This window comes from Hesperophylax consimilis, chromosome 20 (assembly GCF_061612785.1).
Source record: "Hesperophylax consimilis isolate HC1 chromosome 20, BYU_Hcon_1.0, whole genome shotgun sequence".
Lineage (NCBI taxonomy): Eukaryota > Metazoa > Arthropoda > Insecta > Trichoptera > Limnephilidae > Hesperophylax > Hesperophylax consimilis.
Window position 1 is genome coordinate 20,632,675 of NC_142855.1, and position 144,179 is coordinate 20,776,853.

General features: G+C 35.7%; 5 protein-coding genes and 2 long non-coding RNA genes across 8 annotated transcripts in view; 4 read left to right on the forward strand and 3 right to left on the reverse strand.

Annotated features, from left to right (window-relative positions):
* LOC149414305 (uncharacterized) overlaps window positions 1–476 on the reverse strand; it is a 25,348-nt gene extending 24,872 nt beyond the window's left edge. The window contains exon 1 of the mRNA XM_089644132.1: window positions 295–476. Coding sequence (XP_089500258.1) covers window positions 295–361 — 67 coding nt within the window. The 5' untranslated portion in view covers window positions 362–476. The remainder of the gene's footprint in view (window positions 1–294) is intronic.
* Window positions 477–16,836: 16,360 nt separating this feature from the next.
* LOC149414306 (uncharacterized) lies at window positions 16,837–19,663 on the forward strand. The gene is made up of 3 exons (XR_016304146.1): window positions 16,837–17,027; window positions 17,891–17,994; window positions 19,477–19,663. It is a non-coding gene; the product is annotated as an uncharacterized LOC149414306 (long non-coding RNA).
* Window positions 19,664–23,996: 4,333 nt separating this feature from the next.
* Window positions 23,997–46,053, forward strand: LOC149414307 (venom protease-like). Its single transcript, XM_089644316.1, has 9 exons — window positions 23,997–24,206; window positions 27,489–27,592; window positions 29,774–29,942; window positions 31,385–31,536; window positions 32,253–32,353; window positions 34,898–35,047; window positions 36,154–36,283; window positions 43,516–43,647; window positions 45,372–46,053. Exons 1-9 carry the CDS (start codon window positions 24,134–24,136, stop codon window positions 45,540–45,542), a joined length of 1,182 nt encoding a protein of 393 aa, XP_089500442.1. The 5' UTR covers window positions 23,997–24,133; the 3' UTR covers window positions 45,543–46,053.
* A 14,457-nt stretch (window positions 46,054–60,510) lies between these two features.
* LOC149414308 (venom protease-like) lies at window positions 60,511–99,297 on the reverse strand. 2 transcript variants are annotated; one of them, XM_089644315.1, is made up of 9 exons: window positions 99,096–99,297; window positions 78,400–78,503; window positions 75,685–75,895; window positions 74,475–74,626; window positions 73,079–73,179; window positions 71,405–71,554; window positions 65,931–66,060; window positions 62,625–62,759; window positions 60,511–60,692 (listed from the first exon to the last, which is right to left on the reverse strand). In XM_089644315.1, exons 1-9 carry the CDS (start codon window positions 99,106–99,108, stop codon window positions 60,522–60,524), a joined length of 1,167 nt encoding a protein of 388 aa, XP_089500441.1. In that variant the 5' UTR covers window positions 99,109–99,297; the 3' UTR covers window positions 60,511–60,521. The 2 variants fall into 2 exon arrangements, with proteins under 2 accessions (XP_089500441.1, XP_089500440.1); XM_089644314.1 differs by lacking the exon at window positions 99,096–99,297 and adding an exon at window positions 90,571–90,780.
* Window positions 99,298–118,068: 18,771 nt separating this feature from the next.
* Window positions 118,069–121,851, forward strand: LOC149414309 (uncharacterized). The gene is made up of 6 exons (XM_089643992.1): window positions 118,069–118,370; window positions 118,942–119,058; window positions 119,141–119,302; window positions 119,521–119,789; window positions 120,350–120,418; window positions 121,260–121,851. Exons 1-6 carry the CDS (start codon window positions 118,300–118,302, stop codon window positions 121,766–121,768), a joined length of 1,197 nt encoding a protein of 398 aa, XP_089500118.1. The 5' UTR covers window positions 118,069–118,299; the 3' UTR covers window positions 121,769–121,851.
* Window positions 121,852–133,003: 11,152 nt separating this feature from the next.
* On the reverse strand, window positions 133,004–134,349 carry LOC149414310 (uncharacterized). The gene is made up of 2 exons (XM_089643872.1): window positions 134,225–134,349; window positions 133,004–134,128 (listed from the first exon to the last, which is right to left on the reverse strand). The coding sequence occupies exons 1-2, from the start codon at window positions 134,347–134,349 to the stop codon at window positions 133,288–133,290; spliced, it is 966 nt and encodes a 321-aa protein (XP_089499998.1). The 3' UTR covers window positions 133,004–133,287.
* Window positions 134,350–136,969: 2,620 nt separating this feature from the next.
* Window positions 136,970–143,980, forward strand: LOC149414311 (uncharacterized). Its single transcript, XR_016304030.1, has 4 exons — window positions 136,970–137,096; window positions 138,437–138,633; window positions 143,194–143,343; window positions 143,896–143,980. It is a non-coding gene; the product is annotated as an uncharacterized LOC149414311 (long non-coding RNA).
* Window positions 143,981–144,179: the final 199 nt, after the last annotated feature.

A 144,179-nucleotide genomic window follows, 5' to 3' on the forward strand; every position in this document is an offset into this window, starting at 1 on the left:
CTGCATACATCAAATAAAAAAGTATTTTGTGAAGCAATATTTAGCGCAAACGATTCTAAACCTATTCTTTATAGAGTTCCTTTGTACATAAGGGTTAAAATCTCTTTAAAAAAATTTCATAAATTTTTGTACGCAGCACACCGGTGTCCCATCAACAGTTGACAGGTTAAAAAACATAATTTTTTAAGATAAATAATTCACAAATATGTAGATATTCGTATTTTGTATTATTCGGTACAACAATTTGCTCGCTACTGCGCAAGCTTCATGTTAAATATTGTTAATTTTACATACCAAGGTAATAATTCTGCGCTGTACATCCGACTACAAAAGCTACCACAAAAACAAAACTGGAAATCATTTTACGCAAACACAAACTTAAAGCCTACCACAATGTTTAATATTTGACAAAACTATTTTGAGACTGTTAATTTTTTTACACGAGATGTTCATAATATTCTGGACATGTGAAAATGTGAATGTTGCCACTGATTAAAAAATCTCAATCTATATATTATTTAAATACATACTAAAAATTTCCACAGATTTCTGAAAACAAAATCATAATGAGAATTTATCGGTTGTCCAATTATCCAATTGTTTGATCAATATTATCTGTATAATCTTTACGATCAATCTGTGTGATCTATATTATCTATGTGACATAAGAACATCATTCATAAAATATAAAGTATAAATATACAAGTCATTACCCAATTTATTTCAGAAAGAAGAATATCAAATATAATATAATTTAACTATAGAAACTTGGTAGCTCTGTTTATCATACCAAAGTTTTGTAATTTTCTTAGTATTATATTTTTCCATCTTGCATGGTGGACTGTCTAGTTTCCACTTTATTTCGTTTTGACATTGTTTTTATTTAAGAGGTTGTGTTTTATTATGTCTTCTTTTTTCTTTTTGATTTTACTTTCATTTTGTTGTGTTTATTTAAATGTTCTTTGTTAAAAAAAATAAGAAAATAACATGTAAAGGTCCAGCCGGGCGTGAATTTATAATTAAATAAGTAATCTGTGTGATCCACCTGATAATTATGATCTATGTGATCCACGTGATAATTATGATCCTTGTGATCAATGTAATCTATGTGATCTGTATGATAATTGTAATCTATGTCATCTGTATGTGATCTCTTTCATCTACTATGTCATCTATGTGGTCTGTATGATCTATATAGTCTATTATGACGACGTGATTTAAGTCATAAAAGTGATCTGTTTGATCTGTAATCTTCGTGATCTGGTTAATCTATTTGATTTCTAAGATATACGTGTTCTGTGTGACTCCTGTGATGTATGTGATTTATATGATAAAGGAGATATATGTGATTTGTTAGATTTATGTGATCTATGTAAAATGTACGAACTACGTGATTTATGTGTTCTATGTAACCTCTGTGATTTATGTAATCTATACGATCTATGTGATCTGTTTAATTTATGTGATTTGTGTGATTTGTGTGATGTGTATGATCAAGGCGATTTATGTATCCTATGTGACATCTGTGATTTATATGATCCGTTTGATCTGTGAGATTTTAGTGATCAATATGATCTGTGTTGATCGTCGCTAAGAGTTATTCTTGAAATACTAAAAAGGGATTTTTTTAAATTGAATACCGCGTAAGAGTTCGAACTGTTCCTTTCTAACCGGAGACAGTAAGACTATTTGCATATTTTGTGAGACTTAAGGGTATGAGGAGGTGAAAGAAATGGGGAAAGGAAAGTGGGGCAGTACCTGGTTATTCAGATCTGATCACCAAACACGGCTAAGGCTATTTCAAGCAACTTTTTGATTCCGAATGGTAAAATTCACCTCATCTGACTCAAAGACGAAGGTAGCTCTGAGCGTGAGGGGACAGACACTCGACTAGCAATCTGGAGGTCGCGGGTTCAAATCCTGGAGTAATTTTTATTATTTCACAATTTATTCATTTAAAATAATAGTAATTATATTTGCGGAACCTTCCAGAGCGGAAGATACTCTCAGTATCACCCTGGTTCTAACCACCATTCAGAATTGAAACATTGCTTAAAATGGCTTTGGGCGTATTTAGTTACCAGAACTGAATAGCCCCATCGTCCTCTTTCCCATCTCATTAGCTTCCCCACTACCTTCAGCCTCACATCATACCCCAATTGGGGATGCCATAGTCTCACTGGCTCCAGTAGATTGGGAGCAGTTGAGACTAAATGAGAATAAATAAAAAACGGCTAGCTCAAGTCTTTGATCACTGTACGAGCAAAATCTTCGGCATGTAAAAGTAACAGGATGCTAAATGCCTGATAAACTTTAGTCATTCAGAATATTTCAAGAACACTTGATCTTATCCTAAAATACATCATGACGGAGTGCTTGAATATAATTATTTCGGTATTAATATCAGTATTTGAGTGAACACGTGTTCCACCGTTCGCATAAAACATTTGCTTTTGAACGATACTTTGTTAGAAACTCTTTCAACTCATTCGTTACAGGCCCGAAGTCCCATTTTTAACAAAAAAAACGAATAAATTAACAGTATTTCGTTAGTAGTTAGTTTTTTTCTGTTTGTTCGTAATCCTGTAATATTTGTGAATCTGTAAAAATAAGGTTAATTCAATGTGAGTATTATTTTAAATATTTTCCTCAGATCTGGGGAAATTTACCCAGAGGTCGCAACACTATACCGAATGAATGATAACCTTTCGGCATGAAGATTAGAAAATGATATTCATAGAACGGGTAAAACCATCAGTAAAATATCATATATAATGAAACAACACAATTTGTAATGCAAAACTTTTGTTTTTGAGTTAACAGAGATCGCCAATCCGGTTTCGCTTTTCCCAAGCTACGTCAGGGCTTATTATAATAATTATTTTTTAATGATAAACTAATTTTTATAAGAGAAGGTTTTATACATAGCATAAAGGATAACAAATTGAAAATATCTCCCGAGTAAAAATAAATGCCGCCAACGGGAATTGAATCCGCACCTTCTGACGTCCGGTCAGGTGCTCTGAAACCACTGAGATATGCCAACTTATTTCCAACCCTCCAAATGATTCAATATCTACTAGTACCTCAATCAACAATTACTGCTGATTATATTTTTTCCACCTGTAAACAACCAACTTTATTTTTGTAGGAAAGGCTTTGTTAGTGCTAATTTTTTTCACTAGATGGCGTCGAGACATGTAATATCATCATTTATTGGTGAAATTCGTGGGAGATATTTTCAATTTGTATTGATGTTTCTGGCGACTAATTGTTGCTTATAATTATTTTTTAAAGATAATTAGATACAGACAAAGAACAGTTGTTGGGTAACTAGTACCTCTGCCGGATTCATGGGGTGAAGTTTGTAGAGATCTTGGTGAGGTATGCGTCTGCCCAAAAGTATTTCACATCTCCAGCCGAACTCTGTCTCGACCCATTACCTTGCAAAGTAGGTGGATCCATACGTACTTCACTCCTGGACAAACCAACCATTACTTTTCCGATCTAAAATATCTTCACCTTTCTGTTCTTAAAAAATCCATCAAGATATCACAGGAAAAAAGTTCAAAGGCATGTTCGTAGCATTTATTTAGTCTGTAAAAACAATGAATTTATCCAAAAATGCTACTTTATAGAGGTTTTCTCATTGATTCCGCAACAGGCCATAATATTTAGTACAATTCCAAGATATTAGCCTGAGAAAACAGCTTTCAAAGTTCGAACCCAAGCCTTGCATACCTGTAAGAATGCTGATTTTTTCACAAATGCCACTTTATGGGGTTTTTGTATTTGATTCTACTTCAAACCGTGAATCATAGTTTTTTAGCATTAATTATCCAAAATTTTCGGCTATTTGGCTCCGTAGAATAAACAAAGGATTAAAAATGCTTGGTTTCATTCTTCGAATTTTTTTAAATTTTTTTTTTATTAATTTTTTGTTATTATTGATTTTTTTTTAATACATACATGGTTACATAAAATATTGAAAAATGTATTAAAAATATTGAAATAAATGTGCATAGTTAAAAAAAAATCCCACGAAGGTGAAGCCTGAGTGTGGGTATTATATCTTTTAACAATTACGATTTAATTTTTTAATTTTTTTATTTATTTATTTCTATACATACATTACAGTGTCTACCAAATATTTACATTTGTATATAATACATAAATTTAGAACTGTTGTTAATTTGGTGTTTTATGTTGGGTGTGAGGTAGGTTTGAGTAGGTGACACTGTGGTGGGTAATGTTACATGTTTCATGAACACCTCACTGGGAGAACCTGTGCTGAGGTGTTTACGTGGTTATGATTAAATGGTACATGTATTTATGTGTATTGGTTTAATTTTCTTATATAAGTGTAAGTTGAGATTTTAAATTATTATTTTTTTTAATGGTTATTGTACATTGTTATTTAAAGAAAAAAGGAAAAAAAATATTTATACGCACATATATACAGGGTGTATCGGCACTAACCCGACAAACTTTAACCAGCTATTCCTTAGCACATTTGGAGTAAAAAATGTTATGTGCACTTTGCTGTCCGGTAACGTTTTTTTTTAATAAAAAATTAATTAAACATATTTTCACCACATGTCACCACTGTTTTATCCTTTGTCAAAATTTGAAAGCAACATCGCAACTCTCGCGTGTTGCTGCGAACGAAGCCCGTATTACATAATCCAGTACCAGAAAAGAAATATTTTATTTAACAATAATGATTATTCACATTTTTCGTATGCGAATCACTGATTGTCTTCTTGTATTGTACACATCAGTTTTATTTTTGTATCTAAATTGTTTCACCTCTGGAATGCTTTGGTTTCACCTCTTACGCGTTTCACGTATTAAATAGTCTAATTTTGAAACTAAGAAACTAATTAGTAGATTTCCTGAATTTATAATCGAAGTCCAATAATTCTGAGCACTTTTAAAAACAATTTTCCTCACTTAGGTACTTATCAATAATAATAATTGGATTATTTGAACAGCGCCGTTGTTTTTTAAATCACCGTAAGTGCTCTGTCAAAATGTTACTTGCTAGGCTATCCTACAACGTATATTTTTTAATAAATTTAGTTATTTACAACTTCGCGGAATGTGATTTATGAATATTATTGCTTATGTTAAAAGCCTTCCAGAATTACCGGAATATAACGAGCAGCTTGACACACTTAAGTTTATTTCCACTAATTTGAAGGTACAAAGAATGTATAGTTTTAAAAACAATCCCGATGAATCAAAAAACGGTTCATATAAAACTGCTGCGCAACACACTGAGACAAAGGAAAGCACTCACACAAACGTCATGACTGCATTGGATTGACCACCTGCAAATGAATGCTGCCAGATTGCTAATTTATTTAAACAATAATTATTAAATTTTATTTAAAATATCGCAATTTTTTTAAAAAATCGACAATAAATTACAACTATAATTTAAAAAAAATATTCTTAACCCCACGCTTTTTCGTAATTGATTAATTAATTCAGAATTTAAACGTTGCTTGAAATGACTAGCCGTATTTGGTGACCAGATCTGAATATCCAGGTTCAGAATTTAAACGTTGCTTGAAATGACTAGCCGTATTTGGTGACCAGATCTGAATATCCAGGTTTAGAATTTAAACGTTGCTTGAAATGACTAGCCGTATTTGGTGACCAGATCTGAATATCCAGGTTCAGAATTTAAACGTTGCTTGAAATGACTAGCCGTATTTGGTGACCAGATCTGAATATCCAGGTTTAGAATTTAAACGTTGCTTGAAATGACTAGCCGTATTTGGTGACCAGATCTGAATATCCAGGTTCAGAATTTAAACGTTGCTTGAAATGACTAGCCGTATTTGGTGACCAGATCTGAATATCCAGGTTTAGAATTTAAACGTTACTTGAAATGACTAGCCGTATTTGGTGACCAGATCTGAATATCCAGGTTCAGAATTTAAACGTTGCTTGAAATGACTAGCCGTATTTGGTGACCAGATCTGAATATCCAGGTTTAGAATTTAAACGTTGCTTGAAATGACTAGCCGTATTTGGTGACCAGATCTGAATATCCAGGTTTAGAATTTAAACGTTGCTTGAAATGACTAGCCGTATTTGGTGACCAGATCTGAATATCCAGGTACTTCCTCACCTTCCACTCCTTCCCTTAGCCATAAAACTTACCCCAATTCAACATAAAAATTGTTTAAATTATCGGATGTAATGAAATGCATAATAATTAGACCCCAAAATACTTAATTATTCAGGGAAATAAACCCCTGAGTCATCAGTTGGAAATACCAACGACATTAAGTGAAATTAACAATGCAATAATCCTATTATTGCATTGTTTAAAATTTCACTTAATTATTAGCATTAGCAAATAATATTGGGATTAGCAAATAATAATTTACGACAATTTACTCGGAAATCAATAAAGCCAGAATAATAAAAAAAGAAAGTTATCACTTACGTCGTCTGTAAGTGGCTTTACCAAAGTTTGATAATGCCGTCAGAAGGTGAAACAGCTGTCACGCGTAATAATAATTACAACTAGCAGAACTTGTTTATAAACACACTGTTTTTATAAATTTTTTAATAAGACTGTTAAAATAAAAAAAATCTCTAAATTGAAATGGAGTTCTACAAACTAAACTTAAAATCAAATAAATTTATTGCGAAGGTTCAAAGTACTGTACTGTAATATTATATTAAATAATTTTTACGTGTTTAATTATTGTTTAAAGTCAGATTAAAGCGATTAAAAAACCCACCTGGCAATTCTTATTCGAGTTTCGTTGTTTTTACGTATTGGCGCGCTTACAAGCATCAGTCGTCTCATTTTTAACCATTAATATTTAGTGTGTAGGAAAGAGAGAAGACGCTTTTCGACACACTTGTCGAAAAACTTGTTGAATGCCGACGGGCATACTCTTCTACAGATTTTATTAAATATTGATATGTAGGTAATATTGATGTGTAAATGAATGACATTGTGAGAATTTTACCAATAAATAATAAATGAAAATGCGGACATGTAGTTTATGTTAATTTTTTTATTGGAGCATTTGTTCGAAGTGACTACCATTATTTTCGATGCAAGCGTGTAGTCTTGTTATATTTTGATTATTTAAGTTTGCAGGATTTGCTTTAATTTCTGCAGCGGCTTCCATCACTCGTTCGAGCAGTTGCTCTCTTGAGGCTATTGGCTTAGCATACACTTTTTCCTTGAGAGCCCCCCACAGGTAGTAATCCAGGGGGGTCAGGTCGGGTGATCTTGGTGGCCAAGCAATGGCCGGACTTCCACGGCCTATCCAACGACCAGGAAACTCGACATCCAAGTAGTTCCGCACGGCAATCGAATAGTGTGGTGGGGCTCCATCGTGCTGGAACCACATTCTCCGTAGTAATTCGAGGTTCACATCTTCCAGAATCTCGCCCAGTTGCACTTGTAAGAACTCCAAATACATCGGTCCATTTAGTCTGGGAGGCAACTCGATTGGACCGAGTATTTGATTTCCCAGGATTCCTGCCCACATGTTGATGGAAAATCTGTCCTGGCTCGACGACTCCCGAACAAGCTTGGGGTTTTGTTCAGCCCAATGGTGCAAGTTGTGCACATTTAGCACTCCTGTTTTAGTGAACTGTGCTTCGTCGGTAAACAATATGTTTTTCATGAAGTCTGCATCTCTTATGACATTATGCAGCATTCTTCTGCAGTACACGACTCTGGAAAAGTGGTCATTCTCCATGAGGCCTTGGCAGCGCCTATAGTGAAAAGGTTTGAGCCCGTGCTTCTTCAGAACTCTCCATACCGCCATGTGTTCCCTGTGTCCTATCATCAGAGCGACCCGACGCACGGACAGCGTGGGGTCTTCGGTAATTAAGTTCAGGATTCTCTCCTCAACTGCCACAGGAACGATGTTGTGTCCTCCGCCGGCGCCTTCAATCCGTCCGATGCCACAGTCACGCAATTGTTGATACATCTGAAACAAAACAACAAATAACAACTGCTTTTATTATTCAGCTCAGTAATAATGTCAAATAAACAATCGCGGGCTTTTTCACTCATTTTATTTTTAAAGAACACTTATTTTAGGCACATATCAGAAAACTTACGTTTTCTCTTCATTTATTTCATTTTTTTATAGTAAAATGTATAACAAAGTGTTTTAAATTATAATTTTCTTAACTAGGTACGGTTGATATCTTGGATTCACAGGGGTGAAATTGAATTCAAGTAATTTAAATAATCCCATGGTGAGAAAGGGAGTGAATTCAATTGCAGTGAATGATGCATTTATTAGAGATTAAAATTAATTAACTTTTTAAAACGCCGTTTAGTGACCACTGAACACAAATCACCTAAAGTACAATTTACATTTTTAAAGTTGGTGGCCCCTTGTTATGTTTTTAATGTTCCCAGTTTAAATTTCAAAAGCGCTTTTTGGCATTATCAATGAATGTAAATAGTTTCAATAAACAATTGATAGGGTACAAACCTGGACAAAGGTAGCATGGTGTGGGACGCGTCTTCCAGGAAACCTCATGCGATACTCCCTTACGGCTGCTCGTGAATTTCCATTGCAAAATCCATAAACAAAAACAATATCTGCTTGCTCGGCAGGTGGATAATTGAGGGGCATATTTCAACAGTAAAAACTTAGATAACAAAACAAAAACGAAACTAGAAACTTGATGACATGCGAACTCCCAAAACAGCACTGACCACTGATACGAGACGGGGTGGCGGGAACCACACGGGACTTGAGACAGAATATGTGTGAAAGAGATGACAGTAGCGCGGCGTTGCCAATTATTTTACCCCTATACTGTGGGCAGTAGCGGAGTGTGGAAATTTTATTTATTTTTTGTTTTTAAAAGAAAAAAAATGTTACCGGACAGCAAAGTGTACATAACATTTTTTACTCCAAATGTGCTAAGGAATAGCTGGTTAAAGTTTGTCGGGTTAGTGCCGATACACCCTGTATACAGGGTGTATCGGCACGTACCCGACAAACTTTAACCAGCTATTCCTTAGCATATTTGGAGTAAAAAATCTTATGTGCACTTTGCTGTCCGGTAACGTTTTTTTTTAATAAAAAAATTATTATTCATATTTTCACCACATGTCACCACTGTTTTATCCTTTGATAAAGTTTGAAAACCCATCTGGAAAATATTTTATTCGAATTCCGTTGAATAATGCACGTGTGTACCTATATTGGCGCACGTTTACAGTCACAACGAAATAGCACGGCACCATTCGTCTCATTTTTAACTATTATTATTTAGTGTGTGCGAAAGAGCGAAGACGCTTTTTGACACACTTGCTTATAACAGCTGTTTAACACGAAACGCAATGCCAATGACAGTGATGTAGTGTGGAAATTTTTTTTTTTTTTTGTTTTTAATTGAAAAAAAAATGCTACCGGACAGCAAAGTGCCAATAACATTTTTTACTCCAAATGTGCTAAGGAATAGCTGGTTAAAGTTTGTCGGGTTAGTGCCGATACACCCTGTATACACCCATGTATACATACATATATATATATATGCATGCATACACACATATAAGTAAACACATGCATACATACATACATACACATTCATCAATGATTATGTTTGGTTTGGTGTTATAATGTTTTGTATAAAATGGATATCTTGTTTTTTTTATCCAGGCTGTGATCAGTTTTTTGTGAATGTTTGTGTATGTATTTCCCATTAGTATTAGTTTCAGAGTGGTGGGCATACAATTAAAAAGTTTTGTAGCGTAATACTGGAAGTGTCTTTGTCCGTGTGTGGTGTATGTTATCGGTATGTTCAGGGTATTGTTTGTTGTCGACCTTGTTTTTATTGTTGTTTGAGGTGGCATTGGAATGTGTAGTTTCTGTTGGAGGAAATTTAGTAGTGCAGATTTGGCATAAAGTTGTCTTATTGACATGACGTCTAATGTTTTGAAAATTTCGCTTGAATTTGTGTAGAATGGTACTTGCAAGATGATTTTAATTATTGCCTTTTGAATTTTTTGTATTGGGTCGATTGCAATGTTTGTAGCGCTTCCCCAAGCCAGTATGCCATATGTAACAATCGAAAGTATTGAATGTGGGAAAATGTTTTTGATTGACTTTATTAGGTGCATGACTCTTTTTAGTTTATTAGTAATGAAAGTTATGTGGTCAGTCCAGCGTAAGTGTGAATCAATAATGACCCCTAGGTATTTTGTTTGGTTTACCCTTTCTATACGCTCGCACTGGCAATTGGGTGAAGCTTGTTCACAGTCATGTAGAAACAGGTCTATGTTAGGTGGAGGTTGACCTCTTTGTGTAATACTATGTGTGATGTATTTTGTTTTTATTGTATTAACGGTAAGAGTATTCCAGTTTAGCCATTTTTTGACAACCGATAGACTTTTTTCGTCAATTATACATATACAATTTTAACAAGTACATAAAATATACACATAATTACGTTAGTACAAAAAAAATTCTTTCACGTAACCATTTTTTTAACATACATTTCCTTCTGTGAGTCAATTCACAGCTTTTTATTGAGTCTGGTAACATGTTGTAAATTATTTGAACGAGGTATTCTAGAGTTCTTTGACCGTATTTATTCAGGTATCTTGGAACTACAAGTCCATCATTTGCAATTAGTCTTGTATTAAGAACATGTGTCACTATTTTATTATGTTCAGATTGAGATGTATGCTGACTCGCAACTTTAAGCCACAATATAGCACGAACAGATAATAAATTTACAGAATTGTATAGTAATGACTTTGGTTCGTCATTTCTTTGTTCGTATTTAGTTTTGTTAAATAATAATTTTACCAAAGAATATTGTACATTTTGGACTGAAAGAAGATTTGTTTTTGTTGAATGTCCCCATGAAGTTATTCCATACCTTATTAGGAATTCCGCTAATGACAGGTATACTATTCTAAGGGTATTTGGTGGAACAAAAAACTTCAATCTATAAAGTTTGCTCACTATAGCTCTAAGCCGTGTGCAGTATATGTATATCCCACGTCTAAAAGGGATCCAAATGATAATCTAGTCTCCTTCAACGGAAGCAATCTTCCGAACAGGCTTGATATGCTTGGTGTAACTATAAGTGACCAGCTCAGGTACGGGGGCTCCATCGAAGCCAGAGTAAAGTTGGCCTCTCAGAAGCTGGGCGTACTGTACAGGGCCCGCACATACTGCAGATAGTACACAACTGTACCCTGTACAAATCGCAAGTGCGCCCTACTGTCGAATTTGGCAGCCATCTCTGGAGCCCCAAAATACCTGAAAAAAACCCTTGACTCTGTGCAAAAACGGACGGTCCGTTTGATAGATTCCCCAATCAACAAACGGACTGCAATCTTTAGAGCACAGGCGTCAGGTAGGTATGCTGTCCTTGTTCTATCGGTATTACAATGGAAGATGCTCTGAGGAACTAGCGTCATTGATCCCTTCGGCACCGGTGCGTAGTCGGGATACACGCCAAACGCGCGCCCAACATTTGTACACAGTTGACATTTGTCACATGAGAACGGGTCGCTTCTACGATTCGTTCTTAAGTTCAACAGCTCGGCTGTGGAACGAACTGCCGGCCTCTGTGTTTCCTCCCTCCTACAACATGGGACTCTTCAAGACCAATGTTCACTCCTTCCTCTCCACAAAAAGACCCTCCACACAGCATCCCCAAAGATGACATAGGCCCTGAGGGAAATTATTTTCTTCAGGGCCTCCTGTGTGGAGTAAATATAAAAATAAAAAAAAATTTAAATTACAATCAAAGCCTAGATATACGTATTTTGAAAAAAGTTCAATATTTTTACATGAAAATGGTTGTATTAAAAAGTTATGGATGCAATTAAAATGATGAGAAATAATTTTAGGAGTTATGTTGATGTTATTATGAGGAGATCTGATGTGCATAAGTTTTCGTTATGTTCTATAGTTTCCGGAAAAGCCAAACAATTTCTACACAAATCATCAATTTGATTTGTATCTTTGATTATATGCTTCATATAATTTTTAGTATTAATGACTCTATCCTGAATGCCAAGCATAAATCCTTCTATTTCTGCGCTTAAATCTCCAATACTCAACTATTTATTTTTATTTTTTATTACGTACTAATTTATATTGTCTGTGATGATGTGCATGATGCGTAATGTCATGTAATATGTAAAATTATTCACGTTCAAATAAAATTTCATTTTTGAAATTGGAATTGAATTGAAAATCACCGTAGAAACCAAGCGAAAAAGAAGGTAAAAAAATTATTTTATTTTATTGATAATCCAATATTTCACGTAATTTTCACGGGTCTTCGCTAGTAGGTACATTATATAAAACGTTGCATCAATATGATTGAAACAAAGTGCCAAGAAATTTTGTGTGGCACACCGAAAATTTAAAAAAAAAAAAATTGTTAAAAAGAAAAGAGATGAAAAAATAGAGGATAAGAAAAATAGAAAAAAATAAATTAAAAATTTTTACATTTGTCTACCTGTGTATTGATTCCCTCTAATAAAACGTCCCGAACCGACTGACATTCGCCAAGTGGCTTGCATGTCCCACTCTGTCCAGTACGTGCATAACTGCATACATTTCCTAAACAGACAAAAATATTTTAAGCCTTGGAATGTGTTACATATATAGTTATCAACAACTTAATTTACTTTCCTGCCATCGTCGCCACCATTAAATTCCATATTCCATATTTTAACCCTTGGAATGTGTTACATAGAGTCATCAACAACTTAATTGACTTCCCTGCCATCGTCGCCACCATTAAATTCCATACGCCGACTAGGAGCACAAGACAAAATGTAACATTCTTCTGCAGTACATACGCAATTTTAATGTTTTTTTTCAATTTTTCGCAAAAATTGCACATGAAGAAACCGTATCCGGTAATTGACGGGTACACCAGAACTAAACGCATAAAACCACTTAAAAATTATACGTAGTATGTAGTAATAGAGGTTGGAGTTGGCAACACGGTATCGCAACTTCATACATAAGCGCAAATTTCACCACAACCTTAGATTACACATCTGCACTGATGATGGACACTGCAATGCTGTCAAAAACGTTGGCTAAAGAAATTGGTAGTGAAACACGGCATAGTACCCCAAAAACAAATCATGTTTTTCTGACATATTTATGTAAAACCTTTCGAATGGCAACCCTTTTAAAACTAGCAAATAAATCATATTCTACATACGATAAAAGTGTGGTAGGTTTCATTGTTCTTTGAATAATGTTGTGATGAGCCAGTTTCTTACTAAATGGTCAAAACTAAGATTTAAATTCAAAAACAATTATAGTCCAATTAATTTTCCTTAAATTTGCGGTTAGAGTAGTTATTTTCATCGTTTTTTACTACAAAATCGTGCGTGTAATTTTGCAAATTTTTTAAATAATGTGTTAAGTTTTTATTACTGTTTGCTTTTTTTATTCAAAATATTTTTATATCAAAATAACACCTCTTATTGGAAAACCCTGTATTTTGATTAATCTTTATAGCGAATTGGTGTACATTATGAATACCAAAAATATGTTTTAGAAAAATTGAAGCTTTTCCTATCGTTTTGCTTGAATAGATAACAAATAAAAAAATAAATTAATCAATAAAAAATATAAATGTAAGCTAGTAAAAATATTTTTTCAATAGAAATGTATGAAAGCGTAAAGGAAATAGCTTTTGAAAAATACAGCATTATAGCTAAGATTATCTGTAACAGTTTCAGTTGATTAACTTTTTTGCTTTCTTATAAAATTATTTACAAAATACATAAAAACCAGTTTTGTGTTTGAAATCGAACCTTTCTAGACTCCGTTTTTCAGAGCGATTTTAATGCCTATTACCTACAATATAAGGTATGCCAAGAATAAACATATTTTTGGCGTGTAGCTTCCTCTTAGGGGCCGTTCAAGTATTATGTAAGCACTATAGGGGGGCAGGGGGGTTTTTGCTTTGCTTATTTTTGATGACATGGGGGGTGGGGGGGTAGAGATAGTGATTACGTCAGCACTGCTCAGCAGTAGTTATTTTTTTTTTATACATTGTCTATGTTTGAAAACTGAATACATATTCGGGGATTCCCACAAATAATTAATACGTTTAGGTACTCGCTTAGAAGGGAATGGGGGAATTACCGCGCGCTACTCACTTGTCAAAATTTCTTCCATTAACATATATTGTCGTGTTCGCCAAGAGAGTTCGATTCTTTCGCTAGACGGCCTTTGGGCAACATCTTACTTGAATTGTTATAGTATTATATTCCAAATAAACCAGCTTCCGTGTACTAAGTACTTACGTGTATTCAGTGTTTATACCAGATCCTTTCCTCATAGAATACTGGAGATAAAGGGCCCAGTATTCTACTCGTAAGAAGATATCGTACAATAACGATACGTTACAGTATGTATGAATGCAAATGAAACAAGGAGTATGTCCCAATACCGAGTACCTTAGGTCGTTCTAACCTCTTTTTTCTCTACCCATTGGTAGTTACCTCCAACAAAAATAATCTAAACACTGCTTGAAATGGCTGTATCCACGTTTGGTGACCAGATCTGACTAGCCAGGTACTCTCCAATATTTATTTTAAACATCTCCTTAATTTATGTAAATACATAAGAGTCCCAACTGCTCGCAACCGACAGAAGCTAGAGAGACTATGGAATACCCGAGTTGGGTATGTGTGAGGCTGAAGTTAATGGGGAGAGGGGGAGATGGAGAAGAGGAGGCTGAGAGAGTACCTGGCTATTCAGATCTGGTCACCAAACACGATTATAGCCATTTCAAGCAACTTTAAATTGGTCAATCGACTGTGCTAGGTATTTATCCTGATAAGCAATACGAATTACATAAGGTAAACAATTCAATGTCAAAAAGTTATCAGCGCATTTTAATGGGACAATTATTTTCATTGGTTTGGAATATTATTTTCATAAAAACAAGAACTTTTGAACTTTACATTATTTCTGTTTGATAAACAGCTACAGTCATTCCAATAAATGCTACGAATTGATTGAGCAAAGAGAAATAATGTTTTTACTCCACCGTTTTGCATTTCGACTGTCTGTAATTTTTTGCGTTTCCGTTTCAAGATGGCGATCGATTTAATGGTTCAGTAAAGATACTTTTATTGTTCATCTGCTCCAGGAGAAAAATCGGCATTTGAGAAATTTTTCTGTTGAAAATGGAACACTACGAATTTTAAATCCTAGATAGTATAAATATATATAAATATAGACATACATATATATAAATATATGAGAAATTTTACTGTCGAATATGGAACACTACGAATTTTAAATCCTAGATAGTATAGATATATAAATATATGAGAAATTTTTCTGTTGAATATGGAACACTACGTATTTTAAATCCTAGATAGTATAGAAATATATAAATATAGACATACATATATATAAATATATGAGACATTTTACTGTTGAATATGGAACACTACGAATTTTAAATCCTAGATAGAATAGATATATAAATAAATACGAAAAATTACTACATTTAGACATATTTCATGATTCCTTTCTAACATACAAAACTAACTTATTAAATTTCTTAGCATGACATATTTCAAAAATAATTTCACATCATTTTTCAAAACTCCTATAATATATTAACAGTCAATTACAATTCGTGAGCTTATTATAATTCTTGTTTTCAATTCATTTATTATTATCTATTCACACACTTCCTTCCTTTTATAACAATCTCAGGCGAAATTACGTAATGATATTTTATGGACATACGTAATAGGTACTACAACTATGTAATAACTAAAAATATCTAACTGTATCTTATTGTACTGTGTATGTCTTAACAAATAAATAAATAAAATAAAATAAAATAAATAAATATATGAGAAATTTTCCTGTTGAATATGGAACACTAAGAATTTTAAATCCTAGATAGTATATACAGGGTGTCCGGAAACTCGTAGTACAAGCGGGAAACTGGTGAATCTACATCACATTTGGAGTCGATTTTGTAGTATATATTTTTTTTTATTTGAGCTTTCGTTATCGAGTAAATCGAGTTTGAAGTTGATTTTTTTTTTTTTTTTTTTAATCAAATTCTTATAAATTATTACTGAAGATCAAAGTACCCAACTAATTAAAACTATTTGAAAGTAAAACAAATGAAGAAACTCGGATTTGAAGCATTATTTTGAAATCACCCTTCATTTAACCCGGTGTAATCATAAAATATTTCTGCTCTGCAGGGTTAAAACATCTGTTATTCAACCCTTAACACCAGAAAAAACTTTAACCCTAAAATAGCTGAAAAATATTTTTTTTTGGTTTTTTTTTTTTTTGAAAATGCTCAAATCAAAAAACTTTATGTTTTTTTAGGTTCCCCATGTGGTGTAGATTCTCCAGTTTCCCGCTTGTACTACGAGTTTCCGGACACCGTGTATATAAATTGAATTGTTCACATATAAAATTTTTGGTTACCGTAATTTTGTTTTTGAACAATAATATATTATACAATTTCACACCAAAATTATTACTGTATTAATTATTAGTGTGTAGGTATTAGTGCCGAGCCGTGGTCGTTCTTAGCATTGGGATGGCTGTTAGGCCCTTTTGTTTTGAATCTATTGCTTATGTAGTAAAATGGTAAATATTATTGATGAATATTCTTTATCAATTTGATATATTTACGAAAAGAGTCCGCCTAATTAGTTTTAATTTTCTTATTTATTTTGCACACGTCTAACGAGCGCAATCGATTCAAACTCGTCATCAGTAAGTTATCGATTTGACCTCGCTATGATAACTGGGATTTTTTTAAAGATATAAAATCAAGAGATTTTGTTGTTCTTGGTGCCAAATCACAAAGTTGTTTTGAAGAGAACGTTTGCAGGGGACGCTTTTCCGTACAAACATTGAAAATATTGTAAACAATTTTGAATACATTTTGAGTAAACATGTTTCCAAGATTTTATTTTGTATTTGTGGTAGTCTTTGTGGTAGTGTGTACTGCAGAGGAGTATGATATTGGTATGTAAAAATTTTAAGAGATAACTTTTTTTCTTATAGTAACATATATTATATTTTATTTTTCAGTATTTATTACATTAATTTTAAATGTTTTGCGAAATTTCAACTCAAGTTCTGTTATTATGTCATCTTTGGATTTTTGTTCAACAGTTTGGATAATAACAAAAGTTGAATAAAAATTTAATACTAACTTTGAACTTTGAAAACAAACTAACTAACTAACCATCACACCGTTTCTCCGCAGGGGTAGGCAGAGAGGACGGACCGCCAAATAACTCGGTCTCGGCACACATTTCTTGCCTCATTCACATTCATACATCGTCTCACACATATTCTTCTATTATTCTGAATATTCTCTAATGTATCTGATTCGCTTGATCATGCCATGTCTTCCTCGGGCGTCCCCGACTTCTGCTAACATTCGCATTTGCATCGTATAACCTTCTTACAAATTCTGCCACCAACCCTCTCAATAAAATCTTGATAACATTTCTGTGTTTGGTTAAATTTTTAGCTTAGTACAAAACAATTTAAAGTGTTCGCGTCTGTCTGTTTGTGCGCTTAGTTCTTCTAAACTACGCATCGGATTTTGATGTTTTTTTCACTATTATTTAGAGAATTTTTTCCGGAAGGTTTAAATATATAAAACTTGCATATTATATTTATATAAAGTAGAGAAAATTCGATGTTTTGTAATTAAGATATAAAAAAACATTTTTATTGCACAGCTCGACAACAGTTGCTTCCATGTCAAATCTCTCTTTGTCTGTATAACATACTCGTATCAATTGTTCACAGACTATTTTTCCTGCCGATAAATAACATATTGTACGCAAATGTTACAACTAACTTTATTTTTCCAGGAGCGTCCTGCATACTTACAAGAACTGGAGAGACAGGAGTATGTGAGTCCCTTAGAAGCTGTGCTACAGCGAGGGTGGACTTGAGAAAAGGGTTATCTCCACAGGTAGAAAGACAGTAACTTTTATACACGATGCGTAAACCATCAATCTTGGTATTGCGCCAATATGAATTTAACATATTTGTTTTTATTATTAATTAATACACGGTACGGGCTCTTGAGGCGTTTCTACCAAGCGACGATGTCAGGAAATTACTTCTTAAGACATAATAATATTTGGTTGATTTGTATAGCGCCGTTTTTGTAAAAAGCACCACAAGGGCGCTGTCCAAATATGTTATACATTTCTACAGTTATCTATGTTATCACTAACTATATATTGAGATAATATACAGAACCATACTTAACTGGTAGGTCACTTGAAATTAACACTTAATTAACATTAACTAATTGTTTATTAGCGAAATTTAGATACAAGATTTAAGACATAATTGGATATAACTGGACTTTCTCTCAGGAAAGGTTTATTTAATTTAAGGCGATGCCATACGTAGTAATGAAAAATTATGTGTTTTTGGTTTGAAAATTTGGTCGCCTAGAAATGTTTCAGATGCTTTAATTAAATACTGCGAGTAGAATACATCTTGAACTTTGAAATAATCGAGCATTTTTCAGATAAATCTTTTTATAAGCCCAGAAAAAAATAATGTATAAGGCTTATGAAAACTGCTTTAAAGTTCAAAATCTCCTACTTACGAACCCATTTTCGGTTATGAATTTATTGTATGAAGTGGCAAATTAAGTTATTTATAAAATGATCGAAAAACATTAAATATTTTTTGCCTGAACATCCATAAAATAAAATAAAAGGCACTTTATGGCCATGTTTTTTTCTTGCATTAATCAAAACAGGCGGATGGTGTTAAGCGGGAATTTAAACATTATCGCCATCTACGTAAGGGTTGTTATTGATAGCGGCTCGATTTAAAATATTACACGACGTAGTGCATCGCTTTAAGAATGTGACAGCTTAAAAATGTAAGTTTCTTGTTTAGACCTGAATTCTGTCAGACCTGTTATGGATGTTAGTTCCTGAGGAAGTTTATTCCAAGCCTTCGGCTCAGATACTCCGAAAGCGCGATCACCAAACTTAGTATTTGGCTTGCGCTTAGGTTCCATCAGTCTGCCTACAGCTGATGATGTTGCTGATCTAAGAGTTGACTTTTTAAGAGCAGAGTGTTTTCCGGGACGCATAGTTCAGAGATGTAGGGTGGGGCCATTTCATTGATGGATTTAAACACCATCCAGCACAATTTTTACTGGATTCTTTCAGGGCACTTGAGCCAGTGAAGGTGTTCTGAAATGTGCGAATATTTAAAAATCCCGGTTATGAGCCGTGCTGCTGCAAAACACTGATTGAAGTTGGATATTTTGAAAGGCTGGCATAAATGGTTACTGCATAATGCACTGCCCTGTACACGTCTGAGCGCAATGAGTCTAACTCTAATATATCTGGCTTTCGAACCTCCATCATCTTCTTTTTGAACCCTTACTCCTGAGTCTTAACTAATTATTGTACTATTTCAGATGTGCCAATTTCAGGGCGCGGCGCCCATAGTTTGCTGTGTGTCTTCTGCAGCTGCTACCACTCCAACGACTCATTAATCTCACTCTATACAACGAAGTGGCATTGTGAATTTTGTTGTGACGATATAATAAAAATTATAATTGTTTTGATGCTAAATAAACCGTGCAACAAATATAATAACAACTAGTTAATTTTGTTTTTATTTTATTTATGTGAAACAATACAAGAATCCCAACTGATCTTAACGGCTTGGAGCAAGTGAGACTATGGTATCTCCAATTGGGGTATGTTTGAGAGGCTGTAGGTTGTGGAGAGGAGAAGGAGAGGGGAAGTCGAAGGTGGGAAAATATCTGTTCATTCAGATTTGATCACCAAAAAAGGCCAAAGCCATTTCCATCAACGTCTCAATTCTGAATGGTGGTCTTACACCAGGGCGATACTGAGAGTATCTTTCTCTCTCTGGAACATTATCATTTTTTGATGATTTAAAGTAATACGTGCATCGTCAATACAATTTTTATAAATTTAGGGTGTCCGGGGTAAAATGTACAAACTTCGGGAACATGTTAGTACAACTAGAAATAAGAAAAAAAAATTATAAATTTAATATTTTAAAGTAGTTTTCAGGTACAGAAGTTGAATTATTTATTGATGTAAAAAAAAACAACAGAATTTCAAAAAAAAGTTATTAATCTTTTTTAATTCTACCATCCCGAAATTTGTGCACTTTATTCTCAGACATTCTGTTTATGCAATGTTGAAATTCCTTATATTATTATACATATTTTTGCTAGGAATTTTATTTAACCTATGAAGGACAATCTAAGCCATTTAAATAGTTGTTTTCCTGAAATAAGTTACTTTTTAAAAACAAAACTATATTTAAGCGGAAAAAACTATCTTATTTTTAACAAACAGCAGACGAGAGTCATATATATTTAATCTGTTTTTTTAAATTTGAAAACATTTTCCTCTTTTTTATATTGCACGAAGAACCTGTTTTTATAAAAACTCCGTTGATTGCCAACAATGTATTTGTAATGCAGTGTTAACAGATTAATATATTTTAAAATATGTAATAGGAAAAAGCAGTTGAAAAATAACGTAATTAGTAAAGAAGGAAGTTATTCAATATAATTTGCTATTTTATTGTAATTCCTGCCATACACTACATAAAGAACTTTACACAAATAAACAAGATATTTACTTGTATTCAAAATGTGATATACAGGGTTTTCCAATAAGAGGTGTTATTTTGAATAGCCCGCTATTTAAGTAGATATTACTTTTTAAGCTGTCATTTTTTTAACATTTGACGAGTAAAAACTACGACATTAATAAAAATGGAACGATACACGCTTCAGCAACGCATTAAAGTTATAAAAATTCACTTGAGTGAATCAAATGCAAATCATCTTGAGTGATGAGGCCTATTTCCACCTCGGTGGCTTCGGCAACTAGCAAAATTGTCGCATCTGGGGCTCGGAAAACCCAAGAGTTATTGTTGAAAAGCCTCTCTATTCTCAACGTGTGACTTTTTGGTGCGGCTTATGTTCCGGCGGAGTCATGAAAATGAGGCTGGAGCAACAGTTACGGTGAATGGATCGCTATCGAGAGATGATTAATGATTTTTTTACTGCCGGAATTGGATAGTATTGATCTGGACAACGTTTACTTTCAACAAGACGGCGCTACGTGCCACACAAGCAACGAAACCATTGATCTTTTACCATTGAATATCAAAATAACACCTCTTATTGGAAAACCATGTATAATATCAATCCGTTAAAAACAAAGTTTTTTTAATTAATCTATTTTCAAGTTTCGTTCTAGTTGCGTCATCTCTAGATGCCGATTTCAAAGTTTTGTTTGACTGAGAATTACTTACTTAATTGGACAGTAAGACTGACATTTATTTCGTATATTATATTGTCATCCAATTTCGAAATGCATATATGTCCGCATGTATGTCTCTGATTGACACCAATAGAATGCATTGTCAATGCACTTCTAAATGCACTACTTTCAAAACCTCTTTGAGGAAGCTACAAGCCAAAAATGTGCTTATTCTTGGTAGGTATATCTTATATTGCAGGTAATAGACTTTAAAATCGCTTGACAAACGGAGTCTAGAAAAGTTCGATTTCAAGCACAAAACTGGTTTTTATTTATTTTCTAAATAATTTTATAAGAAAGCAAAAAAATCAACTGAAACTATCACAGATAATCTTAGCTACAATAATGTAATTTTTAAAAGATGTTTCCTTTACGCGTTCATACATTTCTATTGAAAAAAAAAATTAAGTAATTTATTTTTTTTATTTGTATTCTACTCAAGCGAAACGATAGGAAAACCTTCAATTTATCTAAAGAATATTTTTTGGTAATCATAATGTTCGCCTATTCGTAATAAAGATTAAAAAAATAGTGATTTGGCATTAAGCTTCGCCTAAACCATGTTAACCAACATGTTTTTACAGTTCTTGGCGGCGGATGCGGAGACCCTTTGACCTCTCCAGTCGGAACTCTCGATCCAACGTCTTGCACCGCAATGGGAGGGATGAGTTCGTACGTCACTCCTGTATACACTGATCCCCAAATTCCCACTCAACATTCCCAATTCAAAACTTTCTCTGTTTTTTGAACTTAGGAAAACTCCCAACGCAGCATCCACAAAGATGACATATACCCCGAGGGAATTTATTTGTGTAGTTAAAAAAAACATTTAAAAATAATAATAGCCTAGGGTCCTTTAAGTTAATCAGAATAGCGGACACGTGACGTAACTCGTCGACAATAGTTTCAAGGGTAGTATAGGGCAGGCATTACAATAATTATGTTTAATAAATTGTTGACAGTTATTATAACAGAAAAATAATTGTTTTTCTTGGAAATTTATCTACGATGATATTCGCACAACCAGTAAGTCGAGTATTTGACAGCTGCAAGCTGGAGGCCACGGGTTTCGAATCCCGGCGTGCGCAAGTAAATTTTATTAATTTGTGTTATTTCACAGTTTATTCATTAAAAATAATATAAAATATATTTTCCGCACGTTCCAGAGTTGAAGTAACTCTCAGTATCGCCCTGGTGTAATACTAACATTCAGAATTGAAAGTTGCTTAAAAATGTCTCTGGCGGTGTTTGATGACTAGATTTGAATAGGCAGGTACTCCCCACCATCATCTTTCTCATCTCCCTCCCCTCCCAACCACCTTCAGCATCATAATTTATCTCAATTTGTGATGCCTTAGTCTCACTGGCTCTTGATGTTTGGAAGCAGATTCCTTTAATACAAACATGTAATAGATTCTATCGATTTGTGAATGGTCTTTTTTAAGCACGTTCATACATGGTTTTACCACACAAACGTCTCAGGGATTTCATTTCTACAGCATTCGGCATACTATAAACTGTATTGGCCCACCCTATGAAACCTTAAAATAAAGCCAGAATCATAACGACATAATTGGCGTAGCCGTCCACAAAAATATGCGACACAAGGCCCTGGTGTATTTAACAGACCGGCGGTTAAATTTTCCATATCAAATCACTAAAATAAAATGGAAATCTTAACGACATATTATAAGTCATTAAGTTGCGAAAAAGCAATTTCGGCGCGCGGCCTGGCATAATGGACGGACCTTCGTTCGACTTTGCCCTAGCAGGCTCAGAAAATCAATAATTCCGTGGGGTTTATTTCAATTATTTCTGATTAACATATTACTAAAATCTCAAATATTTCTAGAGATATCTGTTACTAATTCATGGCCTAGAAAAATAAAATCTGGTGCTTAATTTTACAGTTGAAATACGTTTTATACAATTTTCAAAACGATACACATAAAATATTTTAATTATAAGGTAATTTATTCATTAATATTAAATGTAAATAACTTATAATCCGTCGGGATCCCTTTAAAAACATTTGAGATTTTAGTAATACGTTTATCAAAAATAATTAAAATGTGTTCGTCTAGCAAACCCCATTATTAAGGCGATGCACTACGTCGTGTAATATTTTAAATTGAGCCGCTATCAATAACAACCCTTACGTAGATTGCGATAAGGTTTAAATTCCCGCTTAACACCATCCGCCTGTTTTGATTTATGCAAGAAAAAAACATGGCCAAAAAGTACCTTTTATTTTATTTTGTGGATGTTCAGGCATAAATATTTTTTTTTTTCGATAATTTTATAAATAACTTAATTTTCCACATTATACAATAAAATCATTGAGATTTTGAACTTTAAAGCAGTTTTCATAGGCCTTTACATATTTTTTTCTGGGCTCATAAAAATACTCAATTATTTCAAAGGCCAAGATGTATTCTACATACTTACAGTATTTAGTTAAAGCATCTGAAACATTTCTAGGCGACCAAGTTTTCAAACCAAAAACACGTGATTTTGCATTACTACGTATGGCATCGCCTTAATAAATCCTTGACAATGCCAGGTACAGACCAGTTATTATAGTATAAATATTATGAAGTTCCTAAACGGAGGACGTAGTTATTTGTTTAACTCCGCCGCGAGCGGAAGTTTTGTCAGGTGCCGCGAAAGGCGATTGTTTGTTGTTAAATCAATCGTCAAAAAGGCGGTAATTATTTTTTACAAATATCAAAAAAATATTTTTGACTTGAATCTGAAAAAATGGCATTTCTATTTTCAGTTATTCTAGTGTCAGTCTTGTTTTTTACCAGTGTAAATGCAGAACTCTACAAAGGTAAGAATTGTTGATAACTACCCTAGTTGCTAATTTGTTCGGTTTTACGAATAGACTGCTCGTAGTGTCGATTTGTTCGCTTTTGGGAACATCTCATATTTATTGTCTCATGGAAATCATTATGTCTCCCTTATAGTCATAGATCTAAACGGTAATAGAAAGAGAAAATACCACGCTTTATAGATATTGAAATATACTCTTAGAAGTACACAAAAGGTACATCTCCATAAATCCAAAGGTTCCTACAACAATTTTTGAAAAACTAAAATAATATAAAATCAATAATATAAAAATAATATTATTTATTTTTTGGAATAACTTTATTGAGTAAAACCTCTAATTTTAATACTCATACTTCGTAACTGTATCATACTCTAACTGTATCATAATATAACAGTATCATATTAAATGTATCATGCTACGTTCTTATTCGAAGTATGATACAGTTAAATGTGGCCGAAGGAGATAGGGTCCCATTAGCTCAGTGGTAGAGCGGTGCCCCGGCAAGGTAAGGGTCCTGGGTTCGAGTCCTAGATGTGACCGTATCCTTTTCTGATTTTTCTGTTTCAGATTTTCGTTTAGAAATCGCTAATATTGTCTTCAATAATTAATAATATCATTGATAAATAATATTTGCTATACATTTGTCTGATAAATAATATTTCATCGGTAATTTTAATTCAATGTTTTAATTCATAATTATGTTTATATTTAATTTTTGACGGCCGGCATGGTCCAGTGGTAACGCATTGGACTGCCATTCCGAAGGTCGCGGGTTCGAACCCGGCGTGCGCAAATAAATTTTATTTGATTAATTTGTGTTATTTCACAATTAATTAATTAAAATAATATATAATATATTTGCGGCACGTTCCAGAGTGGAAGATACTACCAGTATCGCCCTGGTGTAAGACCACCATTCAGAATTGAAATGTTGCTCCTAATGGCTTTAGCCATGTTTAGTGACTAGATCTGAATAGCCAGGTACTTCCCCACCTTCCTCTTTCCCTTCCCCACTTACCTTCAGCCTCACAACATCCCCCAATTGGGGATGCCATAGTCTCACTGGCTCCAGACGGGAGCAGTTGGGACTCTTGTGAGGCATTCACTATAAAAAAAAATAATAATAATAAGAAAACTGAAAAGCCACCCCCTTTAAAAACAGTTTTTGGTTCTCGGATACGTTCTGAAATATTCAATTTATTTTAATTTCTTTTCAATGCGAAAATACACACAAATTCTCCGATCTTCTGACAGAGTCGTCGAGAAATATACAGTCAATATGAGAGAGGTCTGAGGGTTAACTAAACGAAGAAGAAAGACTGGCAGTCCACAGTGGAGTGCTGATACCGACACTGATGGCAGAGGAAGGATTCAAATATACTTAACGCTGAACAAATTTGTTACCTGAGAGACGTACGTGTTTGACCGAATTGCAACGCCGAGAAAGGATGTGAAAGAAAATGGTTCAAATCGGACATACCTGAGGTAGACATGGCACAACCAAGTCAATCAATTACTTGTATCAAGTCTTGTCAAGCAAAAACACAGAAGTTTGTAAGAGATGTATAATAAATTATGTTAAACTAGTAATTGTTCATGGTTATCATGGCAGAGCTGTAAATCAAGTTGTTAATGATTCTGAGTAATAAACCAGGAAATAATTTAACCGTAGATGGAATTGAATTAGTTGTTATAATTAATATTCAATGTCTCTTTGTGCAATAATGTTATATATATATTGACGTTTGCCTTGTAATTGTTTATCCTGTTGACAACCTGGTAACTGATGCAGTTTAACGGGTTAGTACCTACTTTTAAAGAACAATGAACGGATACATAAAATCAATTGTATCCTCTCCAGCTTGAAAAAACGAAACTTGTTTAAATATTACTTTTGCGTCTAAGGACCCCTTTAAACAATTAATTACTTTTTGAGTGACAATACGTATACGCAGACTGCCAATATAGGTAGAATAACGTTATTAATACTGATGAGTATTAACTATGATAAGTATTAACGATGATAAGTATTAAAGATGATAAGTACTAACGATGACAAGTATTAAAGATGATACGTATTAACGAAGATAAGTATTAACGATGATAAGTATGATCGATGATAAGTATTAACATGATAATTATTAACGATGATAAGTAAACCCTTGGGACCTTCTAAGACCCAAACAGTCCCAAATGCCGTGCGCGCATCATACTCTCCTAAGACCATATTTGTCCCAGAACGACCGCACATTATTAATGCATATATCTCTCTTCCTCTCATCTAAAAATTAATTATTTCTTTTATGTCAGAAAGAGAACGAAGTAGTGCTTGTTATTGTCTTTGAAAAAATAGAAGTTTGTAGAAGGTTCGATCCGTGCAAATCAACAACGTCTCAAGGGTTAACGATGATAAGTATTAACGATGATAAGTATGATCGATGATAAGTATTAACGATGATAAGTATGATCGATGATAAGTATTAACCATGATAATTATTAACGATGATAAGTATTAACGATGATACGTATTAACGATGATAAGTATTAACGATGATAAGTATTAACGATGATAAGTATTAACGATGATAAGTATGATCGATGATAAGTATTAACGATGATAATTATGAACGATGATAATTATTAACGATGATAATTATTAACGATACTGTATCCACTTATATTGAAAGACGTTAACTATACTCATGAACAAATACCCATACGAATTGAAAATATCTCTCGAGTAAAAATAAATGCCGCCAACGGGAATTGAACCGAAACATCTTAAATCACAAAGGCGGGACACTACATTTTTTTCGATTTATTCTTATTTTTTAAAACATCTTAAAATATTTTATTTAATTTAAAAAAATAAATAAAAATACATTTTTGGAGGTTCTCATATAAGTTAGGAGGCTGATTTGATTCAGTGTACCGGCGCGGCCTTGTGATCTAGGAGGTTTTGATTGAACCCGCAGCCTTCTGGTTGCCGGTCAGCTGCTCTAAACCACTACGCTACGTCGGCTTATTCCAAACCCGCCAAATAATTCAATGTGTACCAGTAATTCATTCAATATTATTGCTTGTTACATTTTTTCACCTGTAAACAACCAACGTTATTTTTGTTGGAAAGGCTTTGTTAGTGCTGAATTTTCTACAAGATGTCGTCGATACATACACAATATCTACATTTATTGGTGAAATCTTTGGATTTAATGATAATCTAAGATTTTTTTAAGCACTGTACAAAGGATAACAAATAATTATTGCTTATATTTACAGGTGATGCATGTACATTCGCAGCAACTGGAGAGCAAGGGGTGTGCGAGCCCCTTAGGAGCTGCAACTCGGCTAGGGAGGATCTAAGGTCGGGTAAAGGAACTCAGGTATTATATTTTTTATCTGTCTTGCTTTTTTATCTTTATTAAACAACATTTTTTTTACATATTTGTGCTCAATTTTGTGACAATCTAGTCTGCTTCAACAGAAGCAATCTTCTCAACATATCTTCCATTGATACGCTTGGAGTAACTCGGTGTGACCAGCTCAGGCACGGGGACCATCCAAGCCAGAATCAAGTTAGCCTCTCAGAAGTTGGGCGTAGTGTACAGGGCTCACAGATAGTACACAACTGCTGATCCTGTACCACTTGCAAGTGTGCCCCACTGTTGAATTTGCCCCAAAATACCAGAAAAACCCTTGACTATGTGCAGAAACAGGCGGTCCGTTTGATAGATTCACCTATCGTAACTGTCTTGCAATCTTTAGAGCAAAGGCGTCAGCTAGATATGCTGTCTTTATTCTACCGGTATTCCAATGGATGATTCTCCTAGGAAATAGCGTCATTGCTCCCTTCGGCACCGGCACATAACGGAATTGGGAAACACGCCAATTTGTTACATGAGAACGGGTCGCTTCTCCGACTCGTTCTTGAGTTCAATAGCTCGGCTGTGGAACGATTTGCCGGAATCTGTCTTTCTTCCACGATACACACAGCATCCCCAGATATGACATAGGTCCTAAGGGAAATTATTTTATCAGGTCCTTCTTTGTGTAGAGTAAATGCAAAAAAAACAGTGCTTAAAGGAGTTTAGTTCAAGGCCTATAAATCAGCTTTATTGAAATATAATTTTTACATTTACATACAACACAAAAAGACCAAGAGCAAAAGTTCTATACAATTTAATTGTACGCTTTCAATTACCTACCTCACTAGATGTGACCTGTTCTGAGGAACATGGGGAAGAATTACTGATAAATAATATTTCTAATTTAATAATAATCTCTTTAATGCCTTTAAAGAATGAATTGACAGATTTCCCAGTAAATTATCAGCAAAACACGAATATCTTATGGCGATGTCGCAATACGTCACGTGTTCATAAAAATTCTAATATTTTCGCATTTCATCGTTATGTAATCACCGGATAAACGCAGCTGCATCAACACGTGTTAAGATTTATTTTAATACTGATGGTTTATTAGGTAATGGCCTGCTATGACCTGTTTAACAGGATTTTAATATATCAGTAATTAAATACGCTCTGAGGGTCACTTGTACAATGCACAGCTTATCGTTATAGAGTGACATTCAGGTAGGTAATCCAAACTATCAGACATGGACAGGTAAGATGGCTAAGGGAATGCAGGAACGTATGTTGGTGGGATACGCAATGCATAGATGAGTTAAGTTAAAAGAAAAAAGGTAAGTTTTCTTAACTTTTCTGAATATTTCATAACTTCTTTACTTTACGTCATCTTTCTTAACTATTTCTTAACTTTTCAATACTTTTGTTTACTCCTCATTTTTTTATGTTCTTATTGTTTTTATTTTATCAACATTTTCTTCACTTTATTTTATTTTTCTTAACTTTTTTCACCTTCCTGAACCTTTTTAAACTTAACCTAACTTTTGTTAACGTTTCTTGACTTGTTCACTTTCCTTAACTATTTTTAACTATTCTTAACTTTTTTCAAACTTTATTTCAGTTTCTTTTCTTTTCTTTTCTTTACTTTTTAGCATATTTGTTTCTTTCCTTTCCTTTTATTTTCTCTTCAATGAACTACTGTTTTGCCATTAAAGTTGAAATGAAACTCCCTAATTGGCTTCACCAATTAGGAAGAAAAGAGTGTGAACTCACACTTTTCCAAAAATAAAACAAACAAAATATCAAACACATTAAGAGAACAAGAAAATAAACAAAACTAAAAAAACCAAACAACAAGTTAACATCAGTTAACTATATAACTTTTTGCTTTTAATCTTTTATAAAAATATGTTTTTTATGTATCATTATTTTTTAGTTATATATATATTTTATATTTTTTTCTTTTAGTTATGTATATATTATATTTTTTTTCTTTTTTTTTCCTTTCCTTTTTTGTTTTTAGACTTACAAAATATGTATGCGTGCATGAATACTTACTCAATGTTTACTGTCCTAAAACGGGAATTCCTCCTAGTTGGGCAGTCAAAGTATTTTTATGTATATATACATGTGTCATTGTATCATCACCTGTACTAAATAAATTAAAAAAAAAAAAAAAAAATCTCTTCCATATTGTAGAATTGTGGCTACGAGGGCAACATGCCCATAGTGTGCTGCACGAGCGTCTCCCAACCACCCCCCGAGAGAACCACCCCCCCGCCCCCCTCCTACGATGACGACAAGCCCTGCCCGCCGCTGTCCAAGAACGCCGTTAAGGTGGAGAAGAGAGGCCAAAGGGCTTGGGATTGTAAGTTCTTTTTAACCTTCAAACTTCGGATGGACATTACTGGCAACAAACATCATATTCCATTAGAGGCACAGATCCGACCCCCAGATGAATAATAATGAATAATGTTATAAATTTTTAGAATAGCTTAAAGTTAGTCTTGTTATTTTACAGAGATTGTTTTACTAAGCCCTTGAATTATCGGTGAGTTTTTTGAAATTACAGCTGGGCATTCACGGCAAATAAGAATATAGGTACTAGAATCATTGAGCATGAATCAAAATGCTGAAATCAAGTCCCGTTAAATTGTTTTGTAGCAGTTTGTCAACGGATTTTTGATAACTTTCTACTTACATTTAAGATATCCTTAACTAAATTTTGATTTTTTTAGGACCTAATAATATTAAATTTGTAATTGCATAAATGGCGTAGTGAAGGAAGGAAGTGACAGTTTTTCTGCATAATTTCCTAAACAAAAGGAAAGTGTTTTCTAAATATCTAATTTTGTCAAAATTATTGACCTTATGATTCGATAAGTTTTTTTTTGTTGAAAATTTCTGTATCGTATGAATTTTAATAATCTTAACTTGTAATATACAAATCTATCTTTTATTTAATGTAGGTATATTTCTCTTCGATCTTATCTTTCTCATAATTTACATTATTAAACTAGCGAATATCTTTACTTTTTAAACTTTTATTAAGTTTTATAAAACATTCTTAACTTTTCCTAATTTGTATAAACTCTTCTCATATTTTCTTATCTTTTTTGAACTTCAACTTTTCTAAGAATTTCTATCCTTCTTCACTTTAAGTCACCTTTCTATTAACTATTTTCAAAATTTCTTTAGCTTTTTTAAACTTTTCATCTCTTTTCAAAAATTATTTATCCTTATGTTAGTAAGTAATTAATTTTTTTTAACCGTAAGTTTATCTGACTTTTTCTTAACTTTTCTCACTTCACTTATTTTCCAAACCTTTTCTTAAAAAAATAATTTTCTTGACTCTTTGAAATTGTCTTATCTTTTCCTAATATTTCTTAATTTATTTATTTTTCTTAACTTTTCTTAACCATTTTAACCTGTCTTATCTTTTCCTAACCTTCTTTAATACAAAATTTATTTTAAGTCTTCTGTGACATCATTTATGCAGATTTGCTCTGTATTTTTTTTTCAATATCTCTAATTTATTAACATAAAATAAAGAATTTATTTCAAACAAACAAAATCCATTAAAATGTATGAAAGAAAGCCAAGGCGCACAACTCACGCCGATAGGATGCGCTAGTGTAGCAGGTTGCCATCAAAATTTACGGGAAATAAAGGGTATTTGATAGTAAAGATGAGGGCCATTTAATTGTTGATTTACAGTTAGGTAGTCAAATTTTAAGTTAGGTTTTTTGATTGGCTTCAAATTTAGACATAAATATTTTTATAATCGAAATCCTGGTTTGTTTGTTTTAGACTGCATCGACCTGGCCTCTAGTGTGTACCCCTGTGAACGGGAATACTTTTCTCTTATTCCGAGGTATAGCAGAGGAAACAATTGCGCCCATTTATCCACCCCTCTGGTTGTCGGAGGAAACAAAACAGAACGAGGGGAGTTCCCTCACATGGTAAGCCAAAACAACAGGAAATATGAAACTTTTTTGGTCTTTGAAAATTAACAATTTTTTTACTATTAAAATATAAACAAATACAACAAATATATCAAATATACCGCACAGAGTTTTGGTTGTCGGGCGGAAAAAGCCGACGAATCACGAGGATGAAGCGCTATTCTGTGCAAGAGCGTCGTCCCATCTTGCAATGCTTGCAACGCAAGAGTTTTTAAGAGTACCGTCCCGTCTGCAACAGGTTTTACTCACCTATGTTCGCTATAAGACGTTTCAGATCAAAAAGATGTTTTGGCACAATGTTCATAAATCCTGGCTTTTGTAACTGAAGCTATTGATGTAAATGGTAGTGATGAATTTTGATCTTATTTGAATTAAAACAGTTTGTTGGTTTAACTTGTTTGCATTCTGGCGAATGTGCCTCACAGAAATACATCAGTGTAGGTACCAGCACTTTATTGTAGACTGCTAGTTTCTCTTCTTTGGGCAATTTTTTGTTAGCTTCAATAGCGTTCAGTCCTCCTTTGATGGAGATATCTACATTTACATTTCTTTTAATATCTCTGTCAGCCTTCCCATTTCTCGTAAACATCCCAAAATAAACAGACTCATCCACCTGTACCAAGTATTCCTCAATCAAAACAACTACATTGAACACTGTTTTCGTTCTGTATTTTATGTAAATGATTAAAATTAAAATAATGTTATGTTTTAAGGCTGCTTTGGGAGAGACAGTTGGTGCAAGCATCAACTGGATCTGTGGTGGTAGTCTTATCAGCAATCGCTGGGTCATGACGGCTGCACATTGTCTAAGAGCGTAAGTCCTATAATATTATAAATCAGTCATTCCTTTGCCCAGTTAGAGTCCTTGTCGGGACCCCATCGCTTTGATAATTTGTATGTCCTGGGCTACTTCAGGACATACGAATCAGGATCAGGATCTTCATTCTAACTAGTAGAATAGAAGACAATACTGTCCTGTCCCTGCTCTGTGAACAGCCTTGACCGCGCAGGGTAGAACAACGCGACATTACAACAATTCTACAGGAGCTCAAAGGCGAAACGCTGCGAAAATGGATATACGATGACGCGCTTTACGAGCGAGTTAATACATAATTTGAGGCTCGGCTCGCAAATATATTCGTACAGTTAGATATTTTAGACCATGATGTATTGATTGTTACATTTACGTGTCATTTTTAGCCGAAATACAAGATCCGAGCGCCGAGAGCGACTTGCCGTAATTGTACTTTTGTTTTTTCCAAATACGTTTCGACGCGGATGACAGGTAGGTATTAAGTACCTACTTACAAATAATATTAAAAAAAAAAATTTTTAGAAACATACTTTTTACGAGGTCTTCTGTTCACAGAACTAACTATAAGCATGTTTTTAGATATATTTTATTCTCTTCACATTTTCAAAAGCTTTCGTCATGTAAATAACAACCTCCGTGGTTGAGGGGTATGGCTCTCAACTAGCAATCCAGAGGTCGCGGGTTCAAATCACGGCGTACGCGATTAAATTTTATTTCATTAATTTGTGTTATTTTACAATTTACTAATTAAAACTAATAACGGTTTTCCAATAAGAGGTGTTATTTTGAATAGCCCGCTATTTAGGTAGATGTTACTTTTGAAGCTGTCATTTTTTGATATTTGACAAGTAAAAACTACGCCATTAATAAAAATGGAAGAATATACGCTTCAACAACGCATTGAAATTATTCAAATTTACTTGAGTGAATGAAATGCAAATCATCTTGAGTGATGAGGCCCATTTCCACCTCGGTGGCTTCGTCAACAAGCAAAATTGTTGCATCTGGGGCTCGGAAAACCCAAGAGTTATTGTTGAAAAGCCTTTCTATTCTCAACGTGTGACCATTTGGTGCGGTTTATGATCCGACAGAGTCATTGGACCTTACTTTTTCGAAAATGAGGCTGGAGCAACAGTTACGGTGAATGGATTGCGCTATCGAGAGATGATTAATGATTTTTCATGGCCGAAATTGGATGTTATTGATTTGGACAATGTTTACTTCCAACAAGACGGCTCTATGTGCCACACAAGCAACGAAACTATTGATCTTTTACGATTGAATATCAAAATATCACCTCTTATTGGAAAACCCTGTATGTAGTATATTTGCGGCACGTTCCAGAGTGTATACTCTAAGTATAGTCCTGGTGTAAGAGCACTATTCCGAATTGAAAAGATGCTTGAAATGGCTTTAGCTACAATTCATTACTGTATACCACATTGGTACGAATAAAAAAACTACATTATATCGATGTTTATTCTACTCCGTATCTCATTCCAGTGTAGAGATAATGCTAAGTCTTCAGAGGGTGTCCCCAACATATTCTACCATTCAAACTAATCTTTAAGCACTTCTGGCAATAGTAACAAACAAACATAAGAACAAACTTTTAAATTGTTGGGAAGTAAGAACTTCACAGATGCATTCATAGAGGGCAGTTCGTAGAGCTAGCGTGGAAGTTCGAAAGATGGCAGCTAGTAGCCAGTAGTCGCCAGGGCCAGTGGGAATGCTCCCAGACAAACTTACTGTGTCAGATCTCAATTAGCCAGTTTCTAGTTAGGTCGACTATCGAGTCACCATTGTAATAAGCGAAGTATTAATAAATCCCCGATTTATCACAAAGAATCAATTATTTATAATCTCCTTCCACGACGTGTTGGAGAACTGTTTGTGGGAACACAACAGAAATATATATATTTATATACAGGGTTTTCCAATAAGAGGTGTTATTTTGATATTCAATCGTAAAAGATCAATGGTTTCAAAGTAAACGTTGTCCAAATCAATACCATCCAATTCCGGCCACAAAAAATCAATAATCATCTCTCGATAGCGCAATCTATTCACCGCAACTGTTGCTCCAGCCTCATTTTCGAAAGAGTAAGGTCCAATGACTCCGCCTGACCATAAACCGCACCAAATAGTCACACGTTGAGAATAGAGAGGCTTTTCAACAATAACTCTTGGGTTTTCTGAGCCCCAGATGCGACAATTTTGCTTGTTGACGAAGCCACCGAGGTGGAAATGGGCCTCAACACTCAAGATGATTTTCATTTGATTCACTCAAGTGAATTTTAATAATTTCAATGCGTTTTTGAAGCGTGTATCGTTACATGTTTTTAATGGCGTAGTTTTTACTTGTCAAATGTCAAAAATGACAGCTTCAAAAGTAACACCTACCGAAACAGCGGGCTATTCAAAATAACACCTCTTATTGGAAAACCCTATATATACATAGATTAGTATTTTTAAGAGTCATAGTTTTTGCTGTTGTTTTTATGGTCGATATTGTTGTAATACTTCCAAATGATTTGATTCCAGGACAATCAGTCACGTCAGACTGGGCGGGGGGGATACTGACTCCCCAATAAGTGCAGAAACTCACTACAAAGTCATTGAGTCCATCCGACACAAAGCTTACACCCCGTCACAGAGCTACAATGATATTGCGCTGCTGAAGTTAGACAGGGAGTAAGTATTTTTGTTGTAATTCCCTGTAAAAACAACATTTCTGATTTAAGATACCACCCACTACTTTCAACCGGTGACCGGATAACTCATCAAAATGACAATTCAACATGGAACCCTTTACCAAGCCACGTTCCCCAATATTGGGGATACTAATTCATCATCTAGAAAAATAAAATCTTGTGCTTACTACTAATTTTATAGTTAAAATATGTATTTTAATATTTTTAAACCGTTTTACATAAAATATTTTAACGGCAAGGTCCTGTTTTTATAAATATAACCACTGAGCCATGTCGGCTTATTTCCAACCCGCCAACTAATTCAATGTACCTCAATCAACAATTACTGCTTATTATATTTTTTACACCTGTAAACAACTAACTTTATTTTGTAGGAAAAGCTTTGTTACTGCTAAATTTCTCACTAGATGGCGTCGAGACATATAATATCTTCATTCATTGGTCAAATATTTTTGACTTGTCAAATATTATTATTTTTTTAATGATAAAAGCTCGACATAGCTCAGTGGTTTCAGACCACCTGACCGAACATCAGAAGGCACGGGTTCAATTCCCGTTGGCGGCATTTATTTTTACTCGGGAGATATTTTCAATTTGTATTGATATTTCAGGCGACTAATTAGTGCTTATAATTATTTAGAAAAATATACGGTTACGTCTAGGACTCGAACTCAGGACCCTTGCCTTGCCGGGGCACCGCTCTACCAACTGAGCTAATGGGACCCTATCTCCTTCGATCATATTTAAATGAATCATACTTCGAATAAGAACTACCAATGTTGTCTTCCCTTTTCTCACCGCACATTTTTATTGGCAACTATCTTTACGTATGATCGCAAGATTCAACCAAAAAATGATATTTCTGTTTCAGGTCGTTGTTTAGGAATCGCTTATATTGTCTTCAATAATTAAATATTATAATTTGAGGTTTTACTCACTAAGTTATTCCAAAAAAAAATTAACATTATTTTTTTTTCAATTCCGCAAACATTCAATTGTGATTCTCTTCTACTTTGCCAATTTGTGTGTAATTTGTTCCAATGTCCAATTGCTAATACAGGTCCAATAAATAATTTAATTTCCCAGAGTGCAGTTTTCTGAAACAATACGACCCGCTTGCCTTCATACTGGAGAGATAGTCGATGATAACCTCGCTTCGGTGGCTGGATGGGGAGCTATCGAAAATAATGGAGAACAAAGCAACAGTCTATTGAAGGTAAATTTTATCTTTCGATTCATTTGATTCTTATATCTGAAAACCACAATAACTAGAATAAACAAGCCTGCCTGTACGAGACAATTAACCGTCCGTACAATTACTGTATATGCATAGGAGGCTGGGTACACTTGTCAACTTTTCAATCTCAGTGAATGTGGTGAAAGCTTAGAGTAAAGTTTGAACCCAAGTTCAGAAAGGAATTTATTTCCGAATCTGAGCTGACAAAAAGAATTTATTACTGGCAAAAACTGAGTTTAGTACCGAGTAAAACACTTATTAAATAAATATTTCTTGGAGACTTGGTGATGGTTCTTTCATAGGTAATTGTTGAACTGACTTTGCATAGAATTCGGTTATCTATTTATAGAACAAATTCAAATCGGGCCCTCTCGGAGGAAGTTCTCCTCTTTAGTGAGGAGTAAATTGGTTAGGTATTTTTCCTCTCCGTAGTTAGCTTGCTGAGAGGAATGCAATATCGTGATGTGATACCTTTAACCAAGTCAGTTCAAATTACTTAAACCATCACCCCAAGTCTCGTTTATTTATTTTATAATAACATATACAAATTTTCATATTGTGTTTGAAGTTAGATATCTTTGGTTTGAACATTTCCCAAAGAGTAATAAATATATGTATACATGTATAATATACATGTCTTGATGTTGATATTTATTCCGTGGTTATATTTACTACCATTTTCCCGTAAATTGAGTCTGATGTTATCAAAAATAGTCACTTTTGAACTTGTAATCATTGCTTGATTAAAATCGCAATGGACTATGCTGTGCTATGATCGTTTGGAGGCGGGGCGGCCATCATGGAAGTCGGTTCCTTAGCGGTGGTCATTCCGTTGACTGGTGGCTCCGAGTGAGGTGGTGGATGTTTATTTTCAGATGTGTTTCAGGTTCTGCTGCTATATCACAATGTAATTCTCTTGATTAATCACATATAGCATATCATTTAATAGAGTAATTGCGATGTGAAGATTTTTAATTATGTCGGCGGCACGGTATCAAGCGGTTTCGGGGTTTGAGTGTTTTGCAGTTTTTACGATGTTTTTATCCCACACGTTTTTTCTTCCAAATGCTTTTTTCTCACCGCAGGTAGATGTACAGACCACCGAAGCGAAAAGGACGCAGCCGAACTATGAAAAAATGAAATATTTACATTCAGTAAATCACAAAGGAAAAACAGCGTAAAAAGTTCAGAACTTATTGTTTTTCTTTTTCTTGTCATTTGTATGAGGTTTTTTATCCAGTTAAGAATTTTTCCTCATAAAACTCATTAATGTAATATAAAATCAGTCAAGTTAATACAACCATCAGATGGTGATAGTAATAAGGCCAAATGAGCCGTAGTACTAGTCAGCTAGAAACATGAAGGGTATTGTTATAAGCCCTAGCTAGTTAGAGGATTACGAAAGAATCCATAAAATCAAAAAAAAAAAAAAAAATTTACCTAAATATGAATTTCATTGAAAAATGCTGGATATTCTGGATACGTATGATACACTGCCATTAATACGTAGTAAAACAAATCATCGGTTTTCGGATTAATAAATTGAACTTTTTTTATGAATCTTTGTAAAGTATTTGGCCTTTAAAAACTACTTATAGTTCAAAATATCCTTCTTACGAACGTCTTTTCGGTGATGGTTTTATTTTGTATTTTTATAGGCGATGAATTAGTAACTTCCCGAGGGATCTATCTAGAAATATTTTAGATTTTAGTAATACGTTCATCAGAAATAATTAAAATAAACCCCATGGAAATATCGGTTTTATTGATACATAAAAAAGTACCTATGTTACCATATTTTTATATCTTATACTTGTGCTGCCCACACAAACGTCAGCAAAATTGTATTATTTATTATATATTTGGGGATCTGGTAAGAAGACAATGAAAGATGATGAAGGTCAGCGCTGGCCAGGAATAATAGCCGGGGCAAGAACGCTGATGTGATCTCGAGGAGTCCATAGTAAACTGTGTGTAGATCCGACCACAGCGGCCGGCAGTGTTGCCGAGTTAGCATATTATATGCTAAATTTGGCATAATTTCTCCATGTTTAGCATAACTATTTTGCTTTTAGCATACAGCATATTTATGTGGCTTATTTTTACAGAAACATGAAAATAATAAAAACCAATTTTTTAACTAACAAAAATGATATCGATAACTTTGTCGGTCTCCCCCAAAGATATTAGAAGAACGAGATATGCTATGTTGGCCGCCGGACCGTAGGCGGAGTACTACCTAGTTAGGGTACTTTGAACGATATCGGGACGTGTACGCACAGAAATCTGTTCTATGTATTAGTGCGGATACCTTAGCGTAAGCGAAGGTGTGCAGTAAGGTGGAGTGAATTTTTTTTTTTGAGAATTTTGAAATCGGCATAGTTGGGAAAGATGCTCCATATATTAACAATTACAACGAAAATAAAAAAATAAATATATTCACAATACCTGAACATCGCCAAAGCTTTATATTTTGTCATTTTCACGATTTTACCTAAGTATTTATAGCTCATATATGCGAAATACAACACACATAAATTTGTATTTTACCATTTATTTTACAGATAATACATTCATAGATTGTTAGAATGGAACAAATAGTGGAAATAAAAAATGTACATATATTATTTACCGCATTGAAAAATTTGAAAATTACAAAAGTTACTATGAACAACGGTACTGCATTTTGGTGTTAAAAATAGGCATAAGGTGTCGTGACTCTAACCTTGTTTTTATTAATCCATCTCTCCTCAAGGGTCCACAAACAACGGCTGAGGCTTCTGTTTCAATTTTCACACATCTCTCTGTAGCTTGAGTGTGGCAAGGAAAATTCTTTATCATTGGTAGAATGACATCGTCAATTATCGTGTGATCGGTAATGGCTTGTAAAATTGTCTCGTCACTTACAAATTTGGTTAGTGGTGGCTCGGTTATATTTTCCCACTTTATAACATCAATATAATCATCTGCTGAAAAATCAAAAACAGGCACTTTGAAGGTACGAATAAAGTCTGATTGCATTTTCGTTTGCCGAGCTTTCAATTTTCTTCTCAACGCTAACTATCTTACGTATTTTCGGTTGTCGTTTAACATGGCTAACAATATATTTTCGTGATACTAAAAAAAGCCATTCCGCTGGATTACTGGATCAATAATATCTTTTAAATCACTGGGCAAATACCGTGAAAGCACTATTGTTTCGTGTAAATGTCTTGCACCGGATATACATAATGGTTTGGTCTTAATGTTGAACCACATAGGTGCGTAAACTGTTAATACAAATGTCGTTAAAGTTACCATATTTTTTTATGGTTTTAGGGTAGAAATGTAAAGCCGAAGAATGCAATTCGCTGTAGTGAGCCACCTGGATTGTAAAATTTTACCGGGATTTATTTTTGATAAATTTTCATTGCAGAATCCGGAGTCAATAGTTTTACACATTTTCAGTAGATACAGCTGATCTGTACTTAGATCCTGTGTATTTGTCATACTTGGTAATGAACATTGAATGATTTTAAATTTCACGACAGGAAGTTGTTCACACCTATTTAAAGATTTATCAATAATTCCAGTGAAACTTTGCGGTCCAGTCGTGGTTCCGTCGATGTTCTCAAAGAGATGTCGCAAAATGAGTTCTTTTGCATGTAATTGACAGACAATCCACTGTAAAGGCCGTTTAAGATGTGATTCAAGGCGCCGAATAACACCTCCTTTGTACCTCGTATTTACTGCAGTTCCGTCGCATCCAATTGCAACAATTTTTTCCAAAGCAATATCTTTCGAAGAGGGTAATGAAATAATTCCATTACTTATTGCTTCAGATTTTCCGGTTTTTAATGAAATTTGTCCCATGTACTCGCTACCTGGTTCTTTTACTAAACTAACGTGTTCTTTAGTTATTATTTTTCGCCGGTTGTCCTCCATGCTTAAAGTTTTGTCTTTCCGTCCGTCAAAGTATAAACCAAATTGATTGGAATCGATTACTAACGGCTTACTAGTAAGGGCAGTTCTTTTCTTCATTCGAGCTCGACGAATTTTACTCCTATCCACAACGCGAGATGTATCGTTCTGTGAAATTAAGCTAACATTTTGTAATACAGCGGAAACAATTGCAGCTCCTGCTCGATCTGAAATACAATATCTGTCTAATGTTCTGGCCACAACAGGGAAGTCTTTCACCTCATGGTGAGAATTATTTGGTTGTGCTTCACTTTGCATTATTTCTGGAGGAATTGAAGACGAAGCACATTTTTTTGAGAGTCTAAAGTTTAAACTACAAGAAAGAATAGCGTCAGTACCCCGCTCTACTAGATAATGTCTAGCGGATTGGAAACTTCGCCAAGATGATACGCGATACACTTCACTCTGTTTGATACGCGTTTGGGGTAGAAGGATTCGTTGCTGTGTGGGAATAGTTTAACTGTTCCTATAGTCCTACTTTATAATTATATTATAAAATAATAATGTAATTATATCATAGGTAATAAATAAACACTCAAGTTTTTGTTTACATAATTATAAGCATTTCTAAGAATCGGGAGAACATTATTGGTGTTTTCAGTGTTTTTATCAAAAATTCAAAGTGGTGGCGATGTCGTAATTATAAATAAATATTTTTTATATTTTTTATTTAAGATAAATACATAACGGAGCACCAATCCCGCCTATGCCGAATTCTATATTACGAAAAAAAAAATTCTCCATACTAGACCGCTCCACCTTAGTGTGCAGTAGTAATGGTGAACAAAACCGGCGACACTGGGCAAAACAATTCCACACAGTATGAACTGCTCTTAGCACATCTCGTTCTTCTAATATCTTTGGTCTCCCCACCTCACTTGCACTATGGACAACACTTTTTCGGGCGTTTGTTGATTCTCTATACTATAAGATTTCCCTAGTATGTGGGATTCCCCTAGTATGTGGGATTCCCCTAGTATTGTACCACAGTCTGTGGTTCACAGACAAAAAGCATTTCGTCTCGCTTCACTCGCGTGTCGTTTTAAGAGTAAAAGTTTATTTCTGTGCAATTTGTGTGTTTCTGCAATTTGATTTTGATACCATTATGCCGCCTAAATACCTTTAATCAACAGGCAGAATCTTCACTAGCTTTGTTTGTTTGCGAGCACTGTTCAATTATGGCCGTAGATCATTTATCGGAGTTATGCAAATACTGATTTTCTGACAGCAAACACAGCGACATGAAGTTACATCGAACAAAATGCACGAATATTATAAAAAACGTCTTGGCACCTCATTTCATTCAAGAAATTGTGAGAGATTTATGAGATCAGGAATACAGTCTCTTACTCAATGAATCGACAGATATTTCGGTACTCAAAATTCTTGGTGTTTCGATAAAATATTTCAGCCGATCCTTGAAAAAGATAATTTCTACCTTTTTGGGACTAGTCGAGATTGGGGATGGAACTGCAATAAGCATTGTGAACGGCATTTAGGGATTATTATCATCACTGAACATAAATTTTTAAAAATTGGTGGGTATCGGCACGGATAATGCTTCGGTGATGACAGGAATTAACAATGGAGTGCACGCGTTGTTAAAAAATGCAACTGGCAACGATAATTTAGTGTTAAAATTCGCTGCGTTTGCCACTCTTTTTACAGTTGGCTATGTTACATGCTTCAGCCGAAACTCTACCACGAAATGTTGAATTTCTTATTAGAGAAACCTATAATTGGTTTAGCCATTCTTCAAATCGAAGACTCTTTTACAGAAATATGTTTCAAACTATCAACGGTGGCTCCATTCCTTTGGCCATTCCACAAGTGTGCAATACCCGTTGGATATCAATAGAACCAGCGGTTTGTCGTATTCTAGACCAATGGATAGAATTAAAAACTCTGTTTGAAGTTGCCAGGCGAGACGAAAAATGCTATACCTACGGCAGAAATATTATACCAAATGTACAATGATCCACAAAATCATTTGTATTTATTATACATAAATCCTATCTTAAAGGAAGTTCAAATAGTAAACAAGTTGTTTGAAAGTAACGACGTTTACCCAACCAAACTATACAATGATCGCAATGATCTAATTGGCTTAGTGGAATCGATAGGTCGGCGTATTCTGAATCCAACAGCGAGGGTCGACATCATAACAGAAAACATAAAAAGCTACTTAGATCCAAAACCATACATGGGATATGCTTTTGAGAAGAAAATACAAGAGTATAATCTTGAGCCTGATGTAGTAAGCCATTTACGTCAACGTTGTTCTAACTTCACACTGAAACTTGTGACAGAACTACGTTCGAGATTACCATTTAATTTGGAAACCCTTCAGATGATATTCATGTTTTCAGTTCAAGATACTTTAAAAGTAGAAAAACCATCCATTGTAAAAATAGCCCAAGAGTTCCGACTAAATGAACCCACGATTGAAAAACTGGTGTCTCAATGGAGAGTTTTGGAATGAAGTCATGCACTATAAAGATGCAGCTAATAATAACCCCTTCGGTGATTTATGTCAGTTTGCAATGTCTATTTTAACATTGCCGCATTCAAATGCGGACATTGAACGTGTATTTAGTCAAATGAGTCTGGTCAAAACAAAACTCCGAAATCGTTTGGCGGTGAGAATCCTGAATGCCATTTTGTACGTGAGATTTGGCATAAAGAGAGCAGGAAAGTGCTGTTTTTCTTACGCTGTTCCTGACGAAGTACTACGCTGCATTGGGACCAAAGAAAGTTACGACTCCGTCTCTCAGCCTTCCACATCAACTGCTGTTTATGAAGATATTGATATTTTATTTCACTGATTTTATTTCTAAGTTTAATTTATGTTAGCTTTTTTGGCATTTTTTAAAGTAATTTAGCATTTTTCTGGCATATTTTTCCCATCACTCTAGCATATTTTGAAGTAGTTGAGTTGGCAACACTGGCGGCCGGCTCCTCAGTACGCAAGCGGTCGTCGAGCTCGCAGCTATGTCACTCTTAAAACTGGTAATTAATGACTAACTAAGTACATCTCGATGCTTCTCATTATATAGCCACCCGATGCGTCGAGAACATTCAGACCTTGTAGGTAGAAACGCCGAACGCTCGCATTGCCTCTAGAGTGTTCCTGCTACAATGTGTTGTGCATTGGCGTGCGTTCCAGAATATTCTCGTAGCATCGCTACATTTGTATGTTTTTTTTATTTTGTTTTGTTTAAGAAACCAACATTTTTTGTTTTGGTTTTCAGACAACCGTGGAGAAGTTCACGCTCCAGGACTGCCAAGAAATTAATCCGCCCGGCAAGAACAATAAACAGGGCGTAATTGATTCCACTCAGATCTGCTTCGGTCACTATGAAAAGAAGCAAGACACCTGCAAGGTACGCAAACTTCTTCCTTAATTCCCTATCTGCAAATTCCTTTCACCCTTTCAGTCTTATCCTTATTGATGATAATCGTAACTCCCATACGGATAAATATAATTTTATTAGTGATAGCATACTCAATTCCTGATAAAATATTAGTCATTTAGAATATAGCGAGAACACGTATCATTTTTCTAGTATATATCACGACAGAATACTTTAATATAAGTATGTCAGTATCAATATCTGTATTTGTATGAACACGTGTTCCACCGTCCGCATAAAACATTTGCTTTTGACTGATACTTCGTTGGGAACTCTTTCGATTCATTCGTTTTTGGCCCGCAGTCCCAGTTTTAACAGGAACACGAAATTATAAGACAAAATTTTTGATAAATTAACAGTATTTCATATATATATAGATATTTGTGTATGTTTATAAAAATTTAAAGTAATTCAAATAATAATATTATTAAGTTCTACAAGTATTTTATTTTTATTTTTGTTATTGTAACAGCTGTTTCGGCTTTCAATGCCATTTAAAAACTATGGTTATAACCACGTTTAGACGACTTATTTATGTGATTCTATTTTACCCCCTCCCAATTTAAAATGATTTATTACGGGTTAAACCAATTTACTGATAAAATAATTGTGACAATAGATTTCATATTTTGTGGGGGTATTTTGAAGTCTATTCTCCCCACATTAATGTTACATTAATTGTTTAATAATGACGTGGCATAAATGTGTTATATTGTTTAGGTTTTGAGAATATACTTAGAAGCGAAGAATAAATAATTTTCCTTACTTTATTGATTAATTTAATATTAAGGTCATTGGTTATTTTATTGATTTATAATTGTTCAAGTAAATTTAATCTAAGGCCCATTTATATATCTAAGGGTTTGAGATCATTGTTGTCAAGCGGGACGTGATTATTCACTAAGAGAATATGTTCTGCGAATTATTAAAAATTGCTTTTTATTATTATAACATCTTATATGTTCTTAAAGGTGATCGATCCCATGGGAAGTCCGTCCAATTTCTCAAATTATTTTCTTTTTAATGATATTTATATTAAATTCAATTCAATTTTGCTTATTCATTTCAAAAACATTACAAAATTGTTAATTTCAATGCGTTTTTAAAATATTTTTATAATAAGAATTCTTAGATTAATATTAACAGTGTGTTTATCAACTATAACAGTAATAATAGAGCTTGCCTTTTAAAGGAAGCTTCATTGATGATAAAAATGTGATATCCGAATTGATTCTGTTCAACAGCAAGATTGCTCTCCCCACAGGCATGACCATTGGCAAGTTAGTTCTGCAGGCCGGGAGATAAAATAGTCTATGTTGTCGGTGACGTAGATAACCATCGGGAACATAGAAATGAATGCTCTCCATGATGACCGAGTTTTCAAACCATCCACGAATCAGTCTCAAGAAATGTGTAGCAATGCGCACATCCCTCCTGATACTTCATTCCGAGCATACCCAAAAGAAAGTCAGTGGAATAAAGCCACGGGTAGTAGCCATACTCCCTCATGTAGAGAAATCTCAAGAATTTCTTCTGAACTCTCTCCAACATGAGAAAATACTTTATCTGGTGTGGACTCCAAATCACCGACCCACTTTCAAATCTACTCCTTACTAAGGAATTAAAAAAAACTATAAGCACCCGGTTATCTCTAAAATTCCTTGCAGTGCGTTCATTGATTTGTTTCTTTCTAGGGAGATTCAGGAGGTCCTCTTATGATTAGCAACAGAGATAGAGTTGAATGCACCTATCTGGTCATAGGAATTACATCCACTGGGATTATCTGCGCAGAACCAGGCATTCCAGCCATCTATACTCGAGTCTCCGCCTTCGTACCATGGATTGAGAGCATCGTCTGGCCTTAACCTTTCCTTATCTGTGGTGTGTATTTACTACACATTGCTTCTAATAACTTTAATAACTCTAGAAATATAATAAAATTTATGTTCAGATTTTAGGTATTCCTCTGTTATACATTTTTGCACCGAATTAAAAAATAATATTTTACATAGTTTCCAAATTCAATTAAAAATCAGAGTGTTTTGTTTAAAATCCTGAACAAATACACCAACACAATCAACCATGTGACACTGCTACGCGAAGTGTGTGCGAGGAAATGACACGCTATTGATGTCCCGTTTTAGTTCGCTATGCGGGAACATGAGAAATCCACACTTCCGCAGTTGTATTTAGACCATCGATACCAATGACCGCATAGCTGTGTTTGTGCGTCCAGCACCTGCAGCCAGTCGGCAGCCAGTCGGTCGCGGGCTGTCGTTAGATAAGGACTCCTTGCACGTTTGTTTACCATCTGCCGATGGTTTTTTCATGTTTTCAACAATCAAATTACAATTATTATCATTTTTGATAATAATTGTAATATAATAAATATAAGCGATTAACTATGAATATTCATATTTTCCGATATTAAATCGCTTATTTTGAGATGTGTATGACTACACAGCACCGGAACGCGTGGATTTTTTTAGCACAGTAAGGAAAAGGTTGGATGTCTAACAAATCCTGAGAATTTTTCCAATAATGCGTACTAACATATTTTTAAAATTGTAATTCATGTTTCTGTGTACTTACTTATATTTCCTTAATAAATTGATAGATTTAGTTTATATTTTTTATTCAATATGTATCCGAGATGCACGGAAGGTCATAAAATGTAACTTAAGAAAAAAAATGTAACGTATTCACCTACAAAATGTAAATGGAATGTAACTTTACTAACATTAACTTACGCACTGACAGTTTCTTTCCTGTCTTGTTACCGTGGAATTAAGTGGCAACAAATGAATGTAAGGATGGGTTTATTATTTAGAAACAAAAAAAGTATTTAAAAATACTAAAATGAATTACAACAAAAAAGAAATTAATGAGCATCCTACTATTAAAACTGTCTGGCGAAGGGCTTGCATAAGTAAAATGAAGGTGTGATACCAGTTCAAGTAGTAGATTCCGGTTCTTCACAGCAACTGTCCCAGTTTATAATTTATCCAAAAAATGATGCTGTGGTCCATTGCAAAACAGCCTCACGCTGCTGGTCTCCAAAAGGGTCCCTCTTAACCAATGAGGATCGGCAGATATCATCCGATTACATCAATCCAATGGTCAATGCTCCATATCCAAAACTGATGCTCACAAAAATTGGCGAATGTGTTCGTCGAACCTCAGCCAAGAGGAATGCCCGCTGCTCTGGGATGGTGATCAAAGAATGGCGACTGCTTCCAATGCAAATAACAGATCCTTGCTCCCTCAGGTTTGGCAACTCTCCAAGTCAGAATTCCAGGTCTGTCGATTTGACCAATAGCAAAATGACAATGTGTAGGTACTTAAAGGTAACACATACCAATACCATAGATGCGATGTAATTAAAGTGATGCACACACCCCTTGTTACAAACCTTATATGTGACAATATCTATTTGAATTTTACCTTTGTTTACGTGAATTAATGAATGAGTTACGCAATAAATGTAGCTCCTACCCGATCGGCGTTTGTTAGCACGGTTCTCATCATTTCCTGAATAGGGTGGTTCAATCCTCAGTCAAATATTTATAAATATATTTTTTAATTTTAAAAGACATTTTAAATAATAATTATTATTATTTATTGTCTTCTTTTCTTAGTAACATATAGAGATAATGATATCCTCACTGGAATCTTCCGTGCTGAGGATTTCATTTACATATTGTAATTTAATCATAAGAAATTAATATTAAAACAAAGTAACATATAAATTTAATTACAAACATATATCATGTTGTATAATTTTTTATTTTTTTTTAAATAATTTTAAAATAAGTAAGATAGTGTTTTTTTGTATAGTTCAGTTTAGTAGATTCGGTTTTAGTCTGTGTTTGATATCAGTATATTTTCTATTTCAGATCTCCTTATATTAAGTATCCAGCTTTTTATTTGAGATTAAAATGTTATAATGTTGAGGTTTTTGAGTGAGAGTGGTATTTTACTGTAGAGTTTAATACTATGATATATGAAGCTTTTTTGCCCAAAAGTTGTATTAGTAGTTATTTGTTGGATAAGTTTTTGACCATGAGATTTAGTGTTTCTATTGTACGTGTTTGTTGTTATTTCTTGGGTTTTGTACTTATGAATGTAAATGAGTATAATTTTAGAATATAGTTGTTTAATTGACATGATGTTAAGATTGGTGGAGATTTCGTCAGTGCTAGTTCCTAGTTCTTATAGATCTACCAGATTTTCCCTTTGTTTTCGGTAGGGAATGAAAGATAATCATGGAAGCGAAAATTAACCCACTTCCCAAGATCTGTTCGAGCTGAAACTCTGTGACACTTGTTTCTACATTAAAATTAAAACTACACCCAGTCTTCATGTACACTAGAATTCGTAACTTCAAAACTTTACTACAAGCCACTCTGGTGATAATCTGGCGTGTACATAGCACAGACCATCAGGGAATATTATCCCTATGAAAAAATTGATTGATCAATGAATTCACTCTGCAGGAGAAGACAACTTATAAACCAGCCACCAAAATACATATAAACAGAAAGACTCACCAGAAAATAGCACTTGCAATTGAGTTCTTCTCCTTGGTCTTCAGATTCAGTGGCAGACGGCAGATCAGCACAAAATATTTATTTGAATTCGCACTATGAGATTATAAGATGTCAACAGCTCTCAAGACAGTAGAATTATTAATGATGAATCAGCACATTGTAATAATACGCACTGCCGTGATTTGTGACATTTATTGTGACAAAAAATATATATTTCAATCATTTATGTCTTAAATAGACCTCTTTTGACAAATGACACAATCCGGGATGAATACAACTGATCAATGCAAAGGTGACTGTAATTCGTTTATCACTCACCTGCAGAGCAAAATCTATTCAAACTGACCAGAGATGTCTCTTTCGTCCAAAATATATATTTAAAATTAATTAATTCATATATGTTTATATTTTTAAAAATAAATTCACATTAATTTTAAATCGACTGCTTCTCCACACTCAGACCCCAAGCAACGCCGAGGTCACATCAAATAGTGTTTAATCGTGTTTTAAAATCTTTAGCGTGTTGTGATTTTTTATTTTTTTTATTTTTTACAATTTATGTTTTCCAGTAATGTAGGCCTCACTGGGTGGCTTAGGCCGTAGCCCGTGCTGAGGCCTTCATTTTATAATATAAAAATATAATCTACATATTATTTAAAGAAAAAATAATACATTTAAAAATAAAATAATACATTTAAAAAGAAAATAATACATTTGAAATTAAAAATACGAAATACATAATAATACATTTAAAATTAAAAAATAATATAATGAAAATAATCTTGTGTGTTTGTGAGTGATGTGTGTTTATATTGGTTTTGTGTGTTGCGTGTAGGTTTTATTTTTATTTTATGCTATGAAATTTTGGTAACATTGTCTTTTTTGTTCTTTTATCCATTTTGTAATTTTGTGTGTGAATTTGTGCTTATTTACCTCAATTTTAATTTCAAGTTTTACACTGTTGAAAGCTTTTATAGCATGGTATTGGTAGTGTCTTTGTCCAAAGCTTGAATTTACTGTCGGAGTTTTTATGTTTTCTTTGTACGCTTGTCTAACTGGTCTGTTAGTGTTATTTTGTGTATGTTGAAATTTATTTTTTTTGTCAAAAATGTACTTTAGTAGTGTTTCAACGTATAATTGGCGTATATCTAGTACGTCACAGCTGTTGAATATTTGGTCTGTATCGGTCAGTCTATGTTTTTTTACTATTACCTTTAAAATCGTTTTCTGTGCGGTTTCTATGTAATTGATAGCCGAGTTTGTTGCTCCTCCCCAAGCAATAATTCCATATTCTATTATTGATTGGCAAAGTGCAAAATATATTGTTTTCAATTGTTTTATTTTATATATGTTTCTTATGTTTAGGAAAATGTGTATTGTTTTGAGAAGTTTATTTGTGATTTTTTTGATGTGAGGTTTTTTCTAGAGGAGGGCAATCGCAGATGTTGATGTTTAAACATTCGTGTATTTTTATGGTGTTTGTGTTGTTTTTTGGCTGTCCCGTGCTATTTATAATGTATGTTGTGAATTTTGTCTTTGATATGTTAAGTGTAAGTATGTTTGAGTCTAGCCATGTTTACACTTGCGAGATTCCCAAATTCGCTATGTTATATACATTATTCCAATCCTTAGATTTGAAAAGTAAAACTGTGTCATCAGCATAGCTAACTATTTCACCGTCTATTTTCATGCTGCAAAGTTCATTTATGTAAATAGTAAAAAGAACGGGCCCTAGTATGCTTCCTTGTGGAACTCCATATGTAATCGGCAGTGGTTTACTAGTATGGTTGTTAATTTTGACTTGTTGAGTTCTTTTACTCATATAACTTTTTAATAGTTGAAGTTTCTTGCCTTTGATACATATTAAAATTTTTGTTTCCTAAAATCAGTTATTTATTTATTTCACGCCCAACTGGGCTTTAACTTGTTTTTTTTTTACAAAGAATATCTAAATAAATACAACAAAATTAAAGCAAAAACAAAAAAGAAAATAGATGACAAAATAACACACAACCTTTAAAACAAAAACAATGTCAAAAACGAAATAAAGTGGAAACTAGACAATTGTTAAAAACACGCGTTGATACATATTACTTACATTTAAATCCAATATTGTCTTATCTGTGTTATGACCAAAACCGAAACCGTTGTTTTAACTTGTTGGAATTTGCTCTGAGTTTCAAACCAATTATAATTAATATAGAGTAACTGACTTAGAATATAGATGGCGCTAGTTTACACCTTGCTTAAAGTCAGCGAAACTAGGTTATTTAAGGTTAAACGCAACGCTCGTTGTATTCTACGTGTTCACAGATGGCGTTAATTAATTAATTTTGTTTAAATACGCTTTTGCAAGGTATTGCTTTACAGTATTAAGACAAATTATTTGTTTGCGCCCTCATATACGCAATATGAATATGAATAAATAGTTTTGTCCATATAAAAACTCAATTCTATTGAGAAAGGCATACAAATACAATATTGGATTGAATCATCGGTAAAATATTGTATTTGTGTGCCTTTCTCGAAAAAATTAAGTCTTTAAACGAACAAAACTATTGATTCATATTCATATTGCGTATATACGGGCGCAAACAAATGATTTGTCTTAATATTGTAAAGCAATACCTTGCAAAAGCGTATTTAAACAAAATTAATTAATTAACGCCATCTGTGAACACGTAGAATACAACGAGCGTTGCGTTTAAGTTCCAAATTTAATTAGGGAACTCACTTCTCTTCGATAGTTTCTAGCTAAAGGAACGCAAAGTGACAATTATATTTCGCTCTCCGTTGGTGGGGTAATGAGTGGAGTGAGAGTGTCGGTTGCAATATAAATTTTGGAAAAAACGTAGCAATAAATTGTGTAATTTCAACTTCTCCGAAGTGTTTTATTTTAAAAGAAGATTCTTTTGTTCACAAGTCCTAACTTTTCACAAACCAAGTAAAAAGTTTTTTTTCCTTTCTCCAAAGTCGATAAAAGTAACATTATTACATTTTTAAACATATGTACATTATATCGGTATCCTTCAACAGAAGCAATCTTTCCAACATGCCTTCCATTGAAAATTTGAATGATTTGTATAGCGCCGTTTTTGTGCAAAATCACCTCAAGGGCGCTGTACAAATATACAGGGTGCGGCAGAGAGGACGGACGTTTTTGAGATGGGTAGTACTCTCCCCCTCCGTCTACGAGAGAGGTGGGGGGGGGGCAAGGGCGGATCCAGCTTTGGCGCCAGGGGGGGGTCACGTAGTCGTGGTCAAGTTTTTTTTTTTTTTTTTAAAGAAAGACAAACATTCCCGGGTTACGAATAACCCAACAATAACTCCTACCACCACCACAGAAAGCCGAAAATGCTTGCTTGTGTTGTGATGGAGGACTTAGGTCCGGTCAGTTACAGTTACAAGAAGTTATAATTTAATTTTGATAATAATATATACAAGTAAAAAGTAGGTATTGTTGGATATGGTAACACTAGGTATATCATTAAGATTGTCTTTTGCTCCGCAAGCCCGGGCGGCGTAGGCTCGTGTAATGTCAATTGTCAACCAATACAGTACAGATTACAATTATTAATCGTGTTCTTATTTCACCACAATATAACATGGTGTCAGGTGTGTCTTCAACATAGTATTGTGTGTAGGAATCTTGCAACTTTTTGAATTTCCTTTTCCTCGTTGTAGTTATTCGCCATCATATATAAAAGAAATGATTGCTTAAAACGTTTCCACTCGCCAACCATATCCGTAGCATTCTGCATTTGCAGAATTTGAATCGACATTATTATTGTAACACTTTGCTTGTCACGACAAAATAGACAAATAATAACAGCTTGTTGACCGTTATTTCTTTGCTTCCTGGTAAAGAATTTGAATCGTTCCACTGTAATATTCACTGTAGGTATGAAGTGTCTATCCAGTCTATCGAAGAGTAGAATAATGCCTTCCAGCGTGCTCTTCTCAATAGTGAGGCCGAATGAATTAAAAATTTGAACTCCTTTAGGACCAATCGTGTGCAGCAAATGTTATTAATAAATGTAAGTACTGTACTTCCATATTTAAGAGGAATATAAACGCTGGAAATATTTTGATTCTTGTGCTTTATAAATTTTAAAACCGAGCGCCTTGCACCGTCATATTTTGGCCTGATTTGCACGAGGCAAGTAATTTGAAATAAATATTGTTGCCATGACGCGGTGCTTGCAATACGTAAGAAGCGCCCAGCGAGATCTCCGTTCGCCGATGCTTCCATACGCTTGTTAATACCTTGTTTTTTTTTATTTATTTTTATTTTTTTTTATTTTTTTTATTTTTTTTATTTTTTTATGTGACACCTCACAAGAGGGTCCCTGCCTGTGCAGTGCACAGACAGGGGGACTATGTCACCACCCGGTTGGGCGGCGTTGTGAGGCGGAGTAAGGTAGGGGCTGTAGGAAGGGATTTGTTAGTGCGGGCCTTGAAGAAGCTCGGATTATAGGAGGGAGGAAAAACAGATGCCGGTAGCTCGTTCCACATACGAGCCGACTTACACAAAAACGAGTCGTAAAAACGGCCCGTTCTCATGAAGCCAACGTCAACCGTGAACGGGTGTTTAGTTCGTGTCCGTCGAGTTTTGCGCACGTGCACCGGTGCATCAGGAATCAATGCTGCTAGCTCATTGAAGCAGGCTCCATTGAAATACCTGTAGAACAGACACAGCATGCCTACATTGCGTCTATGCATCAGAGAAGGCAATCGGTCTGTTAATAACGGATTGTCAATCAGACGGATCGCTCTCCTTTGCACAGATTCAAGCAGGTTTATCAAGTATTTTGGGGCACCAGCCCAAAGGTGGCTCCCAAATTCAATAGTTGGGCGGACTTGAGACTTGTACAGGGTCAGCAGCTGGTCACTGTTGGAGAATCTCCTAGCCCTGTACAAGACGCCCAACTTTTTGGAGGCCTGATTTACTCGGGCTTCTATGGATCCCCGATACTTGAGTTGGTCTGATATAGTAACTCCAAGCATTTCATAGGAGTCTTTATTGGGGAGAGTGCTCCCATCAAATTGCACCAGACAGTCATTGATCTCCCTCTTTGCCGAAATCAGACACGCTTGGGTTTTTGAGACGTTGAAACTGACCAAGTTGGCCTTACCCCAGGCACGAACCATCTCTAGGTGGTGGTCAATTTTTCGCTTCAAAACTTCCCGAGCTGTTCGGACATCATAGGTGGAAGGGGGCCTGTCAAAAAGATAACCCTCGTGAACGGTGCTGTCATCAGCGTAGCAGTGAATTGGTGCACATTCAACGAGATCGTTGATGTGCAATAAAAACAGCGTCGGAGACAGCACAGATCCTTGTGGCACCCCCGCATTGATTTGGTGCGGTGAGGAAGAAGAGCCGTCAACCACGGTTTGAATTGTTCTTCCCCTCAGAAAGTCCGCAATCCAACTATGCAGGGTTGGGTGGATCCCATACGATGGTAATTTCCCGATAAGCGCCCGGTGCCAGACTCTGTCAAAGGCTTTGGAGATATCCAACCTAACGGTTTGGGTTTCACCAAAACGTTCCATGTACCGCCCCCAAATATGCGTTACATATCCAAGTAGATTGCCACACGATCGGTTTCGACGAAAACCATATTGCCGATCGCTTAGGATATTGTTATTCTCGAGATATGTGAGCAATTTGTTGTTAACCACCCTTTCTAATACCTTCGAGAGTATGGAAGTGATGGCTATGGGGCGGTAGTTAGAAGGGTCGGAACGGTCCCCCTTTTTTGGGATTGGGTGGACGATTGCCTTTTTCCAAAGATCTGGCACCTTTCCACCTTTGAGAGAGAGCCTAAATAATTTCGCGAGCACTGGAGTCATTTCTGTAGAACACCTCTTGAGGACCAAGGCAGGTATTCCGTCCGGCCCACTGGCTTTGTCGACTTTCAGCTCGTTCAAGACTCGGAGAACCTCTCTGTTCCGGATCTTCGGTTCCTCCATTTGAAAACCGCAGTGCGGAATGGAAGGGGGAGTCTCTCCGTTATCTTGAAGAGTTGAGTTTTCCGCGAAAATTTTGCCTAATAATTCAGCTTTCTCGCGGGCCGATTTAGCCAGCCGACCATCAGGCTTGATCAGAGGTGGGAAAGTGGTTCTGCAGAAATTTCTTCCGATCGAGCTAGCGAGTGACCAGAAAGCACGGCTACCAGTGGGGCAGTCAGCCAGCTTTTTCGCAATTCTCTGGTCGTGATCGCTCTTAGCTCTATTTAGAACTCTCTTACAATCCCTTGCCCGTTTTCGGTATTCCGAAAGGTTATTCATGGAGCTAATCTTCCGGAGTGCATTAAAAGCCGTATTTTTGAGTCTGACAGCTTCAGCACAGCGATGGTCAAACCACGGTTTTGTGCCCGCTCCAGAGGATTTGACGGAGAAGGGAATGTAGCAATCCATTGCTGATGTGATTACTTCTTCTACCTCGCGTGCACAAATTGATGGGTCCTCGGAGCTAAAGCATACAGTACTCCAAGGAAAGGCGCCGAAGAAAGACCGCATGCCGTCCCATTTTGCTGCCCTGTAGTGCCATACCTTCCTCTTTACATGTTTGTCGGGTTGACGGTTCATGGAGGATGGGACAGAGGTGGTAATCAGGCAGTGGTCAGAGGATCCTTAGGGCGCTGTCACCTCCACTCTGTACCCGAGTGGCTCACTAGTGAGAAACAAATCGAGTAGGTTGGCTCGATGTGATGGGATGTCTGGTATTCTGGTCGGAAATTCTACGAGTTGGCTTAGTCCATGGATAAGGGCAAAGGATTCCGCTGATCTACCGGCAGAGTTTGTTGGGCCCGAGAACTTCAGCCATTGTTCATTATGAACATTGAAGTCCCCCAGGATTACAAACTCGGCCGATGGGTAACGGGGCAAGAGAATATCTACAGTGTCACTCAAGTATTTAAACAACTCAACAGTGTCTGATTCGGCAAGGTTTGGTGAGCGATATAGGCACGCATAAATTCTCATCATACCGGTGAGATCCACACGTACCCATAACACTTCGTGTTTTGCGCTCTCGATATTTGCGAGACGAGCGCAGCTGATGTCAGCACGGCTGTAAAGGCAGACACCTCCTTTGGGCCTGAAAAGGCTTTCCAGATGATATCCTGGGCAGTTCAGATAAGAGGTATCTGGGGTTCGGCAATCTGTGTTTCCGTAAGGAAGAGGGGATGGGGATTTTGGGAGAGAAGGTGGTGGTGGATGGGAGTTAGGTTGGTGTGCAGACCGCGAATGTAAGCGAAATTCACCTTCATCCTCGGTCCACACTGAGGACTCCTACTGTTCGCTGTCGCTGAGTTTATATTAATTTGTTGTGAGTTCATAGTTTTTAAGTTTGTTTTATTTGTTCGTGGGATTTAGGATGGGTTGGGAAGGATTAGGTTAAAAAGGTTGGGTGGGGAGTTGGAGAGTGGAGCAACTGGATACACCAAATGTAAGGTATGTTCTTCTGACTGCGGTTCTAGGCAATGGGCAGGAGAGTCCGGGTGTGGAGGTCGCCCAGTGCGCCCCAAACGCTAGATGCTGGGTCCTCACCGGTCACGAACCGGCACAACATCAGCGGCAGGGTTTTTTCGCTGACTGATGGGGCAGCCCACCCTTGGTCGTGAGCCCAAAGGTCGGGCCCCTGTACTATCCAGCGGCCCGGACAGCGATAACCGGTTTACTGGATCTCCCTCAACCGGCCTCTCCCAGCCCGGCCCGTCCCGCAGTGAGTAGGCCGACCCATTCATCAGTGTGATCCAGAACGCACAACCCTCCATGAGCCCGGGCACCCCTGCTAAGTCACCAAACGTAGCGAACCACTTCAGGTGACCTGTGGCAGAGGTGTTGGTAACCCAGAGTATGGTTCCCGGGGCGGCGGTACCCATTGACCACCTCCCAAATTAAAATTATTAAAATTAAATTATTGTTACCTGGTGGATGAATACCGTCCATTCTATTTTGCCAGCAGCGGCCGAGCCGGCAGCGTAGTCAATATTATCGACAATCCTCAAACTATGGGGAACGCTAATAAAAGTAAATATTTATAAAATTTGAATTGATTTTATTTATTTACAATCCAAACAAAAATATTCTGATATTCTCGCCGGATATCAAAGTGTTGCCGTATAAAAAAAATAATCAGTGTGGAATTTTACAAAATTAAGGGAACATAATCGGAGACGGAACATTTTCATGTAAATCATTCAAAATCCATCATTAAAAATAATACTATGCATTTCTAAAAAAAATTACTAACGTTTTCGTAATCTTAGTAAAAAAATCTATCCACACTTTTAGCCTTCATTTTAATTGATTCTGAAGAATTTGTTACAAATATTAAAAATGTGTCAACTTCCGAAGTTATTAATTCATCATCTAGAAAAATAAAATCTGGTACTTACCGCTAAGTCCGCTAACTTTATAGTTATACACGGGTTATAAAGTTTTAAAATCGTTGAACGTAAAATATATTAATTGTAAGGTATTGTTTTATTAATCTAAAATATAAATAACTTGCATCCCTCGTGCGGCATAATTTTATTTTTTTAAATTCAATTATAATTTCGCCGAAATAAATTAAAATGTTAGCCTTGGGCAAAACCTCGATGAACGAGGTTGTGTCTCGCCTTAAGAATTGCTTTAGGAAGCATAGGAAGGCTGGTAATTCCCGCGGGCGCGTTAGACCTGTCCAGACCTGTCAAAAAACTTCCGAAAGAATAAGTTCTGTAACTTACTAAAATTACGTTAAGTGACTTTTGATGTCGTTTACATTGGGAATTTGGCCAAACTCGCCTTCAAGAGCGATTTACAGGAAAAAAACTTACGAGTCTAACCCCAGCCTTAGAACATTAACAAATAACATTTGAGTTTAAACACACATACACTGGCATAATGAAGAAACTGATTAGATTACTTGCCATTTCTTGTAATGAATTGAATTTGCAGCAACAATTTTTAAGAACACTATTACTTATATTGGAACTTATTTTTTTAAACTTAGTAAACAAATAAAAGTAAACACTTTATTAATAAAGTTTAGTCGTTCCGATTGAGGTTAGGTTTTGCTAGACGCTAGACGTTAGTCGAAACAAAGCGCGCGCAAGCGTCACACGTGGTTACACGAAATGTGTCATAATAATATGAAAGGTGGCGGCCGAAGCGCGCGCCGGTGGCGGTGCGCGGTGACGCGGTAACATTCGAATTTTGGATGCGTTCGTTCCCGAATAATGCGTTTGCCGTCAAACAAAGTATTATATTAAATTAATTAAATATTGAAAGTACTTAAATAAAATTTATATTGTGACAAAAAATATATAAAAACATTATGTTTAACAATTTTAATTAGTGGTCCACCTAGGTCCTGGATGGGCCCAGGACCTAGGTAGTCATGACCCCCCCTGGGCTGGGGCCCAGGGGGGGGTCATGACCACCGTGACCCCCCCCCTGGATCCGCCACTGGGGGGGGGGGGTGCCGCTTGACTCGTTAGTTCCTAGCATTGTTTTACCAGTTGTCGTCATGGAGCCGTGGACGGTGGAGCACCGCGTTTTCGCCTATGATTGTTTCGTCCGAAATAATGAGTCAGTCACTGTCGCCACTTCAACATTCATCGGAATAGAGCTGTTCCCTCTCGAAACATCATCCTTCGTTGGGTTGAATCACTTGGCAGGCGTGGTGAACTGATCAACAGAAGACCAAGAGGAACTCCGCGAACAGTTCGAACTTCTGAAAATGGGGACATGGGGACACCTCAAGGCTAGGGTATACGAGAACAAGCCCCGAACTCTGGACGAATTGAAGGACGCAATTTGCGTGGAAGTCGCCCAAGTTGAGAGAGCGATGTTGGAGAGAGTCTACGCGAACTTCCAAGAACGCCTCCAGCACTGCATCAACGATTTCGGCCACCACATGCCTGATGTGATTTTCCACACTTGACTGTCTCAAATGCTATTTCCTCGCGAACCTGATTCCATCAATAAATTTGTTTTTGAGTAAAATTAACTATTTTATGATTTTTTTTAAAACCGTCCGTCCTCTTTGCCGCACCCTGTATAATACATTTCTATAATGATCTACGTTATTGCTAACTATATATGGAGAAAAATTACAGTACCATACTTACCTGGTAGGTCACTTGATATTAACAATGTTTATTGTTTGCTAGAAAAATTTAGATACGGTTCACAAGCACAGGACATTATGTATTGGACTTTCCTGTATTTATTTAAATAATATGTATTTGTGTTCTTTAAGGAGCGTGTTTAGGAAAGGAAAAGCAAACTTCGTGCTGGGGTACTACAGTACAAGGTTTTGATCAGAATTAATCTTCATAAGCGTGATTCATCCCTCGGTATGACAGATTTCGAATAATGTAAATTCTGCCTGATATGCCTTATGACTCTATCAAAGTCAGAATCAAGTTAGCCTCTCAGAAGCTGTGTGTACCATACGGGGCCCTCAGATACTGCAGATAGTACAAAACTTCTGACCCTTTACAACTCCTTTAAAACACCCTTGACTTGAAACGGACGAGTCCTATCTTGACAAACGGATTGCAATCTGTATTTTTTGGTCTACTTGTATTGCTATGGAAAATACTACGAGGGGTTGGCGTCATTGATCCTTTCGATCGCCCCTTGAGAATGGGTGATTTGTCGGCCTCTGTGTTTCCTTCCTCCTACAACATCTTTTATTTTATTTTTGATGTGAAGAGTCCCAACTGTTCTAAACCGTCAGGAGCCAGTAAGAATATGACATCCCCAATTGGGGTATGTTGTGAGGCTGACGGTAGTACGGAGGGGAATAAATGGGGAAGAGGAATGTGGGTCACCTAATACAGCTAAAGACATTTCGAGCAACGTTTTAATTCTGAATGGTGGTCTTATTCCAAGACGATACTGAGAGTATCATCCACTCCAGAACGTGCCACAAGTATACTATACAGGGTGTATCGGCACCTACCCGACAAACTTTAACCAGCTATTCCTTAACACATTTGGAGTAAAAAATGTTATGGGCACTTTGCTGTCCGGTAAAATTTTTTTTTAATAAAAAATTTTCTATTCATATTTTCACCACATGTCACCAATGTTTTATCCTTTGTCAAAGTTTGAAAACCCGTCTGGCAATATTTTGTTCGAGTTTCGTTGAATAATGTACGTACGTACCTACGTTGGCGCGCTTTTACAATCACAACGAAATGGCATGGCACCATTCGTCTCATTTTTAACTATTATTATTTAGTGTGTACGAAAGAGCGAGGACACTTTTTGACTCACTTGCTAATAACAGCTGTTGAACACGAGAAACAATGCAAATGACAATGACGGAGTGTGGATTTTTTATTTATTTTTTGTTTTTAATGGAAAAAAAATGTTACCGGACAGCAAAGTGCCAATAACATTTTTTACTCCAAATGTGCTAAGGAATAGCTGGTTAAAGTTTGTCGGGTACGTGCCGATACACCCTGCATATTATTTTCAATTAATAAATTGTGAAATAACAAAAATTAATCAAATCAAATTTACTTGCACACGCTGGGATATGAAACCGCGAACTTTAGCTTGCTATTGAGAGTCTTACCCATCGACCACGGCGGCCGTCTCTTCAAGACCCATGTTGACTCCTTCCTCTCCTCAAAAATATCCTTCGCACAGCATCTCCAAAGATGACAGGGTCCTGAGGGAAATTATTTTCCTCAGAGACTCCTGTGTGGAGAATGAAAAAAAAAAAGTAAAATTTTTATTTTTTTTTTATTTAAAATAATTGATACAGGGTAATAATAAAATCATGAGTAAGGGGCCGTTCAAGTATTACGTAAGCAGATTTATTACAATTATTTACCCCCTCTTCCCCCTTGTCACCAAAAGTAAGCAAAGCTCTTACCCCCCCCCCCCCCTCCCATGCTTACGTAAAAATTGGTACCTATATGCATTTTTCTGTTAATGTTTTCTGTTTTTTTATTGATTCATAAGCAGCACTTATAAAATAGACTTAGGATAGAGGACTTTAATGCACATAATATTCATTTAAATCCCCGAATATGTATTCAGTTTTCAAACATAGACAATGTGTGGGTTGCCAATGTGTAAAAAAAAATAACTACTGCTGAGCAGTGCTGACGTAATCACTATCTCGACCCCCCCACCCCCCCATGTCATCAAAAATAAGCAAAGCAAAGACCCCCCTGCCCCCATATAGTGCTTACATAATACTTGAACGGCCCCTAAAATGTTTATATGCATAAACTAAAACATATCATTGGAAAAATGGTTTGTTTAAGTTAAAAATCTTCAGGGCCAGACGATGCTCTCAATCCATGGTAAGAAGGCGGAGACTCGAGTATAGATGGCAGGAAAGCCTGGTTCTGCGCAGATAACTCCAGTGGATGTAATTCCTATGACCAGATAGGTGCATTCAACTCTATCTCTGTTGCTTATCATGAGAGGACCCCCCGAATCTCCCTAAAAAGAAAAAAAAACAATTAATTTATAAACAGGGCATTAAGTAACGATTTGGCGAAAATAAGGACTTTGTCAAGAAGACACTAAACAACAGAAAAAATCATCTCAGTTGCACCAAGGTTCCAACAAGGCTTTTTTCAAAAAAAGGCCTTTGAATGCAAAACAATTTATTTGGCTCATTTCTACAACCAAACTCCTTTTCAGTATTGTACTTGCATGATGAAGTTTTAACATTTATTTTACAAGATTCTAACATCACTATGAACCTTTTGCAATTGTCATTTTGCTTGAATCTGACAGTTGATTGTTTTTACGAGGCGCAGAGCAGTTCGTCACTTTAATTGAATAGGGGCGAAGCTAAATGACCATTTTGATTAATCTTTATCATAAATTGGTGTACATTATGAATACCAAAAAAATGCTTTAGATAAATTGAAGGTTTTCCTATCGTTTCGCTTGAGTAGAATACAAATAAAAAAATAAATTACTAAACAAAATATATAAATGTAAACAACTTAAAAACGCAAAAAGGAAACGACTTTGAAAAAATACAGCATTATAGCAAAGATTATCTCTGACAGTTTTACGTGATTAACTTTTTCGCTTTCTTATAAAATAAATAAAAACACTTTTGTGCTAGTAATCAAACGTTTCTAGACTCTGTTTGTCAAGTGATTTTAATGCCTATTTTACCTTCATTCCTGACAATATAAGGTATACTAAGAATATACACATTTTTGGCTTGTAGCTTCCTCTTAACGTGGCCTTCTATTGTAATGGCATTAGGGGAATGTAGTTAAAACCTTATGCAATTATTATGTCCAACTTGTTGCATATGGTTATATCTGCATGTTACATGTTCTAAAATCTAAATATTTCCTTAATATGTAAACTAAAATACTTAACACAAGACTCAACCTAAAGATCAGAAATCGGTAAATAGATAATGAGAAATCGTCTTTGCAAACTTTGACACCTTATATCTTAGAACAAGTTATAGTGAAGTCGAACCCTGTCCAAGCAACGCGACGAAATAATGGACTTTGTAAACACAAATAAAAATGATGTCAAAAAGGGGGCTACGTTCAAAAGATACTGAATAACGTCTATTCATACATAGCTTTAGCTAAATGACGTAAAATTCGCAAAAAACAGGTATTATGGTAACGGACAAAAAATGATAGACTTTGTAAACATAAAGAATAAGTTATCGAAAACATCCGCTACGTTCAAAAGATATTTAACTATCCCGCAGCCAAGTGAGGGATAGAAATTACTATGCTCCTTATATTAGCTTAAATACTTGACATATCATTTTAGTATTTTACGTATTCTTGCGCAAATACATAAGTTACCATTAATAATTGGGATTTCTATAGTTTAAAAGCCCATAAGAGAGAAAAATCATGGGGTCATCAGATGACCCACTTGGTTACAGACGTTTTGTTTGGCATCTTGGCCTATCAAGAGCTAAAGACGCATACTCAAGATTAACCACGCCGATGTATAGACTTACGATCATTGGAAAAGTGTTTGGCATGGGAATGTTACCAATGCGCTTGAATGACCAAGTATACTTGCGTCTGGTACGTCAGTATCCTTGGCTCTCCACTCAGTGCAGAACCGTGAAGAGTGTAGGAGACATGTCCACCGTAGAAATCGCAGTGCAATACTGTTAATTTATTTACAATCTGGTCAAATTATTCGTTTTCCTGATAACGAATGAATTGACAGAGATACTAACAAAGTATCAATCAAAGGCGAGGACAGCGGAGCACGTGTTCATAAACATATTGATATTGACGAACCTACTGATATTGTCGCATTCTGTCATGATACTTATTAGGAAACGAACGATCATCAGCAAAGAGGGAATGCCTGAGAGGAAGAAAAGTCTTTGCAGACAGGGAATTAATGAAGAAGTTGGCGTACCGTGCAGGTGTCTTGCTTCTTTTCGTTGTGACCGAAGCAGATCTGAGTGGAATCATTCACTCCCCTCCTCAACTTAAGTTTGATGGGCGGATTTGTTTCTCGGCAGTCCTGAAACGAGAACTTCTCCACGGTTGTCTGAAAACCAAAAAAAAAATCCTTTTATGCATGTTCGTTTTTTTAACAAAAAAAATAATAAACAAAACAATTTTGATAACGTTTTCATGTGCAGCACAGATATAAGATATAAAAATGTAATAACATCTGTTCAAAATTGAATAATGCAGTTTTTATCTAGGACTCACACCTCTCCAAGTAGATAAAATTGAATTGTATGTAACCAAGATAATTAGTTGTAGAAATTATGCATAGATGTCGGTAGGTGCAAACTCCCAAGCAGATTATAAAAAGATTTGATTTTCATTGTACCTTCTCCTTTTTCGCTAACGCTTTTAATAGTAAAGACAAACTCCTTGGTCTGTCTTGGATAGTTTTGGATCTTCTGATATTCACAATGTAATTGGGAAAAGAGCAAATAAAAGTCAAGAGTCCTTTTAAAGTTTCTGATGTGTTATCATTTACAAGTTCCTTCCAATCAAAACTTAACACATCCTTTTAAATAAAACTAGTGGAACCCGGCAATGCTTTTGTTATATTGTATTTTTCGGACGTCTCCGATTTTTTCCATCATTCACGACTGTAAACTACAATGTTACTGTTAAAAAACTTCATCACATCGACTTTATGACATGACAATACTTTAAAATAAAGCCAGAATCTTAACGACGTAAGTGATGCTGCCGTGTACAAAAATATGTGACGCACGACTCTGGTGTATTGTATTGACCTGCGGTTGAATTGGCCCAATCAAATCTCTGTAATAAAATGTGAATATTAACGACGTAAGTGATGAAGTCATGTAAAAACAATATTAATAATAGTAATGGATGAACACATGGTCGACGTTACCAAAATCAATCTTTTCTTGTGGTTTATTTTAATTATTTCTGATGAACGTATTACTAAAATCAAAAATATTTCTAGAGGGATCCCTCGGAAAGTTACTAATTCATCGCCTATAATGGGTTTTTTAATAACAGTTAAACAAAATGTAATGAATTGAACAAAACAGAACGAGACTGAAATGTTTTAAGATCATTTTTGAAGTAACTTAATTATCCACATTATACAATAAAACCATAACCAAAAATGGGTTCGTAAGTAAAAGATTTTTAAATTTTTATTTTTTTAATTTTATCCTTTTTTTTAAAAGAAATACAAACATTCCCGGGTTACAAATAACCTGACAATATTTGGAAATCTTCTTCTCCTACCACAGTAAGAGGAAAATTTTACTTGTGTTGTGATGGAGGACTTAGCTAGCCGCAGAATTGAACACACCACGCCTGGTTGAGACCCAAACGCGATGAAAACTCAGCCAATGACCGGTCTTGGCCTCATACTTGATATTTTTCTGGGTTTATTGAAAAAACTTTTCAATTATTACAATAATTTCCATTATTTTCCCTAGTGTAAGAACACCATTCAGAATTGAAGATTGCGTGAAATGGTTGCGGCCGTGTTTGGTGACCAGGTCTGAATAGCCTGGTACTTTCCCCACCATCTTCTTTTCCATCTCATTCTCCTCCCCACTACCTTCAGCCTCCCAATACATTCTAATTGGGGATTGGTCTCGCTGGCTCCATACGGTTGGGAGTAGTTGGAACTCTTGCCCTAAAATATTTGTAATCGATCAAATTTCTAAACCAAAACACATGATTTTGCATGACTACGTAGTGCTTCGCCTTAACCTTTCCCTTACTGTGCTAAAAAATCCACGCGTTCCGGTGCTGTGTAGTCAATACACATCTTAAAATAAGCGATTTAATATCGGAAAAATATGAATATTCATAGTTAATATTAGTCAGTGAATATTAGTCATCGCTTATGTTCAATTATTATCAAAAGTGATAATAATTGTAATTTAATTGCTGAAAACATGAAAAAGCCATCGGCAGATGCTAAAAAAAGTGCGAGGGGTCCACATCTAACGACGGTCCGCGACCGACTGGCTGGCGGCTAGCACACACACAGCTATGCGGTCGTAGGTACCATCGGTCTTTTTTTTTTTTTTTTTTTTTTTTTTTTTTTTTTCAAAAAGTCCCAATAAACTACTTTAAAGTAGTTTGTCATTGGGTGCTTTTAACTTAAACAGATTATATCAAATGTATACATTCATATCATGAGAGGTGTAATACAATAAAAATAAAAACAAAAAACAATTAAAGCGTATGCAGTTAGAAATAGTTTGTATTAGAGTCTAGTACAAACTATTTCTTTCAGCTAGCCAATTTTTCAACAAAAAATTTATTTTTATATTTGTACATTTTTTTATTTCTGCAGGTAACATATTACAATTTGGTATCATGTAGTCTAGCGTTCTTTGTCCATATTTGTTTACATGCTTTGGTACGATTAGTCCTTCATTTAATGTAAAACGAGTATTGTAAGTGTGTTCCAGTCTATTTATGTACATAGGGCTATTTATGTGTTGAAAAATTATTTTATACCACATAATTGCTCTTACCGAGAGGATTTTCAGATTTTGATAAAGGTATGGAACATTATGCCTTTGTTCATATAAACTTTTATGAGCTAATAATTTAACAAGAGAATTTTGAACTGATTGAACATGATTCATATTTGTTTTAGAGGAAAATCCCCAAGCTGTAATTCCATACCTCATGATAGATTCAGCCAGTGATAAATAGATTATTCGAAGTGTGCATATTGGAACATAAAATTTTAATTTATATAATCTACTAATAATAGATCTCAGTCGTTCACAGACTTTATTTATCTGTAAATCCCATTTGAAAAAACAATCAATAATAACACCCAAATAAAAATACAACTGTGGACGTGTGGATTTATCATGTTCAAGCATTGCGAACTAAAGCGGGACATCAATAGCGTGTCATTTCCTCGCACACTCTTTGCGTAGCATTGTCACACGGTTGTATTGGTGTATTTGTTTCTGATTTTTAACAAAAATCTCTGATTTTTAATTGAATTTGAAAACTATGTAAAATATTATTTTTTAATTCAGTGCATAAATGTTTAACGGAGGAATACCTAAAATCTGAATGCACAATTTATTATATTTATAGAGTTAGTAAAGTTATTAGAAGCAATGTGTAGTAAATACACACCACAGATAAGGAAAGGTTAAGTGCAGGTCTATTAATTCCGATGTTAGTGCTTTGAAAACAAATAAGGCGAATGAACCCAGAAATAAAATATGTATACCTTTAACAGAGAGTTGCTTTGTCGTCCATTTCGTTCGACAGCTCCCCATCCTGACACAACAGCTTTATTATCTTTGACAATATCTCCGGTATGGAGACAAGCTGGTCGTATTATCCCAGAAAACTGCACGCTGGTGGAAACAATAGAGAATCAAATGAATAAGAGAAATAAACTTACACATTCTAGATACTGACAAACATCTGAACTGTAAACAGCCAAATTGCATATTGGTAGAATCACCAATCTTCTTTAAACAGAAGTAAAGTCAACCTAATCCAGTCCCACTTAAATTATTTGATACAAATTATGGGGAAACAAACACTTTTTGGAGGTGTGTGAATAATAATAATAATAATAATTATAATGTTTATTTCAGCTGGACAGAGCGGTGTGTGCAATGCTCTGCCTGCCATAAAAGTTTACATTTAAGTTAATACATACATAAAAAGAAAATCAATAAAGAAATAAATAAAAATAATAAAAAATGAATACATTGATGAGCACATTAGGACTTTATGGTGGCTTGAGTGAAATTCTCCATCTCTGGTGTAGAGGCGCTCCCTGCCACTGAGCAACGGCCTGGACAAGAGTGTTGTCCGATCTCTGGTAGCGCTGACTCGTCCCGGCTATTCTGTGGCGCATCAAAGCAGCGAACCCATGCACCCTTCCTTCGGTGAACATCTGTGAGGCGCTGCATCGCCAGGGGAGGCCAAATAGGGCTCTGTATGCGTGGTTGTACTGTACTCGGAGTGTGTTCATGACGCCTTGTGTGTATGTTGTCCATAGCTCGCTAGTGTAGAAGCTCGTACAATATGTTTGGAAAAGTTGCTTCTTCACCGGAGGACTGCATTTGTTGAATCTTCTGGCAAGCATGTTAGCTCGCACACTCAGTACTCTTCTTTGACGTTCTATGTCTTTTTTATCATTTAGGTCATCTGTGATGACATGCCCCAAATATTGGATTTCGCTGCATACTTTCAGGTTGGCCCCTCGAGACGTATGGGTGGAATGACAGTGGGACCAGTATTTGCTTTAAATATCAGCAGGGATGACTTTTTAGCATTGTACATCAGCCCGTGACCATCAACGTAAGCTTTCTCATATTGCCAGAAGTTTTCTCATCGCTCGTCTGCGTGTTATCGCCAATTTAAGTGTATTGTAGACTAGATGATTCTGCGGTTCTCCAATCCGCAGAATCCAAGGTTGCGTGGTTACTCTCGGTGTGTAAAATCAGAGTTCGATTATTTTAAATTTAGTTTTATTTTTACTAAATCACGATAATTAGTATAATGATACTAGTCGCACGTTAATGTAGGGAAAGGTAAATATTGCTTGTCGTTTTCGGGAGATGTGAACGCCCTATAAGTTACCCTACTACATTATTTACTTATACGAAATTTTTGCAAACCCAGTTTGCCACCTCTTACCAGACCTGACGGCTCACTAGCAAACACCGCCACCGAAAAGGCAAACCTTTTAGGGAAAATGTTTGCGGAAAACTCGACCCTCGACGACGGGGGTGCTGTTCCGCCGTCGGTTCCTCACTGCGGCTTCTATATGAAAAAGCTGAGGATCCGGCATCGGGATGTACTCCACGTCATACGGGGGCTCGATGTTAACAAAGCTAGTGGACCTGATGGAATACCTGCCCTGGTATTGCAGAGGTGTGCTGCGGAAATAGTTCCAGTTTTGACAAAGCTCTTCAAAATGTCCCTGAAGTGTGGCACTGTGCCCTCTGGTTGGAAAAAAGCGGTAATTCACCCTATTCCCAAGAAAGGTGACCGCTCCAACCCGGCCAACTACCGCCCCATAGCGATCACATCAGTTCTGTCCAAAGTGATGGAACGTGTGATCAACGACAAACTGCTCACATACCTCGAGAAGAACAAAATTATCAACGACCGTCAATACGGATTCCGGCGGAACCGCTCGTGCGGTGATCTTCTCGCGTATGTGACGCATGTTTGGGGGCGGTGCCTGGAACGTCACGGTGAGACCCAAACGGTCGCACTAGACATATCCAAGGCCTTTGACCGGGTCTGGCACCGAGGACTTGTCAACAAATTGCATTCTTACGGACTTCCCGCATCCCTGTGTACGTGGATTGCTGACTTTTTAAGGGATAGGTCGATTCAGGCGGTTGCTGACGGTTTCACCTCTTCCTCGCACTCCATAAATGCTGGCGTCCCACAGGGATCGGTTCTGTCTCCAACTTTGTTTTTGTTGCACATCAATGACCTTTTGACATGTGCACCGATTCATTGTTACGCGGATGACAGTACAGTTCATGATAGCTTTTTGTTTGACAAGCCCCCAAAGGGCACACAAACTCCAACGGCTCGGAGGGCTTTGAAGCAGAGAATGGACGGTTATCTCGAGAGTATTTCCTCCTGGGGTAAAAATAATCTCGTCGAATTTAATGTTTCAAAGACCCAATCCTGTCTGATTATGTCTAAAAGGGATCCAAATGATAATCTAGTCTCCTTCAACGGAAGCAATCTTCCGAACAGGCCTTCCATTGATATGCTTGGTGTAACTATAAGTGACCAGCTCAGGTACGGGGGCTCCATCGAAGCTAGAGTAAAGTTGGCCTCTCAGAAGCTGGGCGTACTGTACAGGGCCCGCAGATACTTTAATAGTACACAACTGCTCACCCTGTACAAATCGCAAGTGCGCCCTACTGTCGAATTTGGCAGCCATCTCTGGTCTGGAGCCCCAAAATACCTGAAAAAAACCCTTGACTCTGTGCAGAAACGGGCGGTCCGTTTGATAGATTCCCCAATCTTAACAAACGGACTGCAATCTTTAGAGCACAGGCGTCAGGTAGGTATGCTGTCCTTATTCTATCGGTATTACAATGGAAGATGCTCTGAAGAACTAGCGTCATTGATCCCTTCGGCACCGGTGCGTAGTCGGGATACACGCCAAACGCGCGCCCAACATTTGTACACAGTTGACACTTGTCACATGAGAACGGGTCGCTTCTACGATTCGTTCTTAAGTTCAACAGCTCGGCTGTGGAACGAACTGCCGGCCTCTGTGTTTCCTCCCTCCTACAACATGGGACTCTTCAAGACCCATGTTCACTTCTTCCTCTCCACAAAAAGACCCTCCACACAGCATCCCCAAAGATGACATAGGCCCTGAGGGAAATTATTTTCTTCAGGGCCTCCTGTGTGGAGTAAATATAAAAATAAAAAAAAAATTTACTTAAGGCGATGCACTACGTCGTGTAATATTTTAAATCGAACCGCTATCAATAACAACCCTTATGTAGATGGCGATAAGGTTTAAATTCCCGCTTAACACCATCCGCCTATTTTGATTTATGCAAGAAAAAAACATGGCCAAAAAGTGCATTTTATTTTATTTTGTGGATGTTCAGGCATAAATATTTAATATTTTCGATCATTTTATAAATAACTTAATTTGCCACAGTATACAATAAAATCATAACCGAAAATAGGTTCGTAAGTAGGAGATTTTGAACTTCAAAGCAGTTTTCATAGGCCTTTACATTATTTTTTTCTGGGCTTATTAAAAGACATATCTAAAAAATACTCGATTATTTCAAAGGCCAAGATGTATTCTACTCGCAGTATTTAATTAAAGCATCTGAAACATTTCTAGGCGACCAAATTTTCAAACCAAAAACACATGATTTTGCATTACTACGTATGGCATCGCCTTAAACAGATTTATTTACTTATTCATCACGTCATGGAGGCTTTTAAATATTTACAATGTTCAAGGTAATCGGATCAGAATCTTACATAGAATAATATTCCGAGTGCCGACAATATAAGCAGGTACAATACTAGTTATCGTTGAGAGTTGTAGTACATTCAAGTAATAATTGTTCAATAAATAACATTAAGAGTACAAGAGAGGTACTTAAGGTACTATTACTAATAATAATAATATTTGGATGATTTGTATAGCGCCGTTTCTGTGCAAAATCACCTCAAGGGCGCTGTACAAATATATAGTACATTTCTACAATGATCTATGTTATTAATAACTACATATATGTGGAGATAATATACAGTACTATACTTACCTAGTAGGTCACTTAAGATAAACATTAATTAATTGTTCATTAGCGAAATTTAGATAAAGGATTTAGGACATAATTGGAAAATTGGATATAATTGAACTTTTTCTCAGGAATGGTATATTTAATTTAAGGGTATGACAGATTAAAAAAATAAGTTTTTAGTTTAGAACTGAATTCCGTTGGACTTTTTATGGATCTTAGTTCCGGATGAAGTTTATTAACATAACATTGTTGATGTTAGTCAAATAATTATGAAATGTTTATTGTTGAGTATATTAGTATTTAGAAAACCTTGATAATGCCAGATTGGGTATTATACAGAGCATAGATTAAATTAGTATGGGAATGAAAATGAATGGTTTGTTGTAAAGCAAATTTGTAATCAACAAACATTTATTACGCTCGATTGAATGTTTTATGGAACATAACAAAAAAAATAAAGCGTGCTTGTAAGAAAAAAGACATTTTGTGGATCAGTTACAAATATTCTAAATTATTGTTTTTTAAGTTTGGTCACTGAGTCGGGGCGGTAAACATCAATTGAACTGTAATTATTATCTAGTTTGTTTAGCCTCTGAATTGGAAACTTTTCTAAATAATTATTAGCAGACTTTGAAACACTATAACAATTGTGTTTTGAGTTAAGCTTGGTTTCGGAAATGCCATAATCGTATTTATTAGTGACACGAGGCTCTATCTCAGGCATACAGCCGTTTAAGAAATACAGTTGGGCATATTATAGATACTTTAAAATTGATTAACTGAGTGTACGGAGGCATCATAAGGATGCACTATTCGTGTATAAAGTAGTTAACAATAATATTCAATGCCCAGAGTTACTAAATAAGAGCGTTCAACACGCTCATCTGTCCTGTTCAGTGTGGATCAATGCAAAACGAACTCTAAGCAGAATTCTTGCCTGAACAGCAATAATTACAATAGCGTATTATCCAAGGTGGATATTTTCAGTTGCGAACTTACCAAAATACAAGAGGTCCATTAAAGAATATTTCTCTGATAGTTTGTGAATAATGTTATGTCTCTATTGTTTATATTTCTATTATGATTTGATTTATATCTACAACATGGATATAAATGTTTACTTTGCAATTTTTTGTTTTATATAATATTTTATTTTGTATAAATTTTTGATTACATATTCCTTTCTAACAAATTTAATTTACTTATTCCAGTAGAGGTAAAGTCACAAGGAAGAAATCCATAATTGGTTTTATTTTGGCTATATAATACTTATGTACAAACTGAAATAAATGTAAACTGTCGATTTCCTGAAAATTTATAAATAAATATTTCTCAAAACTATGTTTTTGTAAATAGCCCCCTGTGATCCTAAAACCCGTGGTGATACTGGAGGAGACTATTATTACAGGAAATTTAATTACAACAAAGTACTTACTCCCTGTCTAACTTCAGCAGTGCAATATCATTGTAGGTCTGAGGCGGGAGGTATTCCCGATGTTGGATGGACTCAATGACATTGAAGTGAGTTTCTGGGCTTATTGGGGAGTCAGTATCCCCCCCGCCTAGTCTTACGTGACTTATTGTCCTGGAAATAAATCATTAGGAGTTATTACAAAAATATTATCCACAAGAAAAAGAACAAATAAAACAATTTTAATTAAAAATACTAATATAGGATGTAACTGTGACTTTTTGAACATTAAAAAGTACAGACAAAGGAGGCCCTGAGTAAAATACTTTTCCTCAGAATCTATGTCATCTTTGGGAATGGTGAATGCACTGGACACCTACGCCAGTGACATCGACTGTAAAATGCCGGTTTCCTCTCGGGGGTACCTTGGGGAAGGATTTGAAATTGAAACACAACTTCACGAAAGTCGTCGGTCAACTGACTGATTGGTCGTATTTATTGTTTTAAAATTCAACAGTTTCTACACTTGTTAATGTGGAGCAATCATTCTTATATCTAAACAAAAATATTATAATGCGTCATAGCTCCGAGAATTAATTACTAAGGTCCCACAGTTTTGTCGTGCGAGTAATTCATCCTTGAAATGGAGATATGACACGTGTACGGTGATTTAAAATCTTATAGATATGACTCATCGTGCGGATAATCCTCAAATATTCATTTCCTTAATTATTTAGGTACATCCATCAGCTGACTGGTACAGTGTGAAAAGAGTAGTTTTAGGAGAGAGAGGAGTGAACATCGAAAGCTGAAACGCAACTAGAATCAGCGTTTAACGGGGATCTTGTACATGTCTAAAAACAAAATAGCGATGAAGGGCTATTTGATGATAATGTTACATTTTATTTTTTGCGAAACTATTCAACCCTTGTGAGTAGTAATTGGAAAGTCGCGGGTTAAAATTCAGGCAAACTTAATTTGATGAATTTCTGTTATTTTACAATTTTTTAAAATAATATCCAGAGTGGACGATACTCTCAGTATCGCCCTGGTGTTAGACCACAATTTAGAATTGAAACGTTGCTTGAAATGTGTTGTGTTCCCAAAAACAGTTCTCCAACTCGTCGCGGAAGAATATTTTAGAGAATATGTTCTTTATATTAAATCAGGGATTTATTCAATACTTCGCGTATTACAAGAGTGATTTCGATCGTCGATCTAACTAGGAGCTGGCTAAATGAGATCTGCAAACACCATGTTTGTCTGGAAGCAGCCTAACTGGCTGCCTACTGACTACTAGCTGCCATCTTGCGGACTTCCAAACAAGCTCTTTGCAGCAAGCAAGCATCTCTTAGCTAACTCACTTCCCAGTAATTGGCTGTGTCTGGTGACCAGGTTTGTATAAGCAGATACTCCTCCATCTTCCTCTCCGCCATCTCATTCCCTTTCATACTATCTTCAGCCTCACAACATATCCCAATTGGAGATTCCATATTCTTACTGGCTATAAACGGTTGGGAAAAGTTGAGACTATTGCGCCTTACTCCTTAGAGTTACAATGAAGATCCTGATCCTGATCCTGATTCGTATGTCCTGAAGTAGCCCAGGACACACGAATTGTCAAAGCGATGGGTTTCTGACACGGAGTCGAACAAGGCAAGGGGATGACTGATTTAGAATATTACATATAGGACTTACGTTTTTAGACAATGCGCAGCCGTCAAGACCCACCGATTGCTGATGAGGCTTCCACCACAGATCCAGTTGATTCCTCCATCACTTGTCTCTCCCAAAGCAGCCTGAAAACATAACATTATTTTAATTGTTCACTCGAGCGATTTTTGGTATACTATGCCGAGTTTGCACAAGCGTTGAGCATCCCCTTGCTTGAACCCAAAAATGTGGGATAAACGAAGAAATCAGCAGTAATAGCATATATTTCCAAATTAATATTTTGAGGAATGGTACGAAAACATTATAGTTGTTATGAATATTTGGAGCAGGTGGATTAGTTTGTGTGTTTGGGATGATTACGAGAGATGGCAAGGCTTGTAGAGATATTAAAAGAAGGGTAAATGCAGATATTTTCATTATTGGAAGATTGAACGCTGTTGGCGCAAACAAAAAAAAGATGTCAAAAGAAGTGAAGTTAGCAGTCTACGATGGAGTGCTGGTACACACACTGATGTATTTTTGTGATGCATATTCACCAGAATACAAACAAGTTTAACCAACAAAGTATTTTTTGGTTAAATTTAATTTAATAATAAATACGGACAGAGAACGTTTGAATACAACATACCGAAGATATTTAATTTATTACCTGACACTATAAAGCAATGTAAATCTATGAATAAGGTTAAATATATGGTGAAAAATTGGCTATCGGAAAAAAAATATTTATTTTAATATGTATGAAATATTGTATGAAAAAATTGTTAATTCTGTAGATATAAGATGTAAATTATAACTTTAAAAAATGTATTTGAAACTAACTTTAAGCACCTGTTGACAAGCCAATTCAATCGGCTTAGCAGGACTTGTTTTTTGATATTATGTATTAACTATTTATTCAATAAAAAAAATAAAAAAAAAAAAAAAAAAAATCCAACCAAGTTGATATCATTTACAGCAATAATTCAGTAACTTGTGCTGGAATCCAATACTGTATTTATTTTCGGTGATTCAATCCAATACTGTATTTATGTTTGGCGATTAAATCCAATACTGTATATATGTTCGGTGATTAAATCTAATACTGTATTTATGTTCGGTGATTCAATCCAATACTGTATTTATGTTCGGTGATTCAATCCAATACTGTATTTATGTTCGGTGATTCAATCCAATACTGTATTTATGTTCGGTGATTCAATCCAATACTGTATTTATGTTCGGTGATTCAATCCAATACTGTATTTATGTTCGGTGATTCCATCCAATACTATATTTGTATGCCTTTCTTGGAAGAGTTGACTTTTTATATTGCAAGAACTAATTATATTCATTTTGAGTATGTACTGGGGCAAACAAATAACTCCATGCACGCGTAGATTACAATGTACTTGCGTTTAACTGTACTTTTATAGCTTACCATGTGAGGGAACTCCCCTGGTTCTGTTTTGTTTCCTCCGAGAACCAGAGGGGTGGATAAATGGGCGCAATCGTTTCCTCTGCTGTATCTTGGAATAAGAGAAAAGTGTTCCCGTTCACAAGGGTATACGCTAGAGGCCAGGTCGATGCAGTCTAAAACAAACAAACCAGGTTTTCAATTGTAAAGATATAAAGTCATGTCCAAATTTGAAGCCAATCAAAAAATCTAATTGCGGGTCGAGAATCGATGATCAAATGAACCCACCAATATTATCTATGTAAGTAAAGTTTTATACGATACAATTGCAAACAAAAAAGGCAATCTTCAAAAAAAAATTTAATGGACCCCTAGGAGAAAAAATTAGACATCGCGGGACGAATGGTAGATTGATGTGACATATCGATAAATATAGTGAATTCTCACAAATATTGTTAATATTATTTTTTAATATGGTTGGATAAACAAGAAATTCCCAGAATCCCTGCACTTTCCCCTCAAAATCATTCTCCCGCAAAAAACCCAATTCCTGTAAAATCTTAGAAATTCTCCACAAATTGGCAACTTTCGTGTGGATTTTATAGGCAATAGATGTATTACTCATGTAGACTGGTTGTGATCAATCAGCAGTTAGGTCGTACCAACCAAACGGTATGTTTTAATGATATTGTTATATCTGCCTTTACTATGCAAATTTCGGTGTTGGGAACTCTTTGAAATTAGTAAAAGGTTCTTCTTATAATTGTGTTTATTTACATTACAAGAAAAAAGTCTGGATTAAACTTCACTGTTCATTACCCGAGGGTAGGTAATTCTCTGGCTCCCGGGGAGTTTGCACTCTGACAATATCATGGCACAAGCACCCGGTACACCCTAGCGACATCTGACGGACTCTGGAGTAAGCTTTATGACTGGCGCCATCTATCGATTAAATCCTCCACTTTATTATCATACATCACAGATATGATTTTTTATTCGTTTTAAAAAAAAATTGAAATTTTAATACCTTTCAACGAAAATCCCGCCAAATTGTAATAAAAAACACTGACAATTTTTAAGATTTTATCCATTGAATCAAATTGATGTTTGAGACAAACTGGAAAGAATTATAAAATATCTTTTTAACGGCGAAAAAATCACTTATCTCGGCATAATTGATAAAAATATATATTTTTAAATGCTTTCTTTCTTGCTAAGGGTTAGCAGCACTCACAATCCCAAGCCTTCTGGCCTCTCTTCTCCACCTTAACTGCATTCTTGGACAGCGGTGGACAAGTACTCCCGATGTCGTTGAAGGCGGTGGGCGGGGACGTGACGGGGGCAGCTGTGGGCCTGCTCGGCTTGGTCGTGGCGGGCTTCATCACGGGCATTTGGGAGCCACTCGTGCAGCAGACTATGGGGGTGTTGCCTTCGTAGCCGCAGTTCTACAATTTGGAATTTGTTAAATCTCAATTTAAATGGCTAAATAAAACATTTCATTGAAGAAAACAGTTAATTGAAGAGAACTGAGGAAAATAGAACAAAAGTTAAGAAAGGTTAAGAAAAGTTAAGAAAATTGAACAAAAGTTAAGAAAGGTTAAGAAAAGTTAAGAAAAATAATAAAAGTTAAGAAAAGATGTTGGAAATATTTAGAAAGGTAAGATAAATTAACAAAGCAAAAAAGTTAAGAAAATTAAAGTAATTGGAAACGTTAAGAAAATGTAAGATAATTTGAAAAGATTAAAAAAGCTTACAAAAGTTAAGAAAAAAATTGAAAAGTTAGAAAGTTAAGAAAATGAAAGAAAAGTTTAAAAAAATAAATAAGCAAACAACTCACCCAACCTAATCTAACTTAATCACACCCATTATTTTGACATGTTCTAGTTTACCCGGATAGCAAGAAAACAATATATGAAATCTTGTCATCATGTTTAAAAGAACTTTTTTTAAAGTGATTCATATTATAAGTCAAAAACTTGAGTCAGGTCAAAATTTAGATAAGTTGTGAGAATAAAGGAAGTTGTGAGAGCAAGGAGAAGAGATAGGTTGGTTAGTATCAGCTGGCTAGTCGGACCTGGTCACAATACACTGCTAGATAATAATAAAGACAAGATTAGCTACATTCCCAGTCGGCCTGTCTGTGTGACGTCACCGGTCACAAATAGCCTTTATTTGCCATACGGATTGCATGTATCGATGTTCTAGATTTTTCAAGGGAGTAGCAGGTATTATTCTAGTAGCTGCCGCTACATATCTAACTATAAGTGTGAGAAACAACAGAACGCCAAAATCAACTACCATCATCATCCTTCTTTTCCTCACTCCTAGTATTCCTTGTGAAGAATAAACACGACCACTTGATATTTTGAAAATTTGACACAATGTTGCATTCGAATACGTGTGTGTTTTTATATACGTAAATTATATGGATGTCACCTGTGACAGGTAAAAACATGTTTTTTTAATGCCATCTGTTGGGTGTAAAAGCAACAAGCGCTATTGTTTCTCTACTTGCACAGACAGACGGAGCCACAGAAACGCGTGGCGGGGTAAAGCTAGTATATAATAAAACTTATGTATTCGGAATCAGCGTCAGCGGGTACAGTTTCTTCACCACCTAGGATTCTTGCTCCAGAACCTCCATCTCCTATCTTCGTCGAACGTCACAGCGGTGCTGCCAATGTCTGGAATCTATGTGAGGATATTGTGTCAGCGCTTTGTTAGCAGCAGATACATACCTGGACGGATGACGAACCTCGTGTTGGCACTGTTAGTGGACTCTCTCGCTGCAGCAGATGGTCCAGTTTCTTCACCACCTAGGATTCTTGATACAGAGTGTCCATCTTCTATCTTCGTCTAACGTCACAGCGGTGCTGCCAAGGTCTGGTATCTGTGAGGGGATATTGTGTCAGCGCTTTGTTAGTAGCAGACACATACCTGGACGGATGACAAACCTCGTGTTGGCACTGTTAGTGGACTCTCTCGCTGCAGCAGATGGTCCAGTTTCTTCACCACCTAGGATTCTTGATACAGAGTGTCCATCTTCTATCTTCGTCTAACGTCACAGCGGTGCTGCTAAGGTCTGGTATCTATGTGAGGATGTCAGCGCTTTATTAGCAGCAGATAAATACCTGGACGGATGATGAACCTCGTGCTGGCACTGTTGGTGGACGCGGTGGACTCACTCGCTGCAGCAGCTGGTCCAGTTTCTTCACCACCTAGGATTCTTGATACAGAGTGTCCATCTTCTATCTTCGTCTAACGTCATAGCGGTGCTGCCAAGGTCTGGTAACTATGTGAGGATATTTTATCAGCGCTTTATTCACAGCAGACACATACCTGGACGGATGACAAACCTCGTGCTGGCACTGTTGGTGGATGCGGAGGACTCACTCGCTGCAGCAGCTGGTCCAGTTTCTTCACAACCTAGGATTCTTGCTGCCGAGTCTCCATCTTCTATCTTCGTCGAACGTCACAGCGGTGCTGCCATCTTTTATCTATGTGAGGATATTGTGTCAGCGCTTTATTGGCAGCAGACACATACCTGGACGGATGACAAACCTCGTGCTGGCACTGTTGGTGGACGCGGTGGACTCTCTCGCTGCAGCATCTGGTCCAGTTTCTTCACCACCTAGGATTCTTGCTGCAGAGTCTCCATCTTCTATCTTCGTGTCACCCGTTCCTGTTCTTCATTTCACTTAACTTAACTATTTTATTGTAATACCTGCATCAACTGTAAAGCGCCCCTCAGGTGATATCTCACAAAAGCGGCGCTATAAAAATTGTCCAATAAATTAATTACTAAATTATTAATAAATACTACAAACATTTTTTTAAGCCGCAAAATTATTAACTAGAGTCCCTTATTAGAGATGACATATGCCATGTTCCTGACAAAATTTTACATGCAGTTTTATTAAAACAACCAAACTTCGAGTATAATTATTACCTGAGGTTCTTTACCCGCCCTTAGGGACTCCCTAGCCGTGCTGCAGCTCCCAAGGGTTTTGCACACCCCTAGCTCTCCAGTTGGTGCGTAGGTACATGCATCACCTGCAACGAAATAGTCAGTAAATTAACGAATTATACCTAACCTACCAAATCTAACCTGATCTAACCTAACTTAACCTAACCTGACGTAACCATATACGTGGTTTCCTGTTTCCTGCTTCGTGTAATATTTTTCTATCGCATTCTCGACTCAGTATTTCTGGGGGTGTAGCATGGTCAAATTGATAACTTAACTTAACACTCACTGGCACTGTTAAACATGTTGACATTCTGGAGGAGGCCCAAAACTTCCCCGCCCGGTTTAAGGTACTAATGGTACCCCTTCAGAGCTCTCGTAAGGACGCTAATTTTTTGATATAACGTGTCTACATTTAAAATTACATGTCGATTTAATTAATTTAATTTAATTTTACATGTTGACAGTCTTAGATGTATCATTTAATAGGGCTATACCTCGTGTCATACTATGCCGAGCCAGTGCGTCCGTTCTGCTATGTGGGATACCTAGCAAATCATGGTGCCGTCCCTTGCTGTAGTTGTTTGGTACGAATAACTTATAGCATTCCTTGAGGTATGGGCTATATATTAAATTATTCATAATTTCTAATGTTTCTAATAAAATCTTAATTCAAACGTTGTTCCAGTATGACAAAGATATTCATTAAAAAACAAATGTATGCACGAAATAAACGATAGGTCGGGTGGCGTTTTAGTATTCAAAAGTTGCGTTGAATACATAAAAAGCCTGATGGATTTTGAGGTGTCAAATGATAAGTGCAGTGCCATAATAGAGCAACAACACTTCTTTTTAAATTCCAGCGATTCTTGTTGGTACTTGATTCTGTTGTTTTGAACGTTCTTGAGCGGTTGAATGTTCTAGAACGTACTACAATGATCTTTGTAGCATACCGCTACACTCGCAAACGTAACGTTAAGAAAGTTTTGTTTAATCTGTGTAACTGTAAAACGACGGCATTGACTTCGTTATATGGCTATTGCGCGCCCAGACCTTTGCTCTATTCGGCCTTGCATTTTCTTTATGATTTGTGAAATCTTCAGACGGGAAACAACTGTATTATTTTTTTAAATAATTGAAAAAAATAAGTAATTTACTTAGAGGTAACTCTTAAAGGAAAGAACTCCAATTAACGTACTTGTAGCTTGCCACTTGAGATATCTAGAGCGCTTCTATATATATTGTAACTTCATTAGTATTTATGATATTAGACTTGTATATTTTTATGTACTCATAAGGTCAAGAGCAATCTGAAAGATTGGAATATTCAAGGGCAAAATTATATAAATCTAATTAACCATTTATCAGACAATGTGTCAAAAGGTCAATGATTATAAATTATCAAGCTCAGCTGCTAACGCTATACAATTTACAAGTGTTCCCTACAGCACAGGCTTCGGTAACGGTGCACTGTTGGCAAACAAGTCAACGCGCACATATGCACATCGTTGATATCTATCACATGAGAACGGGTCGTTTTTACGACTCGTTCTTGACTTCAATAGCTCGGCTCGAGAATTTTTTGCCGGTTTCTGTGTTTCCTCCCTCCCACAACATGGGTATTTTCAAGGGTTCCATGATAAATCAACACATCGACAATTCAACACACTTTTAAAAAGTGACATAAAGTCATTAGTCAAACACTTTTTTAAGTTAATCTCTGGTACAATACATAATCCGCCTATGTTGAAAAAGGTTAACTTTTATGTCCCTAACAATTATACTAGAGGGAGATCCCATGCACTCTTATATGCTCCGAAAGCGAGGACTTCTGCCTATCAGAACGCGCCAATAAACAGAGCGACTCAACTGCTTAACGATTCTGCATTAGCCATCGACATTTTCAATGTCACCTACAGACAATTCAGTAACTATCTTATAACACATGTGACAAAATAGTAAAACTGCCTGTGTAAACCTTTTAATCTGTAATCTTCTCCATGATATATTGGTGTATAACCGTTTCATGGAGAACATGAAAAAATAAATAAAATAAAATAAATAAATAAATTAGAAACTTAGAATTTTTTTTTAACCTAACCTAACCTAATCTAATCTACATAACCCAGTTAATAAAGTTTTTTTTTCATCACTTTCCATGACTTAATATAACTTTTTAAAGATGTGATGAATTATCATTTTAATGATTTATCCGGTCCCATTTTCAAGACCCTGGTTCACTCCTTTCTTTCCTCAAAAGGACCCTCTGAATGTTATTTTCTTTAGTGTCTCCTGTGTGGAGTTTTTTTGTAACTTAACAGTATTTACTATGCAGACTTCGGTGTTGGAACCTCTTTGAAATTAGTAAAAGGTTATTCTTATAATTGTGTTTATTTACGTTACAATAAAAAGGTCCTACACTGTTCATCACCCGAGGGAAGGTAATTCTCTGGATCCCGAGGAGCTTGCTCTCTGACAATATCATCTCACAAATATCTACCTATTACACCCTAGCGACATCTGACGGCCTTTGGAGTAAGCTTTATGACTAGCGCCATTTATTGATTAAATACTCAACCTTATTACCATAGATCACAGTTACATTGGAACAATAAATGCAAACATACGTAAAATTATTAAAAACATGAGTATAAACAAAAAAAGGCTAGGCCAGTGGGTGGGTATTATAATAATTTTATTGGAATTTCTGCATATTTCCGCGAGCGTATACATGATTGACACCAAAAGTTGACATAATGCAGTGTCATTGACAACGAGTCTATCTGCCGAGCTTCAGCTTGATCGAGTAACGGAAAGTGGGTTAATTTTCGAATAATAATCGAAAACAAACATGAAATTCAAAGAGAAAAAAATTAAATTCTGTCTTGGAATAAAATACAACAGATGTCTAAAATACATGGTTGTGTCTTCTAAGGTTATCTGTAGTGAATTCTACATTCTAGAGACAAGAAAATTAATGTGCTTTTGGGTTAATCTGGTTATGCAAATTATACATTATAATATACATATTATGTATACATATACAAGTGCTTTGTTTTTGGCTACAACGATTTGATTCTTTTTTTTTTAATTATTTGGAAGCTTGTAAATCATTAAACTGTTTCATTTGGGAATATTATAAATGAATAATACTCTCAGTATCGCCATGGTTAAAGATTCATTTAGCATCGAAACTTTTTTAAAGACCTGAAAAACATCATCTTTCGTCATTTTCTAGTTCTAGTTCAGTTCTTGTTCTCCATTAGTTGGCAACACCAGACTCTAATAACGAAAGTTCACTCAAATAACACATTTTAATCAATTTCGACGAGATTTTAATATTTAAGTTTAATAAAAACAGAGGTACTGTTAAAATATTTTATGTAAAACGGCAAGAATATTTTATAAAACATTTTTTAAATTAAAAATTATCGGTAAGCACCATATTTTATTTTTCCAGACGATGAATTAGTAACTCCCCGAGAGATCCTTCTAGAAACAATTGTGATTTTAGTAATACGTTCACCGGAAATAATTAAAATAACCCTAAAGAATTGAAAAGTTTACTTTTAATAAGTTAAAAGTATATTGTGAACTGCCAGTTTTCTACAGCATTCAGTCTATTTCATCCTTCCTCTGCCAGTGCCACGCCTGTTTTGGTGTCACCACTACATTGTGAACTGCCAGTTTTCTACAGCATTCAGTCTATTTCATCCTTCCTCTGCCAGTGCCATGCCTGTTTTGGTGTCACCACTACATTGTGAACTGCCAGTTTTCTACAACATTCAGTCTATTTCATCCTTCCTCTGCCAGTGCCATGCCTGTTTTGGTGTCACCACTACATTGTGAACTGCCAGTTTTCTACAGCATTCAGTCTATTTCATCCTTCCTCTGCCAGTGCCATGCCTGTTTTGGTGTCACCACTACATTGTGAACTGCCAGTTTTCTACAGCATTCAGTCTATTTCATCCTTCCTCTGCCAGTGCCATGCCTGTTTTGGTGTCACCACTACATTGTGAACTGCCAGTTTTCTACAGCATTCAGTCTATTTCATCCTTCCTCTGCCAGTGCCATGCCTGTTTTGGTGTCACCACTACATTGTGAACTGCCAGTTTTCTACAGCATTCAGTCTATTTCATCCTTCCTCTGCCAGTGCCATGCCTGTTTTGGTGTCACCACTACATTGTGAACTGCCAGTTTTCTACAACATTCAGTCTATTTCATCCTTCCTCTGCCAGTGCCATGCCTGTTTTGGTGTCACCACTACATTGTGAACTGCCAGTTTTCTACAGCATTCAGTCTATTTCATCCTTCCTCTGCCAGTGCCATGCCTGTTTTGGTGTCACCACTACATTGTGAACTGCCAGTTTTCTACAGCATTCAGTCTATTTCATCCTTCCTCTGCCAGTGCCATGCCTGTTTTGGTGTCACCACTACATTGTGAACTGCCAGTTTTCTACAGCATTCAGTCTATTTCATCCTTCCTCTGCCAGTGCCATGCCTGTTTTGGTGTCGCCACTACATTGAGAACTGCCAGTTTTCTACAGCATTCAGTCTATTTCAGCCTTCCTCTGCCAGTGCCATGCCTGTTTTGGTGTCACCACTACACTGTGATCTGCCAGTTTTCTACAGCATTCAGTCTATTTCATCCTTCCTCTGCCAGTGCATGCCTGTTTTGGTGTCACCACTACATTGTGAACTGCCAGTTTTCTACAGCATTCAGTCTATTTCATCCTTCCTCTGCCAGTGCCATGCCTGTTTTGGTGTCACCACTACATTGTGAACTGCCAGTTTTCTACAGCATTCAGTCTATTTCATCCTTCCTCTGCCAGTGCCATGCCTGTTTTGGTGTCACCACTACATTGTGGACTGCCAGTTTTCTACAGCATTCAGTCTATTTCATCCTTCCTCTGCCAGTGCCATGCCTGTTTTGGTGTCACCACTACATTGTGAACTGCCAGTTTTCGACAGCATTCAGTCTATTTCATCCTTCCTCTGCCAGTGCCATGCCTGTTTTGGTGTCACCACTACATTGTGAACTGCCAGTTTTCTACAGCATTCAGTCTATTTCATCCTTCCTCTGCCAGTGCCATGCCTGTTTTGGTGTCACCACTACATTGTGAACTGCCAGTTTTCTACAGCATTCAGTCTATTTCATCCTTCCTCTGCCAGTGCCATGCCTGTTTTGGTGTCACCACTACATTGTGAACTGCCAGTTTTCTACAGCATTCAGTCTATTTCATCCTTCCTCTGCCAGTGCCATGCCTGTTTTGGTGTCACCACTACATTGTGAACTGCCAGTTTTCTACAGCATTCAGTCTATTTCATCCTTCCTCTGCCAGTGCCATGCCTGTTTTGGTGTCACCACTACATTGTGAACTGCCAGTTTTCTACAGCATTCAGTCTATTTCATCCTTCCTCTGCCAGTGCCATGCCTGTTTTGGTGTCACCACTACATTGTGAACTGCCAGTTTTCTACAGCATTCAGTCTATTTCATCCTTCCTCTGCCAGTGCCATGACTGTTTTGGTGTCACCACTACATTGTGGACTGCCAGTTTTCTACAGCATTCAGTCTATTTCATCCTTCCTCTGCCAGTGCCATGCCTGTTTTGGTGTCACCACTACATTGTGAACTGCCAGTTTTCTACAGCATTCGACGGCCGGCGTGGTCTAGTGGTATACGCTTTTGACTACAGATCCGAAGGTCGCGGGTTCGAACCCGGCGTGCGCAAATAAATTTTATTTGATTAATTTGTGTTATTTCACAATTAATTAATTTAAAATAATATATAGTATATTTGCGGCACGTTCCAGAGTGGAAGATACTCTCAGTATCGCCCTGGTGTAAGACCACCATTCAGAATTGAAACGTTGCTTGAAATGGCTTTAGCCGTGTTTGGTGACCAGATCTGAATAGCCAGGTACTTCCCCACCTTCCTCTTCCCCATCTCCCTCCCCTCCCCAATACCCTCAGCCTCACAACATACCCCAATTGGGGATGCCATAGTCTCACTGGCTCCAGACGGGAGCAGTTGGGACTCTTGTGCGGTAATACTGTAAAAAAAAAAAAAAAAAAAAAAAAAGTCTATTTCATCCTTCCTCTGCCAGTGCCATGCCTGTTTTGGTGTCACCACTACATTGTGAACTGCCAGTTTTCTACAACATTCAGTCTATTTCATCCTTCCTCTGCCAGTGCCATGCCTGTTTTGGTGTCACCACTACATTGTGAACTGCCAGTTTTCTACAGCATTCAGTCTATTTCATCCTTCCTCTGCCAGTGCCATGCCTGTTTTGGTGTCACCACTACATTGTGAACTGCCAGTTTTCTACAGCATTCAGTCTATTTCATCCTTCCTCTGCCAGTGCCATGCCTGTTTTGGTGTCACCACTACATTGTGAACTGCCAGTTTTCTACAGCATTCAGTCTATTTCATCCTTTCTCTGCCAGTGCCATGCCTGTTTTGGTGTCACCACTACATTGTGAACTGCCAGTTTTCTACAGCATTCAGTCTATTTCATCCTTCCTCTGCCAGTGCCATGCCTGTTTTGGTGTCACCACTACATTGTGAACTGCCAGTTTTCTACAACATTTAGTCTATTTCATCCTTCCTCTGCCAGTGCCATGCCTGTTTTGGTGTCACCACTACATTGTGAACTGCCAGTTTTCTACAGCATTCAGTCTATTTCATCCTTCCTCTGCCAGTGCCATGCCTGTTTTGGTGTCACCACTACATTGTGAACTGCCAGTTTTCTACAGCATTCAGTCTATTTCATCCTTCCTCTGCCAGTGCCATGCCTGTTTTGGTGTCACCACTACATTGTGAACTGCCAGTTTTCTACAGCATTCAGTCTATTTCATCCTTCCTCTGCCAGTGCCATGCCTGTTTTGGTGTCATCACTACATTGTGAACTGCCAGTTTTCGACAGCATTCAGTCTATTTCATCCTTCCTCTGCCAGTGCCATGCCTGTTTTGGTGTCACCACTACATTGTGAACTGCCAGTTTTCTACAGCATTCAGTCTATTTCATCCTTCCTCTGCCAGTGCCATGCCTGTTTTGGTGTCACCACTACATTGTGAACTGCCAGTTTTCTACAACATTCAGTCTATTTCATCCTTCCTCTGCCAGTGCCATGCCTGTTTTGGTGTCACCACTACATTGTGAACTGCCAGTTTTCTACAGCATTCAGTCTATTTCATCCTTCCTCTGCCAGTGCCATGCCTGTTTTGGTGTCACCACTACATTGTGAACTGCCAGTTTTCTACAGCATTCAGTCTATTTCATCCTTCCTCTGCCAGTGCCATGCCTGTTTTGGTGTCACCACTACATTGTGAACTGCCAGTTTTCTACAGCATTCAGTCTATTTCATCCTTCCTCTGCCAGTGCCATGCCTGTTTTGGTGTCACCACTACATTGTGAACTGCCAGTTTTCTACAGCATTCAGTCTATTTCATCCTTCCTCTGCCAGTGCCATGCCTGTTTTGGTGTCACCACTACATTGTGAACTGCCAGTTTTCTACAGCATTCAGTCTATTTCATCCTTCCTCTGCCAGTGCCATGACTGTTTTGGTGTCACCACTACATTGTGGACTGCCAGTTTTCTACAGCATTCAGTCTATTTCATCCTTCCTCTGCCAGTGCCATGCCTGTTTTGGTGTCACCACTACATTGTGAACTGCCAGTTTTCTACAGCATTCAGTCTATTTCATCCTTCCTCTGCCAGTGCCATGCCTGTTTTGGTGTCACCACTACATTGTGAACTGCCAGTTTTCTACAGCATTCAGTCTATTTCATCCTTCCTCTGCCAGTGCCATGCCTGTTTTGGTGTCGCCACTACATTGAGAACTGCCAGTTTTCTACAGCATTCAGTCTATTTCAGCCTTCCTCTGCCAGTGCCATGCCTGTTTTGGTGTCACCACTACACTGTGATCTGCCAGTTTTCTACAGCATTCAGTCTATTTCATCCTTCCTCTGCCAGTGCATGCCTGTTTTGGTGTCACCACTACATTGTGAACTGCCAGTTTTCTACAGCATTCAGTCTATTTCATCCTTCCTCTGCCAGTGCCATGCCTGTTTTGGTGTCACCACTACATTGTGAACTGCCAGTTTTCTACAGCATTCAGTCTATTTCATCCTTCCTCTGCCAGTGCCATGCCTGTTTTGGTGTCGCCACTACATTGAGAACTGCCAGTTTTCTACAGCATTCAGTCTATTTCATCCTTCCTCTGCCAGTGCCATGCCTGTTTTGGTGTCACCACTACATTGTGAACTGCCAGTTTTCTACAGCATTCAGTCTATTTCATCCTTCCTCTGCCAGTGCCATGCCTGTTTTGGTGTCGCCACTACATTGAGAACTGCCAGTTTTCTACAGCATTCAGTCTATTTCATCCTTCCTCTGCCAGTGCCATGCCTGTTTTGGTGTCACCACTACATTGTGAACTGCCAGTTTTCTACAGCATTCAGTCTATTTCATCCTTCCTCTGCCAGTGCCATGCCTGTTTTGGTGTCACCACTACATTGTGATCTGCCAGTTTTCTACAACATTCAGTCTATTTCATCCTTCCTCTGCCAGTGCCATGCCTGTTTTGGTGTCACCACTACATTGTGAACTGCCAGTTTTCTACAGCATTCAGTCTATTTCATCCTTCCTCTGCCAGTGCCATGCCTGTTTTGGTGTCACCACTACATTGTGAACTGCCAGTTTTCTACAGCATTCAGTCTATTTCACCCTTCCTCTGCCAGTGCCATGCCTGTTTTGGTGTCACCACTACATTGTGAACTGCCAGTTTTCTACAGCATTCAGTCTATTTCATCCTTCCTCTGCCAGTGCCATGACTGTTTTGGTGTCACCACTACATTGTGGACTGCCAGTTTTCTACAGCATTCAGTCTATTTCATCCTTCCTCTGCCAGTGCCATGCCTGTTTTGGTGTCACCACTACATTGTGAACTGCCAGTTTTCTACAGCATTCAGTCTATTTCATCCTTCCTCTGCCAGTGCCATGACTGTTTCAGTATCACCACTACATTCTGTACTGCCAGCCTTACTTCTTTTTTTAGTTATTTATTTTATTAATACTAAGCTGCATTTACTTACGTAAGTTTATTCGCTCGCGTAAGAGACGTATGGCAAAATCACCAATGTAAACGACACTGTAATTCTCTTGCTGTAATGAGTTGTAAGATCCATAAGTTTTTGACAGGGCTAATCGCGTTCGCGCGAACTTCCAGCCTTCTCACAGCTTATGAAATCAGTTTGCTAAGTTGAGACGCTTACCGTAAGAAATGTTACAACGCGCGAAGTGCGAGGTTGCTTCAAATTAGAAATAAAGATGCCATGTGTATTTAGTTGTGGGGAGAGGAAGGAGATTGGGGAGGGTAAGGTGGGTAAGTACATGGTTATTCAGATTTGGTCACCTACTCGAAAGTATCCACCGCTCTGTTATGATCGAGGATAGTAATCACTCAACCACGGAGTCCATGTTTATTGCAAACATGAGGAAATGTTGTGTTTCGTCTACCGTTATTTAAATAGATGGTGCTCTAAATAAATAAGATCTATGATCCCTTTGACACCAGATCACAGTTGGAAGAGCCAAATTAAAGCAAAATATTTGTACACATTTTATATTTGTGTCCCTCCCAACCATTTTTGTGTTCTTGTGTTCAATATCTCAAAATGGAGTGACAAGCTTCTGCATTTCCTCCCTCCTAAAACCCCCTACAGAGAATCACCAAAATATTTTAAAAAAAAATTCTTACCCATTTACGGGCTTAATTTATTTCAGTTAATTTTCGACGTAATTTATTTCTATTATAAGCAAAATCATTTTTCTGTAATTATATTTCGAAATAATTTTGTACCCTTATCGTTTTTCCCTGCAATCGAGTGCATTCAAATTATAAGTGTTGGTGCATTGTGCATTAATCATCGTTGATGCACTTGAAGAGGCACCAACCTACACGATACAGTAAAATATGTATTACTAACAGCATATTACATGCAATACACATTTACCAGGGCATTATTGTATTGTATAGAGGTGATTTGTCAAACATCCTGTGGAATATCAATGACACCATCTCCACTATGAAGCCTTATTCACAAGGAGAAAAAAATTATAAAAATTTATTTATAAGGAGGTTTATTTTTGGCGCGAAGCAATTTCGCCAACTTTTTTGTGGAATATGAAACCCTCGAGCGGTGCTTTCAAACTATTTTTATAGTGGACTAAACCTGGTGTTGCGAAATTTCATGTTTCAAAATTCTGCTTAAAATGATGTTTTGAAGGTCAACTGACGATTTTTTTCCTACAAAAACTAGTTTTATTAATTATGTGAAATAAAATCTGATTAGGATAAGCAGATAAGTACATTATTAACTCTCGATAACAATATATTTAGCACTATTTTAAAAGTATTTAAACATCGAGTCAGTAATGACTCGATGTCATTACTGACATCAACTACATGGAATAGTTTTTTGGGGAAACTAAGTAAACGCCAAAGATGTTTTTATCATCCAAAAGAGGTGCCTACGAAAAATTACAAACTCTGATCACCTGAAGTCTCAAACTTCTGATAGTGACGGACATATATGTAATGGAGTTATGCCTGTTAGCTCGATCATCTCCAGAAAAGTTCCCACAAAAAAACACAACACATAAACACGCTACAAGGTTCACAGAAAACTTATTAATCCCAAAAGCAAACAAAACTATATTTCAAAAAGGACCACATTACATGGCCATTAAAGTATATAACAACCTTCCACGTAGCATCAAACAAATAACCGACATACTTAAATTTAAATCATCACTAAAAACATTTCTTTTAAACAAATGTCAGTACACCTTAAATGAATACCTTACATAAACTAAATACCTGTGTTTTTATTTTTTTATTTACATACATTTGTTAACATGTAATTGTTGGATTATGTAATATAATGTGTATTTGTTGAGTTAGCTGGAAAAAATAAGATGTAACCTATAAGCTATACCCTTTGTACTCTGTATTTTTGTGAAATAAATATTTTTTTGCATTTTGAATTTAAAGAGATATCGTTTATTTTTCAAGTGGAAATAAGCGTTCATTCACATGAACATTCTTACTTTTAATTATCGGTCCAATAATAATATAAAAAAATCAAAAATCTGTTAATGAAAAAATAAGAAAATACACAGATTTAGGAAATGAAATAAAAAGAATTTGGCATTCTCAGACTATAAAAATATTACCATTCGTTATTTCTGCTACTGGCATTATACCTAGCTCTCTCATTCAAAATTTAGGCGTATTAGATCTATCAAAAAATTTATATTTAAAAATGCAAAAAACAGTCATTTTTAATGCATGTAGGATAACGAAAGATTTTTTAAATATTTATGTTGAGGGATCAGTAGGATTTATAGGCCTTGTTAGGAGTTCTACCGAGCCGAACCCTCTGATATGAAAATATCTGGAGTCGGTGAATTATTTTCCCATTGATCTCTGGTGAGTTGACGTGTTGTTCTTGTATTGTTTTGTATTTATTATGGTTATATAATGCACTTGCATAATGTTGATTGACTAGATGATCATTTGTGGAAAACTGTGTGGAAGGGTTTAGTTTTTCCTATGGCGAAGATTTAACCCGGACATAAAATCGGAAAGAAAAATAAAAATAAAATAATTGGATGACTTGTATAGCGCCGTTTTTGTGCAAAATCACCTCAAGGGCGATCACCTCAATCCTTTCTAATCTCAACGTTTCTGTTTATAACATTACGTATTTGGATTCGAAGTCGGTTGCTGTTGTCCGGCTCTCATTGTCGGATAAAAATACAGAAATCAATTCAATTCAAAAGCGCGTGGAGAATTATTTCTATCAAACCAACTTATTTTCCAAGACTTTATTTGGACCTTGGGGATATTTGGGACAAAATCGCGTAAATTTGACAGCAGTAAATTGTTGTTTAGAAGAAACCATCTAACTGCAAACAAAATTACGCGTGTAGCGTCACTTACGTAAGTTAAACTTCCGTGAGCATTAATTATCATAATTTGTGTACATATATAAACGCTCCTGTGCGTAACTTATCAAAAATTTACGTAAGTCGTAAGTTTCACTTATGAGAGTAAAGCCAGCCTTACATTAAACTGTGTCCTTACCTTTGTAGAGTTCCGCATTAACACTGGTCGAAAACAACACTGACACTAGAACTACTGAAAATAGAACTGCCATTTTTTTGTAAAAACTCAATAACACTTTTCTTGTTTGTGTAGAAAAACACTACCGCCTTTTTGATTGTTGATTTAACAACAATAAACCACTTTTACGACGTCACAACGGGACAGAACGTCCGCTCACGACGGAGTTAAAAAAACAACTATTGGACTGCATTCAATGTGTTTAGGTAGGTACATAATAATATTATTATGATAACTGGTCCTTACCCGGCGTTGTCAAGGATTTATTCTTGACTAGCTGACATTTACCCGGCATTGCTCTGGGTTATCAATGGTTTGGAGTAATGTTTTGGGGTTTTTCAATTCTAGTGTACTTGAAAACTGGATCTATGTTTAAGGCGAAGCTTAATGCCAAATCACTATTTTGATTAATCTTTATAACGAATTGGTGTACATTATGAATACCAAAAAATATGCTTTAGATAAATTGAAGGTTTTCCTATCGTTTCGCGTGAGTAAAATAAATGTAAACTACTAAAAACAATATTTTTTCAATAGAAATGTATGGAAACAACTTTTAAAAAATACAGTATTCAGTTGATTAACTTTTTTTGCTTTCTTTATAAAATTATTTACAAAATAAATAAAAACCAGTTTTGTACTTTAAATCGAACGTTTCTAGACTCCGTTTGTCAAGCGATTTGAATGCCTATTACCTACAATATAAGGTAAACCAAGAATATAAACATTTTTGGTTTGTAGCTTCCTCTTAATGTGGAAATCTTATTCAAGTACTTTTTCTACTATTAAAGCCACGCTCTAAACACTCCTGACACTAATAAGAACAAACTTTGAAATTTTCTGCGAAATCAGTCCAGTATTTTTTGAGTCCAGATTGTTATAGTTTGGTAGGCCGAACGTGGTGGAAATTAAATTCCTGAGACGTGTTAAGAAAACCATTTACGATCGAGATCAGAAAGTTCTTGCAAAAATGATGTAAGCATTATGGATAAAATTTTAAAGTCAGCTTAGATGGGAAGCACGGGAGTAATCATAACATTAAGTATTTGTAAAATTAAATGTTAGTTATGTAGGCCAGACAGAACAACGGACGATCTCCAAAAGGATATCAGAACACTTTCAAAATGTAAACTCGGCCATCCTGACAAATCGGCAATTTTCGAGCATTTAATAACACAGGCCATTACTTTCGATTTGAACTTGTGTGAACCCGTACAACAGACACAAGATCAAGTCAATCAAGATGGCAAAAATTCCTTTCCAAAAATCAAAAAAAAATAATAGCTCTGATGCTTTCTTGCTTGCAATTTCGTAAAAAAATGAAAAGGAAGATTTGGGTACAATACAGGGTTCTCCAATAAGAGGTGTTATTTTGAATTGCCCGATATTTTGGTAGATGTTACTTTTGAAGCTGTCATTTTTTGACATTTGACAAGTAGAAACTACGCCATTAATAAAAATGGAACGATACACGCTTCAACAACGCATTGAAATTATTAAATTTCACTTGAGTGAATCAAATGCAAATCATCTTGAGTTATGAGGCCCATTTCCATCTCGGTGGCTTCGTCAACAAGCAAAATTGTCGCATCTGGGGCTCGAAAAACCCAAGAGTTATTGTCTAAAAGCCTCTCTATCCTCAAAATGTAACTGTTTGGTCCGGTTTATGGTCCGGCGGAGTCATTGGACCTTACTTTTTCGAAAATGAGGCTGGAGCAACAGTTACGGTGAATGGATTGCGCTATCGAGAGATGATTAATGATTTTGTATGGCCGGAATTGGATGGTATTGATTTGGACAACGTTTACTTTTACCAAGATGGCGCTACGTGCCACACAAGCAACAAAACCATTAATCTTTTACGATTGAATATCAAAATAACACCTCCTAAAGTGGAATATATGAAGTGCCCAATATATGAATGATATAAACGAATAAAAATGATCCTGTCAATTTTTTCATAAAATATTAGTCATTCAGAATATATCGAGAATAAGTATTCTTTTCCTATTAAATATCATGATGGAATGCCACAATATCTGAATGTCAATATTAATTTCGGTATTTGTATGAAAACGTGTTCCGCCGTCCTCATAAAACATTCATTTTCAGCTGATACTTTTTAGGAATTCTATCAAATTCATTCGTTGAAAGCCTGCAGTCCCGTTTTTAACAAAAAAACGAATAATTTGAACAGATTTTTAATAATTTAACAACAGTATTTTATATCACTAAGTTTTTTCCGTATAAAAACAGAAAAGATGTCAAAAATAATATACAAAAAATTTTGCAAATAAGCGTTTCTACAGGATATTTGACCGTTTTCTGTCTCTTGTCGGGTCATCAGGAGGGACATATAGTGTTATTTGACTGACGTAGTCTGTGCCATAAGCTTCCTATGCTGGTAGCGGCGGAGAAGTGTCCTGAAAGAGTACGCTCGTCCCTCCAGGAACATTCCCGTAGCGCTGCAGTATCTTGGTAGGCGGAATAGTTGATAAGCATTATCGGAATGTTTCGTTTACACATGATAAAATTTGCGCGAGCCTATCAACAAATTATGAGAAAGGAATGAAGCAACCACAAGCAAACTTGCTAAACGTTTGATTCTTTCCTTTCCTCGACCTTTACCCACAGCTCTGAAGTATACAGTGATCTGCAGAATGTGTTGAATAGTAACCTTTATTTATAAACTCGTTCATGCTCGTAAAACTCGAAAAGAATGTTTGTTTTTAAATTTGTTTTTGTGGTGTTACGCCGTGTTGCGCTAACTCCTTCTTTAGCCAACGTTTCGGACAACGTTACAATGTCCATAATCAGGGCAGATGTGTAATTGCTAGTGGTGAAAAGTGTGTTTAAGTAAGTCTGTGCGATACCGTGTCGCCAGCTCACTACTGTATGAGCTGGTTTTACACTAAAATTTCAAATGGTTTTCTGCGTTTACCTTTGGACACTGTAACGTTGGCTAAAGAATTAGTAAGCGCAACACGGCATAACACCCCAAAACCAAATAACAAAAATTCTTTTGGCCGTGAAAATCTTAAATCATATTCGATGTAATGTAGTTTTTTTTGACAGTAACATTGTTGAATACAGTAGCGAAAGGTGGTAGAAGTCGGTGACGCATGAGAAAACAAGTTCCTCTAGTACGTAAGAACATCTGTTAACACTATATTATTGTACAATTAAATTGATTTGCATTTGGCGAAGTTATTATAAAATCAGGTTTTCTCATGTAATACTTGTTTACACGTGTTTGAGTCAATGTATGAATGTGAATTATTCGAGGAGTGTCGCCTGTTCCTTGCTGGAAAACAACATGTTTTCACCTCCGTATTTAATTTTTAGAAGTCACTTATTGAAACTTTACACTTTATAGTAATTTTGTTAAAAGTCACCAGAAAACAATGCAAATAATTTTTAAAAAAACTTCTGTCACTGAGTAATAAATCTTTATAATTATTTATTTTATTAAATACAGGGTTTTCCAATAAGAGGTGTTATTTTGAATAGCCAGCTATTTCAGTAGATGTTACTTTTGAAGCTGTCATTTTTTGACATTTGACAAGTAGAAACTACGCTAAATAATAAAAATGGAACGATACACGCTTCAACAACGCATTGAAATTATTAAAATTCACTTGAGTGAATCAAATGCAAATCATCTTGAGTGATGAGACCCATTTCCACCTCGGTGGCTTCGTCAACAAGCAAAATTGTCGCATCTGGGGCTCGGAAAAACCAAGAGTTATTGTTGAAAAGCCTCTCTATCCTCAACGTGTGACTGTTTGGTGCGGTTTATGGTCCGGCGGAGTAATTGGACCTTACTTTTTCGAAAATGAGGCTGGAGCAATGGATTGCGCTATCGAGAGATTTTTATTATTTTATTATTTTTTTTTTTAACAAGGTCTTTTTTATAATTTTACTGGTCTTCCATTAAAAGCCTTAGCTTGTGGATGGAAGAAGAGTTAACATTTCACATATTATGTACAAATAAAGTCACGTGTACAGTTAATACAATGCAGTTGATACAGTTAATACATTTTATATAATTACAATTACTATTTACTATAATCATGTATTTCAATATATATGTATGTGTAGGTAATATAGACACATGGCAATCAGACCCGTTAACTAAAATATGTTAACATATATGTATTCAGTAAGAAGAAAAACAAGTAAGATTTTTAGTGTGACATTCTCTAAAATACTTTTTGATGGAGTTCAGCAATTGAATTTTGTTCCTAATGCTTCTGATTTCTATTGGTAGGTTATTGAAAAAGAATTTTCCTTGGTGAGTATAATGGTGTTGTGCAAAAGAAGTGTTTAATTTGGGGCACACAAATACATGTTTAAGTCTAGTACGATTTTCAGTTATGAATGCGTATTTATCTTTTTCTTTTATAATTTGTATAATTGAATTTTTTATAAATAAGTTTTTAAATGTTGGAACTTTGAATTCTTCGAATATGCTGTCAGTTGGGAAGTCTGGAGGTTTTTTTAGTATAATTTTTATTATTAGTTTTTGAACAATTTCTATGGGGGTCAGATTAGTTTTGTAAGCTGCTCCCCAACTGATAATGGCATACTGAAGAATAGACTGTACTAATGCGTAGTATATTGAGTATAGGTTTTTTGTTGATAAAAAGTTTCGTATCCGTAAGAATATATGAATTAACTTCCTAACTCTTTTTATTGTATGGTCGATGTGATCTTTCCATTTTAGGTTTTTATCTATGATTATTCCAAGATATGTAATTTTATCCGCTATTTTCAGAAGTGAACATTTTTGTTGGCAGTGATTAGTATCGTGTTGTGCGAGAGAATGATTATGTAAGAATATTTGAAGATTTGGAGGTACAATGTTAGTGTTAATTTCGAAAGGAATGACATATGTGTTATCACTATTTAACGACAAGAGGTTATTGTCAAACCATATTTTTAGATTATTTATGTCTTCTGTAGCTTTTAGATTAATTTTTTCCCAAGTTTTTTATTTTATTATAAGGACTGTATCATCAGCGTAAGAGATAATTTGGCCATGCAATGGTTGAATAAATATGTCGTTTACATACAAAATGAACAATATTGGTCCAAGCACGGTGCCCTGTGGGATACCAAAATTTGATGTTTCTTGGTCGCTAGTTTGGTCATTTATTTTAACAAATTGTGCACGATTGTTCAAATAACTTTCTATCCATTGGACGGCTTTATCATTGATGTTATTTAATTTCAGTTTTTTTATAAGCTTTGCGTGTGAGATACTATCGAATGCTTTTCTTAGGTCTATGAATATTCCTGCGCATTTATTTCCTTCATCAAGTGCAGAGTATATAAATGATGTTACATTTGCTATTGCATCTCGTGTGCTTTTTGTTTTTAAGAATCCGAATTGATTGGAATGTAATATTTTATTTCTTCATATGAAGCGGTTACTTTGTGATGTGACATTATAATTTAAAATTAAACAGTAACTTTGTAAACATCACTTATGGGTAAATACTTAATGCCGACCGGGTTTCGCTACAACCGTAGCCTCATCAGGGCAGTATAATACTAAAAATCTAAATATTAAATTAACATGTGTAGATATCACGGTAGGTGGACAGTCTGAGCTACAGTGGAAGAGGTAGGGATAAGTGGGAGATTGGGAAGCGAGTGTTCTTTGTCAATAGGGAACAATCTGAGTATAGGGCTTTTATTTAGGTTTATTTGATTGTTGATGACTTTGCTATTGACGTTTATGGCTTTCCTTAACTCTAACGCTTCTAAGTTATCCAACCTAAGACCTATTCCGTTTTTATGTAATAGGCTGACGCCAGTATTTTTGTCGAACGTATGGTTGGTTGCTATGAGGTGATTTGCAAATTCGGAGAATCCATTACTGTTTAAGCATCTTAGGTGTTCTTTGACTCGCGTTTTGATATTACGCGCTGTTTTGCCTATGTAAAACGCGGGACAGTCACTACATTGCAGTGAGTAAATACCTGAGTGATTTAACCGATGTTCTTTGTCTTTAACGTTCATCAAAAATTTACCATAAGTGATGTTTACAAAGTTACTGTTTAATTTTAAATTATAATATTTTATTGTTTTCTAGAAAATCAACAACCCTTTTTTTCACAATCTTTTCAAATATTTTTGCTATATTCGATATTAGTGATATCGGTCGATAATTTGAAACATTTTGCGGGTCGCCGGTTTTAAATATAGGGGATATTATAGATTTTTTATAATTTGTTGGGAATATGCCTTTAGTCAGACTGAGATTGATAAGGTGGTTTAGTGGTTTCAGTAGATACATTTTCATTTTTTTAAGAATTTTCACAGAAATGTGGTCAAAACCTGGAGAGGATCCGTCTTTCATGCTTTCTATTACAAGTTGTATTTCAGTTTCGGTAGTTTTTTTAAAAGTGGATAGTGTATTTTGTTTTTGGGTATTAGTTGTTATAGTTTTAGGTGTGTGTACAGATTTAGTGATTTTATCAGCGAGATTGTTTCCTACTTTAGAGAAGTAAGAATTAAAAATGTTTGCTGTTAGTTTTGGGTCTTTGGATACATCTATGATATTATTTTCATGTTTTAAATATTTTATAGAATTATTTTTTTTCTTATTTTCAATTGCATAATTTACCGTTTTCCAAATAACTTTTAGATTGTTTTCTGAAGTAGAGATTATTTTTTTAAAGTAGTCGTAGATGAATTAGTAGATGATTAGTGATTTTTTATGGCCGGAATTGGATGGTATTGATCTGGACAACGTTTACTTTCAACAAGATGGCGTTACGTGCCACACAAGCAACCTGGTTGAAAACCCTGCAGTATTTCGTTTTCGTCGGCAAGTTCTCGTTTTGACGTTTATTATTATTTTGTATACATGGTGTCCGGGGGTTAAGTGCACAAAATTCGGAAAATGATTCTACATAAAAGTTAAAGTAATTAACAAGAAATGACTTTATTATTTATGAATATATTACTTTCATATTTCAACTTTAAAAATTATTTTTTTATTATAAGAACGAGATAAAAGTGAAGGTAGAGTTTTCTTACAAATTCTCCAAAGAAAACAAATGTGTTTTTGAAATATAGAGTTCTCTCCATTTTTCACGTTTGATATTAAAATTGTATTATTTTGAAAAAAAATAATTATTTTAAATGCATACAGCGGATAGATAATTTAATCTAGTTTTTAAAAAAGTATTTGTTTTTATGGAAAATCAAAAAATAAGTTTATAAGCGCATTTGAAATACACAGAAAACATTGCAAACTGTACAAAATTGTTGAAAGTACGGAAGGGTTGTTTTCAGGGACCTAAGATGAATTGTTTGTATGGAGAAAATATTTATTATATCATGTAAAATCACCTCCCGAAATTTGTGTTCTTTACTCCCGGACACCCTGTATTAACTATAATAATAATTCTGACATTAGCGCCAAAGAGAAAACTAACACAAATCACTCTATGACATTTCTGTGCTCCTGGTATGTTGTTCATATCTATAAGTTAACGTTGATTATTAATAATACTTGGAGCAGACCCGTGATGACGGATAATTCTCAACGAATCAGTTCCAATATTGAAAATGGAAATTAAAATAATATTATAAATAATATACATTACATTAAGGGTAGGTTTTGAATCACTTGTTTGAATTCTCCAAAAAAACACTTCAAATCATGAAAATGTCAACGCTTAAATTCGAAGCATATCGAAGAGTTCATTCGACTGGAGTTACAGACAGACAAATGAAATTTCACAGAAAATATTAAACAGAAGACACTGAAATGATACCGCATTGTTTAGACAGAGAGTTGGCACATTGCTAGTTAAATCAAAGGAACCTGCTGTACCTCTTTACAAGGACTATCCTATCAAAACCAAGGTTTCAAAAATTGCTGAACAGAGTTCGGTTCCTTCTTAGTTTTTAAAATTCTCGTGCTTGATTGACTCCCCAGATTTTAGATTCTGTGGTCTAAAAGTGGGCACTTTATATCACATATTGTTTCGTTATCCCTCTCTAAACAAATATCCTCTCTTCTCTCGAGCCTTATATACCATTCACACAGAGCGATTTTGGTTGAACGACAAAAATTGAACAAGATATCGTTCAGAGGTTTAAATTTAAATCGAATCGATTGTGTTAATCAAGATGTCGTCAAATGAAGTTATCGCTGCGTGCGTCCCTGTGATTTCGGACCTTTTACGGAACGAACTTTAGAATATGAAAAAGCGCTAAAAACTTCGTACGTGGGCTAAAAAATGAATTAAAAGGCGTTAGAAGATACCGAAGGCTATCGCAATCATTTGCGAATTTCGGAAGAACAATTTGACGTACTGGATGATGATCTGGCGTGTAGGTAGCACAGATCATCCAGGGAATATAATATTTCCCTATGAAAAATATATTGTGGATTAATAAACTATCTCTGCAGGGAGAAAAATAACAAACCAGTCACCAAAATACAAATGAACAGAAAAACTCACCCAAGAATGGCATTCACAAATGGAGGTCTTCTATTTTTGTCATCAGCTTCGGTTTCAGGCAGCAATCAGCAATCACTTTGCATTTGCACTCGAAAAGGTTATAAGGAACAACCAGCTCACAAGAGAGAAAAATTATTAATGATAGAGATGAATCAGCACATTCATCGTAACACACAGTGTCGAATTTGTGACATTTTATTTTGTCAAAAATATATATTTTAATTATTTTTATCTTAAATAGACCTCCTTTGACGAAATATCATGTCTCAGATGAATCTACTGAACAGATGTAACAGGTGACCGCAATTTGGTTATCATTCACCTGCAGAGAAAATACTATGCGAAATTGACAAGAGATGTCGCTTTTTGTCTATTCTATTTTTAAAAATTAATTAATTAATTATGTTTGTATATTAAAATAATTTTAAATTAAGTTTTAAATCTAATGCTTCTCCATACTCCCCGCCTTGGAAGTTCTCAGAACTTGCAAAGAAGTAAGAGAACAACGTACAAATAAATAAACGTCAAATCATTTCAAGTGACTCTATTCACATATAATATCCAAGAATTACGTCGGAAGGTCACCAAAAAAAAGCTTTCAACAGAACGAAAAGTATAAACTTAATAAAGTTCAACTGACAAGAGTACAATTAACTGTAACGGAATATCATGGCATAGTCGGAGATAATTTGAACTACCAAAAAAAATAACAAAAAATAAAAACAAAAAATAGAAGTAAGCAATTTATTGAGTCGGAAGGGGATATAACTTGATAACCGGTCGTTTGAAGAACCCAAATCGTGTCTTCACCGTCGCAACGCGAACAATTTTGTCCAATCCGGGATGGACCTCAGTGATTACACCCAAAGGCCAGTTCAACGGAGGGGAATCTTCCTGTCCCACTAGAACGACAGTTCCGATCTCAATCGGATGATCAGGGGTAGCCCACTTCTGCCTGACTTGCAAAGTGTGCAGATACTCCACACGCCATTTTTTCCAGAAAGACTGAACCATACTATCCAATAATCGTTTGCGCTGAGCGAAATTAATTTTACTGCCCGTCGGGATAGATGCAGGTAAGTATTGTAATGGTGTAGTCATTAAAAAATGCGCAGGTGTTATGATTTCCGGATCAGGGTCGGAAGATACGGCTGTGAGCGGGCGAGAGTTCATTATGCACTCTATTTGCACCAACACAGTCTGAAGCTCCTCATAAGTGAGAAGCTGAGTTCCGATCACTCGGTATAAGTGAGTTTTCATGCTTTTCACGTTAGACTCCCACATACCTCCGAAATGGGGTGCGCGGGGTGGAATCATTTTCCACTCGATACGACGCTTGGCGAGTTCTCGTTTTAACGCGGGCTCATATTCCGATTCAACTAAAAACTTGTAAAGGTCATCCAATTGTGCCTTTGCACCCACAAAATTGGTACCATTATCCGAATACAAGCACGACACAGGGCCACGCCGTGAAATAAAACGGCTGAAAGCAGCCAGGAAAGCATTTGAAGTTAAGTCAGAGACCAACTCAATATGAATGGCCTTAGTCACAAGGCATACAAACAGACAAATATATGCCTTCTGCGAATGTTGTCCTCTCCGACGAGCAAGCGTAATACGTAGAGGACCCGCGTAATCAACACCGGTGTGAACGAAGGCTTTTGCTTCAGTAATACGATATGAAGGTAAATCTGCCATCTTTGGGGTAGGATGTGATGGATTTGAGCGGAAGCAGCAGTTGCATTTCCGCACCCTTGCCCTAATAACCGTCCTAGCATCTAATATCCAATAGCGCTGACGTAATATAGACATAAGAAGTCCTGGACCGGTATGACAGTTCACGACATGAAAGTGATCTATGATAAGATTTACAACACAGTCATGTTTAGGTAGTAATATCGGATGTTTAACCTCAAAAGGTAAGTCCGATTTAGAAAGGCGTCCCCCGATACGTAACAAATTGTCCTCATCAAGAAATAAAGACAAACCCTGAAGCCTTTTGGAGTGGAATTTGCCTTTCTGAAGTGCAGCAATATCATTTGAAAAATGAGCATTTTGCACGGAACGAAGTACAGCCTTTTCAGCAGTCACAAGATTATTGACAATTCCAGAGGAAGGTGATATCTTTTTTATGAATCGGAGAATATAAACGACACTCCTTAGTAGTTTATCCCAAGTGGATATACGCTGGGCCAGTTCACCCAGAACCGATTGTTCACCCAGAACCATTGCAGTGAGCACATTAACTTTGTGTTCAGGCATTTCACCGGTATTGGTGGGGCGAAACGGTTTTACTGGCCATTCCAAAGGTGGGTGGCGAATCCATGATGGGCCGTTCCACCATAAATCATGTGAAACGAGTTGAGAGGGTAGCATGCCACGAGAAAGGCAATCGCTCGGGTTTTCAATACCGGCGACATGGTAAAAATTTTCCGGAGACAAATTTTCCTGGCACTGAGCTACACGATTGCTAACAAACACCGACCAACGATGCGGTGAGGAATGTATCCAGGAGAGCGCAATGGTAGAATCTGAAAACGCGTATGTTCCTGCAATAGAAAGACGCGCACGATAACTATCTTGAACCGTCCGTATCAACTTTGACATCAAAACTGCGGCACAAAGCTCCAAACGAGCGAGAGTTGTCACTCTCGTGGGAGAAACCTTTGATTTTGCACACAATAACCTCACTGAAATATTTCCAGAGAGATCAGTGGTGTGCAAATAAATCACGCAGCCATAACCATTCATGCTCGCATCGCAGAAGGCGACAACGAGCACTGTACTGTCCTTTAGGACGCCAACATGGCGGGGGATTTTTACTGTCGAAATTAAAGGAAATTCCTGTGTGAGAGCCGAAAACCTTTGAATAACGCTCTCAGGGGGTATATCATCCCAACCAATGTTACACAGCCATAGCTCCTTAATAAGTAATTTCGCATACAGAATGACAGGGGCGACCAAGCCGAGAACATCGAACAAGCGGGCTACTATGGAGAGTATGTTCCGCTTCGTGCACTTCTCCTGAACATAAGAAGACGTAAAGAAGAAGCTGTCATCAGCTGGTTCCCACGAAAGGCCTAACACCTTAGCGGCATTGTTAGAACCAACAGTAAAGTCCACAGGGCTTCGGTGCGAATCTGGAAGATTCTCAAGTACCACTGAAGAATTACTAGTCCATTTTACCAAATCAAAGGCACCGTACTTAAACAACGAGATCAATTCTCGCGACAGACGTACGGCACTGGGTTCATCTACAATAGAATATACCAGGTCGTCCATATACAACTTAGACTCTGCCACATTGGCAGCGTCCGGAAAATGTTGTCTCATATCCTGGGCCAACTGTCGAACAGTGCGCATTGCCAAGTATGGACTAGCTGTTAGTCCGAAAGGGACCCGATTGAATTGAAAGGTTTGTATGGGATCGTTGTCCGCGAACCGAAATAGAATTTTCAAATATTTGCGATGCTTGCTTGGAACCTCAATCTGCAAATACATCTGCTTTATGTCTGCAGTAATAGCAATGGGAAAAAGACGAAAGTCTAACAGAAGCAAAAACAGATCGGCTTGCAAATTCGGACCAGTATAAATCACGTCATTTAATGACAATCCTGTATGTGTCTTAGCGCTCGCGTCAAGTACAATCCGAGGCATAGGTTTATCCGGGCGAGTGACAGCGTGATGCGGAATGTAATATCCGTCATCGGTAATATCCGACCTTGAAACTTTTGCTAAATAACCGTTTTCAATGTACTCATGAATAACTTTATTATAATTCTCCCGCAAAGCCGGTGAATGTTTAAATTTTCGCTCCAAAGCCATAAATCGGCGCTGAGCAGTAGCAAGGGAATTACCCAATTGCTTCGGGTCTTTACAGAAAGGTAAAGCAACAGAATACCTTCCGTCGACGGTGCGAGAAATGGTTGATATAAATAAATTCTCACATTCCGTCTCTTCCGGACTTAGAAATTGCATGTTGGGTATTTCCTCTAACAGCCAAAATTTTTGTACTAAGTCATTAAGCGCAAGTGCCGAAAATGACGTACTTGTATTAAGCACATTACTAGGGTAGTCACCCATTAATACAAAACCGAAAGTAGTCGCTAATGCCGGAGGTTCGCCGTTACCAGATTCAACCCTGTTCCCTAAATAAATATATGGGAACAGTTGTGCACCTAATACTATATCCACGCATCCAGGAATATTCCACGTTAAGTCAGCGAGAGGTATACCCTTTAAGTAACTCATATCACCCTTGGTTATATAGTGATTAGGTAGCTGATCTGTAATACTGTCAATGACAAGCGCATAAATATTATATTTATTATTCGGGTACACGCGGGACTCAATGTCCAAATAAACGTAACCCAAAATTGGTTTGGATGCTGAACCGATTCCTTTTACAAAGGAATTGTTTAAAGGAATTATTGGTAAGTTGAGGATCTTGCAACAATCAACAGTAATTAAATTGTTCTGTGAACCGTTATCCATTAAGCACCGAACAATAACTTTATTTCCATTTTTACTCTTTGCGAATACTTGCGCGGTTGATAATAGAATCGTATTATGTGTCGCTTTCACAGAAAGGGAACATGAGTTATTTATGTTTAGCGGAGGTTCTTCTAATTGTGTATCACAATTTTCAGATGTCCCTGTAGATGTTCGCGACGTGTGTGCGTGGGTACTTGATGGAGTTTTAGCATTGTCATCAGCACTGCCAAAATGCAACAAAGTGTGATGACGTTTTTTACAAAACTCACAAGTTAAAACCGATTTACACGCGTTTATTGTATGCCCTCCACTAAGGCAATTTACGCAAGCATGTTTTGACTTTATAAATTCAAAACGCGCCTGTGAAGAGCTCATATTTTTAAATTTAACGCAATCTTTAATTGTATGATTAGTTTTATTACAAACAAGACAACAATTTGTGCGCGAAGCCGTAAACCGAGGTACATTCTCGTTGCTAGCAAGGAACGATTTAAAATTTTTATTAGAACGAAATGACGACGTAGTGGGCAGTTTTTTACCGGTTTCATTTGAATTGCCTAAACGTTCTAAAATCTTAACCTGATCTTGAACAAACGAGACTAAATCGTCATATGTCGTAATCTCTTTATTCCTGACTGACAGCTCGAAAATCTGTGCGATTTGAAAATCAATTTTTCTAAATGCACAATGAAATAATATAAAATCAGTTAAATTTTCAATCTCTAATTGTTTTAACGCTGCTACTGATGCAGAAAAATTTTCAATAAAAAAGTCAAGACTGCCAGATGTATTTGTACAATTTTTTGCATCAAGAATATTATTTAAATAATGTGTGCCTAGTGCACGTTTATTTTGAAATTTGTTTACCAAAGCATTCCAGATTATATTGTATGTGTCACCTCCAGGTACAATGCCTGAAGTAACCTTTAAAGCGCCGTGTGTCAATTTACCAATTAAATATTGAACACGCTGGGCGTCGGTTAATTGTCTATTATTATGTACATTAGATTTGAAAGCTTGGTAGAAAGTAGGCCAATTTCCCATTTTACCATCAAATGATGGTAATTCCAAAGGTGGCAATTTAATAATACAATGATCCCGCGAATCGTTGCGTGACGCGTTTTGAAGGTTAAATCGACTTCGTTTGACCTTCAAATAAATATCATCAAATGCATTTAATTGTTGGAAATCCGGTTTAAATGAGTCGTCCAAAGTCAACTGACGGTCGTTAAGTTTGTCAATAACAGTTTCAAACTGAACTCTCAAGTCTTCAATCATATCCGACTTTGTCATGAAGTCTTCATTTTTTCTTGACTCGAAGGTATTTAAATTATTTGATAAATTATACAATTCATTCATCCGCAAAAAAAGATTTTCCTTTTTTGCCGTCAAAAGAGTCAACGTTCTATCCTGAATATCTCCAGAAACTTCTTCAGTAATTCTCGGCATTTTTAATGAGATGACAAAATATTCTTAACCAAAAAAAGTATACAATAATGTTGTAAGTATTGTAAATTAGAATTCTCCAAAAATTACGACAATTCCAATATATTATATGTTTCGAATCTACCAAAGAATACGTAAAAAAACGAAACTAAATTCACTATACCTAAATAATATTAAGTAATTTGAGCTTTAATGAAATTTACCAAAAAATACGCAAATTTCTAATGCTAGAAAAATTATTTATGTATGCTAGAAATTGGTACTGATAGGTACTTCTTAAATCACCAAAAAAATTACGTGAATAGAACATCCATTTATCATGTTTCCAAATCTAAATCACTAAATATTAATCAATTTTCGCTAGCAATATATCCGAGCTACGTAGGACCAAACTTATGGATGATGATCTGGCGTGTAGGTAGCACAGATCATCCAGGGAATATAATATTTCCCTATGAAAAATATATTGTGGATTAATAAACTATCTCTGCAGGGAGAAAAATAACAAACCAGTCACCAAAATACAAATGAACAGAAAAACTCACCCAAGAATGGCATTCACAAATGGAGGTCTTCTATTTTTGTCATCAGCTTCGGTTTCAGGCAGCAATCAGCAATCACTTTGCATTTGCACTCGAAAAGGTTATAAGGAACAACCAGCTCACAAGAGAGAAAAATTATTAATGATAGAGATGAATCAGCACATTCATCGTAACACACAGTGTCGAATTTGTGACATTTTATTTTGTCAAAAATATATATTTTAATTATTTTTATCTTAAATAGACCTCCTTTGACGAAATATCATGTCTCAGATGAATCTACTGAACAGATGTAACAGGTGACCGCAATTTGGTTATCATTCACCTGCAGAGAAAATACTATGCGAAATTGACAAGAGATGTCGCTTTTTGTCTATTCTATTTTTAAAAATTAATTAATTAATTATGTTTGTATATTAAAATAATTTTAAATTAAGTTTTAAATCTAATGCTTCTCCACGTACTGTTGTCTAAGATTCAAGAAAAAATACAAAAACAGGACACAATTATGCGCGCAGCTGTCCCGGCAAAACTAATTTATCTGATACCTTGCAACGGGGATTCTTTTTCAAGCCTGGCTTATATGCACAGAGTTTAAAAAAAAATTGTGGAAGAAGTGTTCGTTGCAATAGTTGATGCACTAAAATTTGTTAAGAAGATAAAATATAATTATTTTTTGAAACATTCAGAGACGTGTTATTTAATAATAATAACTACTAATGTTACAGTAACATTCCGAAAATAATATTATTAATTGCAGTGTCACGGGCATTCTTATTTTTGTAAACTTCTTGCTTCTGATCTAATCATCAAATCATCCGACCACTTAATACATTTTTTCATTGAAGTAGATGCCATGATGGTAGGAACTAGGTATGCATAAATAAATCACTCAGTAAGAACGTCTATCGTCTACTTTCGACCGCAGGGAACTAAAAATCGCAAACGACTTGAAAAATATGTTTCGATTCGGCGGGAAAATCGAACGATGACTCATACTTGAACAATAAAAGTAGACGGGCGAATAACTTTCGTCGTTCGACTAAAAATTGTATCAACTCTGTTGAAAGGCTGTTTACACTTCTCGATTAGCTTTTAAGTGTCATTGAACTCCGAATTGATCAACTAAAATCGCTCTGTGTGAATTTATTTTAATTTTTTTTTTATAGTGAATACCTCACAAGAGTCCCAACTGCTCCCGTCTGGAGCCAGTGAGACTATGGCATCCCCAATTGGGGGATGTTGTGAGGCTGAAGGTAAGTGGGGAAGGGAAAGAGGAAGGTGGGGAAGTACCTGGCTATTCAGATCTAGTCACTAAACACGGCTAAAGCCATTTGGAGCAACGTTTCAATTCTGAATGGTGGTCTTACACCAGGGCGATACTGGTAGTATCTTCCACTCTGGAACGTGCCGCAAATATACTATATATTATTTTAATTAATTAATTGTGAAATAACACAAATTAATCAAATAAAATTTATTTGCGCACGCCGGGTTCGAACCCGTATGGGGTATTATAAATGGGGTATTATCTACAATTGCCTCTCATCAACATCTCATCTCTTCTAAGTCTAAACTCGACTCCATTCTTCCATATACAGGTTTTCCAATAAGAGGTGTTATTTTGATATTCAATCGTAAAAGATCAATGGTTTCGTTGCTTGTGTGGCACGTAGTGCCGTCTTCTTGAAAGTAAACGTAGTCCAGATCAATACCATCCAATTCCGGCCATAAAAAATCATTAATCATCTCTCAATAGCGCAATCCATACACCGCAACTATTGCTCCAGCCTCATTTTCGAAAAAGTAAGGTCCAATGACTCCACCGGACCATAAACCGCACCAAACAGTCACACGTTGAGGATAGAGAGGCTTTTCAACAATAACTCTTGGGTTTTCCGAGCCCCAGATGTGACAATTTTGCTTGTTGACGAAGCCACCGAGGTGGAAATGGGCCTTATCACTCAAGATGATTTGCATTTGATTCACTCAAGTGAATTTTAATAATTTCAATGCGTTGTTGAAGCGTGTATTGTTCCATTTTTATTAATGGTGTAATTTTTACTTGTTAAATGTCAAAAAATGACAGCTTCAAAAGTAACATCTACCGAAATAGCGGGGTATTCAAAATAACACCTCTTATTGGAAAACCCTTTACTTAATTACCTCGCTAAAGGTCCGATTTAAATATGTTCTTTCAAAACTAGCTGTACCCCGCCACGCGTTGATGTGGCTCAGTCGGTCTGTGCAGATAGAAAAACTACTTTATACAAAATTCAACCTCAAAATCTTTGTTAAATAGAAAATGAGAAATCGTCCTTGAAAACTTTGACATCTCATTTCTCAGAACAAGATAAAATGAAATTAAAAACCCTGTTCAAATGAGGTGACGAAATGAATGCTTAATTTGCCGACGAAAGAAGTGAGATGGGATAAGGAGATGTGGTAGATTAAGATTTGAAAGTATACCTTACGATCTAGTCACTAAACACTGTTAAATTCAGCTCAATTCTAGACGATGGTCTACCACCAGGGCGATACTATTATTATCTACCACTCTGGAACGTACCGCAAGTATAATATTATGTATCATTTTAAATTGCTTATTTTGAAAAAGTAAATTTAGGTCGTAAGTAAGTATATCATCGATGTCTTGATGATCTCCCTCGGACAATACATAAGATTTTGTCACAGAATTTCAAGTCATTTTAAATAATATGTTAAAGTAACTTCGAATAGATGAATTAAAAGAGAAGATAGTTTACAGAGACACCGCGCGTACTTGCTGCGCACTAGGTCCAGAGAACATACTTGAGATTCACTGCGTTTAGTAGCACACATGAGTTTTTACGTCACATAAGCTGTCACCAGCTGGTAAAAAAATGCCTTTTGTGCTTTTCAGATGTGTAAAAATCATTCTCGACCAAAAACAAATCCGATAAAATTCCTTTCTATTCGTAAAACAGTTGTCTAAATAAAATAAAGCGAGATAAGGAACGGAGAAAAACATGTGTGTAGGAAGGACAACCATAGTGACAGTGTGTCGCATTCTACTACGCTGCTCGCTATCGGCTTGCGGGCGGCCTGTTGAGTTGATGATATAGCTATTTCATCCGTACGCACACATTCTTCAAATTGCTATCCCTTTCTCATGCGTTTCGTTTATCGCTTTATACTAACTTTATGCACACCGTGCCGTTGAATTGCTATTTCATCCGGATACACAATATATTCTCGGAATTGCAATCTTTTCTCATTCGTTTCGTTTTGGCTATGAAAGATAAAAACAAAACATGCCAAAATTTTGTTCGATTAGTGCGACTAAAACCTGTCTTTGCGTTTATTTAGTATATGTATTCCTAACAGTCTGTGAATCAAGATTATTCGACCGGTTTGGTCGGAATTATACCTTGTAAGACAGGCTAACAGACAAGGTCAGTATGTGCAAATAATGATCATCCCATTTTACGCAATAACAATCTTTGAATATTCATGTTCTTATCTTAATTTATATAATAATACAAACATTTTATAATTTATAAATAATATACACTTTCGTAAACATAAGAAACGTCCTTAAACTAAAACAAATGAACACAACACATACTTTTAAATATGGCTATAACTTTGTGGTTAACCATTTAGATCAGAGGTTCCCAAACTTTTTTGCCCCGTAGACCACTTGCCAAATATTTTTTTTCCGTAGACCCCCTGCCTGCCAAATATTGAATTTCCCTAAAACTATTAACGTCCCATGTAATAATCATTTATTATTTTCGTAGATTCCCTTCCCTTGCCTGCCCTACAACCGGGTGGCGATATAGTTCCTCTGTTTTTGCATTGTGCAGACAGGGGCGCCCTTGTGAGGTATTACACCAAATGAAAATGGAGCAAGATAAGCAACGGGAATTTTTTTCTGTAGCTGGCCCTAGAGAATTGAGTTAACTGTTAGCTGAGTTAACTAAGTTCTTTGTTTGCGCTTATTCCGATCAGTTCTTCTTGTCATATGATATCCGATTCTTCAACATACCATTTCCACAGTCAAAATGTCCTCAAATTTAGTTTTGAAGTCTGTGTGAAGTACATCTAAATGTTGAACGTCATTATTACCCTGGACGTTTTTCAAAAACAAGTTGAGGAACTAGGAAAATTCGGGGCTTCCAATGTGCAATTTTTCGGTTCAATTTATTAATTCTGACGAGAAAAGGAACGTAGACTCTATTTATATACCTCAATAAACAACTTTACGATATATAAACATACAAATATCAAATAATAATTTCTCAGTCTATAATTAGTCTTACATAAACTGTATTATTTGTGTTAGGTGTATTGTGTCATTTACGGAACTCCTAAATATTGAGTTGAGATAAATGGGGGTCCGCTCGTATGTACCCCCATTTGAATCTCGTGGACCCCCAAATTTTTTTCTTGCTGACATAGACCCCCAGCAAGCCGATATCGACCCCTGGGGGTCCATATAGACCACTTTGGAAACCTCTGATTTAGATATATATATATATATATATATATATATATATATATATAGGTCCCACAACATTTATTGCGTCCGTGCGTAAATCCGTCTTTGGGCGTCCAGCACTTCTAGTACTTTTTTTTAGATTGTTTTTGTGAATATTGCACTATGTTTTACTCACAATAATCGCTAATATCATATTTTTTTAATATTCATAATAATGCAGGTTTTGATGTTTATTACACTTTCATACATTTCTAGCGTCACGTACATACTCACGTCCGGGTGTATATTTTTTATATATTGAAGGTTCCTTTAATATAGGTTTCACGTCCGTTCACTCTGATTCAATTGTTACGTCTTCCGTATATTGCTGACTATTCTAATAAAGGTTTCACGTCCATACTGAATAATTTATTCTGGCGTCCGAGTGTATATTATTTGTTTGTTACATGGCGTTTTGAAGGTCGATTTCATTTTTACGTCTTCCGTATATAAGGCCCTTAAGACTCTTGGATTTGTTTTGAGAGTTTCAAAAGGTATATTTAGGCCGTTGTTATGCCCCTTATATTATAAAACCCCTTAGGATTGCATGACTTATTCTGATATGAGAGATATATTTCACCTTAAAAATAATCAATATAAATATTGTTTATTTTAATTCTTTTATATATCGAGACAAATAGACATCTATATTTTTTGCAATCTTTTGTTCATTTTGAATATCTACTTATGTGAAACTTCTTATCATTTTTACCAATGTATCTTATTTTATTATACACTTTTGTTTTAACAATTTTTTTTTTCATTCTATTTTGTTTTCTCTATTGTTTTAATTTTGAAGAATTTATAATAACTGCGATACTCAACTATTAAACTAGAATGTAAAAGCCTATTAGGTGTAATAAATAAATTAACAAATAAATAAACAACACAAAATATTTCTTACTCTTCTAGTGAACTTTTCACGTTCATAGTGAATTAATTAATTAATTACAGCATCTGTGGTTGAGAGGTAAGACTCTCGACTCGCAATCCGAATCCCGTAATCTGACGGTCAAACCCGGCGTGCCCAAATCATTTTTTATTTGTTTGTGTTATTTCACAATTAATACATTTAACACAATATAAAGTGTTTTTGCGACACGTTCCAGAGTGAAATATACTCTCAGTATCGCCTTGGTGTGAGACAACCATTCCGAATGGAAACGTTATTTCTAAGCTTTTGCCGTGTTTGGTGACCAGATATAAATATCCAGGTACTTTTCTATATTTCTCTTCCCCATCTTCTTCCCCTCGCCAATACCTTCACCCTTGTACTCAGATTGGGGATGCCACAGTCTCACCGTTCCAGACGGGAGCGGTTGAGACTCTTGTGCGGTATTTAAAAAATATATGTATATATATTTGTGTAATTTTTTTGGCATCCAGAAACACACCAGACCTGACAACAAACTGTCTACTGATAGTGAGAAGTTTGAATGAATATCTTGTTGCATCTTGTATACGAACGTACCTACTGGGTGCAGGCGTGTGACAATTTTTTTACAACGATATCCTTAGTAAAAATGTATCATTTCATAACGCGCCAGTTCGCTCGATTACAGAGGGCGGTCGGACCTTTTTAGGTCGGGACGTCAATTTACCGTCTACTGTAATCCATCTTACAAAAATGTCCACCCGCGCAGGGTGATTTTTAGTTCTGAGTGCTACGTGGCATCGTTGTAAATGAACTAAATGTTGCCAAATCTAGCGTTTTGCTTCACCAAGGGCTCAAACAATACATAAAAATGTACAAATTCACAAACGGCCATGGGGACGCAATACTATCGACGTAATGCGTGGACGCAGCACGGCCGTCGTTATGTATACAAAATAATATCTACTCGTGATCGGTTACGAGGATACAATACCATCGACGCAGCACTTCCGTCGTTACGTATTCAATATAATAATATATGTTTTTATATTTAACTTAATTAGTTCAACCTCAAATTGTAATATTTCAATTAATGAGCTGAACTTATTATTATCATTATGTTTAAAATAAAAATATTTTTAAGTATTTATATTTCTTAACATCTTTAGTGTTACAATATTTACAACATAATATTTCAATCACTTTTCTGATAAATCAGATGCTTGTAAAGTGTTACAATATTTACAACATAATATTTCAATCACTTTTCTGATAAATCAGATGCTTGTAAAAACTATTAATAACCTTACAAGAAAATACAATAAAAGTAATAAAAACAGGTTATTTATAAATAATACCTAAGAATGATAAGCAGAAACATAATATGTGGAGTTTATTAAACATAATTAAAAAGTACCTACACGGCACACACGCTCATGTAATCTATTTAAAGAAAAACACTGTAAAACCATTTCAAATAAAAATTCTTGTCTTAGAAGAATATGTTCAACATATGTATAATACCATTCTCTCTGATTCTATCTTCAATGTCACCAAAATAAATATAAAAACTCAAATGTATTAAACGTGTACCAAACTGCATAAAATGTAATGACATATATTATGTAGTATTATTTTATAGTAAAATTCTGTTTTAATAATCTCCTGTTATAATAATCTCCCTCTTGAATAACGTTATATTTTTTACAAAAAAGGAAACAATACTTCTTTTTAAACCACTTTATATTTATTTAACACAATATTTGGGTTCAATCCAAACCGGTCGACGAAATATAAATTAAAATAATGTGGTTTAAAACAAAGTATTTGTTTCATTTGTATAATGTCAAGACACAAAGTGTTTGCTTTCTTCGATAAATTTAATATTTTTTAGATAAATTTAAGTATGTTGTTTAAATTTTTAGATACATTATAGAATAGTATATTGAGGAAATCTGTAATTGATTTCTCAGTTAGGTAAATTACACATGTATAAATGAACCACATTGTAAACTGTTGATTTCCCTGAAATAAAATAAATAAATAAATAATATCAAACAATAAAAAAAGTTATGAGGTGGTATTAGAGAATTTTAAACTGATTTTTTTTGTAACTGTTATAATTTTTCTCTTATATATCTAGGAGTAATTTATTAAAAAAAATTATACCGTTAAATATTGATGTTGTGCTGTTGTAGTTCAAACTAGTGGTACGGTTAGTCCTCCAATATAAATAATTATTTTGCTTAAAATTTATTGTGGAATATTATATTTATCAAAGAAATCTTTATGTAATTGAAGTACTTAATGTACGAGTATTTTTCATAAATTTTTGTGAGAGGGGAAACCTTGGAAAACATGTATTGTTGGATAGTAATATGGCTTGTTTAAGATAATTTTTATTAATATTTTTTGAATTGTCACAAATGGAAGTAGGCATGATTAATATGCACCCTCCCCCCCACCACAAGCCACGATTCCCTTTATTGTAGTAGTGTAGAATGTGCAAGTGCAAAATAAATATCTTTATGTATTTTTAATGATACAGAATTTCTAAGTCGAAAAAATATAAAGATTTTTCTCATTCTGTCTAATGTGGAGTTTATTTGACTTTTCCATTTGATGTTATTATCGATAATTATCCCAAGATGTTCACACCCTAAGCACCCTGATCAAGTTTCTGAAGGAATCGCTTAGGTACTTGCTCACGCATTTAGTTCGAGTTGAATCCTGCAATCATACATAAAGATAGCAGCCAATAAAAAATATGCGTTAAGAAAATTAAGATTATGTTTTATTTTTATTTTTTTATTGAATTCCTCACAAGAGTCCCAACTGCTCCAGTCTGGAGCCAGTGAGACTATAGCATCCCCAATTGGGGTATATTGTGAGGCTGTAGGTAAGTGGGGAAGGGGAAGCGTTGGGGAAGAGAAAGGTGGGGAAGACAAAGGTGGGAAAGTACCTGACTATTCAGATATAGTCACTAAACACGGCTAAAGCCACAAAGTTTCAATTCTGAATGGTGGTCTTACACCCGGGTGATACTGGGAGTAACTTTCACTTTGTTGATAATTCTCAGTCGAAGTATATTACAGTAAATATGACCGAATCGGATAGGGACACATTATCTCAGTTGGTTGAGTCACGGCCTGGAAAACCAAAGGTCCTGGGTTCGAGTCCCAAATGTGACAGTGCCTTTTTCAGATTTTTCCGTTTCAGATGTTCGATTAAGTTTCGCTAATATTGTCTTCATTAATTAAAAATAATACCTAATCTAGATCGGCCACGGGTTCGCAATACTATCGATGTAATGCGTGGATACAGCACTACCATCGATATGTATTAAACATAATATCTATTCGTGAACGGACGCAATACTACCAACGTAATGCGTACACCCAGCACGATCGTCGTTATGCATTAAAAACCACGCAGGATGCTTCTTAGTTCTGAGAGTCAAGCGGCATCGTTGTAAATTATCCCAATGTTGCCAAATCTGATGATTTACTCAACCAAACGCTCAAATAATGTACAACAATGTACTTGCCAATGGCCACGGGGACGCAGTACTATCGAAGTAATGCGTGGACGCAGCACGATCGTCGTTATGCATTAAAAACCACGCAGGACGCTTCTTAGTTCTGAGTGTCAAGCGGAACCGTTGTAAATTAACCCAATGTTGCCAAATCTGATGATTTACTCAACCAAACGCTCAAATAATACATAACAATGCACTAGTGAATGGCCACGAGGACGCAGTATTATCGAAGTAATGCGTGGACGCAGCAAAACCGTCGTTATGTATTCATAATAATATTTCAGCTTTATCGGCCATGGGGACGCAATACTATCAAAGTAATGCGTGGATGCAGCACGACCATCGTTATGTGTATTTAATATTATCTACTCGTAATCGGTCTCGAGGACGCAATACTATCGACGTAATGCGTAGACGCAGTACGATCGTCGTTATGTATCGAAAATTATATCGACCGTCGTCGTATATTCAAAATAATATCTACTCGAGATCGTTCACTGGGACGCAATACTATCGACATGATGCATGGAAGCAGCACGATTGTCATTATGTGTTAAAAATAGTATATTCTCATGAGCGGCTACGGGGACGCAGTACTATCGAGGTAATGCGTGGACGCAGCACGACCGTCGTTATGTATATAAAATAATATCTACTCGTAATCCGTCTCGAGGACGCAATACTATCGACGTAATGCGTAGACGCAGCACGATCGTCGTTATGTATCGAAAATTATATTACTTCGTGGACGCGGCAAGATCGTAGAAATGAATAAAAACATACACTGCTCAATATATACATCGTGTAGCGAACCTGTCGGCAAAATGTCAAACGTTCAATATTCGTTTCCAGACATTCTGAGAGATTTTTCGCTTCCACAAAAATTTTTGCCATACGATTCTACATGGGGTAAGCATCGTTCTGGCCAATTTTGAGCTCAAAACATTGTAGCGTCCGTATATCGGACGCTGTAAGTCGGTGGACGCTGCAATGCTATGGAGTTTTTAGGGGTCGGACGCAACAAATGTAGCGGGATATATATATATATATATATATATATATATATTTATCCCCTCTCGTACTATGTTGATCTCGCGCGACGGTACGCCAGGTATATGTTGATCCGTTTGCATTTGTTGATCCACCCCGGATATGTTGATCCACTACCCAAGCTGGCATACATATGTAAATCCCTACAGATCAACTTGTGTAATCGAGATTTTGCTGTAAGCCACGCCCATTTTTCGGTCGCATATACATTTTACACGATTTATTTTGTTGATCCATATATTTCTGAAACTTCACGGCTTGCATGAGTTGTAACTTGTAACCGCCAATTTTTTTCAAAGTTTTCTTACTTTTTAGATCCTGTTAGTACATCCATATTCTATGTAAATGACTTTATACTTAAAGAGGATAGACTGCCTCACGCGTATTTATATTGAAATGGAACTTTCGCACACGTCAAATCCATACTAAAAAAATCTTTTGAACCTGATTAAACAAAAAAGTTAATTTAGTGCATCATTTACTACGTTTCGTGACTTAGCAGGGGTGCCCGGGTTCATGGGGTCAGGTTTTTCTAGGTCATTTTATAAGATAAATTTTGCACTTGAACTGATTGAATAAAATTTTATTTTATTTTACTTTTACCATCTCTCCTGACGTAAGTTTCTTGTAATGATTAAGTTAAAACAAAGCGTAATATCCATAATAAGTGCCTTTTAAAATTGCGGCGACTAGATTGGTGAGAATTTAATTTTTCATATTTTAAATAATGATTGCTGAAAAATTTATTCCATTTTGTTTTTTATTAAACATGGCTAAAGTCATTTCAAGCACCGATTCCAACCAACGATGTTTTAGTATATGTTCGTCAATCAACAGGAGCCATAATGTCTGTACATCAGAGCCCTCGAGAATTATTACAATTATGTGTACCGCCGCCCCGGGAACCATTTATTAGATAACCAACACCCCTACCATTAGTCACCGCCAACGATTTAGCGAGATAGTAGTTTATTTTTTGTATTTTTTTACATCGTCTCCACACTGGAGGCTCTAAGGAAAATCGTAACCCTCAAGGCCTATGTCATCTTTGTGAATGCTGTGTTGAGGGTATTTCGAAGGAAAGGAAGGACAGTGAGTTCTGGGAATAAAAAAGGTATGATGGGTCGGTAGTAATTTGGGGCTCAGTGTGTTCGAGTGATAAACATAAGAATCCAACTCTCCTACTGCGTTGCAAGGCGATGCTTCGAAAGAGGATTAATCGATCCGGCCCACCACGCATTTGGTAGGCAAGCGCATCCGCCGCCAATAACCGAACACACCTCACCCCATAAACCCGGGCACTCCTGCTAAGTCACCAAACATATCAAACTACTTGAGGTGGCTCTCAACTAGCAATCCGAAGGTCGCGGGTTCAAATAAATTTTATTAAAATTAATTTGCACTATTTTACAATTAGTGTTTGGTTATATCTGAATAGCCAGGTACTCTCCAACCTTCCTCCTCGTCATCTCCTTTGAGGTCTCCTTTGAGGATGCCATAGTCTCACTGGCTCCAGACGGGAGCGGTTAGGACTGTATGACTCTGGTGCACCTGCAGAATGGCCAGGATGTGACAACACCCTGATTAGAATACATTTAACCCATATAATAATTAAAATTTAATTGTTTTGTCTTTGATAATCAACGGCTATGGAATTCTACGTCTTGCCACCGCGTTTCGATATATTTTTAGTTAGAAATATTTCAAAACGACTTATTAACGATTCCAGAATGTACTTTATTCATAATTGTTTTAAAAATTTATCTTTTTTTTTAGACAATTTTTTTTAAAAAAGTGCTTATAAAATACGTTTTTTTACTTATCCACTGGAGCGATTTCTGCCATATTTTGCCAATATTGTGCAATATCTTAGTTTTACCTCTAGGTACACAATAGAGTGGGTACTTATGGAATCTAAAAATATGGGATTATTGATTAAATCTAGGTGGATTCGTCAGCTTTAAACCGCATTTAGTAGTTTATATGGTTTCTGTGTTAATGTTTTTGGGGGATGATTATACCGGTACAATTGACCCCGTATTACAACTAAACTCCAGTTTCTGTGAGTACAGCTACCAAGTTTTATAAGCTCAAGTGCATGTCCGTCCGTAACACTTAGTCAATGTACTTATTTGTTCGTTGTACTCTCTTTTCTAATGTGAAGTTGCTATTTTAATTTAAATGAATATATATACACATTGTTTGGAAATTAAATGAAAAAATTGATTAAATATAATAGTATTTGTAACCACCTTGTAGCTGTTTTTTTAGTTCAGCCGATTTCCGGTCATATTTTTTTTTTATTTTAAAAAGAAAGACAAACATTCCCGGGTTACGAATAACCTGACAATATTTGAAAATCTCCTACTACCACCACAGTAAGCTGAAAATGTTGCTTGTGTTGTGATGGAGGACTTAGCCAGCCGAGGAATTGAACACACTACGCCCGAGTGGGACCCAAGCGCGATGTCAACTCGGCCACCGACCGGTCGAATATTGTTTTATAACCACTGGAACGATTTCGGTCGAAAAATCGACCACTTTTATTTTTCTGCGATTGATATCGGTCCAAAAATGGACCGATTTTTCTACCATTCGTAAAATATTTATTGTAATTATTTAAAACGTTTCCATGGCCAGCTACTTGTTTTATCGAATAGCTGATAATATATTCTCTTTGTCTATGAACTTATCCGTTGTCTTTGAAGTGTTATTTAACGAGTTTTCGCGGTTTTTTTATGGCGTCCTGTCAAAAACAAAATTATAAATTTTCAACATTCACGAAATTTTGGACTCTTCCTAAAATGCCGTAAGTAATTAATTTATTGGGTTTTTAACGCATAATTATATATCTGTGTAATCATGATTGACTTATCTATCTTTGAAATGCGTTTTTAATTCGTTTGTTTGTATTATATTGTTTTGGTTGAAGTTTTTGTGTAAGATTACGTCAACTGAAGACGTCATCTGTTTTTGATTTACAATAATGTCTTAAATACTGCACTCGCGCATTTGAAATATAGATATTCCATCACAGTGATTCAAAACAAAGAGATATATATAAGTTTTATTTGAATTGGTTCATTATTAATACAGATATTTGCTAACCAATTATTTTAAGTCATATGTCAAAAAGTTGACTCTTTTTCACATGTAAAATGGTGTAAAGCCTTCGTCACACAATAAAAATTTAGTAATTTAGTTGTATAATTAATTAATTTGTTTACTTTTACCAAATTTGTGCAGAAACAGCTGTCGTCCAGGGAAAGGGATCACTCCACAACCCAATAATTATTTTCAAATTTTATATTAGTGCAATATTTAACAAAATTTAAACATTTAAGTACTTACATTAAGTGTTTTCAATTTAAAATTTATAGAGCGGTGCTGACTGCAAGAGGAGGCAGAGGAAAAGGGAGACGTGGGGTACGAGCTGGTGCCGGACTACCTGCACGTGGACGTCAACGCAGAGCTGCAATTGCAGCCTCGTCTGGAGTGTTAGTATTTTTTAATGTTTTTTTATGAAAGTACTTTGCTGTGGCCGTTGAACTCATCATATATTTGTATTTATTTAAACAGCGACCCTGCTTTGCTACTGGTGCGAGAGGATCGCGTCAAGGCCCTAAAGGCTGTTAGGGCCCTGCCTGCTTCCATCCGGCTAGAGCTGGAAAGCCGAAAATTCAAGAAGCAGGCGGCGCGCATTTTGCTCCCTACCGCACCTCCAAGAAAAACTAAACAAAAGTAAGTAATCGTATTTAGATGCTTGGTACAATATTATTGTTTTTTCCTGACAGCGTTCCACTCTTACAGTGAGAGTTGGTAAGTTCAGCGCTCTGTGCATTTGGCACATTCAGTGCATATTTTACAGAGTTCTTATTTTATTGTTTATTTACATACTGTACTTACTGTTTCACACGTGAATGAGAACAATTTTCTATGATTTATGTAAATGTTTTCAGAATTCCATCTCCGGAGAGAACAACGTGTCCCTTTTCACAAGGGACGCCTTCACCGTTGCCACGACCCGTACCACCACCGTGGATGTCCACTCCCGCACAGACCCAATCAACGGCTCCCAATGCACCAATTATGCCTATCCGTGCAGCATCTCCCGAGCCGTTACCTGGGACATCGCGGAGTGGGGAACTCTTCTCTCCGGAAGCCGGCTATCACAGCGAGCTGTGGGTGGACGTACCATTCTACGAAGAATTGTCGGCGTTTGGGAACGGTGAGTTTATTTTTTGAAATGTCATACCAGGGGCTCAATATAAAATCAATTATCTATATTTTATATTGATATCCCTAGCACAGTTTCACTGTTGGTATATTGGCAGGAAATAAGCATAGTACTTAAAAATTCCACATAACAAACATACAAAATGTATTGTTGTTATGTCGTGGATGCATCATTACACATCTTTTTTCTGTAACGGGTATTGCAGAGTGAGAAATAAGACATGCCGAACTTCTTTGCGAGGATTACATTTGATTCACCGGCTTCTAAACGGTGTAATACAGCATTTTTTTCTTAAATTGAAAAAACACTTTCGCTTCACGGGACTCATTGTGTTGCGAGGCTGTATTGGTAGGTGGGTTTTGTAACCGGACAAATTATCATTAAAATAGGTCGCTTTACGTAGTTGGTCACTTTAAACGGATACGTTTTCCTACTAAAAGCTATGAAACCTTACTAGAGTTTACATTATCGTCACTTAAAACAGTAGACCGTTAAATGCAAAGTCATTATATCCAAATTCTACTGTAAATTTGTGTTTTCTTTTATTTCAGAGTCAGACATGGGCAGAAAAAGTAACGTGGACGAGGCAGCTGTACTAGAAGAGTCTGTACTTGGAAACCGTGAGTTATAAAACTAACTAACTTACCTTCACGCCATTTCGGTAGGCAGAGAGGATGAACCACCATGCAACTCGATCTTGGCACACACACTCTTTTCTTCATTCCATACCTACCTGACTGTGCTATTCTGACTCCTGACATTGCCCGCCTCAAGTATTTGATTAACTTTTTATATTTTTTTTTATATGAATACCTCACAAGAGCCTCAGCTGGAGCCAGTGAGACTATGGCATCCCCAATTGGGGGATGTTGTGAGGCTGAAAGTAAGTGGGGAAGGGAAAGAGGAAGATGGGGAAGTACCTGGCTATTCAGATCTAGTCACTAAACACGGCTAAAGCCATTTGGAGCAACGTTTCAATTCTGAATGGTGGTCTTACACCAGGGCGATACTGGTAGTATCTTCCACTCTGGAACGTGCCGCAAATATACTATATATTATTTTAATTATTATTTTAATTAATTAATTGTGAAATAACACAAATCAATCAAATAAAATTTATTTGCGCACGCCGGGTTCGAACCGGCGACCTTCGGAATGGCAGTCCAATGCGTTACCACTGGACTATGCCGGCCGTCAAAAGCCATTTCAAGCAACGTTTCAATTCTGAATGGGGTCTTACACCAGGGCGATACTATGGGTATCTTCCACTCTGGAACGTGCCGCAAATATAATATATATTATTTTAAATGAATTTTGTGTGAAAATAACACTAATTATTCAAATATAATTTATTTGATTTGATCCCGCGACCATCGTATTGCGAGTCATAAGCCGTACCAGAGGCAGTGGGTTATCGTAATATAGACACATTAAATTAATTTGGGTTTTCTGTTGTTTCAGAAATGGACAGATCGAGCGACGAGGATGACGAAGCGAGTGACGTCGACCACGAAGAGAGCGATGAGGATACCTTCTGCATGCCGCCAATACCTTATCATAATATTATCAACGTTTCACCTAACTCCGCTATGGCCATAGACTTTAGTAGACAATACCAGGTAGATAGTGAGGCAATGCGTTTGATTCTGCCGCCTGAAGGTTACTCTTTCGATTGGTCTAATGATATCTTACGTTTTACTGGGATAAGGGAGACTTTCACAGGCACGCCGGGACCAACTTTCAATACCGACGAAATGGGCAAACCTGTGGATGCCTTTCTTAAAATCTTTGATGCAGATTTCGTTGAACTGATCGCGAGAGAGACCAACAGGTATGCAGATCAATGGATTGCGAAAAAACAATTTAAGCGTCATGCGCGTACCAATAAATGGGCTCCCACGAATAAAGAGGAAATGTATGTATTCTTGGCAATTTTAATGTATCAAGGTATTAGTCTTTTCCAGATCTAGTCACTAAACATAACTAAGCCAATTCAAGCAATGTTCAATTCTGAATGGTGGTCCCTCACCAGAGCGATACTCAGAATCTCACTCTATAGCGAGGCACAATGATATTATTATGTATTGATTTTCTTAAATTATGAATAAACCAATAAACTGAATACATTTTTATTATGACAAAGTGTGTAAACAATGTTTAAATCAAAATACTGCTCTTTCATTGTAACCATACAACTGTAATATTGATTTAAAAGGATATTAGGGCTTAATAAATAAATCAATTATTGGTTCCATCAATTATTTTCCCCTCATCCATTTTTTTTCGATACCTTTGCGTTTAGATATAAAATTATCACTATGATTTTATTTGCCATTCTACGGTCATACAAAGGTTTGATATATATATACAAATTTATCATCATTTTACATATTCCGATATACCCTATGTAGATTGACCTTAAGGTAGCTGTCAGTAGTGATTTTTCGTCAAATATTGGTGAATTTCATCAACTTTCAAAGTATCCCCCTGAAATATTGGCAATGTTTATATCTATGATGTATATCTCATTTTAAGCCTTATTTCCTCGTTTTGCACGTTATATAAAAACATGGTTACAAATCTCCAGTTCTAATTTACAATTATTTAAAAAGTAGCACCATGATTTTGACATCGTGAAATAGGCTCTCTGTATAATTCATCAAATGAATAAAATAAAGCCAACACGGCGACTATGCTTATTAATAATTGTAGACAGTTAATGTATCTTCCTAACGTAATACCAGTTTTTGTGGTAAATTTATTATATAGTATAATACAGTGATTTCAATTTTGACACGTCACGCACTCAAATTTTAAAAAATTATTTTCTAACCAAACTTTTGAAGAGAGCATAACGTACAAAAAATTATTTTCCCATTATATTCTTGCATCTGTGGTTATCAAACAGGCCATAGAGAACATAAAAACGTAGAAAATATTCTATAAAGATATTTAAAACTGCCACTGGCGGCAATTTCAAATCACAAAAACGCTAATTTCGCGCATTCATAAAGTTTAAGATTTTTTAATAATTTATCTATCAATTCTAAAAATATAGAATAATTATAAAAATATAGGTGAATTCATTGGCTGTATAGCACTACAATCAGTTTTATGTCTCCGTATTGAAATTCGGAGGTTTGATTTTTTTAATGTTGGCGGAAAATATTCAAATTCGTCGCCAAAAAACCGCGAGCAATCGGAGAAAAAAGTTTTTTGACGCGCGATCGTTCGAGTGGATAATATTAAATATGAGATGATTTTAAAAGAATCATCTTTAGAGCTATTCGAAACATTCGCAAAAATCAAATCCATAAAAAAATCATAACTTAGCAGGGGTACACTGTTGCGTTTGCTCAGCTACTACGTGGCGGGCCGGATCGAAAGAGACTGGTTGAGGGATACCTTTTGGCCATAAAAATCTAAAATGGCGGCAAAAGGAATAATGTTATATTGTATATTTTGAACTTCTTACCACCTCTCCTGATTACGCTTCGTGACTTAGTAGGGGTGGCCGGGTTCTTGATTATAATGGGTAATTATTTAAAATGGGTAATCAATGGAAGATTGAACGCGGTTGGAGATAGCAAAAAACTGTCCAAAGAAGCGAAACTCCACAATGGAGTGCTGGTATCTACCCTAATATATGGAAGTGAGGCATGGAACTGGCAGAAGAAGGCTGAAAGTAGTTGTTTGTCTTTATATTCAAATTCGCAAGTATGATTTTTTATGTGACACCTCTCACTAGAGCGCCCCTGTCTTTTCACTCTAAATACAGAGAAACTATGTCGCGAACCGGTTGGGCAGCGTTATGAGGCGGGTTAAGGTAGGGGCTGTAGGAATGAATTTATTAATGCTGGTCTTAAAGAGGCGCGAATTATATGGAGGAGGAAAAACAGATGCTGATAGCTTGTTCCACATGCGAGCCGACTCACGGTAAAACGAGTCGGAGAAACGACCCGTTCATATATAGATAACATCAACTTTACTGTGAACCTGTGTTCCGTTCGTGTCCGTCGAGTATCAAGCACGTGCACAGTGCACTGGGGATCAATGCTGCGAGCTCCTTTTAACAGGCTCTTATAAAATACCTGTAGAATAGACACAGCATACGCACATTTCGTCATACATGATTTTACTGCACATATGCTTCAGGGATCTCATTTCTACAGTATTCTGTCTACTTTCAGCCTTCTTCTGCCAATTCCATGCCTCATTTCCATATATTAGGGTAGGTACCAGCACTCCATTGTGGACTGCTAGCTTCGCTTCTTTGGACAGTTTTTAGTTAGCTCCAACCACGTCCAATCATCCATTAATTACCCATTATAATCAAGAACCCGGCCTCCCCTACTAAGTCACGAAGCGTAATCAGGAGAGATGGTAAAAGATACAGGTTCAAAATTTCCTACATAACATTATTCCTTTTGCCGCCATTTTAGATTTTTATGGTCGAAAGGTATCCTTCAACCAGTTTCTTTCGATCCGGCCCGCCACGCAGTAGATGGGCAAACGCATCCGCCGCCAGGACCTAGACTAACCTCACCCTATGAACCCGTGTACCCCTGCTAAGTTATGATTTTTTCATGGATTTGTTTTTGCGAAATTTTCGTTTCAATCTAAATACGCATACATTTCTTATAAACAATTCAAGCAACACACGTCATTTTGATTTGAAACGGTACCATTTCACAGTCATTTCATGCGATATTCGACTCTAGAGACTAATACTTTGAGTTCATTATCACAAAAGATTAAGGAATCACATAAAACCTTGTGATGAACAGTCCACCGATTGCCCCTTGATTGGTTCATTTAGTAAAACCATATATAGGGACACAGATCAACTTTGTCTAATAACTTCTTACCTGGATCAACATACTACGGGAATAGATCAATATATATGAGATCAACATAAGTATGCCAATTTGGGTAGATCAACATAAATTATGCATCCGATTTCCATACAAATTTTGAAAATTTTATTAACAGTATATCAAATGGTTTTTCTGGCAAACTGGCAACATTGATAATTATTGTACCACTGTTGCCAATTCATTCAGATGTATTCCACAATAGCCAAGTTATATGGTGTTAAAGATGTATCAACTTAGTCTAACAACTTCTTACTGGATCAACATACTACGGGAAGAGGTCAATATTTATATATATATATATATATATAAAATTGAATATTTCTTTATTCGCCCCTTATGGACTCGAAAACTACTGGACTTATTTAGCTAAATTTGTTCTTATTGGTGCCAAGAGTGTTTAGAGAGTAGTTTGAGTGGTAGAAGAAGTTGCGGACGCCCGAGGACTATATCCGCACTGGAATGAGATACGGAGTCGATATACAGTAGTGATTGGTGGAAGTCGGGCACTCTTGATTAAGACATTAGTATTTTTTTTTTATTCTTTAGAATAACACTATTTCTAGCTTAAAAATATACATAGTTTTCAAGTACACTAGAATGTACAATATTAACCCTAGATAACTAATCGCTCGTCGAGGCGACGACGCGCTACTCGGCGAAATTTGAAATCACCTACTTCCCCCCGCTCCCAGACCTTGACACTTTCATTACCTTCCTAATTTGAGTAAACAGTGCAGCACGTGACGCGATTGCGGCCACAAGCATACTAGGACGTGCCCTAAACTTTAGTTATAACAACAATTTTATCTTGAAGCTACGTACATTCATATATTCTTGTATTTATTGTTAATGGTGGCGAATCTTCTACAATAGAAGCTCCGGTTCCATCTACATCAAACGTGCCTAAAATTTGCTACCTGTGTCCATCCAAGGCCCGGAGGATGACCAAACACCGTTGCACCAGATGTAGAAAGGCTATTTGTGGTCCACATAATGTTGACATGTGTGGTCACTGTGTAGACTGATATTTTGATATTAATTTGTTCATTATAAACCTTACTTTTGTGCCATGTAACAAGTTCCTTTCTTAATTAAATATTTTTGATTTATTTCTAGTGTTTTATTTATTGCGACGAAAGTGTAGTTACAATGAAATAATGAAAACAGTTTAGTTATCTAGGGTTGATAATTTACGCCAAAGTATTTAGTAAATAACAAATCAACATGCCAGATCCACATTAATTATTGTACCAACCCAGAATACGATATAAAATTCCCTTATGTAAATTACTGTTAGAAGGCTTTGTAGATGCACGCACAGATGGCGGTGCATGGAGCTTGCGGAGAGGTCCGCAAGATGGAGCCAGTGGCCGGTTGTCGCCATGGACAGTGCGAGGGCTCTCGGACAATCTCACTTGCCCAGGAGGGTGATTCTCGTTCTTTTAGCCTTAAGCTAAATGATAACATTCGTCAACGACTGCTATCGTTTGCGGAAGATAGCAGTCCGTCGCTTTTAACATCTTTTCTTAACTACTAAGCCATAAATATACCACTCTCTACTAAGCGATTCCCGATCTTCTGATATCCTTACAAGTTGGATTTTGGAGAGACCTAGTAAAAAATCCTAAAGAAGCGTGGTTAAGAGCATCTTCGAAATTGTTAACAGATTTTTGAAAACACAAATCGGTGAAATATAATTAAGTGACGCAAGGTTTCTAACTAAAACTTAAGAAAACAATTACTTTATATTATAATTCATTTTAATAACTGCTTATTTTATTTATGAATGACATAAATAAGCCATTTATCAAAGATTTACGTTTTGTGAAAAGGTACTTACCTCGCTGGATAGTAATGACTTTGGTACAGATTCACCACTTCTAAAGTGACGTTTGCTGTCGAACTAACGCCGCTAACTGTCACCCAAGTTGATTTATGTTGTCACCGTTTTCGTGTTCGTTTGCTAATTAACTTGACAAAATTGCTTAAAATGAGGTAAGCAAATGCTATATGTTGTAAGTAAAAGCATGATATCATTTAGATGCTTTTCATCCCAGACTGAAACGGAATTAATAACGTATTATGTCTGTGTACAATTGAACGATTGCATTTTTAGGTTACCTTTCGAATATCATATTTTTTTTTACTAAAACGAAGTGAAAAGTGAGACAGCTATTTTATTATTATCTTTCGAGTACATCATTGTGTTTGAAACCTAAGAATAGTGTGTAATAGTTACATTGTCGTAAAATTCTGCTGCAACAGAGTGGCACGGTCAAGACAATTCGATAAATGCTGCTGGCGGATCCATGATAGCCGAGCCAATCTTTTAAAATGGAGACATTTAAAACCTAGGAGATTAATTAAATAATGCTGGGCCACACAAGACTATAATCGAATGGCAAAAAGTAAGTTTATTTATCCACTTTGAATAGTGCCTGTTTGACAATGTGTAGTGCGTTTGATTTATGTTCTGTAATGAAATATTCGTTTCAGGTGTGGACCACATTCAAATCTAACATGAGGACCAAGTTTGCCATAATGCTGAGAGACCACCTGCACACTGGTAACACCTCGGTGAGAATAATTCTCACTGAGTTAGAAGCAAAAATTGTCGGTCTCATTGGCAGAGTGTCAATTGAAGGACTAGATGTGCCCAAAGTCCTTCCCAATGACGATGTACGAAGTTTATTTATGTTGTATGGCGCTATATCATGTTTAACAAGTACACGACTGATATTGTGTGTCGAAATGCATAGCGGTTAAACACAAGATACCTTTGGCAGAGAGGATATGGCCGATATATTTGGCCGAGTCAAAATACCTGATATGTGTATACACAAATTTATTTGTTAGTTTATATAATATGTTTTACTAAATAATCAAATTTCATAAGATACAATTTGATATGTTTATTTATTTCATAGAGATCTCTTCTTGCACGTGGATGTCGCTGATGAGCCTCCTGTACTTGTAGAGATGCTCCTCCCACAGTAGACAGACCTCCCCCTCCCCAAGCCAACCCAGAGGCCGAGGGGAAGACCTCGATTCGTAGCAGGTAATTCTTTATACAGATAAAGTAGCTTCACGTCCATTTAATCTAAGTTCGCAGGAAAACCAAGCACGATCGTATACATCAAGTAAATAAAACAATAAATAGTTTTGTTTATTTATATGCATTTAAATTATATTTTATAATGTTCGTTAACAAATTAAACTTAATAACAATAAATAAAAAATAAAAAAAAATAAGAAAAATAAAAAAAAATAAAAAAAATTCCTAAAATCAATTCAAAATTAATATATATCAATTTAATAGTTATTAATTTTTTCAGACCGAAACGAGAGCAGAGCTGATGAGAAGCTGATGGATCAGCAGAACGGCGCTATGTTGGTGAAGAAATCTGGTTCATCGATTCTGCTTATCCTGCGTGGATTGTGCTACACGACATATTAATTTATAATTCTGGTCGATCGTGCAGACTCATACAAATATTCTTTTTGTTTTTAAATCGAATATAATATATCAATATCTTTGAACTAAATATAATGTTTCCCGTTCTATGTTAAGGGAAGACAATATTATTTGTTGTGTACTTGTTTTTGTTGAAAAATTATTTATAATTATGTGTTGTCAATAAAACGTTTATTATGTACTACATTTCATGAATTATTTATACCTATGAGCTATGAGTTTTCCTATTTCATGCCAGAGTTCCATAACACAAGGAACGCAGCTTCATCACTTTGCATTTACATCCAAGGTAACCAAGTTCGGATCACAAATCTGAAATGTTAATTTTTTATTATAATATGACTTTCTTGTGCATATTAAATTACACAAAATGAAGAGCTCACCATTTGCACGTTTAAGGAGCATTGCAGTACATATATTCCTGTACTGCAGGACCAACGATAGCTATATGAGTAAAGTCAATTTCTCCTATATTACCAGAGAAAGGATCACCGGACTGCTCAAATATTTGTCTGGCCTTTTGCCTATCTGCAGCAGTCAAAGGAAATTTAACCCACGTCTGGAGTAGTGTGTCGTTGATAGCCGATGAAACATTTAATATGCATCAGCTAACCGACGACTGACACAGCCAAGCCCCACTCGTGACCTATACCTCTCTGGTACGAGCCCACAGCGTAAAATCTTACTGCAGTAAGTACCTGTGAAAAATTCAGCTATTAATAGTCTATCTTATTTTGTCATGGATTACATAGTTAATTGAATGTACCTCTCACCTGTGACTGGAGAGACAGTCCATGCTTTCTTCTCGGTTGTAAGATAGGGGATAACGAGTTCATTAGGAAGTGGCCAATTTCCTTGGATATTCTGAATAAATTCAGGAACTCCGTTTGCCCCATTTCCATGGGATTTTGGGCGTCTCTTAAGATACGGAAAGGGATTCTTATTTCGTTGTGGTTAACTTCAAAACCCACAATTTCGAGCGCCAGCCATCCTGCAACCATTTTATCTGAAACTTATCATTATTTATGTAGAAATCCTCAATGTTATGTGTATTTTATTGTAAATTAAATCACTTTTATCTGGCTTTCGACATGTTACGTACTTTACAAACATCGCAATTACGTTATTCAATTCTTTTAATAGCATTATTGTGCCACAAACAAGTCACTAATCATGTTTACAGTTATACTGGATATACTTACGATAATATTAAGTTTTTTCTTGTTAAAACTAAGCAAATATTGCTAATTGTCAAAACGTCACACTTAAATGAAGCAAATTCTCAGCGAATGCTAGCGTGCGGCCGGCGAAAGACAGCTCGAGGGGTACCCTTTGCGGAAGGCTATAAGTTTTGGCGCGCAATCGAAAATCTGAGGATTCCATCTGTCATCGAGAGAACCGGAATCGCTTCATACGAATAATCCGAGAAAAATCGTTAATTTGAATGAAAGGACGATTTTAATGTCGTTAAGTAGAACGAGAATCGCCCTCCTGGTTCCGTCTTGGTGGAAACAGTCTCTTGATTTCGTAGACGCATGGCACTGCTGTGGTAATTGGTTCTAGCCCAAACAAATATACCTGAAACAGAATATTTGCGACTTTCCAATCAAAGCATTGATACGAATGCTGATACTTTTAGAAACCTCTTGTTTATAGTAACGTTACGTACGTCTCTTAATACGGTGAAATGCGGCTACTTTGATGGATTTTGATTTTATTTTTACAACAATTTGGAAATCGATAAAACAAATGGTTGGAAAATTAAACTTAAAGATGACACTATTATTGCTTATCGAATAAGACCTCACCTTGATGTTTGTAGATTTAAATTAATAAAAAATAGGACTGTTAAACGCTTTGTCCCTCTTTTGACAGCTAGGTCAAAGATAAGTGCATCACTAGACGGTTAGTTTCTACATTTGCATTATGGTAGGTACTGGAGCATTAAAAATAAAAATATTTTTCAGTGTCTAATTTCACCAATGGGCCGTTTTCGCAAGATTTTGGTCGCTATAGGCGCTATTGTTCTACCGGTCCAACTTTTTGTGTTTAACTGTCAGATCCCATACATTTTTTAGGCCGTTTGACGCAATTTAGTGTTTTATATTACAATAATGCCGTCAACCTGTTGTAGTGTTCCTATGTGTAGACATAGGGGTGGGCACGAGTTTCCCAAAGATTTAAAGACTTAAAAGCCAAATGGATTCATTCCATCAGACGTCTAAAATGGGCACCCACTCCTTCATCTGTAGTCTGTAAAGCTCATTTCAGATTATGTAGTCAATGATATTAACCATAACAGTAAGTACATCCCTCATTTAATTAATATCTTACTATAATTGAATACCCAATATAATATAAAGGAATAATATAATGAACAAGTAAAGAAACATTTGACATAGAATGCACAAAATTTTATACACAATATTTTGCCTTTCGCAGTTGACATTATTTAACAAACGTACCTAATAACCGTAAATACAAGTGTAGTCAATCACAACTAACATTAATAATTATGGTAGACATAATATCTTATTTCCTTTCTTTAATGTAACCATATTTTTAATTATTGCAATAATTTTATTACACAGTTATCAAACTGTCTGGCACGAGAATTCTGGGCAGCTGATTCTTCATTGTTGGAAATCTAATTTACTTTGCATTTCTCGTCCAATGTCTGTGTATCTCTTAATTGTAATTTAATTTTCAGTAGGAGTGTTTTAGGAAAAAAAATCAAATTGGTATTATTTCTTAACGTAGACCGTTTTGTATTTTATATCATGCAAGTATGGAAGTTTGAGCCTAATTTTATTTTCAGATGTACTGTACAGGCAAAAGCTACTGAAAGGTGTAGTTCCTTCAATATTTCCCTGGATAAAAGAAGAAGGAAGTAATTTAGAATTAAGAAACAGACTGGAAAGGCATCTGAAACGTGAAAAAACATATATAAATTCTACAAAACCAAAACCACAAGATGAAGCGGCATGCCTGTGAATCTACAAGACGCGGCGTTGCCTGTGAATATAGATGACGTGGCAGTGGAAGTCATATTGCCTTTTGATACTCCGTGTGATAGACCGACTCTAGATAAAGACATTCAGACAGATAATAAAATGGAAAGGTTAACAAGAGAATTTACAAGTCAAACCATAAAACACTCTGAGTTCAGTATAATGACATACAAGAAAGACCCTGCCTCAATTCATTTTTATACCGGTTTAGAGTCATACGAGAAAGTGCTGTTTGTTTTTCAATCCTTAGGACAAGCCTCACACTGTTTAAAATACTTTTATGGTAATCCTCCCAATTATATAAATGCATTTGAACAAATTTTTTTAACATTAATGATATTGAGAACACACAAAACATTTTTTGAAATTGCAAGAATGTATCTTATATCTATTAAAGACGTTTCTAATATTTTTATTACATGGGTGAAATTCATATCACTGCAGTGGAAAGAGCTCAACCTTTCGACATCAAAATCAAACGTAATTTTTTTTCTCCATCTGATTTTAGAGACAAATACCCTAACACGAGGTTAATGATTGACGGTACGGAATGTCCAATTAAACGGCCTACACTACCGACTGCACAGCAAGCAACCTTTTCTACCTATAAAAACAGAAATACTGTTAAAGTACTTATCGGTGCTACTCCTAGTGGCCTCATAAATTATGTGTCTCCAAGCTATGCAGGCTCTGCCAGTGATCGCCAGATCATTGAAAAAAGCAACCTTTTATCCCTGTGTGATGTTGGTGATTCTATTATGGCTGACAAAGGTTTTAATGTCCAGGACATCTTCGCACCATATGGTGTCATCATAAACATTCCTACATTTTTCAAAAAAACAAACAGAATCACTTGGAGTGTTTTAGAAAATGACAGAAAAGTTGCTAGCAAAACGGTGCACATAGAAAGAGTAATAGGACTTTTAAAAACATATAAAATTTTGAAATCCCCTATGAACTATACCGAGACAATACTTTCATCGGATATAATATTTATATGTTGCATGTTGTGTAATTTTAGATCAAGTATAATAGATAAAGATGCTTAATAAATTGAATATAAAAAAAAATGAGTGTGCTTTAGACCACACGAGTGAAGTAAAACTTCACTAACTTATGCCAGGTACACGCTGTATATAATGCTGAAATACGGCAGTACTCGTTAGCTAGCTCTAGCTCCTTCTCCTTCTCCCGCCTCCGGTCACTGTTTGCATCGATTAAGACCCTCCTCCGATCACCGTTTCATCGATTAGCGTTGGCATGTGATTTTTCGTAAAGCTTTTAGGCACCAGTTTACCCCCCAAGTGTCGAGCGTGCGTAAAGAAGTTTTACTTCAAAAACTGTTAATGTAAATATTGTTCAAATTTTAGATTATATATTTTAGATAACTTCCCGAAGAGCTTATCCATCAGCGCGCACGATTTCTAACTTAACCCTTCTTTGAAGTTCCTTTTGTTATATGTATTGAAACAAATACACAGGGTGTTAAGGGACCTACTTGACTTACTTTAACCAGTAATTCCTGACATTATTTGGAATAAAAACCGTTTCTTCTAATTTAAAAAATTCTTTTATTTCTCGAGGTCAATATGAAAAGAACAAGATTACAGACATAATATATAAATCTGTCGTAAAACATTTACAAACATTATACACATAAAAGAACATATCAGTACAACAAATAATTAACATTATACATAAATTATTTATTGTTTTGGCATTTTTTTTTTTTTTTTACATCCTAAATAACCTTGTGTACAGTCAACCTGTTAAAATAAAGAAAATAAGATTAGCAAATTAAATATGCAACTAGTGCAGAATAAAAACAAAAATATTTTCAAGTTAGTTTGTCAAATCAATGCCTTCAGAAGGCGAAACAGCTGCCATGCATAGTAATAGATACACTTAGTAAAACATTTCAAATCCTATTTTATTTAAAATAATTATATTAAAAATATACAAGATATTATTTTTTCAATAATAATTTCGGATGACATGTATTTATATTATTACTTATTTACATTCTGTACAGTCATTGGAGGTTGTCCACCGCTTACCCGCACTGGTATCAGTAACATAAGGTTACTCCTTCAAGTCTCTCACAAGCACGCTATATATAAGAACGTTTAATAAAACGAAGCTAGACCTCCAATGTCCGTGCATATGGTGTTAGGTAGCAGTATGCAAGTGCTTACAAATACACAAGACAGAGAAGTGGAAGTATTTGTTACAAGCTCAATTTTTCTTATCGCTGCAGCCTCAAATTTTGATCCATATTCTAATGATGCAGCTTTGACAACAAAAACTTTCAAAAAAGATCCTGCCAGATTTCTATGATTAGTTTTCACCGTACTTTTACATATTTTGCCGAAATTTGAACTAGTTAGGCGTAGGCATCGTTCAGTGAACCAGTTTTTAGACTTACCCTGAAGTCTAGTTGAGGATTCAATCAAATCAAGTTCTAATTGTGATTTTTTATAAATCTTAAGGAAAGAATGTTTAACAGTTTCCCTTTCATAGAAATGATCAAACGTGGCAGAATATTTGTCTGCCGGTGGAATAATTTCCATGATAGGCATGTGCCTTAAATTTGAATTATGTGCAGAAAATCCTATGGCTAAATTACGGAACATAGTTGGGTAATTTTTGTTTTTAATCGAAGTAGTTAGCCTAAGATCAAAATCAAGGAGCTGTTGTTGAGACAACTGCTGTTTTTTTAGTTGCAGATATTCCGCTTTTATAGGCGCACCATGATATTTCCTTGGTGTATGAAAATTTTGTAACATGCTTGTACAACTTTGTTGAACAAAATTTTTTTTATTTTCACTAAAATCTACTATTCCATGTAGAACTACAAATACGTGCTTGCAATGTGCATTAGACCCCAAGCCGGCTGCGCACTCACATTGGCATTCCAATATAGTATTACAATTACAGTGTATATAGACAGCATACGAAAGATGTTTCCTGTACTATGAAGCACACTTTCCTAAAATATAGGTTGTGCCATTTTCATGTGCACTTCGAACACTCAGCAAATATTGTTCAGAATACATATTTAACGCTTTGTCGGTGTTCTTCAAACTTTCCCAGGAAACACTGAATTTATGTAGTTCTTCCCGCGTCAGTGCTGGAATATTGGAGGCCATGTTGATGTCTTGAAAATCTTCCGGCTTCGGCGTAACCATTTCCAAGACATCTTCGTCTGCAACGCCAGCAGGATTGAAATTATGAAGTTTATCATAGTCTTCGAGTTAAATAAAACGCATTATGATAATAACTATTGATAAATTAGAAAAGAAATTATCGTAGGCAATATAAAAAAAGCAATAGTGGTGTATTTACTAACCTTTCTACGAGAATTGCTTTTTTACCAACAGTTTTGGCATTACGTCCTTTTAATTCTTCCTTCAATTGGAAAATAGTCCACTGACCGTAATTTCTGTGCATTTTACTTACAAATCGAGCAAACTAGGTTTTTTGTCGGAAAACAAATTGCAAATAGCTATCGAAATGACAGATCTTTGGAAGACCACAGTCCATAAATATACCACTGTCTAGATCGATATCTTCGGGCTTTTTTTATGTAACGGAATTATACAGTACTTAACCACAGATATACAAGCAGTACCTACCGTGCGGAGCAGAGCAGTACACAAGGTAGAGGAAACTCAAGGCCATTTAAAAAAGATGCGACCATAGACAACATAATTGCTCTCAGCCTACTCTGTTCATTCACTAGCCCAAAAAAAAAACTATTATAAAAATAAAAATGTCCTTGAAGCAGAAAAATGTCGAAATGTTTTCCGAGGGCAAGGTTCATCTGACTAAGAAAATGAACTTTTACAGTTTATTTCTTTAAGATGAAACTTGTTAATCTGAGAAGAAGAAACCCAAAATTACAAGAAAAATTCCAAAACATGATTGTCCGACAGTACGACGATGAATTCTGACATTTTTCTGCCTATTTTGAACTCATTGTTACATATGTTTCAAAACTTTAATTTCAACAAACCAATAAGACAATACAGGATAACACTAATCAATAACATGAATAAGTTGGTCGATATAATAAATAACATTTATACGTCGTTTAGGAAGACATATGCAGAGTATGTTACGTAATAACCTAAAAACTGTCAATTCACTTTAAACTTGAACTTACGTAGGTAGGTTGAATATATGTTTGTAACTCGCTAACACTATACTGGCTTATATTGTATGTTTATCACGAACAACTTTAACACGCAATATTTTCGACGCGAAATTTTAGTATTTCGGCAGCAAATGACAACCTGCGTGTATAAATAAACCACTCTCATTTCTGTTGGAATGATTGGAAAACTGTCAAACGGGAAAATTCCGTCATCTCTTTCTGTTACACGAGTCATTATGGTAGAGAGCGAGAGATCAAACCAATCCTTCTGCTCTAACTAATGAGATCTGAGCTTTTAGCCATATTATTCGTTTTCTATAAGAATTTTGAGGTGGGCGTGGCGGTTTCAAATGAGTTTCAAGGCCAAAGCTTAGTTAAATGCCCCTGCCTCAGTCCATAGATTTGGTCGACAGAACAGGTGACAGGAGGACCGGTGCTGCCATCTCTTGGATATTTTGAAATCACTCAGAAAACGGCCCATTGTGGAAAAAAAAAATTGTACTGTATTAATCAGACGAATTAATAACTTTCTAAAAAAAATTTTTTTCGATATACTTAATGCAAAAACTTATGTGAGCAGAAACGATAATTTTGAAGAATACTCGTATAACATGAAGTGTTCGAGGATCGAACAAGGGTTGGGATAGCCGTATTTTCAAGGGCTATTCCACACAGATAAAGCATGGATAAAGCCTTTGGCTTATGACAGGCGAATGCGATAACACAATTTGTAAGGTTAATTCACAGTCAGCTTACCGGGTGGCGAACGAAATCTGCATCTCGAGAATCATCTGTCAGCACTGGAACGGTGATCGTTGTACGGTAGCACTCGTTATTTTGAATTGGTTGCGATAAAATACGTATTAAGGGATTATTCCTATAAATAACCGGCGATAGTATACACATTGGTTTTGACAAGACGAACGTTTCGATGCGATTGTACGGCTCACGGCACTCCGTGATTATGGTTGACGTGTGTGAATTCAAACTGTACAGTTCAAATTCTGTCCATACTATTGGTTAGCACACGGCCTGTCAAAAGCAAATCGGCGTGACGGAACATGAAGTGATCCAAAAATAGTACATTCTCTAACGGCACGACGGCGAAAAAAAACCAAATGTTAAATATGTTTTTGGTACAAAAGTTTCCTTGTTAAAACTTAATATTTTTACTGATGAACCTGCTGCTTGGAAATATAACAACTGCGGAATTTCTTCCGTGAGTTGAGAGTTTCCAGTTTTGATCGCCGTGAGGTTGCAATTAAATTTTGTAACGGTATTTCAGTATAAATTCGGGTCTAAGTTTATGAGTTTTAGTTTTTTGGGTCCTGTCGCTTACAAACTGAAATGAACCTTATGGTCGGTTGAAGTTGAGGGGCAGAGTGGTCGTTTTTTGCCTGCAGACCACCGTTTTACTTATTTTGCGCGACGGCTATGCGGAATTCGCCCGAATCATACGATTTGAATTTGCTCAATCAGAGGGCTGAAACCGTCCAAACGATAGCGTTAAAATATTCTCAGATTTATGTAACATTTACCTAAATCAAAATATCTAAATAAACATACAAAAGAAACTCAAATTATTTGATAAAAGCAAATAGATAATTTACTGTCTATGACTTTATTATTGTCTATGTACAACTTAGCAATAATTTTGACACATCCTTTCTTCACTGCCAGTTGTTCCATCATGTTTCCAATCTGTAACTCTACATAATACCCTTTCAACGTTTAACCCGCGCAGTTAAATTTATCATCCCACACTTGTGATAGTTATTGGTAAGTAATAATATTCATATTTATTTTGGTAGCAGCCGTTATTCCAAATCTAACTGAACGACCACTGATCTTTAATTTGAGCTATGGCAGGCTAAAACAAACAACCGCGATGTATCTAACGTGACCTAGTTTCGTTCCTATTTATTCTTTTTTTAATGAATTTCTACACACTTTTCTCATCTAGAAAGTGCATTTTTATTCAATTCCCAGAGTTTGGCGTGATCTGCATTTCACCCCTAGTTTCTTATACCAAGTTGTATGATTAGAACATGAGTAGAATAATTAGATGTCAACCTTGACTTAAGCACTATTAAAGTGAGACAGCAACACTGTTTATATGCTTCTATGATAAGTCATCAAACTGACAATTCAACACACCTCTTAAAAATCATATAAGGTCAATAATAGTGATGAAACAAAATTTAGGCTAGATATTTAAGCTAGTGTTTGCATCTCTTTTCATGGCTTTCCATCACTTTTTAAAAAATGTATGTTGAGTTTTCATTTTGATTAGTTATCCAGTCACCAAATTAAATAAATTTATAAGCCGTTATAATTGCACTAATGATACAGAAATTAAATAAAAATAATTCATTAAATTTGCGTACCATTTGCGCCAGTTTGCTTGTAAATAATTTCAAAAGTATGTCATACAAGATGGTTGCCAGGCATTTGGATATGGCTTCAATGCCATTCATAAAAAATCGCTATAATGCTCTGTCCACGGCTTTTAGTTAAATGCTACGGTATATCTGCTCACTCTTTCTTCCTCTAATCCAAGTCTCTGATTGCTTATACGTCAGTCATAGTAATATCCATTGTTCTCATATCGTGTATTGACAAAATCCATTATGGTGTACGAATGTAAAACGAATTCTTTAACAATACACTCAATCTTTAGAGATAGATATTGTAATGTATTATATGTTGGGTTATTGCACGATTGGTGGCGATTCTCTCAAATTTCAGTTATTTGTGAAAAATTCAAACATGTATTCAATTTTTTTTATAGAAAAAGTAAATTTCTGATTCATTACTGAAAATAGTACAATCCTTAAATACATATTTGCATGCCCTAAACTAAACACTTCATTTTCCGAACACCACTATACCCACTAACGAAAATATTACTTTGGAAAATCACCACCAGAAGCATTAATGAAATTCTATTATTGTTCTCTTCTAATTTTGAACACTTTCAAGAAATATGTTAGAGATATCAGTAACAAAAAAAACTGTTTCCCCTATTTCCCCCTGTATTTATGTGTGAAAAAAACTTTTGTTAGTAAAAATAAATAAATGTAAAGGTCATTCACTTTCATTATCACTGATCTTTTCAGGTATGTTTGTTTTGGTTTGAAGCTATCGCTACCACAGGGCAGTGCCATGAATCTACTAAATCCAGATAATGTTTGCATCAAGACGGAACCAGGGCCCCAGGAAGAAGACGGTGAAATACCGTACACGGATATAGACATCGACCTCCAAAATGTAAAGAATGAATGTTTGCAATATACGGAGAGTATTCCGTCAGCCAGTAAGTTGCATATGCTAAAAATTTAGGACATTAAATTCATGTCGTGTTTTGAAATGTCATTTTGAAAAATTTGAAATGTCGTGTCGAAAATTTATTTGTGACATGATTTAAGTTACATTCTTTATTGTATGTTAAAAATACACATATATTGATGGAAGAAAACGTCATTCCTAACTACCATACTCCGCAATGAAAGTGCTCAAGAAAAAACGTTTTTTTATGCTGAAGAATCGGAAGAATGTCTGAAGCGGACATCTTGGTGTTTCTTATTTCTTATATAAACCATATTTTTTTTTTTTTTTTTTTTTTTATTATTTATTGAGTTAGTTTATACAATTGAATATAAACTAATATAAACAAGATCATATTTCATTTTGTAATTTTACATATTTTTACAATAAATATAACATTTCTTTTTTAATACATTCATTCTTCCTTCATTCTTCAGACTTTCAGGCATTTCATCATACATTTTTAGTCCTTTGTACATTAGGCAGTTCTGTGATTTTGTTTTTTTCATATGTGGCAATCTAATCCTATTTACATTTCTGGTTTCGTTATTATGAACATCTCTATTAAAAACAATTTCATCCTTAAAATATTTTGGCATTTGGTTGTTCATGATTTTATGTACAAAAATTAACACATTAAATAATAGTCTCTTTTTTATAGAAATCCAATTTAGCTGTTCTCTCATTTGATCTATGCTTGCGTATTTTCCTTTTCCTAGTAAACATCTCATAGCTCTATTCTGTATAACATCTAGCTTGTTCAAGTTTCCTTCATTGGCCAAATACAACATAGTAGAGCAATAATCTAAATGTGGAGCAACTATAGTTTTATAAATCAGCTCTGTAGTGTTTCCATTTAGTTTATTTCTTAATCTTCTAAGAAAATTGACTTTTTTAGATACCTTCTTTAGCACATATTCTAAATTTGCTGCGAAAGTTAGTTTTGAATCTAATATCACACCCAGATACTTAATTTCATTTACTATTTCAATTTTTTCGTCATTAATTGTCAATTTTAACTCTGTGTTATGCGTTTTGTTGCCCATTTCCATATATTTTGTTTTGTTGATATTCAGTTTTAATTTGTTTAATTTCAGCCATTTCGCTATATTTTGTAGGTCTTCATTTAATTTATTGATTGCATCTATATACTCTTCACATGAAATATAGATTAATGTATCGTCTGCAAATAATCTAATTTTGCAATGTTTTATGGTTTTAATTATATCATTAATGTAAATAATGAATAGAATTGGACCTAATACCGACCCTTGTGGAACACCGAGGTTGTTTTCTATCGGTTCTGATTCTGAGCTTTCCACTTTTGTTACCTGTTTTCTTTCATGGAGATATTCTTTGAAAAGATTTAGAGCTACTTCAGAAAGACCTATATCTTCTAATTTTTCCCAAAGTTTTTTTCCTTTCTATCGTTTCAAATGCTCTTTTAAAATCTAAAAATGCTGCAATGGTGATTTTTTTATTATCTGTTTCTTTCTTCCATGTATCAATCACAATGTTTATTGCAGCTTCACAAGAGTTATTATTACGGAATCCTGATTGTTCGTCACATAATATATGATGTTTTTCCAAATACTCGACGAGTTGTTTCTTTATTACAATTTCTAGTACCTTTTCGTATTTTGGTAACATATTTATAGGTCTAAATTCTTCACATTTTCTGGTATTAACAACTTTCGGAATCGGGATCACAATAGATGTTTTCCATGTGTTTGGAAATTTTCCACTTCTTAACGATTCATGTATTATGTTCAGTAGATGAGGTCCTATCACTGGCATTGTATCCCTTAAAACTGTAAAACTTATTCCATCTGGACTCTTTTTTTATTTGGTGCTGTTTAGAATCTGTAAAAGAAATGTTTCATCAATCTCTTTAAACACAAGTTTTTCTCGGTTTAGGGGAACATTTCTCACGCGGTTGTCTTCCTTCAGTATTGGTATACTCTGATGTAATTCCGTTATGCTGTTTACAAAATATTTGTTGAAGCAGTTCTGTATGCTACCCTATATCTGATGTGGAAATTCAATGTCATGTTTCATCCCTTTATCTTCAGTTTGCATTAATCCTTTTATGGTTTTCCACATTTTTTTAGTGTCTCCTTTTTCACAGATAATTTTATTTTTGAAGTAATCGTTCTTACAAACTTTCAGTTGTTTTGAGTATTTATTTCTTGCATTTTTGAATGCTTTCCAGTCTTGTGAGTTTCTTGAGATTTTTGCAATTTTGTACAGTCTATCTCTTTCATATTGTATTGATTGTAGTTCTATGTTATACCATTTATTTGTTCCTATTATTTTAGTAGTTTGGATTGGTATTAACTGGTCGATTACTTCTTGAAGGTTATTTATTAATGATTTAGACTTTTCACTAAATTCCATTTGATGAAGTTCATTCATATCACCCAGAAGTTCAATTAACCTTTCACTGTTATATTTTTTATAATTTCTGTATTTTATTACTTTGCTGGTTTTCGTATTAGTTCTTTTTGTGTTATCTGTAATGTGGATAAGGTTATGGTCGGTTATTTTTGGCTCATCTAGAACTTTTACATTCAAATCTTATCTGTTGGATATGACAAGGTCAATTAACGTCCTGGATTTATCCGTTATTCGTGTCTCACTTTTAACAAGTTGTTTCATTCCCGATGCTTGGATAATTATTTTAAGTCTTTTAGTATATTTATCATTCAAATTTTTGAAATTTATATTTAAGTCACCAGTTAGGATATTGTCTTCTTCTTTTTCGAGGTTTTGGGTGAACCAGTTCTCTATAAATGATAGAAAGTCTTTGGTACTTGCATTTGGAGAATGGTAAATTACTCCGTATACTCCTTTCTTATATCCAGAATTTATCCTGATCGCTAGTATCCAGCAGTTCTTTTCGTATTTTGTGTGAGAAATAACTTCATATAATATGTCTTTTTTGATAATTATTATTGCTCCCCCTGTGTGTCTACTGTAGGAATCACAGCGTATTGTTGTATATCCTTGAAAAGTAACTTCGCTGTCTTCAATATCGCATGTTATGTGAGTCTCGCTTAACATTACAAGTGCAGGATCATTTCGTTCAATCAGTATCTGGATTTCTTCATTATTCGATATCAGACTCTGAATATTTAAATATATGATTCCTTGCAGTTGGTTGCTTTTTATAAAAAAAAATTACCTTTTTCTTCTCCAATTCCAATTTCCTTTTGTATACTGAACATTCGAAGCTCCATGCTGGATGATTTGAGTCTAGGTTTATCTTCAACTTGTTTTTAGTATTAATACAATTATTAATAAAAATATCATACCATGTAAATTTTTATATTTACCTATTTTGAAGGTAATAATTAATTTATTTTATTGTTAAGGAACATTTACAGACTATAACCATGAAAAAAAAACAAATGTCAACAGTCCACTTAAAAATGTTCACATCATTCACAGCCCCTACCTTACTCCGCCTCACAACGCCGCCCAACCGGGTGGTGACATAGTTAAGTTAGTTTGTGAGGTGTCACATAAAAAAAACAAAAGAAGTTTAAGTGTCATTTTACACTGTGTATTAAGAAAAGATAACAGCAAAACGTGAACAAGGCAAAAAAAGAGATATAAAAAATTAAAAAAACATATAGATCAATATGTGAAATCAAAAACAAAGAAACATTCTCAGTTTATAAAAAAAAACAAGAAACATTCACAATCTATTGCTAATTTGCTTTTTAAAATAAGAGAGACTATTTGCATATATATCTATGTAGTTACACTCAATAGAATAGTACAGACGACAAATTCGAGACAATGAATTGAAGTATGCTATATTGTTCTTAAAAAATTCTAGATGGAATAAATTATGCCTTCTTAAATTACGTCTATGAGGAACTTTAATAAGAATATTGCTCAGACAATGAGATGCTTCAAGCTTGTCATGAACAATTTTGTGTAGACATATTAAGTCAGCACATTGTCTTCTTTTATCCAGGGTCGTAAAGTTGAAGTTTTGGAGTCGTTCCTCGTAAGACTGGAGTACGGCATTTAGTCCAAGTTCAAATGATAACAATCTTAAATTTTTTTTTGTGCAGATTCAATAGTTTTTTAATATTTCAAGTAGTGTGGGTTCCAGATAGATACCACTCCCATATTCCAATATGCTTCTGACCAATGAGTGGTACAAGGTTATATTGGATTGGGGATTATTGAATGGCTTCGATATTCTATGTATAAATGCAATCATTTTCAAGGATTTACTCGTGATATATTATCAATATAATATATAATCAAAGAGAAAAAGATATTAAAATAAACGAATAACGGTCACAACTTGCAATTGAACCCAGGATCTCTTGTATTTCTGGGACAGGCGTCCTTAATAAAAACAAGTCTTCAAAACGTCGTGTTAATCCTGAATTCAGTGACATTTATCTTTTTATTTCTCTCGATCTTGTTCTGTTTCATGTTTTTATTTTATTTAAATCTTTCTACTAACACAAATACGTTTTGATGTACATCCATTATCGATATAAGTATTGTTGTTTTGTTTATCCAGGTAGCATTAATTTGGAGACAGTTACCATCAAGGCGGATCTTCGACCCCGAGAAGATGAAGGGGGATATCCTGACGTGGAGATCGACATTGACCTGCCGGATATTAAAAAGGAATGCTTAGAACGTTTCGAAAGAATTACCCACACATCAGGTAAAACCGATTATTGAGAACACGTCAAACAATTCGTGCTCTCCAATATTTTACATTTTTATGAATTCAAAGTGCTTATGTTTTCTGGTATCACTCTGTTCTCTCCGGTATGGTTTAGCAATGTACGTATATTTTTCAGGTTGCATAAATGTGCAACCTGTAAAAAAGGCGTTAACCATCAAGGCGGATCTTGTACCCCGAGAAGATGAAGGGGGATAAATTTCCGTGGCCTCCGCGATGTTAAAAAAAACTACTTAGAACGCTTTGAAAGCATTTCCCAGACTGCAGATCAAACCACGTTTTTATGTAAGTTTTAATAATTCCAGCTGCTTGTTTTGAAAAACAAGTTATTTATTTGATTTTCTTAAAATTACCGGTTTCGCTTAGTACAAGCATTTTCAGTACGATGATAAATCAACACACTGACGACTTATCACACATTTTAAAAGTGTGATAAAGCTAGACAAATCTTATAACCTATTTACGCTGTACGTAGGTTATAAGACTTGTTTAGCTTTCTATATACGTATTTTTTTCCTAATTTGTCGACAGATCTAAAGACGCATCCTGTGGAAAAATCATTATTTTTCTGTTCTCAAAAGAGCAGTCTGACGAGCCACACGCCGACTCACAGTGGAGAAAAACCTTTTTTATATTCCGAGTTCAACTATTCATGTTCCCGTAAGAGCCATTTGAAAGACCATATATTGACTCACAGTAAGGATCAACCATTTTTATGTTCCGAGTGCAACTATTCATGTTTTCTAAAGAGATATCTGACGCTCCACATGCTAACTCACAGTGGAGAAAAACCTTTTTCATGTTCCGAGTGCAAC

What these genes read in the sequence shown, in the direction of transcription:
- LOC149414309 (XM_089643992.1), top strand. Translation starts at nt 118,300, where the DNA reads ATGGCGTCCTGTCAAAAACAAAATTATAAATTTTCAACATTCACGAAA. An exon ending in CCAAGAAAAACTAAACAAAA is followed by an intron (nt 119,303 to 119,520) that starts GTAAGTAATCGT and finishes AAATGTTTTCAG; the next exon opens with AATTCCATCTCCGGAGAGAA. An exon ending in AGAGTCTGTACTTGGAAACC is followed by an intron (nt 120,419 to 121,259) that starts GTGAGTTATAAA and finishes CTGTTGTTTCAG; the next exon opens with AAATGGACAGATCGAGCGAC.
- LOC149414310 (XM_089643872.1), bottom strand. Translation starts at nt 134,349, where the DNA reads ATGGTTACGCCGAAGCCGGAAGATTTTCAAGACATCAACATGGCCTCC. An exon ending in TTGAAGAACACCGACAAAGC is followed by an intron (nt 134,129 to 134,224) that starts GTTAAATATGTA and finishes TTCATAGTACAG; the next exon opens with GAAACATCTTTCGTATGCTG.
- LOC149414307 (XM_089644316.1), top strand. Translation starts at nt 24,134, where the DNA reads ATGGCATTTCTATTTTCAGTTATTCTAGTGTCAGTCTTGTTTTTTACC. An exon ending in AGGCCAAAGGGCTTGGGATT is followed by an intron (nt 29,943 to 31,384) that starts GTAAGTTCTTTT and finishes TGTTTGTTTTAG; the next exon opens with ACTGCATCGACCTGGCCTCT. An exon ending in CTGCTGAAGTTAGACAGGGA is followed by an intron (nt 35,048 to 36,153) that starts GTAAGTATTTTT and finishes TTAATTTCCCAG; the next exon opens with AGTGCAGTTTTCTGAAACAA.
- LOC149414308 (XM_089644314.1), bottom strand. Translation starts at nt 90,643, where the DNA reads ATGGCAGTTCTATTTTCAGTAGTTCTAGTGTCAGTGTTGTTTTCGACC. An exon ending in GGGCGGGTAAAGAACCTCAG is followed by an intron (nt 75,896 to 78,399) that starts GTAATAATTATA and finishes TCCAAATTGTAG; the next exon opens with AACTGCGGCTACGAAGGCAA. An exon ending in AGAAGCAAGACACCTGCACG is followed by an intron (nt 60,693 to 62,624) that starts GTACGCCAACTT and finishes TTTTCTTTTTAG; the next exon opens with GGAGATTCGGGGGGTCCTCT.